This window comes from Nyctereutes procyonoides, unplaced genomic scaffold, assembly GCF_905146905.1.
Source record: "Nyctereutes procyonoides isolate TBG_1078 unplaced genomic scaffold, NYPRO_anot_genome, whole genome shotgun sequence".
NCBI lineage: Eukaryota > Metazoa > Chordata > Mammalia > Carnivora > Canidae > Nyctereutes > Nyctereutes procyonoides.
In genome coordinates, this window is record NW_026575142.1 from 49,776,362 (window position 1) to 49,909,142 (window position 132,781).

Consider the following 132,781-nt stretch of genomic DNA (forward strand, 5'->3'; position numbering starts at 1 on the left):
CAACTTCCGGAACCATCTCAACCAAAGGACCAGGAGAAAGACTCATGTTGGGAGGCAACTGTCTTTGAGCACTTTCCTTTCATCCTCCCTGGCTGCTCTGCCCTCCCTGGAAAGGGGGGTTGGTCTTCAGTCTGGGCAAAAATATAGACCTCATTCCACAACATCCCTCTGGCGTTTATGAAATATATGTACTTTGGGTACTTGTTAGAGACGTCTTGGATTGTGCAATCAGTGTTACGTTGCACCTGTCTAAATCTCCAGGCCTCAGATACTTGAGAGGGACCGTGTAATGGAGCCAGTCATTAGAGTCTCTGGTTCTCATTTGTTTGTAGATGGTGTGTGAGGGGTGGCAGGAAGGACACTCCATATATTGAAGTTACCATGAGAGTGGAATGGAAAGAACAAAAGTGCAATGAGTATATTCACTCATCTGGCAGAGAATTTGGGGATGAATTAGTAATGGGTACACAGAAAAAGAAATAAACAAGCAAATAATCCACAATGATTAACTCCTGGGAAAACAAAAGTTTGTAGAAAAAGCAAATGTAACCATAGAATGTCATATGGCTCTGCTTCAGCTGTGGATAAGCCCTGATTATTGATCTAACCCAGAGTTGGGGTTGGGAGGATGAACAAAAGGCAATTATGTATACATGTGGTGGTGATGGTGGTGGACTGTGTGTGCGTGAGAGAGAAATCGAGAGAGAACGCTGAAAATGAGAGCTCATCTTTCATAGCGGGAATTTAGGAAATATACTGAAAAAACAAAGAATTAGCAGAGTTAATATGTTATTTAGATGTAATGAAACAGCTAAGAGATGAAAATCGTTACTTCTGGAGATAGAGATAATTATCAGCCCTGGGGCTCAGGGAACTGCTTTGTCATTATAAGATCTACTTTTCCCCCATGTCAGTACTATGTAAAAATGATATATATGTCTATAAATTAGAAAAAATATGAAAATGGTATTTTAAAGATGTATGGACGGGGTCAGCCTCTTGCAGAAGTGGCACAATTCAAAAAATTAAGAGCAGGATTGAATTGTTTAAGGAATGTCTCTTAAATTAATGGTGCCACTTACAGTTTTTATCTTTTAGTGATAAACCTTGGGCAGGATTATTTTAGGAACTCTGGATTCTAATTCAGATCTTCATTCACCATGGAACCGATCTCTGCTTCACTTTCTGCATTTACTAAAACCAGGTTAATTATATTTTCTCTGCCTGTCACATGGGTTTTATAAGGGGAAAAAAGAAGAAAGAGTGAAAATGAAGAAAGAGAAAGAGAGAGAGAGAGATGAAGGTACTTTGGAAAACTTGGAACTAGGGGTGCCTGGGTGGCTCAGTTGGTTAAGCATCTGCCTTGGCTCAGGTCAGGATCTCAGGGTCCAGGGATCCTTCCCTGCTCAGGAGGGAGTCTGCTTCTCCCTCTGTCCCTCCCTCCTGCTCATGCTCTCTCTCAAAATAAGTAAACAAAATCTTTAAAAAAGAAAAGAAAACTTGTGACTAAAACCCCCAAAAGGAGACAATAAATATATTTGTGTGTAAGCATATATTTTACACATACAAATTTTATATATTGTGTAACTAAACTTTGAAGTGTATATCCATATCTCCCTCAATTATACCCTCTGTATCCAAATGATATGCAGATAGAATCCATTAGCAGAAAATAATATTATGTGTATATATGTGTGTGTGTGTGTGTGTGTATGTTTATGTGGCAGTTGACCACCAAGACACTGAAAGCCCAGAGGGAGGGGCCAATTTTCCTGACTGTTCCCAGCAGGTTGCCTCTCCCTTCCCCCAAGTCCCAGGAATTCCTTTCTTCCTTGCCCTCCCTCCCGTCTTTTCTTTTCTCCTCTCCACCACCTCCCAGTGTCCCAGGGTCTTCCAACCCTAGTAGGAGCAGGCTGAGGGCTTTAGCGTTTTGACACAGTGGAGTTTCTGCTTGCTAATACTTGTGGCCTTTCTTTCTTCTCTTTCTTCTCTTTCTTTCTTTCTTTCTTTCTTTCTTTCTTTCTTTCTTTCTTTCTTTTTCTTTCTTTCTTTCTTTCTTTCTTTCTTTCTTTCTTTCTTTCTTTCTTTCTTTCTTTCTTTCTTTCTTTTTAAAGATTTTATTTATTTATTCATTAGAGACACACAGAGAGAGGCAGAGACATAGGCAGAGGGAGAAGCAGGCTCCATGCAGGGAGCCCGATGCAGGACTTGATCCCAGGACCCAGGATCACTCCCTGAGCCAAAGGCAGATGCTCAACCATTGAGCCCCCGAGGCGTCCCACTGATGGCCTTTCGTATGATACCTTAAATATATTTTGACTGGAAGAGCTCCCTCTCCAAGGAGAGCGGTAAGAAGAGGAGGGGTGAAGGGGACCCAGCACCTGTCCTCTAGTCTCTATACATATTTAGTCATCTATAGAAATAATTTGTCCATTAGGGAAGCTGGTGGCACAGGCTGCCAAGGACCTGGGTCCAAAGCATGTAATATATAGCAGCCTGGAGAAGGTCAAGTGCCTGAGTAGGTGGCAAGTTGGAGGTGCCACACTTTTATGGGAAGGGAGAGGCAGAGGAATATTTCTGGTTCATTGGTGTCCCCATGACCAGTGTCTGCATGGCAGCCTCTTTGAAAACTTGCTCACTATGTAGGAGCCCGTGATTACTACACCCTAGGTAAATGGAAGATTGCAATTATTTCTTTTCCATCTTTAAAAAAAAGATCTTATTTATTTATTTGTGTGTGTGTATTTGAGAGAGACAGAGAGATTGAGCATGAACGGGGGGGGGGAGAGGCAGAGGGAGAAGCAGACTCCCCAGTGAACAGGGAACCCCATGTGGGGCTTGATCCCAGGACCCCCAGAATTATGATCTGAGCCAAAGACAGATGCTCAACTGACTGAGCCCCCAGGCACTACCTCCTTTTAAAAAGTAAGCCCTATGAGCATCATGGGGCTCCAACTTACAACTCTGAGATCAAGGGCCACACATTCTACTGCGTGAGCCAGCCAGGCACCCTGGAAGGTTGCAGTTAACGTTAGCCAGACACCTACTGTCCTCTCCTTCCCTCCTGCCTCTTTCCCTGGCTTCTCTTCAGTAGACACACGTCATCTGAGTGCCTACTATGTCTTAGCTCTGTGTGTAGTGCTGAGAGGTATAGCAGATTGCCCTAGACCTCACAGAGTGCGGGATCTCGGACTAGAAACACAAAAACACAAAGGGTTACACTTCCTGTCTCCACGTACTGATGCCCCTTCTCTAAGTAGTGAGCTTTATGACTTCAAGTCTTAGTTTTCCGTGTCTAATGGGAAAGCTGGACAAGAAGGTTTTTTCTTCTAGCTCATCCGCCTGACCTTCTGTGGCAGCAGGAAAAGCGTTCTCCTCTTGACCTCAGTCCCCTGGTCAGAATCCCCCAGGTGACTTTGACTCCGCAGGGATAGGTTCCCAGCCCTACCTAGAGAGCCTGGTTCCACAGGTCTGGGCTGGGGCCTGGAAGACCATAGTTTTAGTGAGAACTCCTGGGAATTCCAATCCTGGCAGTCCACTGACCGGCGTCCCCTTACCCTTTGGGGACATCTTTGCCCACAGTCTGAGGTGGCTCTGTGGCGTGGAGAAAATATTGCAGTATCAGTGGCAGCAATTCAGCCTTTCTTCCTTGGTGCACAATTAAGACATAACTGGTGGCAGGCAAAGCAGCCAAGGAGCACTTTCTCTGCCCCGTAGGCGACTCTGGTCATAGTTCAACAAATGACTAGATGAATGTATAAATGTGGCACATCTCTTCACCCTCCTCTTTTCCCACGCCTCCACCAGATTTCAGAAGCCAGATCGCCCCACACTTCCCAGATAGGCCCTTGGTAAAAAGATGATGCCTTTTTTTTTTCTTTTTAAGATTTTATTTACTCATTCATGAGAAACACAGAGAGGAGAGAGAGAGGGGCAGAGACACAGGCAGAAGGAGAAACGGACTCCACGCAGGGAGCCCCACATGGGACTCGATCCTGGGTCTCCAGAATCACGCCCTGAACTGCAGGCGGTGCTAAACCACTGAGCCACCGGGGCTGCCCAGATGATGCCTTTAACTTATGCTGGTACCCAGTCCTGTTAGGGGCCCCAAAGTCTGTAAAACCCAGTGTCAGGTATCCCCAAATCTCATTCTCCACTATAGGAATAACTAACATTTACTAAACACTGAGCAGGTGCCTGGCACTGTGCTGATTGTCTCCATTTTACAGATGAGGAAACTGAGGGAAAGATCTACAAGTAACTTCCCCAAGATCACTAAGGCAGAGCCAGGACTTAAACCCAGGCACTTTGGCTTCAGAGCCATATTCTTTACCACTGTCCTACAGCTGCCTTTAAACTTGGCCCCAGAATGTCAACCCTGAAGTAAAAACAAATCTCAAAGTCAGAATGGTCTTGATCTGAGTGCCTCAAAAGACTCAAACTGCTTTACAAATACAAAAAGTAATTTAATCCAAGGAATGATAGACATTTTGCCAATAAGATCTACTCTAAGAACGTGACTTTTGCTATAAAAGATAAAATGTGGTATTAGTCCCTGGCTGCTAAGCCTGAAGTCACTTGTAGACTGGAATGACACTCTGAGGCCATGATTCTTGTCTTAGCCTGTTGCCTTCTAGCTGTGAGGCACTGGGTAAGTCAATAGACTTACTCAGATTCTTCATTTTAAAAAAGGAGCATGCTGGGGTTAGGTCATGTCTACACTGGGTTCTGCCCTGGGATTCTGGGAATCTATGAGAGGCCATATCACTCTGTAGGCAAGACACAGGCTTTGGAGTGACAGATGAGGGTTTGAGCCGACTTCTGCTGCTTGCTGGCTGAGTCACCTCAGGCAAGTCCCTGATGTTCCTATGTCTATTTGCCAGTCCCTTATTGAGGAATCAAAAATAAACAGTTCAAAACAGTTAATGCTCTGCCCTCGTGAAGCTCATATTCTGGTGGAGGAGACAGATAATGAAAATAGTAGAGAAGTAAAATATATTGTGTGTTAGAAGGTGATAGTGCTATAGAAAAACCAGGGCAGGGTGAGTATATGTGGAGAGATAGTGGGAAGGGGAGGATGTGAGATTTAAGTGAGACAACTGGTAGGCCTCCTGGAGGAGGTGACATCTGAGCACCTTCTGATGGGGGTAAATAATGAGTTTTGTGAATATTCAGGGCAAGAGGTTTTTGGGCAAAGAGAACAGCCAATGTGGCTGGAACAGAGCAAGTGTCAGGGGAAAGTGGGAGGTGAGGCCAGAGCTAATAGAAGATCTGGTCCTGTAAGCCATGGGTTTTTCTTCTGAGAGACACGAAGAGCCATTAGAGGTATGGGCAGATAGGACACGAACGGACTTCAGTTTTTACAGAATCATTGTGACTTCTGTGTTGAAAAGAGACCATGAAAAGGCAAGAGTGGAAACAAGGAGACCAACTTGGCAATAATTCAAGTCCAAGAGGACGGTGGCTTGAACCAAGGTGGTAGCAGTGAAGATGGCAAGGGCTTTCTGGCACACAGTAAATATGTATCAGCCACTTGTTAGTGGTATCTTTGAGGAGTTTCTAGCAAAGGTGAGGTAAAAAGGTTAATGCACGTGAAGTCACAGTGATCAATACAAAACAGAAGGCCATAGGTGGTCACATGATCTGTGCTATAGGTGACCAAAGAAGGGTAGGAGAAGGCTTCACGGAGACGAAAGAGGCCTTGAGGTGGTACTTGACGATGGCGTCTGGGTGGAGGGAGTGGTATAGCCAGTCTGTCTAAATTCTAGAATCAACGTCAGTGAACCAGAGGCTCTTTGGGGGAAGTAAGCAAATCCTGGCTCTCCGCTAAGCTATCTGTGGAATCCTGGCAAGACACGTAACCTCTCCAGCCTCAGTGGATTCATATGTTTAAAAAGGTTGTCACATCCCTCTCTCCTGGGACTGTTGCAGAGATGAAATGAGGGACACACAGGAGCTGCCTGGCACCGCGTCTGGAACTCGGTAAGCCCTCAGTAACGGATCAGGCTGGAATGGCTTGGACCAGAGTGTGGCTAAGACAGACGTCTCACAGAAAAGCAAGGGGAAGTGATGACATTGAGCACCGTCAGCCATTTCTCCGAGGAAGGGGAAAGAGAACAGGGTTTCTGAGAAGGAAGTGGTGTCTGTGTGTCCCTCACACTGAGTCCATCAGAGCTGAATGGAGGGCCCATGCCATCTCTCAAGCTGGCAGGCACGAACTACTATGCTCTTTGCCTCTCTAAGCTGCGGTTCTCCCAGCCGTGAAATGCGAGTGTTGTTTAGATGATTTCTGAGGTCCTATCCAGCACTAACATCTCTTCAGAGCAGGGGGTCTCTTCTTCCTTACAGAGTTCCAAGCCGCTTTTGTAAATAATGATTTATTGGAACACAGGCATACCATTGTTTACGTGTTGCCTGCGGCTGTGCTCATGATTCAATGACAGAGTCGCATAGTTAGAGACCATATGGCCCACAAAGCCTAAAATATTTATATCTAGCCCTTTAAGGAAAAGCTTGTTGATCCCTGTGGTAGAAGGTTTCCCAGAGTGGGGATAGAGGTTGGTTTTTGTTCTTATCTGCAACTCTTGGTCCAAGTGAGTCTTGAGGGGGTTTCTAGATTCCCAATTTTGCCTCAGGTACTGGACCAAAGGGATTTCTTTTCTTTCTTTCTTTCTTTCTTTCTTTCTTTCTTTCTTTCTTTCTTTCTTTCTTTCTTCCTTCTTCCTTCCTTCCTTCCTTCCTTCCTTCCTTCCTTCCTCCTTCCTTCCTTCCTTCCTTCCTTCCTCTTCTTTCTTTCTTTCTTTCTTTCTCTTTCTTTCTTTCTTTCTTTCTTTCTTTCTTTCTTTCTTTCTTTCTTTCTTTCTCCCCTTTTTTGTTTTTGAAGAAGAGAGCTATTGTAGCCCAGCCAAGAAAGCACATTTGGAAATCTCACTATAAAACCACACACAATTTCAAGGAGAAAATATGGGACTCCCAAACCCATGCAAAAAAAAAAAAAAAAAAGGAATTCTGAGAAGATCTGCCAAGTCACTTGTACCTGGGTACAAATTTACTTCTCTGTGACTGACCTTTCTCCCAGGGCACTTGAATCTGGGTTCTTATTTATTTATTTATTTATTTATGATTTACTTATTCATTTTTGATCAACTTGTGTTGTGGGGTTTGAATTCTGTAAGGAAGAAGAGGAGAAAAGTGAAGGAGTGTGAGCATGCGGTGAGAGTGTGTGTGTGTGTGTGTGTGTGTGTGTGTGTGTGTGTGTTCATTCTCAGAGGACGGAGCAGGCCCGTCCTTTGGAAGGTCCTGAGGATGGCTCAGGCCTCCCAGGCATATTCCTGGTCCCTGCTATTCCTGGTACATCAAGTTGATTCACAACGCAGCGGAAACTTCTCTGGCACCAAAGTTCGAGGCCATACGAGGCCGGGAGTTCTACAGAGGGGTTGTGGCTGGCGTCGGTAACTCGCTGGACTTGAAGTGGGGAAGCGCTTGGGCGCCCCGCCGCCCTGGGGAAGGGTGCGCGTGGCCACGAGGTGGCGCTCCAGCCCTGGGAGTCTGACTGCCCAGCCCGGTCAGGAGGGGGCTGGCTTGGTTACCGCAGGGAACGCAGGCCTCAGAGCCAGCTCTCCCGTCAGCGGACACTGGCTGACACTGTCCAATCCCAAAAGGAACGCGGTTCTCTCAGAAATTGAGACACAGGGGATCCCTGGGTGGCGCAGCGGTTTGGCGCCTGCCTTTGGCCCAGGGCGCGATCCTGGAGACCCGGGATCGAATCCCACGTCGGGCTCCCGGTGCATGGAGCCTGCTTCTCCCTCTGCCTGTGTCTCTGCCTCTCTTTCTCTCTCTCTGTGACTATCATAAATAAATAAAAATAAAAAAAAAACAAATGGTTTCTTAAAAAAAAAAAAAAAAAAAAAAAAGAAATTGAGACACAACAGAACAAGCTTCTTTGCTCCAAAAATCTGCAGAGAAGAATGTCTTTCTTGCCTGAGGGATAGTAGCAATCAAAATTAAAGGATGAGGGAGCGACCCAAGGAGACAGGAAGTCATCTTTCATGCTTCTTGTACAGTGTTCTGTTTCCAAACTCACTAAAATTTTAATTTTCTTTTTCTGTTTTCAAAGATAACCATGCTTAGTGCGGACAACTCGGAAAATAGAGACAATTATCTAAAAAAAGAAAAGAAAAATCACATAATTTGATTTATCAGCAATAGCAACTGTTAAGATGTGGCACATTTTCTTCCAGTCTTTTCCCAGTGTATTTCTGTAATAAAATTAAAATAACATTAAAATAACAAGAAGTACCATTTTGCATCTGGCCTTTTCCACTGGATATTACATTAAGAGCATTTTTCTATTTTGTTAAACTTCTTCAAAAACATTAATTTTAACAGCGGGATAATATTCTTACAGAAAAGCATATCGACATTTATTTTACCATTCCTTTGTTTTTGGACATGTGATTTGTTTTTGATTTTCCATTATTATAAATGGCTCAGGATGATCACTGTTTTGTATAAGTTCTTTGTGTCTGTCGCATTTTTTAAAAAAGATTTTATTTATTTATTCATGAGAGACACAGAGAGAGAGAGAGGCAGAGACACAGGCAGAGGGAGAAGCAGGCTCCACGCGGAGAGCCTGACGCAGGAGTCGATCCCAGGTCTCCAGGATCAGGCCCTGGGCTGAAAGCAGGCGCCAAACCACTGAGCCACCGGGGATGCCCTCTGTCACAGTTTTTAAAGCCAAGTGGAATAACAAGGTTAGAGTTTATCTCTGGAGTCTAAAGACAGATCACAACAGATCCAATAGTTAGAAATGGTCTTTGCTGGGGCACTTGGGTGGCTCAGTCATTTAAACATCTGCCTTCAGCTCAGGTTATGATCCCAGGGTCCTGGGATGGAGCCCTACATTGGGCTATCTGCTCAGTGGAGAGCCTGCTTCTCCCTCTCCCCCCGTGCTTGTGTTCCTTCTCTCTCTCTCTCTCTCTCTCTCTCTCTAAAATAAATGAATAAAATCTTTTAAAAACAAACAACAAAAAAAGATTTTCCCTACTGATTCAGGCAGGGCAACTATTGGTCTAGTTGGTGTCAGAAGGGACTCAGGGCGTGGATTTTGTGGAAGGTGACAGAAGGTGGCTCAGTAGGTGTGTGACCAGCAGCATTCTGTTTGGGCCTAGCCCTGGCAGGGCCTGGGATGGTCAAAATGCTCATTTCTAACCAAGGAGGGGAGTGATGATGGAAAGGACTTCAGCCAGAAGGGAAGGGTGGAGAACCCAGTGCCATGGTGAGGGAGCCTGCTGCATGGAGGGCTCAATTGGGGGACTGCCTCAGAGGGCTGCCTGGTGAATGCCATGACCACATGTAGATGGAAGCTGGTCAGGTGAAGGGGGGTACAGATTCATAGTACCTTATCCAAAACACATGGGGCTAGGAAACAATTCAGCTTTCAGGATCTTTCAGATTTTAGATAGGTTATGGTCTAGGTGCATTATGTAATATCACCAGCAGGGGCTGGGGCAGGAACCTGTAATCAACACATCAATATCTCTGCAGAAAAAGATTCGACTATTTCCACTACATGGGATCACTGAACACCATAAATAGCTTCACCTAAGTTCAGATCAGGTTTTGCCACCAAATTAGCTCAGAAAAGTCAGCGTACTGCCAAATTGCTTATAAAAAATGTTGAGAGTTTCTTGGGTTTTAGAGTTAGGCTAAAGAATTGTGGACCTTTGTCATCACTAAGGGGAACAATTTCTTTTCAAACTATTTTAAATGTGGGCTACAGCATTCCCTGTCTTTTAACATGTTCTTAAAAGATCACCCCTGAAGCTTACAGGAAGCTGGGATTTCCTGCAGCGGAGGAAATGGCCAACATGTGTTGTGTCTCTCAGATGAAGCCAGACCGTGATGTCAGGCTTCCCCATCGAACCCCAAAGTCGAAAGCTTCAGCCCTCTTAGAGAACCAGGGAGCCTTGAAGGACATTTAAACTGTTCAGACAGGCCCCTGGCCACACAACCCTCTTCCTCCCTGATCCTGGTCTTCTTTATAGCACAGCCATCTACAGTTACAGGAGAGATATGTCAGACACAATCGCTGGAACACCAGAGGTGTCCCTGCAGTTCTCTTTACAGTAGGAACACTGCAGTGGTGATCTGACACTGCAATCTCACTCACACATAACTTTCCAGCTGGTGTTCAGGGTGGTACCCCCAACTGGTTAAGTGAGAAGCCCCAAACCTACTACCTTTTGTAGCTACATCCCCGCCCCTCAGCAGTCAAATTGTCTCATAAGGCTCTGGCCTGAGGAATTTGAAGCTTCTTCCCTAATAAGACGTGGGGACCATTCAGTGTTCTCTTGCATAAGTGATCCCGAACCTGGTTTTGAAACTCTCCTTACACAGCTCCAGTGTCTCCAAGTGCATTGTCACATGCTCAGTGAACTTTTCAGTAGTTTTAATTTCTTAAATTAAAAAAATCCTTGTAGAGGATTTTCTGGGGAACACGGTGTTCAGTGGGCAAGCACGGGTGTTGGACACCCTAAAATTCAGTTCGGCTTCCAGGATGGAAGTTCATTCTCTGATTCATTCATTAAAGCATTGATTGACTCAGCATTCAATTATTCATCTATTCATTCATTCATCCTTCATTTATCCATCCCACAAGCTTTATTTTTAGCACCAGCACTGATGGTACATTTGTGGACTTCTCTTCTGCGTGTTTTCCTGTTGGGGTGGTCCACGTTCCAAAGGCTGCCATAGCTCCTTTTCAGTTTATGACTGGGTTTGTGTCATGCCAAGGCAAGAGAGGCCATCTAAGCATTTAGCTAAAGTGAAGCCCAGAGGCTCTGCAGTAGGTAAAGGCAAGGAGCTTGAGGCAAGGCCTGGGTGAAGGTAGGAAAGTGGAACAAGAAGATGATGGAAGGGACTCCATGGTATCTTTGTATATTTCTGGCTTAGCATTTCCTACACCATACTGTAATTATCTTATATACTAGTTTTGTCTTGGCTCTGAGAGACTTGCAACTCATCTTTGTCCTGGTATTTGGCACATATTAGGTGATCAGTAATTATTGATTGACTAAATAAGTACATAAAAGTAATTGATGATATCATTATAAGGAAAAGGAAATAAACACATGCATAGGTTGGAGAGTGCTAAGAACAAGCAACAGGTACTTTTGTGGATGAGAGGTTGTCTACTTCTGGGAGAGGAGGTGAGGCAGGCAGTGGATAGTGCTGAGAGTAGCTGAGCTGGGATGGGATGGTGCTCTCTGTGTGAGAGGATATAGTGGCCCAGGATCTTACCCAGAGGAGAAGGAGCCAGGGCAGTGCCAAACAACAGCTGTTTTGTCTCTTAAGGCATCAAGTGGCAAGTGTTTATTGATGAATGGTGTTGAAGGTATTGCAATGAATGAATGATGTTGAAGGTATTGCAATGAATGAATGATGTTGATATTATTGCAGACAATCTTGGTTGTTGGGGGGAAGTCATAGTCACTGTGCATTTGAGGACTACTCTGCTTTTTCAGAGAGCACTTTCTTCATCTCCTGAGCAGTTAACTCAAGGCAGTTCATGCTCTCAACCCTGGGAAATGAGTCTGGATAGATCTCTAAAAAGGGAAAAGAAAAACAAAACCCTAAACTAAAAATAGGCAGTTTATTACTCATATGGGTGGTGAGGCAGAAAAAAATGGCTGCCCTTTCCTAAATAAACCTCAGCATCCTCTAAGTGGGGAGTTCTCTGGCCCCCTTGTGTATTCACTGGGTGGTCCTTTCGGGCCCTGGGACAAGGCTGCAGTAGCCCCAGGCCAGCCCCACCATTGTTGTTGGGAGGTGCCCTTTCTGAAGCCCTTTCTGGGCTTAGAAGCAAACCCTACAGTGGCTCATCTGGAGGGAGACTGTGCTGTTAGGGGCCTCGTTTGTGTCTTCCTCTCTCATAACCAGTGAGAGATGAGAATGGTGACAGGAAGTCTAAAATGTTTATTATTTGTTAACAGTAGACAAGGGAGCCCACTGCCACCCTGTCCTCCCTCTCCACCACCTCCAGGCTTAGGAAAAGAAAGCTTCTCTTTGAAGTTGCTCTGAGTAGAGACGTGGGGAATCCAAGAGAGGTCCTGAAATGGGGCTGTGCACCCCAGTAAACAACACTGTCGTCTGTTACCCAGGGAATGGGTGGGGTGAGGGTGGGGCTGGGGTGAAGAAACAGAGGGGACACAGGAGATGGCTCTCTTTCTCTCTCTCTCCTCTTGATTTTAGAAATGTTCCTAGAAACCCAAGCTATGAGTTTAGATAATGCAGGATTTAATCCCTCCCCCGGCCATTGACTACTTGTGGGAACTTGGGCAAGTCTCTTGCCTTCTCTGGGCTTTAGTTCCCATCCTCGCAAGGGGCTGCTGGGAGGACCAAAAATCAACGCATAAAGAACACTTTGGATAGTCCTGGGCAGATGGTAAGTGCTCGATAAAGAGTAGCTGTAAATATTATTGGGAACAATACCTACCCTTGCCTCCTTCCTAGGGGACCCCAGGCTCCGTGGTGTCCACAGGCTGCTAGGGGTCTCCCCTGACCTGTCCACCAGCTGCCACCCCTCCGAATGCAGGTCCTTCTGACCCTGACTGCCCTCTGCTGGGGGCTTGTCCCTGCCCAGCTCCCTTTGCCCACCACTAGGTGGCAGGACGAGCCTTCCGTAAGAAAGGTTGGCGGCTGCCTTGACCCACACGGATTTCTCCAGGGGCTTTCTTCCAGAACAATGCTCCAGGAGACAGTTACATGGTGCATATTGCAGCCCTTGGGGTCCTCTCTTTTAGGCTCTCTCGGTCCCCCTCCATGGTCATTTCACCAAACATGTGCTGGACACTGTCTCTGCACCTGGCACTGTGGGATTAAGTGCCTTCTCTGGGCCGGCTTTGGGATTAAGGAAAGGAAAGGGAGAGCCAGGGTGTTATCCAAAGGCTCCAGCACTGGCCTGGCCCGCCACAGAGAGGCTTTAGGGCAGAGGATGAAACTTTTATGGAAACAGGGCCCCAGGCCTCAGCCCCAGGAGCACTGAGCGCTGCTTTCTAGCCCAGGGCTGAAGGGTCAGAGCCTGGCTCTGGGTGCTCCTGCAGCTGGCTTCCATGTCAGTCTGTCTCCGGCCCAGGGGACCGTTCCAACTCCGAAGTCCCACCACAACTGTACAAGGGACAGAGACAATTCCTCCAAGGGAATCTAGGGCATTGTTAGGAAAAGAAAGTGCATGCCAGGCATTTCCCACCCCATGTTCCCCCCAAAATACTGTACACTCTACAAAGTTGCTGTCCCCTGGCAACTGAGTCAACTCGTGGGCTCCTTGCAGAAGTGAATAGGAAAGCAGTAGCATGGATTTTAAAACACTCTAAGAATAAGTTGAAATAGAATTTCTGAAGGAAATACTCAGCTGGGATATGCATCCCAGGCACCTGGGTGGCTCAGTGGGTTGAGCATCTGCCTTCGGCTCAGGTTGTGATCCCTGTGTCCTGGGATCGAGTCCTGCATCAGGCTCCCCTGAGGGAGCCTGCTTCTCCCCTGCCTATGTCTCTGCCTCTCTCTGTTTCTCTCGTAAATTAATAAATAAAATCTTAAAAAAAAAAGAGATGTGCATCCCTTTTGACTTGTCAATATTACTTCTAGGAAGCCATTTTAAGTAAGCAAACACAAATACAGATAAAAAGAAAATTTGCAGGATTTTACATGGAAGTATTGTTCATGAGAGTAAGAAAATGGAAATAATCTAAATGTTTAGCCCTACAAGAATGGATAAACAAACTATTGAATACTTTTAACATTTTCTTGAATTTAAAATTCTTTAAAACTAGCATTTGTGGGGCGTCTGGGTGGCTCAGGTCATTGATCTCAGCGTCTTGGGACCAGTAGGCTCTGCACACAGCTGGGAGTCTGCTTCTCTCTCTCTGCCCCTACCCCCCATGCTCTCTCTCTCTCTTATAAATAAATAAATAAATAAATAAATAAATAAATAAATAAATAAATAAAATCTTTTAAATAAAACTAGCATTTGTAAAGAATTTTTACAGAAAAAGAGCTTATTATGTTTTAAGTGGAAAATATTGGATGTGAAATGACATAACAGCCGAATTGCAATGGTGTAAAGCGTACACGTACATAGTAAAATCCTGAGAGGAAAACCACCAGGATGGTAATAGTGGTTTTTATTGAATAGTGAGGTTTTTGATTGATTTCTATTTTCTCCTTTTAAGTTTCTCCTTTCCTCCAATTTTCCATAGTAAAAATATGTAAATTATATGTTGAAGGTTTATGTCAAAAAAGGTTACTTTAAGAATTTAACAAATAGGGACGGCAGGGTGGCTCAGTGGTTGAGTGTCTGCCTTTGACTCAGCACGTAATCCTGGGGTCCAGGATTGAGTCCCCCATCGGGCTCCCCACAGAGAGCCTGCTTCTCCCTCTGCCTATGTCTCTGCCTCTCTCTCTCTCTGTGTCTCTCATGAATAAATAAATAAAATCTTAAAAAAAAGAATTTAACAAATAACTTAAAAGAACTAACCAACCAAAACAAAACAGAAACGGACTCATAAATACACAGAACTGGTGGTTACCAGGGCAGAGGGTGGGGAATAGGCAAAATAGGTGAAGAGGATTAAGAGGTACAAACTTCCAGTTATAAATAAGTTATATATTTATAAGATAAATATGCAGGGTACAACATAGGGAATATAGTCAATAATATTGTATTGACTATGTATGGTGACAGATGGTAACTACATTTATCGTGGGGATCATTTTGTAATATGTATAAATGTCAAATCACTATTTTGCACACATAAAACTAACATAACATTGTGTGTGAATTATACTTCAATAAAAAATAAGTAAAAAGTAAAATTTATTTATTTTATTTATTTATTTATTTATAAGGATTTTATTTATTTATTCGTGAGAGACACACACACACAGAGGCAGAGACACAGGCAGAGGGAGAAGCAGGCTCCATGCAGGGAGCCCAATGTGGGACTCCATCCTGGGTCTCCAGGATCAGGCCCTGGGCTGAAGGCGGCGCCAAACCACTGAGCCACTTGGGTTGCCCAAAAAGTAAAATTTAATAAACAGCCTAGATCAACCTAATGCTTCCTTATGTTACAGCAAGCTATAATAATTATTTTATGAGTGTTTACTACACGTATCATCAGTGTATCAGAGTGTATCATATACACTCTGAGCTATCTATACATACTTTCACAGTCTTTGTACCAACACTCTAAAGAAGACTATCTCTTCGTTTTACAGAGAAAGAAACACACTTCAGAGAGTTTAGATGATTGGCCCCAAATCATATAATTAGTACACGACTGAGCCAGGATTTAAACTGAAGTCTGGATGTCTCTGATGTCCGTCAGCTTCCCACTATATCAGAACTGTGATCAATGCAATTCTTGAGTTATGAAAGGCTTGGATCATAAAATTCATTCCAAATTCATTTGTTTGGAATTTGGGACACATTTGCTCTTAGAAACACTGTAGAAATGCTAACAGGCAACACCGTATAAAGATCAACCCCCTAAACGCTGGTGACACTCCATTGACTCCGCGGCTCTGAAACCACAACTTTCAGTAAGATGTTGCTGCTAACCCTTTCGCCCAGATGAATAATGAAACCGATGCTAAGGTGAGGACAAGGCAGTACTTGGGGGAGGTCACGAGGAGGGTGTCCCCAAAGCCGTGTACATGTGCAGAAAGAGGAAGCAGAGCCAAGGTGTGACTCAAGGTACAGGCAAAACCCATGAGGTCTGAGTGGCCGACTGGGAATGCGTGCAAGGAAAGGGTGCTGGGCTTGAGAGTTGGAAGCCCTGCGTGGAGACCCAGGGAGCCCCCAGGAGGTCTTGGGCGGGTATCAGATCCAAACGTTTCCAGGAACCAGGCAGGTAGATGAATGAACCCAACCAGGTGTCATCAATAGGAAATGGTGGGGACTACGGCAGTGAGAGACTGCGTGGCCTACCTACAGGCGTGAAGAATAAAACTCAACGGAAACACAGTCACACCACGGGTAACTTACCTCACCTGTTCCTTCAGTGAGGATTTTCTGATCTTGGGGTTAACCACTGCAACTTCCAATTTCGTGGAAGGGTGGGGACCTGGTGAAACTATAAGGGCTGTGGGGAGAGTGCTGGAAGATGCGGGGAAGGAGCGCCCAGGGTTTCAGGGTCCACCGCTTTGGCAACAAGGAAATGTCGGGGGAGAACTGCGGGGGTCAAGAGCTTGTTGGCAGCAGCTGATCCTGTTGTGTCATTGCAAGGAAGATTCTCTCATTGCTCCTAGCAAAACGTTTGGCCATGGAGAGAGAGAAAGAGGAAAGGAAACAGCCTGTGTTAAAAGCTGCCCTATTTCATAGTCATTATTTCATTTACCCGGAAAGCAGGTGTACATGGCAAAGACTAGGTAAAGAGTCACCAAACCCGTTTCCTCATCTTCCTGGGCACGTAGCTGGACTTCAGTGCTAAGTGTTCTTTGCAATAAATTGCAGCCACACACCTGTGATATAGACACTAGCCCCTGAGTGGAAGTGCCGTGCGGTATTTCTAGGCTTAGTCCCCATCTAAACTCTTCCCCTGGCTATAGTCCTCCATCATCTTCCTTCTACCAATCCTCCTTGGATGGATGTCCACAGATCCTGATGATCTGGAGAGCCATGTCTAGAAAATGGCGAAGCCAGACAGAGAAAGGCACATACCTCTTCTCTTGGAAGAGAACAGCCCGAAGGTGAAGAATACCTGTTCTGCACTTTATATGAATCGGAAATGAACTTCCACAGTGTTAGAGCCAAGTAACTTTGTGTGTGTGTTTATTATGGTAGCTAGCATAGCTTTAACCAATATGGTGTTTTTATGCCCATTCTATCGCAGAGCAAACTGAGGCTCAGAGAAGTCAGTAATTTGCCCAAGTCACGCAACTGAAAATAAATGAATTTGAATCCAGCTTTATCCAGCTCCCAAACTCAGGCTCTTTCTATAACAACATACTGTTGCCAAGGTAACCAGTAAATTCTGTAGTGTAGTGTAGAGAAATCTGTGATTTCTCATCCTATTGTAACTAACCTACCCCCCCCCCCAAATTTGATGGGTGCTTCCAAAACGCAAGCAAGTGGGAAGAAAAACGGGGGCCGGTGGAGGGCTGGACCACCATCTCCCTCTAATACCTAGTTGCAAAGGGAGAAATGCACGGGCAGCTCCTAGGTCTTTCTCCAGAGAGCCAGGAGGGGCCGCTGACAGAGCAGAGTGTGATCCGACAATCCTGAGGAAGTTTTTTGATTCCCAGTGGCACTCTTGCTTGCTCCCCTTGTTCATTAACATCTGTGTCCCTCCAATTTGGGCTCTGGCTTGAACTCTGTGAACTGCTCAAAGAGGCTCTTGCTACCTCTTTGTTCATACAGACAATGGTTGCAATAACAAAGAGGAAAATCAGATGCAGGTGAAAGTTTATTTTTAACATTTCCGAGGCCAAATGAGGATTTAACATGAAAATCAGAGCTCTCACTTCCGCTTGCCCTCTCCAAAAGTGGCTTGGGTACTTTTGGCTGGCCAGGACTCCAACATGGTTGGCCCCCTTCCAAGCAAGTGCACCACTTGATGAAGTAGACAGATCAGGCCTTCTAGGGCCTTCTTTGGGCCAGAAATAGATGTTTTGTTTGGAGATGGTGTTAAACTTGGGCCCATAGAGTGTGATAAGCTTAGGAAGGCATGTGGCTCTGGCCACCCCAAATTTGTGAGGTCTCTCTACATTTTAGTCAAGTCAGACTGAAGTCTGGGAAAAAATGTATAATAAAGTGAAAATTCTTGGAAACCATTAAGCAGAAACTCCATTGGGAGTGGGTCCCTAGCTTGTGCCTCCCGCATGGCTCCCCTAGAGGTCTGCAGATAGTCCAGAGGCTTGGAGGTTGGTGTGGGCAGCAGCAGGGACCACTGGGTCAGTCTTCAGGGAGCACCTAAGCTGGGTAAAGTCCCTGATCCTCTTATGCCATCATCATATCCTCTCCGGAGGGCAGAGTCCTTCTCACTGTGTTTGCTCGGTGAGGAACCAGCAGCTCTAAAGCACAATGAGTCAGCTCACCTAAGTGTATTCAATTCCAGAGTCAATTTTTCCCGCATTGTCCTGTAGTGAGGATGAGCATTAGTTTTCTTTCCTAGGATTTTCCACCAACCACAGGGAGGCAGAAACATGCAGAAATGGCTCGGTGCTTTTTCTCTTTCTCTCTTCTGAGAATCCCAGCAGCTGCAGTTTTCCTGCAGAAATGAAGAAATGAGAAGTTGTGGGTTCACAGCAGCCACGACTGAAATGAGACGTTTCAAGAAAACAAAACAAAAATTAAGTGACGTGCTTGGTCTTCTGGTATAAATGGCTTTCCTTTCTGATTCCGTCCTTTCATCGGCAGGTCTTGGGAAGGTATGGATTGGGAAGAAAAGGAAGAGGGGGGTAAGCGGTCGCAAGAGCTAAGCACTGCCTTTATTTAGGACACTTGGTGAATGTGTCTTCCTCTGGCTTGTATTTCCCAAGGCAGAGAAAAGATGGGGTGATTGCTGGAGGGAAGGGAGGGGAAAGGAGGGCAGGGTGAGGCGGTGGAGTGGAAAAGGATGTCTGGGCACAACTAAGGGGACTTTAAAGCTAACTCCACCAGGCAGATTGGGCTGTCTGTGGCAAAAATGAGGCAACACAGCCTGGAATGATGGTCCCATTGTTCCATCCAGGTCTCCTTGCCATCTACCTCTTTCCTCTCTGCTCCATGCCTCCTTAGACGAGGCAGTCCCTACCCACTCCTGCTGTTGCCCCTTTTCCAGAAGAGGCACTCACCCTCAGCTCCCGCCCGCAGCTCTTGCTCCATCCTGCCCTGTATTGCTCCATGTGCGTCTCCGCCAACTTCTATGAAGCTCAACAAAGGCAAAGTTAAGACTGAATCTTCTCTCATAAACCAACATCTCCTTCTTTCTTCCCGTTTTTATTTTTTAAAAGATTTTATTTATTTGTTCATGAGAAACACACAGAGAGACAGATACATAGGCAGAGGGATAAGCAGGCTCCCCAGGCTCCCCTCGGGGAGCCCAATTCAGGACTCGATCTCGGGACCCCGGGATCATGACGTGAGCTGAAGGCAGATGCTCAAACAATGAACCACCACACTCCCTCTTCCCATTTTTAAACAGACATTGCCAGTGTCCAGGACCCCGGGGCTGGCGTCCACTTTGACCTTCCTTTCCTGTGAACTCCCATCGTCCATCATTCACAAAGCTCCATCTGTCCTTTCTTGAGCATGCTTCTTACATTTCTTTTTTTTTTTTTTTCCTAACTCCTTCTTCTATCCTAACCCAGAGTCTTGCATCTGCCTCTTGCACCTGCTTCTTGGCTGGTCTCCATATAGACTCTTTCCTCTCCAAACTGTCATTCCACTGTGCGTCATTTATTATTCGTTCATCAGAAGGATATTCCTTGAGTACCCACTAGGTGCCAGAGAGTGTGCTAGATGCCAGATGCCCCAGTGAGGAAGACAAGCATCGTCTGACTGGGGAGGCAGGCAATTATCAGGCACTTACAGGGATTTGGGGTGAGTGTGGTGATGGAAGAAGCACAGGCAGCTGGGGAAGCTCAAGGATGGGGTCCTACTCCACACAGAGAGAAGTGTTAGGGTTAAGGCCTGTGTACGCCCACCAGACTCATTGTCATACAACAAACACTTTTATCCTGTTTTAACTAAATTTGGCCTGGCTTGCATGGGTGGCTCCGTGGGTTAAGTGTCTGCCTTCGGCTCAGGCCCTGATCCCTGGAGTCCTGGGATAAAGCCCCAGGTCAGGTTCCCTCTCCCTCTGCCCCTCAGTGCTTGTGCTTACTCTCTCTCTCTCTGTCAAATGAATAAATAAAAATTTTAAAAAAAAATAAAATAAAATAAATAAAATCTAAAAAAAAAAGAAAAAAAAAGGGCAGCCCAGGTGGCTCAGTGCTCAGTGGTTTGGGGCTGCCTTCGGCCCAGGGCGTGATCCTGGAGACCTGGGATAGAGTTGGGCTCCCTGCATGGAGCCTGCTTCTCCCTCTGCCTGTGTCTCTCTGCCTCTCTCTCTGTGTGTTTCTCATGAATAAATAAATAAAATCTTAAAAAAAATAAAATAAATAGGCCTCTGATTACTTTTGCTCCTTCAGGTTTGCAATGAGCTGAATGTATCCCACCAAAATTCATATGTTGAAACCCTGACCCCCCCAATGTGGTGTTATTAGATGAGGGGCCATTCAGAGGTGATGAGATCATTGGGAGGGAGCCCTCAGGAATGGGATTAGTGCCTTTGTAAAAGGAACCCCAGACAGCTCTCTCACCCTCTTTCTGCCACATGAGGATACAACAAGAAGTCAGCAGTCTGTAACCCAGAAGAAGATTCCCATTAGAACCCAACTGTGCTGGGACCTTGATCCCAGACTTCCAGCCCCCAGAACGGTGAGGGATACATTTCTGTTGTTTATAAGCCCCTCAGTCTGTGGTGCTTTGTTATAGCTGCCTGACAGGCTAAGATGACGTTTGAATGTGACAACCTGAGATTCCAACATTTCTCTCCTCAGACTGGCCTCGTCCCCAGGACTCGCTGATGGTAGTAGCAGTGGTGGTGACAGTAATGATGGCAATAACAGCAAAACTGCATGAAGATTATACAGCCCCAGGCCCTCTTCTCAGTACTTCTCCCATGCTTACTCCTCCCAGCATTCTCTGTTGGAGGAGGGGCCGTTAGTGTCAGCACTGACAGATGAGGAAACTGAGGCATGGGGGGGGGCGCTAAATGTCAGAATCTGTATTCAAACCCTGGTGGCATGGCTCCAGGCCTGACACATCGATCCCAACACCATTGCACATTGGTGTAACCTGGCCTTGAGGATCTTAGGCTCGCCCTCATATACCATAAAGTCTCCTTGAGGACCTTTTTTCCTGTCCTCTGTCTCCGCTCCTGGGAATGCTCTTTTCTTTCTTTCTTTCTTTCTTTCTTTCTTTCTTTCTTTCTTTCTTTCTTCTTCTTTTTTTTTGAGAGAGAGAGAGAGGTGAGCAGGGGTGGGGTTGGGGCACAGGCAGAGGGAGAGAGAATCTCAAGCAGATTCCTCACCCAGTGGGGAGCCTGATGTAGCCTTCAACCTCACAACCCTGAGATCAGGACCTGAGCTGAAACCAAGATTCAGACACATAACCAACTGAGCCACCCAGGCACCCTGCTCTTCTCTTAGCACTCCCTATGTCTTTTACAGAGCCTCCCTCTTTGGAAGAGGAGCTGGGTCTGGACTCAGTTCTGTGTTCAACTCCCAGTTTCTAGTTGTCAAATCCCTTCTCTCTGACCTCAGTTCCCTCATCTCTGCAATGGAACCATCATTGTCCTCCTCACAGGGCCTTCCGGAGCATGCCACGAGGGTAACGTACATGAGTGTGCTCTGCAAACTCTAGAGTCGTATACAAAGGTAAGGGAAACAGCATCAGTTTTTTCTTCCATTTCCCCATGTCAGTCAGACTATTTCTTTCACACAGTCTGTACTTCACTATGATGAAGTTTGCTTACACATTCCCTTGGGCACATGACTTCAGCTTTCTAAACCTCAGCTCTGTCATCTGTGAAATGGGCATAATACCATTTGCCTTCTAGAGTGATTTGTGGGGATTAAATGCAATGGTGTTTCTAAAAGATTACATGCACGATAGTCACACAAGCATGTGCACTGTGTGCCTCCCAAACCTTGACTTTTCTCAAGCCGCTGGGGATAAATCCTTTTTGGTCTCTCCCTAGGAGCCCATCTTAAATCATGCCTTCTCTCTTCCTCCATTCTTTTCATAAATGAATGACACCTGTCTTCTTCAAGCCTCACGTAATTCAGCATCAACAATGGAATATTTACCCACCAAAGAAAACTACTTTTCATGTCCCTTTTCACTGTGTCACACACATGCACCCCCACTAGCTGCCCAAAGCCCGCTCTACAGCAGCAGGACATTTTGTGACCCTCGGAGTGCTTGTTCAGCTGGAATTACTTGTGTCTGGCACAGACCTTCTCTTCGGATTTTGGCAGAACTTCAGGGAGTGAAAAAGCTGGGTTAGTGTGAGGGCTGGGATTAGAATTTGAGACTCAACAGATCATACTGTTAACACTTCTTCTCTTTGCTAACTTTATGAAGTTCAAGAAAAGCTTTCTGGGGAAAGGCATCGATTTATTTGCCAAAAGCTGAGATGGGCCAAGGAAGATGTAGTCAGCATTTGGAATCTCCTTGCCTTAGAATTTAACAGCCAAGGAGGGAAGAAGGATAGGCTGGGGAGCTGGGGAGCTGGGGGGCCGTGGGGGTAGGTGTGTTAAAGGGATTTGGAAGGATTCACAATGCTGAACAGGCTTGGCTCCTTGTGATTCCACCCCCACAACATCTCTCGAGCCGTCCCTTCCTGTCCTTCTCTAGCACAGCCCCCTGTCCTGGGCCTCGTCATCCTCACCAATGACAGCGGTACTTTCTGATATGCCTTCCTGTCTGTCCCTCTTGTTCTTCCTAAACACCACTGTCAGTTGGTATTTCCCTGCCCAAAGCTCCCCAGTGTTTATCAGATAAAAACTTTGCCTATAGCACTGTGTTCAGGTGACCCCAAACTCCCATCTGTCCTCACCTCACCCCTTACCCTGCACAAACCTCTCGGGCCTCCAGGCACGGAGGAGCCATCCCGCAGTGGGCCAGTATGGCCCAGTCTGAGAGCCTTTGCCCGGGCTGCTCCCTCTGTCTGATTGCTCTCACCTGGTTCCCATCTTTGCCAGGTGGATTACCCCTCGTCCTCGAGGACCCAGTTCCACTATGGCTCTTTCTGAGAAGCCTCATTCCCTTCTTCCAGGCAAAACTGAGGCCACCTCATTTCTCCTCCATGGGACTGTGTACTTCATTTGTTTATGTGCACTGCTGGGGACTTGGGGAACTGGACTAAGCTTTATTTATGTCTTCCCCATCCCCACCCAGTGCCTTGTTCAGTGTATGTTACTTTAGTTGAACTTTTGAAAGCTGGTGGGACAAACTCCCGTGATGCTAGGCAGGGGCCAGAGCAGTAAACTGAATTTTTGGCTGAGTCCGGCTCACTGATTCTGCCTTTCTTAATCTCCAGAGAAATGTAGCATACTGGGTAAATGCCTCCTCGTTTACCATGGGTAACTGCTCCCTGAGAATGTGTCTGTCTCCGAGAAGGTGTTCAAACTGGCAGATATTCTCCGGGGGCAGGGGGATATCCTATTGCATCTGCAGCTCCTTCTACAAGGGTTGTCAAAGTGTGGTCCCCAGACCAGCAGTACATGCATCCTAGGAAAATTGCCAGAAATGCAAATTTTTAGACCCCACCAGAGCTCCGATAGAGCTCCTGAATTAGGAGCTCTGGGGCTAAAACCCAAGAATGGCCACCAGGTGTTCTGATGCACACTAAAGTTTGAGAACTACTGGGCCACATCATACAAGAATGAAAATGAAATGCCATGGTGGTTCAAAGAAGAAGCAATAATGTTTGATCAGAGGATGGGGAACGCCTTAAAAGGTCTTTCAAGAAATAACAAGGGTTGACAAAAATGTGGAGAGCAGAAAACCCTGATGACCCGTTGGTGGGAATGCAGACCAGGGCAGCCACTGTGGGAAGCAGGATGGAGGTCTTTCAAAAAGTTAAAAATAGAACTACTATATGATCCAGTGATTCCACTACTGTGTATTTACTTAAAGAAAATGAAAACACTAATTCGAAAAGATATATGTACCCTTGTGTTTATTGCAGCATTATTTACAATAGCCAAGATATGGAAGAAACCAAAGCATCCATCAGTAGAGAAGTGGGTAAAGAAGATGTGGCCTATAACAGTGGAATATTACTCAGCCACAGAAAAGAAGGAAATCTGGCCATTCATGACAACAGGGATGGACCAAGAGGGTATGATGCTAAGTGAAATAAAGTAGATAGAGAAAGACAATATTATATGATTTCACTTGCATGTGGAATCTAAAAAATGAAACAAGCAAACAAACAAAAAAAGCAGGAAGAGATTCATAAATACAGAGAACAATCTGGTGGTATCCAGAGGGAAGGTGGGTAGGGGCATAGGCAATTTAGATGAAGGGGAATAAGAGGTATAAACTTTTAGTTATAAAATAAATTACTCACAGAGATGAAATAAGGAATGGGCATATAGTCAATATATAGTCAATATAGCATAGAGAATATAGTCAATAATATTGGAATAATATTGCGTGGTGGTATGGTGAGGTATCCTTATACTTGAGGACCCAGGCATCCTTACACTTCATTTTTTTTTTTTAAGTAGAGAAAAGAAAAGAGAAGTTCTTTGAGGTGGGTTTTGAAGATTGGGTAGATTGCTTGAAATGACTACAAACTCATACATAATATTATAATTAATTGTAATATTGTAAACATAAAAATCTTTACTCCAAAACATCAACCGTTTGTTTTTACTGATGTTCTTTTCCATTCCTGGTCTATTAGAAAACCTACATTTTTGTTTTTTTATAACTAAGGCAAATACGGGATGCCTGAGTGGCTCAGCGCATGATCCTGGGATCCTGGATCGAGTCCCGCATTGGGCTCCCGGTGGGGAGCCTGCTTTTCCCTCTGCCTATGTCTGTGCCTCTCTCTGTGTATCTCATGAATAAATAAATAAATATTTAAATAAAAAAAATAACTAACACAAATACAATTCTCTATTTTACTTTTTTAATTACCATTTTTTCCCCTTATACACTATGGTTTTTCTTATATAAGTGTTTTGACCATTCACAATGGCTTTGGGGAAATTCATTTAAAATAACTTTAGAAATTATCTACGGACTCATCACTGTAACCCAATCATCATGGTCATTTCCTTCTAGTCCTTTTCCCGTGGAAATTGTTTACACAAGAAGGATGAAAGCAGAGATGTATTACCCACATCCACTTTACATTCTAGCACGGGCATTCTTCTTCATTACTGAGCAGATTCACTCTGTACAAGAGGCCAGCAAATCAATGTATCATAACTTATTTAACCCGTCTCCTATTATTGAACATTTTGCTTGTTTCCAGCTTTGGCTATGATAAACATCTTTGTGTATGAAATTCTTCCTCCCACATTTTGAGTTATTTCCTTAGAATAGATTTCCAGAAGTGGAATTATAGGGTCACAGGAACAAACTCTTTTATGGGTTCTTGATGCATGTTGCCAAATTTCTTCCAAAAGGTTTGTACCAATTTACATTGCCACCAGCAATGTGTGGCAGTGCCAGGTTTCCCACATCCTTGGCAGTTTGGGGCATTTTAATTAAAAAAAATTTTTTTTGCCAATTTAACAGAGCTTTATTTTAATTTGCATTTTTATGACCTAACGTTACTTCATATCTTCCCATGTTGCTCTGGTGTTCTTAATATGCTTTTTACAGGTTGCAATGTCTTTTTTTTATGGTTTAGATTTGCTGAGTGGTGGGGATTCCAGCTTAGAGACCACCATGAGTCAGAGTGCATGATCTGGCAGCTCAAATACAGCCTGTCAGGAATGGGACTCATTGTTCTCAGCACCTTCCTTCTTCTGGGGTTTCCATCTTAGTAACTAGTACCACCAGTCATGCAGTCATTCAAGCCAAACCCTGGGTGTCATTGGTGAATTTCCCTGCTCTCCATCACCTGCATTCAATCAATAACCAAGTTCTCTAAATTGCTCTTGAAACCCCACTGCTACCACTTGAATTCAGACTATATTATCTCTTTCCAACATTATGACAGAGGCCTCTTGAGGGGTCTTGTTCCCCTCTCAGCCATGCTTCACATTGCTAGCAGAACTATTGTTCTCATATGCAAATATGACTCAAGTCAAGCTTAACAACTTCCTATTACTTACAGGATGAAGTCCCAACATTTCTTAGTTCATTTGCATGGCTTCTGTGATCTGAACCCTGCCGTACTCTTTTCCAACTGGTGCAAATTAGACAGTTGTGCACAGCTCCTTCCTACTGAGCTGTGCAGAGACCAGGGCCCAGACCTAGGAGGACCACCACCATATTCTCAAAATGGCTAGCGGGAATGGGATTAAAAGGTGGGAAGCATTGCCTGGCTCACACGAGCGGTCTATCATGCCCTGTATCCAGACCAATCACCTGGATGGTGCTTTGGTATTTACCAGTAGCATGTGCATGGTGCTACTCAGAGTAGCTCCGAGATTTGTTCATTACTAGTTCACAATGAGGTGAGGATAGGAATGGAAAGTAGGTGGTTAAAAACTGCTATAGCAATTTGATAGAGTAATTTTATGCTTAGAATAAAAAAGTTGTATTTGGATGCCTGGGTGGCTCAGCGGTTGGGCATCTGCCTTCGGCTCAGGGTGTGATCCTGGGATCCAGGATCGAATCCCGCATCGGGCTCCCTGCATGGAGCATGCTTCTCCCTCTGCCTGTGTCTCTGCCTCTCTCTTTGAGTCTCTCATGAATAAATAAATAAATCTTTAAAAAAATAATAAAATAAAAATTTTATTTTCCTATTATTTGGATTTTATTGTGTTTTACAAATTGGTCTATCATAAGATTATTATTATTTTTTTATAAATTAATTTTTATTGGTGTTCAATTTACCAACATACAGAATAACACCCAGTGCTCATCCCGTCAAGTGTCCCCCTCTGTGCCCGTCACCCATTCACCCCCACCCCCGCCCTCCTCCCCTTCCACCACCCCTAGTTCATTTCCCAGAGTTAGAAGTCTTTATGTTCTGTGTCCCTTTCTGATATCTCCCACACATTTCTTCTCCCTTCCCTTATATTCCCCTTCACTATTATTCATATTCCCCAAATGAGTGAGAACATACACTGTTTGTCCTTCTCCAATTGACTTACTTCACTCAGCATAATACCCTCCAGTTCCATCCACGTTGAAGCAAATGGTGGGTATTTGTTGTTTCTAATGGCTGAGTAATATTCCATTGTATACATAAACCACATCTTCTTTATCCATTCATCTTTCGATGGGCACCGAGGCTCCTTCCACAGTTTGGCTATCGCGGACATGGCTGCTAGAAACATCGGGGTGCAGGTGCCCCGGCGTTTCATTGCATCTGAATCTTCGGGGTAAATCCCTAACAGTGCAATTGCTGGGTCGTAGGCAGGTCTATTTTTATTCTTTGAGGAACCTCCACACAGTTTTCCAGAGTGGCTGCACCAGTTCACATTCCCACCAACAGTGTAAGAGGGTTCCCTTTTCTCCACATCCTCTCCAACATTTGTTGTTTCCTGCCTTATTAATTTTCCCCATTCTCACTGGTGTGAGGTGGTATCTCATTGTGGTTTTGATTTGTATTTCCCTGATGGCAAGTGATGCAGAGCATTTTCTCATGTGCATGTTGGCCATGTCTATGTCTTCCTCTGTGAGATTTCTCTTCATGTCTTTTGCCCATTTCATGATTGGATTGTTTGTTTCTTTGGTGTTAAGTTTAATAAGTTCTTTATAGATTTTGGAAACTAGCCCTTTATCTGATATGTTATTTGCAAATATCTTCTCCCATTCTGTAGGTTGTCTTTGAGTTTTGTTGACTGTATCCTTTGCTGTGCAAAAGCTTCTTATCTTGATGAAGTCCCAATAGTTCATTTTTGCTTTTGTTTCTTTTGTTTTCGTGGATGTATCTTGCAAGAAGTTACTGTGGCCAAGTTCAAGAAGGGTGTTGCCTGTGTTCTCCTCTAGGATTTTGATGGAGTCTTGTCTCACATTTAAATCTTTCATCCATTTTGAGTTTATCTCAGACAACAAAAAGACATTAAAGGCATTCAAATTGGCAAAGAAGAAGTCAAACTCTCCCTCTTCGCCGATGACATGATACTCTACATAGAAAACCCAAAAGCCTCCACCCCAAGATTGCTAGAACTCATACAGCAATTTGGTAGCGTGGCAGGATACAAAATCAATGCCCAGAAATCAATGGCATTCCTATACACTAACAATGAGACTGAAGAAAGAGAAATTAAGGAGTCAATCCCATTTACAATTGCACCCAAAAGCATAAGATACCTAGGAATAAACCTAACCAAAGAGGTAAAGGATCTATACCCTAAAAACTATAGAACACTTCTGAAAGAAATTGAGGAAGACACAAAGAGATGGAAAAATATTCCATGCTCATGGATTGGCAGAATTAATATTGTGAAAATGTCAATGCTACCCAGGGCAATTTACACGTTCAATGCAATCCCTATCAAAATACCATGGACTTTTTTCAGAGACTTAGAACAAATTATTTTAAGATTTGTGTGGAATCAGAAAAGACCCCGAATAGCCAGGGGAATTTTAAAAAAGAAAACCATAGCTGGGGGCATCACAATGCCAGATTTCAGGTTGTACTACAAAGCTGTGTTCATCAAGACAGTGTGGTACTGGCACAAAAACAGACACATAGACCAATGGAACAGAATAGAGAATCCAGAAATGGACCCTGAACTTTATGGTCAACTAATATTCGACAAAGGAGGAAAGACGATCCACTGGAAGAAAGACGGTCTATCATAAGATTAATTGGAAAATTTAAAATAAAAGCTCTTGACCACAGATGGTTCGCCTTGAATTCTCCTGGAAAGTTTAGTCTGAAACAAACAATCTTCCTGTAAGGGTGTAAATACACTTTCTGGAGTAAAGAAATGTTTGAAGGTCCCACTAAGAGAGTGTTTCAAAGATTGACGAAAGTCCCAAAGAGAAAGAAATCACAACTTATAAAAAAGTTAATTTGATTTTATTTGCATTCAATTAACATAGAGTGTATTGCCAGTTTCAGAGGTAGAGTTTAGTGATTCACCAGTTTATATAACACCCAATGCTCATTACATCAAGTGCTCTCCTTAATATCCATCACCAGTTACCCCATCCCTGCCTGCCCCCCTCTTCCCCACACAGCCTTCAGTTTGTTTCCTATGGTCAAGAGTCTCTTATGGGTTGTCTCCTCTCTGATCTCATCTTGTTTTATTTTTCCCTCCCTTCCTCTATGCTCCTCTGTTTTGTTTCTTAAATTCCATATATGAGTGAAATCAATAATTGTCTTTCTCTGATTGACTTAAGAAACCACAACTTTAATTTATATCTTAACCCTGCGATTTTCATAGAGAAACTGGTTAAAATAGAAAGCTCCGGCTTCTGACCATCAAGTCAAGATGTAACAGTACTTCATATATTGAATCAAGGGTAAATGGGAACACCTAAGAGGGGAAATTAGTTTTAAGAAATTCCTCGTTACTCTGGCCTGTAAAATGAGGCAGTGGGATGAAAAAACTTCTGATATTTTTTTCTACTCTAACACCATATGGTTTCATAATTCTATGCTTGACTACTTAGTTTAAAACTTTTCTAATAAAGGTGTGTAACATGGAGTAATGAGGGCTTGAAAAAGCAGCCGGTAGAGAATCATTGTTCTTACTTAAAATTTTTCTTTTCCATTCAACAACTTTAATGGAAGAAGCTGCTAAACAGTGACTCATTTATCAGAGACCTGGGTTCTCCACCACTAACTAGCTGTGTGATTGAGGACAGATGACTTCCCTTGTTTGTGCCTTCTGCTTTTTAATCAGGAGATTGGACTGTTGCCAGCACCCCTAGAGTGTCAAGGGTTCTCCCAGAGGGTGTAAGAGAGAAGGATGGGGAAAAGATTGGGTACTTCTTGGGGTTTTCCCCACTCTCAGCCAGATCAGCTTTTCTTTATATTTAGAGATCAGGCCTTGTGTAAGGTTTCATTAGAAGAAATACTTCACTGGTATAAAAGATTTGGGAAAACTATCAGCCTACATGATTGCCATTTTTTTTATATTTATGCCTACCTATTGACATTGTACCATTTAGTGGCAGATGCCTGACTTGTAGTCATGATGTCTAGGTGGAGGGGTTGAAAATTAAAATCTATAGGATACATGCAAGCTATGATGAAGGTTGGAGTATAAGTCCAATAGGGAGCAGTGAGGATTGTGGTGAAGCAGGAAGTGCATGCCTTATTGAAAGAAAACCTCAGAAATTAATTTCCTGCCTATTGTCCTATGGGGATGTGGACACTGGCCTGTGCATCCAATATGATTTCTGGAAGCCCAGTGTGACTCATCTGCTTCCAGACTGTGGCCACCTGAAGTTCTTAGAATTGTTCATGTTAAATAAATAGCACACATGAACTTGCAGGCTAGTAGGCTTGATCATCTTCCCAACTGTTTAGCACTGTAACTGGCACATGGTAAACAGACTATGGATGGTAGCTATCATTATTATCATCACCATCTTTATTACCTAATAATGATGTAGCAGACTGGGATCTGTTAATAATTGCAATTGAATTGTAATGCAACTATACAGTTCTGTGCTATTCGAGCTTAATTCCTCTAAAAGCCATATCATAAAAACGAGCATTTTGGTGAATTACTGACAAGAGGAGGAAGACAATAAAGGATGCCTCACTATGAACTTGAGTCATGTCCAATGTAGGTCTTATGCTGTTCTGCCAAGTGTGGTCCTTCAGACTCATCTTGGCTCACGGTGAAAAATGTGTAGGTGTCCAGCACTATTAAAGACTTGGATGTACTCGCTCTGTGTGTGTTTTCGAGTCAGGCCTATTCCAGTGATAATAAAACAACACCGTCACACTCAGTGAGGTGTCCGGGTTGTTGGCTTCTCTCTCGCTCACATAATAACTATAGCTTTAAAAGAAATTATAGTATCTATAGAATCAGACCCTCTTCCTTACTTTTCTCCAAAAATGTCTTGGCTTGTCTTTCAAGCTTATACATTTACTTTTCCAGATAAACTTCCTTACTCATATGGGACATAGTTACCCAAAGCCTGATTTCAGATATCACAGTGAAATCCTGTCCAGGCAATTGGGATTTGGCCCTAAAAAAATTGTAAAACAAAACATATAAGAAAAGTATTTTTTTTAAATGTTCTCTCAGTTTCACCAGACTAACACAATTATTGTCGTTTCTCAGCATTCCCTCTCATCATGTATTTGTACATTGTTCAGTAAATTAAAGAACTATGGCTTTATCCAATTTGTTAGTGGCTGGTGAAGGGGTAGGTGGTTACAAAAATGAGTAGGACATAGTTTCTACCTCAAAGGAAGGGAGATGAAGAGGTTAAAAAAAAGTCTTAAAATAGATTAAATAAAGCAGAGGATGACAAGGGTGGGAGGTGGCTAGGGAAAAGGAAGCATAGAAGGGAAGAGCTGATTAACTCTACCTATGGAAATGCCTAGCCTAACGTTTGCCAAATCACTTTGAGACCTGTTCTAGCTGAAGGTTTCTTTTTTTGTTTGTTTTTTTATTTTTTATTTTATTTTTTATTTATGATAGTCAGAGAGAGAGAGAGAGAGAGAGAGAGAGAGAGAGAGAGAGAGAGAGAGGCAGAGACATAGGCAGAGGGAGAAGCAGGCTCCATGCATCGGGAGCCCGACGTGGGATTCGATCCCGGGTCTCCAGGATCGCGCCCTGGGCCAAAGGCAGGCGCCAAACCGCTGCGCCACCCAGGAATCCCTAGCTGAAAGTTTCTTTTCTTTTCTTTTCTTTTCTTTTCTTTTCTTTTCTTTTCTTTTCTTTTCTTTCTTTTCTTTTCTTTTTTCTTTTCTTTTCTTTTCTTTTTTTAGCTGAAGGTTTCTAATGCTGGAGTCCCACCTGGATCCGGGGACTAGAGTTATATTTATTATCCTGTACAGTTTTGTGTTTTCCTCTTATTAAATTTTATATTATCAAGTAAATCATTTCTCATTTTGCTACAGAGACTTTCTAATTATTTTTGTAATCTACTGAAACACTCCCCCCCACCCCATATTAGGTATGTATGGCATATTCAGTTTACCACTAATATAAATAACAGTGACAGATATCTTTATACATGTAAGTTTTTTCTTCATTACAATTATTTCCTTAGGATAAATTCCATGAAATTGGGATCTTGCATTTAGAAAGATAACTATTGTTTCAAATTGGGTTGCATTGCTCCATTGTTTTCCTGGAGGCTTATATAAATTCACGTTGCTAATAGATGAAATGGAGTTTTAAATTTTTCTGTAGACTTCCAGGAATTGGATTTTACAAATTTTTGCTTTCATTATTTTGATTTTTGTGTCTCTGAAGACTAATAAAATAGGGGATCTTTGAAAACTTCTTGTTTGCTCCTTGTCTTTTCTTGTATTAATTGCTTCATGTCCCTCACCATTTGTCTAATGGGGTTGAGGTGATATTCATGTATATATTTGACCCATTTTTATATGGGATAAATAATAGCTCTTTGGTAACTATTTTTACAAATAGCTATCTTTGACTACATTTGTGCCAAATATACGCTGGGCTTCCATGTACTTTGCTCCTGTTTCATTACAGTATTCACCAGGTTTGTGTTGCAAGTATAGGTTTACACACCTCTCTCCCCTACTGAACCATGAGCTCCTTTCTATATGCCCACCTTATAGAGAATCTGGCACATAATTAATTATTCAAAATTGCTTGCTGGAAGAACAGCAACCAAGAAAATTGTTTGGTTTGGAAGAACAAGAACGCTTGATTGAAAGAAGTAAATGAAGAATGCTTTTGCAGTGATAGTACCATTTTGAATTTCTAGAACTACAGGGAGACCCCAGTTTTCTTCCTTCAGTCAGGAAGACTAAAGGGAAACCTCTGGCTGACCCTGTGGGGAGGACTAGCAGTTGGAGAGCAGGTCTTCCTCTCTCCCCTGGGGCCTCACCCAAGGCTCAGGTCTTGGAGAGCCCCTGGGGGGTCTGGGTGGGCAGCTGCTTTCCTTTGGCACCACTTTCTGGGCAAAAGGTTCCAGTGTTTGGATTTTATTAGCCAGTAAAATTAAGGGGAAAATGTTGGAAAAAAATCACAGCACACTGTTGTTACGCTTATGAATGAATAACATAACTTGCAACTAGACTATTAATGTCTAAATGGATTTTCTGTGCTCCAAGCCAAAACACATTTCATAAAGTTGCGCAGAGATGGATGGTATCCCAGTTAATAAAAACACTTGTGGGCGAAGAATGCATGGTCTGATGGAAGGGAAGCTGATTGATGCTATGTTGGGGGGATTATTGCATTTCACTGGGATTTTACTTATTTTTAAATTAAAAAAAACCACTTTATTAAATAGTTGAACTTAAACATTATTACCAAAACTTAACTCAAAAAAGTGAATTTACGGAGCAAGTGTTTGGAAATATAAATACATAGATGGAATTTTATGAGGTATTTTGAAGGATTTTCAGCATTATTACCTACCATTTTAATCCAATCCTAGTTTATGTCTAGTCAAAGTAGGGATGTTTCTTTTAAACATTTAGGGGTGCCTGGGTGGCTCTATTGGTTAGGTGACCAACTCTTGACCTCAGGGTCATGAGTTCAAGTTCCATGATGGGCTCCATTCTGGGCTTGGAGCCTTCTTAAAAAATAAATAAACACATTTATTCAGTAGAGTAATATATAATTGATGTGTAGCTCTAGAATTTCAGTCAACACTTAAAAATATACAACACTATAGATTCTGACAGCTGCAAATATCTTAGTTCAAAGGATTATTTTTGTGATTATCTTCCTTTACAATCTATTGAGATAATATATTTCAGAGTTTCATTTCTTTAAAGCCTCTTTTATAATCAGCTGAAGGAGAGAAGAGAGAATGCAAGTCACTGTACAGAAATCTTAAAAAACTCAGGGCTTTCATCTGAAAAGGCAACTTTTCATTTTATTCCTAGAAAACTTCCCCATTCCAGTGGATCTCCGTGGTGATTGGTGGCTTATGGCTGGATATCACTTGCAATTGCAACTGCCTCTTCCAACAAGGCTGTTTGTAACATGACTAAGAAATATGTGGTATGGGGCTCTGCTTAGGCAGAGTAGTTAGAATCATATATAAGATATATATTGTTTTCCTTTTATTTTTTTTTACCATTTGTAGTACAGGCATAATGTAAAAATGTGATAAAATATGAAAAATAAATCATGTGTATGTGGAAATGCACCAAATGTGAACAGTGGGTTACTTCTATGTCATGGAATTAGGAGTGATGTTTATTGTTTATTTGTTTGTATTCTTTCTACATTAAACCTGCAGCTCTTATATTAGGGAAAAGGGAACTATTTTTCCTTTTCTTTAATTTTGGGAAATTTTAAATAACTATAAAAAAATAACAAGACTCGACTAATAGAGCAAGACTATCACCTAGATTTGTGCACTGGACTTCAGGCTTCACTGGGATCCGTGACCCCTTTTTGGTTTCTTCTTTCTTTGTTTTGGACTGAGAATATCTATCTCATGCCTGTTCTACCACTGTATTTTGGTAATAGATGAGTTGTTTTTCGGTTTCACAGCTCCACAGATAGAGCAGAATTTTGGGTCAGGATGTACCATATCCCAAACCTCACCCATAAATGACTTAGGTGATGAAATGTGGGCCTTTCAGAGTTGATGATATTTAGATGAGATTTTGGATTTAATGATGCTGGAATGACTTGAAACTCTTAGGAACATTTGGGGACCTTTAGTACATGGAACAGATGTGAATTTTGGGAGGCCAGTAGGTATATTCTACTAGGTTGGCTAGTGTCCCCCCAAATTCATGTCCTTCCTGGAGCCACAGAATTTGACCTTATTTGAAAGTAGAGTCATTGCAGTTGTAGTTAGATGTAAGTCAAGACAAGGTCATGTTTGAGCAGGGTCCCCTAATCCAATATGACTGGCATCTTTTTAAGAAGGGAATATACATAGAGACACAGGGAGAAGGTCATGTAACAGGGGCAGACGAAGGAGAGCAGAACTGCCATTAATACCAGAAGCAAAGAGAAAGGCATGGGACAGATTCTCCCCTAGAACCTTTTGAGAGAGATCATGACCCTTGCTCACACCTTGCCTTGAGACTTCCAACCTTCAGGACTGGGAGACAATACACTTCTGTGGTTTTAAGGTGTGCAGTTAGTGGTACTTTATTACAAGAGCCCTCAGAAATGAATATAATTTGTCCATAGGCTCCTGTATTGTATATTATGCATATTACAAAATGCACACAGAAATAGATATTGAAGAATGTGTAAAGATGAGAAAACTAACATTAAAAAAAAACTTTTCTTTTTTTCTTAATCTCTTCAACCGATGTGAGGTTCCAATTTATGACCCCGAGATCAAGAGTTACCTACTCTACCAACTCAACCAGCCAGGTTCTTGAATAAACTAACATTTAAAAAATAATATTAACTTATTTATTGTTTGCAAAGAGTTTGGTATAAGAGAGTAATGATACTATTTGCCATTTTTAAATAAACTTTTTTTTAAGATTTTATTTATTCATGAGAGAGACACACACACACACACACACGAGTGAGAGAGAGAGAGAGAGAGGCAGAGACACAGGCAGAGGGAGAAGCAGGCTCCACACAGGGAGCCTGATACGGGACTCGATCCCAGGACTCCGGGATCACACCCTGGGCTGCAGGCAGATGCTCAACTGCTGAGCCACCCAGGCGTCTCCATTTTTAAATAAACTTATCTTGGAATGATTTTGCATGTACAGAAGAGTTGCAAAGACAGTGCAAAGAGTTGACCAGAGACTCTCCTGGTGTGGCTGGGGGTGGGGGCAGCAGGCAGCTCTGATTCCTAGGAGTGAGCATTGACTTTGGAGCAGGAGACCCACGTGAAAGCTTCCCTCTGCCACCCACCATCTTCCTGCCTGCCTCAGTGTCCTCGTGGGAGAACAGGGGCGATAAAGCTGTTGACAGAGTTGTGAAAGTAAGAGAGATCCTCGCTCTGCCCCATGCTACCTGAATGAGCCTGGAGAAGATAGATATTGTGATCCCCAAAGGCACAGTGTCCTCCTCTCTAAAGTGGGGAGAGTCCTGTCTTGTCTGTAAGGTTATAAAGGGGTGAGAGGTTGTTCAGCTCTAGGCCACTGGCTCATCTCTTCTTCCCTTTCTTTGTCCCTTAGCCACGTTTTCTAGGCTTTTCCTTAAATGGAGTTCTTGGTTACGGTTGCAAAAATGCCAAAAGGCAGCTCAAATATCTGCATGGAATGTTCAGACGCACCATGAAAACCTGCTCTGAAACATACAGCTTGTGGAACTAACATTATTGAAGTGTGTGTGTTGGGGGGGATGTTGGTGACCCCTTAAGGACCTTCCAGTCTTAGGATTCTTTGTACCAAGAGAAGCAGAATCTAGGCTTGTTTCTTTTATGCTGTGAGTAGTCCTCAGCTCTGTCTGGAAAATTCCAGGAGGAGGCTTCTTCAGTACATATGTCGGAGAAGAGCTGATTTGTTCTAAAACTAGCAAGTGCGTGGGTTGCTACGCACCATAGCTCCTCAGCACCCGCCCCTCGCCCCCACTTCTGCGATGCCAGCCTTGCCTTCAGCTGAGGAACCTCTGCCACCCCCGCTCCTTTCTCCCCAGACTCCATCAGGGGGAGGGGGTAGTCTCCAGGGTCTGGACTTCAGCCCTTTTCTCCTTTTCTTCCCTTGATGACAAAGATCACTGAACAGGGATTTTAGAGCAGGTGGAGATTTAAAATCTCTTGGAGATTTTAAAGCATACAGATTTCTGGGTCTCACCTTCAGAGATTCTAGGGGAGAAGCCCAGACACTGGTATGTTTTAAAAAGCTTCTCAGGTAAGGCGGTGCCTGGCTGGCTCCATGGGTGGAGTGTGTGACTCTTGATCTCAGGGTGCATTCCAGTACCATGTTGAATGTAGAGATTACTTAAAAATAAAAATCTTAAAAAAAAATAATACAAAGCTTCTCAGGTGTTTCTAAAATCCAGCCAGGATTGAGAGCCAGCCTAGAGTTTTCTGACCACCCCTTACCGAAGGCAGAGACCTTGTGTCTCTTGTGTACCACTGTATTCACTAACAGCACAAATATTTGTAGAATTAATGAATTCAACAACTACTTAGAGCCGTGGGCAGTTCCCTGGATGCCTCAGAGAGCTGGGGAGAAGAGGGCCAATGACTGGTCTCCAGGCCCCCATCCTTCCTTTACCTGGAGCACTCACAGTTATCTGTTAAAATTTAAATATATATGCCCAGATAAGAGATAAAAGTCTCTTGTATGGGATGCCTGGGTGGCTCAGTGGTTGAGCATCAGCCTTTGGCTCAGGTTGTGATCCCGGGGTCCTGAGATCGAGTCCCACATCGGGCTCCCTGCAGGGAGCCCGCTTCTCCCTCTGCCTATGTCTCTGCCTCTCTCTGTGTGTCTCTCATGAATAAGTAAATAAAATCTTATAAAAGAAAAAGAAAGAAAACCCTTCATTTACTGATAAAGTCTGGCTGTTTTAGGTAAAAGAAGAGGGAAAAATTCTCCTGATGCAGCAAAATGGCCTAAGAACAAGTGTTCTCATGTTAAAACTCCAACACATGTTCATTAACAAGTTTTATAATTTAACAACACATTTGTGGAGTTCAATACAACGTTATAGCCATTTTTTTCTGTGCAGACTTTAATTTTTAGAAGAGTTTCAGATTTACAGAAAAGTTGTAGAGACAGTACAGAGTTCCCATATACCCTGTTCCCAGTTTTCCCTTACTATTAATATCTTACATTAGTTATATTGATTACAATTAATGAACCAATACTGATACATTATCATTAACTAAAGTTCATACTTTATTCCAGTTTCCTTAGTTTTTACCTAATATCCTTTTTCTGTTTTCAGGATCCCACCCAGGATTTCACACTACATTTAGTTGTCATGTACCCTCATACTTTTCTTGGTTGTGACAATTTCTCACCTTTTCCTCTTTTTGAAGACTTTGACCAGTTTTAGGGGAGTGCTCATTGGGTTTTTTAGAGTGGCCCTCTGGGATCCCTGGGTGGCGCAGCAGTTTAGCGCCTGCCTTTGGCCCAGGGCGTGATCCTGGAGACCCGGGATCGAGTCCCGCGTCGGGCTCCCAGTGCATGGAGCCTGCTTCTCCCTCTGCCTGTGTCTCTGCCTCTCTCTCTCTCTCTCTGTGACTATCATAAATAAAAAAAAAATAGAGTGGTCCTCTATTGGAATTTATCTGTGTTTCTCATGGATAGACTGGGATTATAGGTTTTGGGGAGGAAGGCCACAGAGGTAAAGTGCCATTCTCATCCCATCATATCCAGGGCACATACTACCACCATGACTTATCAATGTCGATGGTGACCTCTGTCACCTGGTTGAGGTGGTGTTTGTCCAGTTTCTCTGCTGTTTAGTTATTCCTCCCATCCCTGCCCTTGCCCTACTATTTTCTTTGGAAGGAAATCACTTTGTGCAGCCCACACTTGAGGGGTGGGGAGTTATGTAATCCTCCTTGAGGGGGTAGTATCTACATAAATTATTTGGAATTCTTCTACTTGGGAGATTTCTCTTTTTCTTTCTTTTGCCCTTACTTTCTTTCCTTTTAGTTATTCAATCATTTATATCAGTATAGAATATATATACTCTGGATATTTATTTCACACTTTGGGTTATAATCCAATACTTCTTTATTTTGTTTCTCAAAATGTTCCAGCTTTGGCCATTGGGAGCTCTTTCAGTTGGCTCAAGTGTTCCTCTGACATATGACCATGAATTTTTTTCTTTTTCTTCTTTTTTAATACTTCCTTACTTTTTTGGCACTACAACATGCTACAGGCTCATCATACCCTAGATTGTAACCATTTTAAAATGTATTGATATTGTTCTTGTGTACTCCTTAATTTCAGATTACTGTATATTTTTCTCAGAATAACTGAAAACTTCAAAAAGTATTAGACAAGTGTGTCAGGCTGTTAGAGTTTATGGTGTTGGTCAGCTTTTAAAATGTGTAATTTGCTCTGCTTTCTTTCCTTGGTCAAAGTAAATATTATTTTTATACCTAATTCGGTATTCATGATTTTGTTTGTTTTTCTTTTAAAAAATCCTTCCAATTGGGATCCCTGGGTGGCGCAGCGGTTTAGCGCCTGCCTTTGGCCCAGGGCGCAATCCTGGAGACCCGGGATCAAATCCCACGTCAGGCTCCCGGTGCATGGAGCCTGCTTCTCCCTCTGCCTATGTCTCTGCCTCTCTCTCTCTCTGACTATCATAAATAAATAAAAATTAAAAAAAAATCCTTCCAATTATAAAAGTTTAAGGCCCTGGGGAGTCATTGTGCCCCTTGCTTCTTCAAGTGAGTCAAGAAATTTAGGAATGAAGTCTAAGTTTTCAATAGTCAAGGTCAAGTGAGAAAATGACAAAGTACGAACATGGGAAAAAGCTGGCCCAGCCCATGGGCCAGGACAGCGGAGCCTTCCCTTAAACTGGTCTGACCATGGCCCTTTGCTAGTGCAAGTCTTTGCCAATAAAGTAATTTCAGTGGTTATTTTACTAAGCACATGGTACTAGTGACTCATTCAATAAATGCTCAGTGAGAACATCTATGAGTTAGGCATCTTTCTGGGCATAGTTGGAGATAATAAGACAAAGTCTCCAACTCCAAGGAACGTACAGTGCAGAGAAAAAGTTGGGAAGGACATGAAGAATTAAAAATGGAATGTGACAGGTGTTCTGGAACCAGAAAAAAATTCTCCAGGAGAGACTTATTCTCTCTTGAGGGGCGGGGGAAGGATCCATAGAGCAAGGGATATTTGGATTGGGTCTTGACAGATGGGTAGAAGTTCACCAGGCAAAGAAAGGGTCATTTAGGTTAGCTACATGAATAAGACTTAGGGTTGTGACAGGGCTGGCCAGTCAGCCACACTAGGAACCTTAGGAAGTCTAGTGAGCCCAAAGCATAATTAATGATTCTTTCAGTATCCTTGCCTAGATTAACAGGCCCTGTGCCAGATTCATCTTTGCAACTCTGGCACCTAGATAGTTCATGGTGAAGAGTCAGTGCTCAAGAGCAGTGGTTGAGTGGATAAATGGAAACATATGGGACTTATTCTAAATGGACTTCTTCAATGCATGTGAATATTTGGCTATACAGATAACCAGTATGGAATTATAGGTAATAAGGCAAATCTCAAAAGAACTTAGATTTCCAACAAAAATGCATTGGTTAGACCAAGTATGGTATATTCACGAATGCAACAGAATTCTATATAGGCATTAATAACAACAAAGATAATATTTATGAATATGGAAAAGTATTTATAATATATTGTTGAGTGGAATAAGAGATTATGAAAACAAAATATACAATTATAAACCCACTTTTATAAATTATATATGTGTATGTATGTATAGACATGTGTACATACATATATGTGCATATATGAAAATTGGGCAAGGATTTTTACAAATTATAGATTATTCCATTTTTCTCCTTTTGGTCATCCACTCTTCTAATTTCTCTATAATGCATATATGTTAAACATGTAATAAGCAAAATGTTTTCAAAAGACTCAAATTTTGAGAAAAAATGTTTATTGAAAAACCATAAGACAGTAACCAAAAAGAGTTCTCTGTTAAAATGCAAGTACTTGGGCAGCCTGGGTGGCTCAGTGGTTTAGCGCTGCCTTCAGCCCAGGGTTTGGTCCTGGAGACCCGGGATCGAGTCCCACATTAGGCTCCCTGCATGGAGCCTGCTTCTCCCTCTGCCTGTGTCTCTGCCTCTCTCTCTCTCTCTCTCTCTGTGTCTCTCATGAATAAATAAATAAAATCTTAAAAAAAATGCAAGTACTTGTGTGTGCATGCGTGTGTGCATGCAGGGGCAGATGCTTGTGTCTATGGTGTAGATGTAACAATATTTTAACACCTTGTTGCCCCATATTAAGTGGTCTTTTCCTAACCATTGTCTCATTTAATCCTCACTGCAGTCCCCGGTTAGAGGCCAGGCTGGCATTACTGTGGGTGGGAGGATGTGAGTATTTACGAACTGACACTCCCAGCCTCAGCCCTGCCTACGTCCACACAGCGGTGACTAACAGGCTGAGCTGAAACTCATCCATGGGCCTTTGACGCTGGGGGTTAAAGCATTCTTCTTTCCTGGTCCAGGGATGATCTTACTGGGAGGAAAGCAAAACCCAGCCATATCAGTATCTCAGGGCTTTTTCCTGACATCATAGCCTTTAAAAGTCACACTGGAGAATATTTGGTCATATACAAACATGTCCATAAAACATTCTGAAGTGCAAAAAGCCAGTTACAGGGGTGTGTTCCCATTTTAGTAAAAACTAAAATGTTTGCAGAAACACAGGGAAAAAAATCTGAACTAAGATACACGATCAAAAGCGAAAAGCAAGATGTGGTACATGTGGTATGATGCCTCTTAGAGTAAGAAAGGTGGAAAACATGAAGTTATGTCTGTACTTGTATTTGCATTAAGGAGCCCTACAAGGATACACAAACAACCAAAAAGACTTCACCTCAGAGGGTGGGGGTGGGTGGGAAACAGATCACTGGAAGTGAAGTGATGTTCCTCCTCAAGGACTATCTTTTCCACGCCACTCTGTTTGGAACCATTCAAAAAAATGAAAACTACATTAAAAAAAATCGAGTAGACATACCAAAATGCTAATTTTTGGGTAGTGGAGAAACATGTCCTGTTTATTTCCTTATAGCGCATCAGTATTTTCTGAATGTTTTTCATGTGTAAGAAAAGGAGTTGTTGAAAAACTTTTTCCCCCTAAATTTGTGATAGCCTTTGTCCCCTTGGCTGAAAGGAGGAGCTAAACAAGATTTCAATGGATTTTGGGAAAAAGTGGTTCTGTCGATACTATAAATGTGAATCCTCCTTTCACCTGATGCTGTTTATTACTTCAGGCTGCCAGGCTGCAAAGAATCATTCTGGACCTGGTTTCCATTGTAAGAAGAGCAGTAGGCCCCAGAATTCTCTCTGGAATTGCATTTAAAATCCTGGTCTGGCTAAAAGATGAAATGCAGATTTCCCACCACAGACCAGTCCTTCCCACTCTCCGCCCCCAAAAGTTGATTCAGATGATACTTTAAAAAAAGAATCCCACACCACCTCCATTCAGGCAAATGGAAGAAATCTAGTCCAGAGACATTCTCTGGGCCTTTAGCATTTTTGATTGATTGTGAATTTAATATATTTTTAACTCAATTCAAGTGCTTCTCTCTCAAGAGACTGCTCCTCTTTTTCTCATCTGTGTTGCCTGAATTGTAGTCAATGAAGTTTGGCTGCGTGTTTGTTGACACATTTTCTGGGCAAGGCTATTTGAGAAATACTGACATTTCCTCTAACTTTCTCTTTAGGCATCAGCCCAGTTTGTCTCCCCATCCCTGTTGGGGCTCCAGTCTCTTTCTTGGAAGAGAAGAATCCGCTTTAGCCTTCACAATCACTTTCAGACGTTTTTCTTCTTTCTTTCATTCTCCAGACTTGTCTCTTTTCCATGCCCTGGGCCTCTGCCCAGCCAGCTTCCGAACCATGTTGTCTCCCAAAGCACAGAGTCCTCTGTTCTCAAATTTGGAAGGGACCTCAGAAATCCTTTTAATTGGCACATTAGGAATCGTCTCTATGACATCTTTGCCAGATAGTCATTCAATGTCTTCTTAAACACGTCTAATGGCAGAGAGCTCAGTACCTTTCAGACCAGTTGGCCCTCTATTGTTGGTGTTAGAGAGTTGTTTCCTCAGGAAGCTGAGAGCAAGCTTGTGGTCTTTTTGCTTGCTTTTTGAGTGATTTCTGATCCTGGTGAAAAGCATCACCTGAGACAGGAGGATGGGGAAGACAGCTCATTGCCTAACCTGAGCCAAAGGGACCAAAGGACTGGCATTTGCCCCAAGGGCAATGGTAAGAGTGGAGGTGGGGAGGAGGGAAGGCCAAATCTTCTGGATTTGGCCTTAGAAGACGGGCCTCACCCCTGCATCATCTTTCACTTACTACCCAGTTACCTGGGGAAGTCATTTGTCCTCTGAATCTAGTTTCTCTCATTTATAAAACTGGAGTTGTAATAACTATTTTCCTGGGCTAATGGGATGACTCAATGAAATAGTCCAGGCGGAAATGCTTGCTAACTAATAGACTTTTATGGAAAGCGCAGTTATCATCTAAGTTCTAGATGCAGAGCATAGATTTACTAGTCTGTGAACCTGCCCAGGCTGAGGTGGTTACAAGTGAGGGGTTTGGGGGTTAACTCTGCCTATACCTGTGTATCATTGGCAGGATCAGCTCGTCACTGCTATTGGTGACCTCCGAGGACAGAATCTGGGCACGTCAGAGGCTGAAGGATGTGAGTTCCCATCTGGTATAAAATGCTCATTTTCGGGATCCCTGGGTGGCGCAGCGGTTTGGCGCCTGCCTTTGGCCCGGGGCGCGATCCTGGAGACCCGGGATCGAATCCCATGTCGGGCTCCCGGTGTATGGAGCCTGCTTCTCCCTCTGCCTATGTCTCTGCCTCTCTCTCTCTCTGTGACTATCATAAATAAATAAAAATTAAAAAAAAAAACTTAAAAAAAATGCTCATTTTCAAGACGAATGAGAAGAACTGGTGCCTTGCCCAGTCACAGGGCTCGGTAATGGTAGGCGGGCTGACTGTTGACCCCCGAAGCCTGATTCTTAGGCATAGCTCTTGTAGGGCTTTCTGACAGGGGTACAGTGGTATTTTGGACAGTACCATCTTCATTGTGTAGGACTTCCTGGACCACTGTAGCAAGTTTAACGTCTCTGCTCCCATCCACTAAATGTCAGCAGCATCCCACTGTCATTTTTTTTTAAAGATTTTATTTATTTACTCATGAGACACACACACAGAGGCAGAGACACAGGCAGAGGGAGAAGCAGGCTCCATGCGGGGAGCCTGATGTGGGACTCGATCCTGGGACTCCAGGATCACACCCTGGGCTGAAGGCGGCACTAAACCACTGAGCCACCCAATTGTCCCCCATTGTCATTTTTTTAAAAAATATTTTATTTATTTACTTGAGAGAAAGAGTGAGTGAGAGATAGAGAGAGAGGGCACACATGAGCAGGGGCAGAAGGAGAGGGAGAAACAGACTCTCCGCTGAGCAGGGAGCCCAATGCAGGAATCGATCCCAGGACCCTGAGATCATGACCTGAGCCAAAGGCAGATGTTTAACCGACTGAGCCTCCCAGGCGCCCCCAACCTTGAACATTTATTCTACTTTACAATCTCAAGCATTTCCTCATCTTCTGTTCTTACTCTCACACTTGTTTGTTCTTCCTCACTCTTATGCACACTCTCCCCCACTCACCACTCTCTCACCACTGCTGCTGTGTCTTTATGCTCCAGCTTCTCTCTCATTAAAAATACCCCTGGGGTGCCTGGTGGGAGCAAGCCTTTCTTGATCTCAGGGTTGTAAGTTGGAGCCTCACATTGGGTGTAGAGATTACTTTAAAATTTAAAAAATCTCAAAAATAAAATACCCTAGCCCCCTAAACCTTTGACCAACTTCTCTCTCCTTCCTCATCATAATCAAGGCTGTTTAAGAAATGACAAGAGTAGTACAAAGACTTCCCACATACTTTTCGCCCAGATTTCCCAAATGTTTCCATTTTACCACATTTGCTTTCTCTCTCTGGATCTAATTTCATCTAAACATATAAATAGATATGTTTATATTTATACACTTTATTATTTTTCCCTTAATTTATTCATTATGTTTTGATTTATTCTTTTGTTTAATTTTTTTAATTTATTTATGATAGTCACAGAGAGAGAGAGAGAGAGAGAGAGAGAGAGAGAGAGAGAGGCAGAGACATAGGGAGAGGGAGAAGCAGGCTCCATGCACCGGGAGCCTGATGTGGGATTCGATCCCGGGTCTCCAGGATCGCGCCCTGGGCCAAAGGCAGGCGCCAAACCGCTGCGCCACCCAGGGATCCCTTTTTTTAAATTTTTTTTATTTTGATTTATTCTTATATCTACTATTTTTCTGTTTTCTAATGCATTGATTTATTCTTTTTTTTTTGTATGGGGGGGGTGGGCAAAGCAGAGGGAAAAAGAAAATCCCCAGCAGGCTCCATGCCCAGTGTGTAACCTGATGTGGGGCTCAATCCCAGGACCCCGAGATCAGGACCAGAGCTGAAATCAAGATTCTGATGCTCAACCAACTGAGCCATCCAGGTGCCTCACACATTGACTTATTCTTGTATATATATATTTTTTCCTGAACTGTTGCACATAAGATGCTCTTTTACACCTATATACCAAGTATTTTTTATAAATGTAAGCCAATGGTCAAAATCAGGAAATTAGGGGCATCTGGTTGGCTCAGTTGGTTAAGCATCAGATCTTGATTTCAGCTCAGGTCATCATGATTTCATGAGATTTCATCACGATTTCATGAGATTGAGCCTCAAATCAGAGTCTGTGCTTAGGGGAGTCTGCTTGAGAATTTCTCTCTCCCTCTACTTCTCCCCCATTTGTCCATTTCTCTCTCTGTCTCCTTCTCTCTAAAATAGATAAATACATCTTTGAAAAAAATCAGGAAATTAACATTAATATGTTACTTGATCTATAGATCATATTCAGATTTATCCATTGTCCCAGTAATGTCCTTTATAGCAAAGGAAAATTCATTTGCTGTGTTTCTTTAGTTGTTTTCTTTTTTAAAATCTAAAACAGTTCCTCAGTTTTCTCTTTCTGTTTCATGACGCTGACATTTTTAAAGAGTACAGGCCAGTCTTTCTAGTAGAAAATCCCTTAGTTTAAGTTTGTATATTGTTTCCTCATGATTGGGATGAGGTTATACTATTTTGGAGGAATACTACAGAAGGGCTGCTGTGTTTTCTCAGTGCATCATATCAGGAGGTGTGGGGTGTTGATTTGTCATATTATTGGTGACATTAGCTTTCATCACATGATAGTGTTAATCAGGTTTTTCCTCTGTAAAGTTACCATTTTTCCATTGCAGTTCTAAGTATCTTTGGGGAGATACTCTGAGACTATGCTAATATCCTGTTAGTCTTCAAACTTTTCACCTACTAATTTTGGCATTAACTGATGGCTTTTAGCTTGCATTAATTATATTATTGTGATGGTTGTTGAATTATGATTTTCTAATTCCTTTATTCCTTCTACATTTATTAGTGATTTAAATGAATGCTCTTTTAATTTTGTCAAATGCCTTTTCAGTGTCTATGGGAATGACCATACTATTTTTCTTCTTAGATCTAGTAATATGAATTATACTGATTGATTTCCTAGTATTGAACCATCCATGCATTCATAGAGTATCCTCATGTAGTCTCTGTTTTAAAAAAAATTCTGCTAGGATCTTTTTATTAATATTTCATTTAAGATTTTTGTATCTATATTTATAAATTAGCTTGATATGTAGCTTTTGTGCATGCTATCTTTGTTATTTATCTGTATCGATGTTAAATTCTCATAAAAAACATTTACAAGGTTTTTATTTTTTCCAAAGCTGTCAAACAACTTAAATAACATTGGCATTATCAACTCTCAAGGAGTCTAGTAAAAATTCCCTATGTATGTGGGGAGGGGGGTGGGGAGGTAGATTCCCTGTGGAATTCTCTGAGCCTGCTGCTTTTTGAGGGAGTAACTTTTTAACAAATTTCTCATTTCCTTTTATGAAAATTGGTCTATTTTTATTTTCCACCTATTCTGGGGTTGATTTTAGGGAATCATATTTGCCTAGAAGTTGGTCAATGTCATTCAGGTTTTCAAATTTTGCATAGAGTTAGCAAATTAGCCTTATGACCTTTTAGTGTCCTCTAATTTTAGGTGTATTTCTCTCTTGTCATTTCTTAATTTGTGGAATTGAACTTCCTCGTTGTAACAAATTACCACAAGCGTATGTGGCCTATTATCTCACATTTTAGTGGGTGGGAAGTCTGACTCGGGGGCTGCAGGCTAAAATAAGGACGCTGACAGGGCTGCATTCCTTTCTGGAGGCTCTGGGAGAGAAACTCTCTCTCTGCCTTTTCTACTGTCTATAGGCTGCCTGCATTCCTTGATTTATGGTCTTCTACTTCCATCTTCAAGCCAGCAATAGCACACCAAATTCTCACATACATCTCTCTGACACTTCACCTGTTGTTACATTTCTCTTTGACCTCAACAGGGGAAGGTTCTCTGATTTTAAGGACTCATATGATGAGATATGAGCCCACCTGGATAATCCAGGATGCTCTTCTTTTTCAAGGTCCTTCACCTTAATCACATCTGCAAAGTCCCTTTCTGCCATGTAAAGTAATAGAAGTCCTAGGGATGATAGTGTGGACATCTTTGAGGGGCCATTATTCTGCCTACCATACCTGTTTTTTTTCCTTAATAAGACTGGCAAATTTTAATCTATTTTATTATTTCTCCTTGGTTTATTCTTTATGCCTTAATTTATTCTTATTTCTATTTTTTTTGTTTTCCAACATTGACTTATACTTTTCCTTTTTAGTTTCCTATAGTTTACGTTGTTCTTTTTCTAAATTTGAAGTCAGATGCTCAATTAATTTGTGTTTCTTCTATCTTCTTTATCAGTTTAAATAAAATTATGGAATTTTCACTGAACACTGTTTTAACACTAGCCCACAGGTGCTGCTATGTTTCCATTGTTACTGCTTCTAGACAGACTAGAACTCTAGTTGTTATTTTTCCTTAAACCAAAGAAATGTTCAAGACAGAATTTTAACTTTTTTTTAATTTCCGAAGGTGGAAGTGTCTTTTTATTTTCTGATTTTATTATTACTGGTATTATTGTACATTGGTCTTGAGAGTGCTTTCTTATGGTTTAATATCTGATCAAGTTTCACGAATGTTTCACAGGCCTTTGTGGGGAAGGGGAATGTATTTTCTATTTTCAGGGTACAGAGTTGAAATTTTATCTATCAGAACTTCCTTACTAATAATTATATATGTGAGGTCTTATCTATCATTGCTTATCTACCATCGTTTATCCACTTGACCTGTCATGGACTGAGAGAGGTGAATTAAAGTCTCCTATTAATGTATTTGTGTTTATTTCTTCTTGTATCTTTTCTAACTTAATGTTACATGATGGTCATTATTACATTTCTTGGTATATAGATTTTCATAACTATTATATCTTCGTTGCAGAGCTTCCTTGCCTCATTCAGTGTGGTATTTTTGATTTAAAAAAGCTTTTAAGGTTTTTATGTAGTCAAATTTTATAATATTATCGTTTCTGGTTTCTGTGTTTTGTGTCATGCTTAAAAAGGCTATCTCTACTCCCAGTTTTTAAAATTATTCAATCATGCTTTCTTGCAGTACATTTGTCATTTTGTTTTTTACATAAAAACTTTAAAAATCATCTGGAATTTATTTTGATGTAAAGACTGAATAGGTGCCTGGCTTTGCTTCCTACTCTCCAACATTGGTCTTTTCAGATGGCTTATCAGATGTCTAAACATCTTTATTGGATAATCAGTTATAGGAGACATCTGTTGTTTCTGCCTCCTGCCCAGCATCCTTTGCCTCTCCCTTTAATAACAGCTCCTCCATTTTCCCTGGGGAACCACCTCTCAGTCCATATGGTTTGTTTGGAACTGACGCTAGCTCCTGCAGCAGGGTTGGATATGTAAATCAAACTTGGTGTCATCTCCCTGACCACAGTCGGTAACTTGGGGATGGGGCATGACCTGAGCTAAGACAATCAGAGTCAAGAAGACTTAGCTCTAAGACTTTTATGACTATTATTTCAGAAGAGGTCATCTTTATTTTTATTGGACCTGAAGCTATAAAATTGTAAGCCTGGGCTTACAGGGACCACCACCATGTGTAACCTGAGAACAAAACCAACAAAATGAAAAGCAGAACCTTGTGTGATAGAAAGAGACTAGGTACTGGTGACTTAACCTGAGCCTCTAGATTCAACTGTCTTGCTCCTGGACTTTTCTGTGATGTGAGCCAAGAAGTCTACTCACTTTTCAAGATATCCCAGAAAATTAACATTGGACAACCACCAATGTGTATATTTATTTACTCAGGCAAGATCATCAGAAGATGATAAAATCATCAGATGAAATTTAACTGGGGAATGGGCTACTTATTAATCTCATAGGGGAAAGAGTAATTTTATAATAGAACTGGCATTACTACCTTAACCAAGTAATCAGCTTCAGAATAAGTACTACCAGGGCGAACTGATACCATGTGCCTCTCAAGGTGATGGGATAAGAAGTACACTAACTCTTAAGTAGTATTCCTACCAAAAATGTTTGGCTTGAATCTTATCACAAGAGAATATCAGACAAATCTAGCTTGTGACACATTTTCCTAGACAATAGTCTTTGTAAAGTCCTTGTGACTTAGGGCTTTTCATTTCATATACTTTCATAAATAGGTAGAAGGTTAGATGAACTTAAGTGAAATGTTTACATGTGTCTATTATATTATTCTTTCAATTTTTCACAGATTTGAAATGAGAAAAACACAAATTTGCAAACAAAGTATCCTTCATGCAAGCATACAAAATAGGTACTATATAAAAAATCTCATGTGCTTTCAAATTTGGTATGCCTTGCTCAATAAAATAGTTCAAACCTCTTTTGTCAAATCATATTATGAAATGTGCATTGCAATTATAGTCAATACTCATCTTATTTCAGCTTATAATAAGATTTTCTAGTTCTTATTAACAAAAAATAAAATTATATGCTAGCTTCTGGACCAATTAGTTTTAGCAGTATATACCTTTCTTTTTCATTAAATGCATGGGAAATTTAATCATAATGTCTAATTAAATTAATGGAGCTATTTTGGCCTTTTTAATGCATTATTTTATTGTATTAACCCCAGAAGCTGTCCACCAGAGTTTAGTACCCACATGGACACACATTTACTGAAGGAGTATCTTGTTTTCAGTAATACTCATCACATTATTAATAATTGATAACTTTAGTCACACATCTGAATAATTATAAAGTAATGAGTACTGCCATTACCATCTTGTTCTGGTAACTCAGATGTGATCAATTTTTTTAGATATTCATCAGTTTGATCTTGACGGCTTTTAGTAATATTTTTTAAAGATTTTATTTATTTATTTATTTATTTATTTATTTATTTATTTATGAGAGACACAGAGAAGGTGGAGACATAGGCAGAGGGAGAAGCAGGCTCCATGCAGGGAGCCCGATGTGGGACTCGATCCCAGAACTCTGGGATCACGCCCTGAGCTGAAGGCAGACACTCAACCACTGAGCACTCAGGCATCCCTGCTTTTAGTGATCTTTCTTACAATATATGCTATAAAATGTATTATTTCAATTTTTTATATATTTCTTAAATTTTGTATTAACACATTTATTTGAGTTGAAAAATGCCATCTGACTTTTTCTGATAGAAAGGAAGTCATAGTCTGATTTGACCAGGAGGCTCAGCTTTGGAAAAGTTATTCTAGTAAATATTTTTCAGAATGTTTACTATTGAATGCTCTAGAGAGAACCTCTGAAGTTTAATTAAATAAAGTTAAAGCATGTGGGGATCCCTGGATGGCGCAGCTGTTTGGCGCTTGCCTTTGGCCCAGGGCGCGATCCTGGAGACGCGGGATCGAATCCCACATCAGGCTCCCGGTGCATGGAGCCTGCTTCTCCCTCTGCCTACGTCTCTGCCTCTCTCTCTCTCTCTGTGTGTGTGACTATCATAAAAAAAAAAAGTTAAAGCATGTGATGAAACAACAGTGTTTAAACAAGAAGTCCTGAGCGATGCAGCAGACAGAGGCTAGGGTGGACCTGATGATCCCTATATCCTGGTATTCTTGTTTCTGTGCGATATCCTCCCCTTCCAGGTGTATGGAATCTAGAACTTGCTTTTAACTAAGAGAATATGGCAAGGATGATGGGATGTACATGACCACATTTATATGATTTTGTTACAGAAACTTGCAGCTCCAGTCTTATTAGGAGAGACTTTGCCTTGCTGGCTTTGAATCAGCAAGGGGCCATACGGGGATGACCTCAAAGTGGCAAAGAGCTGAGAGTGGCCTCTAGCTGGTAGACACAGAGAACTGACGGCTGCCAACAACCATGTGAATTTAGAAGGGTATCTTGTCCCAGCAGTGCCTCAGATGAGACCTCTGTCCCAGCTGGCACTTTGCAGCCTTATGAGGTCCTGAAGCAGAGGACTCAGTAAGTCATGCCTGGACTCCTGACCTACAGAAATTGGGAGAAAATAGATGTGTGTCATTTGAAGCCACTAAATTTGTGGGATATACATATATGTATATATTGAAATTAGTATTTCAATATTTGAACGCTTTTGGAAACTATCTGATTAAATACAGGTCCAGGCAAAGAATTACAGACGTAACATACAGTAGTGATTCTCAAACTGGAGCCTCCAGAATCACCTAGAGGGCTTGTCTGGTAAAACACAGACTGCTGGTCTCATCCCCAGAATTTCTGATTCAGTAGGTCTGGGTGGGGCTTAAAATTTTCATTTCTAACAAGTTGCCAGATGATGCTGATGCACTTGTCTGGAATCCACATTTTGAGAACCACCAGCGTAGAAGCATTTGGTAGCTAAGTCTTAGTAAAACCTTTTTGGTATACATATCAGAGATAGAGGAAATGATTAGACTCTAGTGATTGGTAACTTCTAGTTTTGTAAGTTAAGTTGATTCCAATCTTTTGTTTTCAATGAAATCAAAGGAGGACCTAATGGAATTGTCAGTTGACAGATCATTTAAAATAATTTCTGATGAAGTCAGTATGTGAACCTTGACATATAGCTTGGAAGGACTATTCCATAATGGAGTGATATTTCTATTAAACACACATGCACGCAGCTTATTCCATTGCTAAGTATTTCTATTAATATTTCTATTCAACACACATGCACGCAGCTTATTCCATTGCTAAGTATTTGTTTAAGTGAACAAGGTTTATTAGTTAGGGTAAATTAAACTGCTCTTACAAATTGACATAAACATGGTTCAGTTTGTTTCTTAACAGGCATGTGGTGAATCAGAGGCCCAGGCTTCTCCATCTTGCACCTCTGCCACCACCCAGAGTCTGGTCATCATCTACATCCAACTGGAAGAAGGCACAGTGGAGGTACACATGCTTTCTTAATAGCCCTAACCCAGAAATAGCCATCATTATTTCTGCTGAAAGAGAACTAAGTTACATGACCACTGTATCTATCTGGGTCCAATCAGAGGAGAGAAACCACAAAGTAATTTGAATAAGGAAAGTTTAATATGAATAGTTATTAACCAATACAGGAAATTGGAGTAACAAGGGATTGGCAGTTCTAAAGTAAAGGAATAGCAGATATAAAGAGTGGGTACTAGCCCCAGGGTGAGGTAGAGTGCCAAGGAAGGGTCCCAATACCCTTCTCTCCCCAGAGGCCTGAGATTCAGACTTTACTGGGAAGGTGTATTTGAGAGTCCCCAAGATTACCCTCAGGTTCAATGATTTGTGAGAGGGACTCACAGAACTCAGAAAAGCTGTTATACTCAAGGTTATGTTTGATTACAGTAAAAGGCTACAGATTAAAATCAGCAATGAAAAAGGCACACAGGCAGAGTCCAGGAGAGACCAGGCACACGTTTCGGGTTGTCCTCTCCCAGTGGAGCCAAAGGGATAGCCCATCATTCTCCCAGCAGTGAAATGTGAAAATATTCATGAAATATTGCCAGCTCAGGAAGCTTACCTGAGCCTTGGTGTTTCCACAGCGGTTGATCACGTGTGCAAGGCTTACTGCCCACATGGCTGACCTCACTCACTCCACCCTCCAGAAGTCAATTGATGCTATGTGGCCCAAGGCACCCCAAGTATAAATCATACTCTTGGCATAGACTATGTGGCATGGCCTGAGGTCCTGGGTAAACAGAGACACAGAGATATTCCAGGCAAGATATTCCAAGGGCTTAGAGGTTATCAAAGGAGCCAGGCGAAGGCCAAACCATTTTTTGGAATGTGAAAAGTTTGGACATTGTAAGCCTGCTAAGTTAATTCTTTGCTGTATTAGAGGATATAGCTATGGCTCACTGAAGGGCAGAGAGTTCCTGACTGGTAGAACTTGCTGGAAATCCACCCTGTTGGGGGCCAGAGAAAACTGCTCAAGGTCCTTTCCTACAAAGCCAACTGGGAGGGTGCAGTACCAAGGGAAACTTCTGGCTGCTGGTTGCCACTGGCTACTGTGCACTATGGGAGCCCAACAGGCACTGAAAAAAGTGCAGGCCCAACAGGAGATGCAAACACTCTGCTATAAAACCACTGAAGGTAGGGGGTGCCAGAAGAAACTGCTGGAAGCTGGTTGCTACGCACTGCAGTAGCTAGGTACTACAGAAGCTGGAGTAACTTCAGGAGTCTGCACACAGGAACCAGGAAATAAAGCCCTTTCTCCTTCATTGTCACTCCAGCGCCTTCTGCTGACAAAGTGTCACTGCCACCTAGCAAAGAAAGAATACATATGGGGCCCAGATTCATTTCACAGAGCAAACACAAAAGGGTGAATTTGAGCTGGGAGACAATATATTGATAATGGGCCCAGCAACTGCAAGGGATGCCGGAATGTAGCCTAGTCATGTGTACAGCTACAATCTTACTGCCAAAGGAGAAGAAGAAAATGAATTTGCTGGACAGCTAGCACCGTCTTCCCACAGTATATCTTAGCACTTACTTAAAACTGAAAATTAGGAATAGAGCGGACGCTGAAACCTATCTCATTTGTGTAGTGAACTAATGGAAAAACAATAGCACTCCCATCCCAGGGAGGTCACTGACAGATTCATTTTTGACACATTTTTACTTTTTAATTTTAACAAATATATACCAGATTTGGTTATATATTTATGTTGTTTTGATCGATTGTGAACTATTAATTTAGTAATCACTCAACACAGAATAATTTTTTAACATGTAAAGGCTGATTGCCAAAGGAAATGATTTAAAACAGTTCGTTGTATGCAGGTATCCTAGAGTAAGATTAAAAGGCAGGATAAAGACTTTCCAGCATAAAAATAGATTGTATCAGGATAAAATTCTTTTAGGGGGTGTATGCGGAAATATGGATTCAAGGATAAAAAAAGTGACATGGGGTGTCTGGGTGGTGGGGTGCTTAAACGTCTGACTCTTGATTTTGGCTTAGGTCATGATCTCAGGGCTGTGAGATGGAGCATTGTGTCAAGCTCTGTGCTGGGTGCAAAGCCTGCTCAGGATTCTCCCTCTCACTCTGCCCTCCCTCCCCCCCATAAAAAAAAAGAGTAACATAAAAGTCTGTGAAAGAAGAGATCGTATAGTTTGGTGATAATGATGAAAGTTTAGTGATGGTGGTGATTAAGTTGGTAGCATATATAAAATCCATTGTTAAATTGGAATAATTATATTTTAAAATGTAAAAATGTAAAATAGATTGGAAATTATATCCTTTTCAACTTTTCATAGTATGATAGAAAATGTTAAATGTCGACTTAAAGTAGTGCTAACAGGTGTCTAGCTTTTGAAAATTCTTTTCGATGGTATGTAAGCAAAAAATGTGAAAACTGATATAATTCATCACTGCATAATGAACATCTGGCTTGGTACATGGTATGTTATAGGTGCTCAATAAATAATATTTGAATAAATTGGGGCACCTGGGTGGCTCAGTGGTTGAGCAACCGCCTTTGGCTCAGGTCCTGATCCTGGGGTCCTGGGATCAAGTCCCGCATCGCACTTCCCACAGTGAACCTGCTTCTTCATCTGCCTGTGTCTCTGCCTCTTTCTCTGTGTCTCTCATGAATAAATAAATAAAATATTTTTAAAAATATTTCAATGAATAGAGAAAGAAAGAGGGAATGGCAAATTGAGGTGTTAAGTATAAATAATGTTGAGTGTAGACAAAGAGTATAAGAACAAGTATGAATCACAATCTTTTTGGTGGGCCTTTTGTTCTTACAAATAACCTTGAAATATTCCTACCCTTTGCTCAAACATCCATCTTCTAGGAATGTATCCTGAAAGTCATAAAAGAACAAAGACGCTGATTACTGTATTTACTCGTTCAATAGATATTTCTTAACCACCTGCTCTGTATTGGAGATAAAGCAGTTAGCAAAGTATACATGGTTCTGCTTTCATGGAATTTATAGTCTATTGGGAAAGACAATCAACTAATCTTGCAAATAAGTGAATAATTAAGAATTGCGAGAAGTGCTATGAAAAAAAGATAGTGTGGAAAAAGTGGATAATGGGGGATGAGAGCAAAGCTTGGAAGGCCAGGAAATTGAAATTATTCACTTACTTGTAAGAGTGGTTGATTGTCTTCCCCTGGGGTGATCTTTGAATTGAGATGAAAGTATGTGTTGAGGTTAAGCTGGTTGAAGGTTACGGATGATTTTGAAGGCAGTATCGCATTTCGGGCCAGGGAATAATTTGTGTCTGGCTGGAGCAGGAGACACCAGGAGGTCAGCGGGGCTGGAACATCTAAAATGAGAGAGAATGGGACGAGATGAAGCTGAAGTGACAGGTAAGGACTCACTGTATGGCCAAGTTAAGGATTCTGGTTTATCCCAAGAAATGACTAGAAATACTCCTTTGAGCAATACTTCACAGGAAATAAAAAGCACAGAATTCAGGTATTCAGTTTGCCACATGCTGACAAATGTACAAGTAACAACCACCGAAGCCAACATCTGGAGCATTTCTTTCACCCCAGGGCATTCCCTCTATACCTTTCCGATCAATTCCTGCCTATCCACACCTTGCTATCATTTTCTGATTTCTATCATCAGAGCTCATTCTTTTTCATCGCTGAGTAGTATTTTGTTGTATGGATATCACAACCTGTTTGTCTGATCTTCCCTTGATGCACACTTGGGTTGCTTTTGGTGGCTATTGTGAATAAAGCTTCTCTAAACATTCTCACAGAGGTCTTTTTGTGAACACATTTCTATATCTCTCTTAGCTAAATACTCATGACTAGAGGTGCTAGATCGTAAAGTGGATGAATGTTTACTTTTATAAGAAACCACCAGCTTTCCAAAGGAGTTGTATCATTTTACACGACCTCAGCACTGTATTCTAGCCAACATGTGGTAGTATCAGTCTTTTTTAAATTTTAGGTGTTCCAGTGGGTGTCATTGGAAAGTCTCAAGTGATAGAATGGCTTGGGCTTAAAATTCATCATTCTGACTATAGTAGGGAAGAGGGGTTGGAGGAGGTAAGGGTGGATGTGGCAAAGTGTGTTAGGTGGTGATGGCAATAGTCCAGTGAGAGGTGATTGTGACTGAGTTATGGCAGTGATGGTGGAGGTAGATTTGAGAGATATCTAGAAGGTAAAATTAGTAGGAGTTGATTGTTAATTGGGAACACCAGAAAAAAAAAAAAAAACAATTCCTGGCTTTTGTTTGTTTGATTTTGGGGGATGAAGATTCCTTGGCTTGGTTATGGATATACATATGTGGTGCCTTAATCTCCAGCAAAGGGACTGCTCAAAAATGTTATAAGATATATATATATATATATGGTGGAAAACGATGCAGGCACTAAAAATGACTGTAGGAAAATACTTCCTGATCTGGAAAGATATTCAAAATATACTGTATAAAAATAAATTACAAAACTATGTCCACTGTATAGCATGACCTTATTTTTATAATTAACAGCACAGAGAAAAGCCATGTGGGTGGAGCACCTGGGTGGCTAAGTTGGTTAAATGACTGACTCTTGATCTCGGCTCAGCTCATGATCTCAGGGTTCCAGGATCAAAGCCTGAGTTGGGCTCCTTGCTCAGTGGGGAGTCTGCTTGAGGATTCTTTCTCTCCCTCCCTCTGTCCCTCCTCTTGCTCAAGCTCTCTCTGTGTCTCTCTCTGTCTCTAAAATAAATAAATAAATCTTAAAAAAAAAAAAAAAGAAAAGCCATGTGGAAGGATGTATGATACAGTGTTAACTGTGATTTTTAGGTGGAGTTTCCAGAATAGTTTTAAATTTGGGCTAAGGTTTTTTTCTGTTTTTCTACAAAGAACATATGCTAATTGTGTAATATGAAAAAAGGTTATTTAAAAACACTTTACATTTCAAAAAAAGAAATTTAAGAGCACAGAACAAGAACAGAGTCCCATAGGAATGGTAAAGATGATGGTGACAGCAACGTAATCTCTCTTCCTCTATCCCTGAATCAGTCATCTAGTACCTTCTGGGCAGGACGCCCAGGGCTCTTTCAGACTTTGTGAGTCAAGGAATGGAAGGGGTAGTGAAAGAGGCTGCGCTGAACTCAAGCCCAGGATTCTGAATCCATGGAGCCTTCTCTGATCCCTGCCTCAAACCTCCTTTGGGTCATTCAGTTGTGTCTCCTTCTCTCACTCTGTGGAAATGCACAAGTAATCTGTGACCTCTATGTTGCTAATTCAGCCCTCACCCTACTGACACATGAGAAGCATCTGCCATATTGATTTCTCCTTTCTCCTGGAAATACTGTTCTGATCGTCCCTACTTGATGAGCCACTTTCCCCCCTGCTTCTCTGATGATTCTTCTCCATCGCCTCAACCTCTTAATCTTGAAGTCCTCAGGGCTCAGTCCTGGGAATTTTCCTTTTTTCTATCTAGACATATTCCCTTAGTGATCTCATCTAGCTTCAGCTTTAAATACACACTGATGACTTCTCTCTACAGTCTGGATCTCTCCCCTGAACTCCTGACTCATGTATCCAAATCGATGTTCCCATTTGGATTTCTAATAGGCATCTCAAAGTTAACGTGTTCAAAACAGGATGCCTGTTCTTCCCTCACTCTCATCCCCAATTTCTCTTCCTCTATCTCAGTGAATAGTTGTAAATGCAACTTCACACTTCCATGTGCTCAGGCCAAAAAAAACCTTGGAGCCGTAACCGACTCCTCTCTTTCTCTCACTCCACACATCTGAAACCTATTGGCTCTATCTTAAAAATATACCCAGACTAGGTCCTCTTTGTGCCCTGGACCTCACCTGCATTCCTGTAGCCCTGCTACTTGGTTGTGCTTCCTTGCTTGTTCCCCTACAATCGATTTTTCAACTCAATGGGCAGAGCGGTCCTTTAAAAATTAGGTTAGATTATGTCACTTCTCTCTCAAAACCTCTAACAGCTAAACATTAACAGAGCAAATGTCAGAGTCTCTCTCTTTCTCTTTTTAAAAAACTTATTCATGAGAGGCAGAGAGGGGGGGGGGGACAGAGCTATAGGCCAAGGGAGAAGTAGGCTCCCTATGGGGAGCGTGATGCGGGACTCGATCCCAGGACCCTGGGATCCACACCCTGAGCAAAAGGTAGATGCTCAATCACTGAGCCACCCAGGCATCCCCAGTGTCACAGTCGTTAAAGAGGCCTACCTGGCCCAAGATGATACAACCAGAATTTCTTCTTTCTGCTTCTGTCTCTAACTATGCCCTGCATCTCACTCCCTCTGATCTGGAGTCACAGGTCTTGCTATTCCTAAATATTCCATGTGTACTCAAAGTTTCAGGGCCTTGCACTTGCTCTTTCTTCTGTCTACATGCTCTTCCTTCCCAGGTAGCTATCAGGCTACTTTATTTTTTCCAAGTCTTTGCCCAGCTCTGAGGTCATCCCTGACATCCCTATTTAAAATCGCAACCCCTGTACCTCACCATTCACTATTTCCCTTCCCTGCTTTATTTTTCTCCATAGTACTTAACACCATCTAATGAGTGCTATCACTTGTTTCATGTGTTTTTCACTCCTTCCCCCAGATGTAAGACCCCTGAGAGCAGAGACTTGTACCCATTTTTTCCCTTTCACCAATCCTAGAGGAGGGCCTGGCATAGAATAGGCACTACTTATTAGATGACTGATAGTAAGTTATAACTTGTGTTCTAGTTTCATGTAGAAAAATATTTTCTCCACTAGCCTGTGAGCCATTTAAGGGGAGGGTGGGTTTCCCTGTGTGACCCCCCACACCCCAAAGTGTCTACTGCAGTTTCTTAAAAAAAAGAGATGCTTGATGTTTTTGAACAGAACAATGGATGCAAAGAATCACTCACCTGAAGTAGGGAGGCCAAAAACCCAAGGTCATCCAGGAGAGCCCTGTTCATGTGATAAGTAGGTGTAGCAACCACAACCATACCTGCTCCAGGTCCCCTCAGCCCACCTGAGTTACTCATCTACCAACAGCTCCCAGCACACTGACCCTGGGGCTTACTCTTTGCTCTCCCAGGTAGGAAGCGCTCCGAAGAGTTCACAACCCTGGGGTCAGGGGCAGCAGTGGGTGGAGGGATGCCCACCTCCTCAGCCTCTGGCCAGTGTGGTCAGAATAAGGTGGTATCAGTGGAGTTTGAGTATGAGCTGCTATGAGCTCGTGAGCAGGGCGTTTAAGGAATCACTGCATGTATTACTGTGCCATGAACAGGGCTTTATTTGAAAACTGTCATCTTAAATCATTTATTTTCAGGATCCAGCAGTGCCTGGCATCTAGCTCAGTAGATGCTTGGGAAATGAACAGACATATATCTTTAATGATGGGACTCAGCACACTTCAGAGCTTCCTTACTAGTAATGACTTGAGAATGTTTTTAGCTGTTAAACCTGTGCACGCAGGTGTCCACATGTGCGTGCATGTGCACACACACACACACACACACACACACCTTGAACTCCCAAAGGAACTCCTTTCTCCCATACCTCCTAAGAGATCTGGAAGTAGTGGCTCATCTGTGCCCTCACTGGCCTGGGAGGTTAGGCCAGGACAGCCCAGAGATCATCGAGTTAATCCAGTCAATCCCAGAGCTGGGGCCAGAACCCCCGTGTCTAGTCCTCTTCCCACAGTAGCCACTCTGAACATTCCAAGAAAGTACTTTGGGAGGCTAACAGCCTTATTTTCAGATTCAGTTTCAACAGGCTGTTACCATTTAAGAAGTCCTGCCAAAAAGATAATGGGGACGAAAAAGTGCTCTGTAAACTGTGAAGTGCCATTCAAAGGTTAGCTATCTGAGCTTCACTGCCAAGGTCAACAAACCAAGGTTTGGGTATAGAGTCAGGTCTTTAAGTGGAGGAGCTAAAGAAAGCTGGTTGCTCAATGACCAGTGTATGGGACAACAGCGTGCTGGGATCAGGACCCAGGGGCTGTCCGTGTGCCACTCTCACGCCCACTGCCTATTTTAAGTACAGCACGCTCATGCTAAATCAGAACAATGCCTACATATACAGGTATTAAAATCGATGCTTTTCTGGCCTTTTTTCCTTTTGCTTGTGTTCCAGAGGCTACACCCTGAGCTCCAGCCACCTGCACTACCGGACAACGGGTTGTCTAGGGTATCCAACCGTCTGGGTGCATGTGTGTTTTTCTTTCATATTCGTATACGTTTGTCCCAGCTGCATTAGAATTTAGATTCTGCACATACTCTGGCTCTCATGACCACATTCTTTTGCCCTCACACTACCTCTTTGTCATCTAGCAACTGAGTAAGCATTGTTTGCCTGGCTTGGCTCATGAAAGGGGACCTCGATGAAGAGTAAACTTCACATTTTCTGGGCTTCCTTAGCCTAGCGCCCAATGCTGTAAGGGCGGCCCAGTGTTTGGTGACCTCCCGCGTTAGGTTAACGATCTGGGTCTGGGCCCAGGCTGGATAATGAGCCCGTGAATAATGGGAAGCTGACTGTCAGAGCCTTATCGTGGTGAAGCTGAGAGGCAGAGTTCGCTTTGTCCTGGGCTCCCCTGCTTTCTCCCCAAGCGTCTTTTCTTCATCTGTCAGAGCTAATGGGTTTATGTGGCAGGCATTCATGCCTCACCAGCTCCGATTCAGTCTCCGATGTTTGTACACTCACTGGCTTGTAAAACAGTGAAAGACAGACGGTAGATAAACTTACAGAAAGCCCTCTGTCAGAGCCCTGGAAAAAGGTTCTACTTAATTCTCTACTGTAATAGGAGTCTTGAAAAGCCCAAAGGAAGGTGAATAGAGTGAAAGAGCAACACGGCAAGACCCAGCCCTGCACGCTGTACATGGATATTCCCTTCTACACTTGCCCCACGCGATACATGCCCACGAGGAGACAAACTGGGAAGAAAAATTTCTCCCTGCCCCACAGCTAGGAAAAAAACAGGCCAAGACTTCCCGAAGCCTTTGTGGTAGTTCTCTAGGGAACAGCCTGATATTAGTAAAAATTTTACTTGTTAAGATCAAAGCTTGTTGGGGGGAGAATTAGTAATAAACTTAGGTGCTTCCTGGTTTTTCAAGAATGTATCCAGGGGGCTAAGCTAGACTTACTCTGGAACTCCTAGTCCTAGCCTAGTCAGTCATCATTCACACAACCTAGGATCCAAATGGGAGCTAGGCTTTAAAAAAATTGTTACTAGGGACGTCTGGGTGGCTCAGCGGTTGAGCACCTGTCCCTGGCTCAGGGTGTGATCCTTGGTCTTGGGATTGAGTCCCACATCAGGCTCCCTGCCTGGAGCCTGCTTCTCCCTCTGCCTGCGTCTCTGCCTTTCTCTCTGTGTGTCTTTCATGAATAAATAAATAAATAAAATCTTAAAAAAAATTGTTACTAATTTTGAGCAGGTAGGCAGGCTCAAGGGGATGGGGTAGTTTCAGCTTACTACTGGATGCGAAGAGGACCTCTCTATCTCCTAGTCCTTCAGATCCCATTTTTAGCCAGAGTTTAAGAGGGGAGGCCAAAGAGCACTGTGCACCTCTATGTCCAGGTAACAGTTCCTCTAAGTACTCTCAGCTCCAGTCCATTGGTAAGGCCAAAGAGCTGAGAGGGAAGGAGAGAGAATGGGGGTTGGGGGGAAGGGGAGAGAGAAAGCCAGGTGGCTTCCGCTTGCTTTCAAATTAGACCACTGAGAGCAAGAAAGAGGCAGGTTTCAGGCACTTGGTAAACTGAAAGCAAACTTCTTTATTGTACACAGTACAGAATATAACGCAGCTTGGCAGGATGCATACGGCCCTGCGCAGGGGAAAGTATTTCAAATCAACTGGCAGGTTAAAGCCTTTCTGCACTGTAGACTTTCCACACTCTGGAAAAGAAGCAAAAATAAAATAAAACAAAACAAAACAAATAAAAAAAAAAAAACCAAAACCATCCGGGAGGTGCATGAGTCCAATGGGAATGCAACGGTGATGCGCCATCCTGTGTCCCGTACCAGCACAGGCCCCGTGGTTACAGCAGGGGAAGGGGGGAGCTCAGGCTACAGAGGGTTATTTTCAAACTTGCTAAGACAGCATAAATCCATCAAAAAAAGAAAACCCAAACCAGGATAAGAAAGAAAAAAACAAATCCTATACAGCATTTACAACAAATAAATCTCTAGCCAGCTGGGGGTAAAATATGCATCTATATATAGACTATGTGTAGGTTAGAGAGCTATAAATATGGTCGGGAAAGAGTCCTTTGATTAGAGTACAATGCTAATTAAGGCCCAAGCTAGAGATTCAATACCTTGGCGGGCTAATTAGCTTCCAATAGAGGAAAACCTCATGTTTTCATAGCTATAAAACGCACCCCTCAGCCCTATGAACCTCTTCGCAGATGTGCTGCTGCTGGTCAAAGGGGGGGGGCTGGTGAAGACTGTAATGCACCCCCCTTGAGAGGCAAACAATTCAAAGCAGGTTTCTTCCCCTCACCGAGTCAGCACTGTCTTGTGCACATGAAGACCAGCAGTCAGGGTTAACTTGCCAAGTGCTGCGGGGAGCACGGAATCCTATCAGCGGAGCAATCCTATCAGCAGAGTGGGCAGCAAGGCATTACCACTTCTAAGAACTTCTCCACTTTGAGGCCAACTTTCACATAGCTTTAGCTGGGTGGTTTAAAACTTTTCTGATATAATACAGTAATCATAGTAAACTTTTTTTTTTTTTTAAGGTGGCAGGAAACTCAAATGCTAGCACTGTTTTACCTGTCAGTGTCACATGTACATCTCAAACCCTATTGAATCATATGCAGGGTTGAAAGTCCAAGAATTGAAGAAAAAAAAAAAAAGAAAACAAAACAAATGGATGAAATGGAAATTGTCATCGGTCATGCCCGGGGAGAAATCCCCAGGGTTCCCGCCAGGTGGCCAGGTTTCGAATGGACATGACATGTATTATGTACATATGCTTTCCAGAGAGGGCATGTTAGAAAACACGGGGAACTATACACATAGAATCTAAGTGGTGTGTCCGGGCTGCCCTGCACACCTCAAAAATGTACAACTCAGGTGCAAATGTTCCATCAGGCTGTCTGGTGCAGAAAGCACAAAGCAGGCAATAGAATGGGCTTGTGCACGGCTAAGGGGGCGCCCCCAGCAAAGCCCCTTTCAAGCTGCAGCGTCATCAGTCGGCACTGCCCTGCTTAGGACGCAGTGCACAGTTACCAAAAGGTTTGTTTTTTTTTTTTGCTTTAAATACCAAAACTACAAAAATCAGTTTATAAACTGGTTTTCCAAAACAACCACCAAAACAAAACAATCCCCCGAATCAAAGCAAAACAAAATACTGTCAAAAGTGTAAATCACCCTTCTAAAATGAAAGCCGTCCACACACACAGCCGTGTGACTGGGAAGAGAAAGGGGGCTTGTTCTACTTGGTGACCACATGGCTCGAAGGTTCCCAAGAGTCGCAACGGTTTAGTATTTGAGAACCATGGAGTGGGGAACAGCTGTTCTGACTTTCCCCCCTTCTTTCTAGACCGAGGGGAAACATTGCAGCTCGAGCTAGAAGAGCTCTCCCAATTTGAAGATAGACTTTTTAACCCTTCACGGTCTGAGCCTTCCCAGCTTCTTAGCCTACTGTTCTATGGGTCTGTCATTTCTGTTTCAATAAATTGTGCAAATCAGAGCCCTTCTATGTAAAGGCAATTAGTAGTCCATGATCAATGCAGATTGTCACACACTCTGTCCTGGTTTGTGGGCACTACCCTGAACAAGGTATTGCTTTGCATATATAGTGTCCATGGGAAGGAGGCTCCACTGCAATCTCTTCCCAGAAACCTTGTCAGGATCAGAGCCGAGGCACCAGCCTTTTGGTGGTTTCTCTGCCCCTTCCCTGTTCCCACACCCCAGCCAAGGTATCTGTCTTTGAGGGTGCCAATCCAGAGACGGCTTGGGTTCTCCAGATAATACTCAAAGGGCAAGCTTTAGGAACAGCCAAAAACACAAACAAAACCACTGCCCTCGTTTGCCTGAATGGGAACTGCTAGCTCTAGGGTTTGGCCGCTCAGCCACTCGGAAACTTAGTAAGCAAAGCCCTCGGCGTAGGGGAGGCTGCCGCAGCGGTCCAGGTCCAGGAGGTAAGCCGGGTTGTCTTCAAAGTGGGTCAGGGGCAGGGTATCCTCCTCGGTGAGGTGACACTCGGACTCTGCTTTCAGGAACGGACGCTGGTTGTCAGGGAAGGCCATGGAGAAGAGGGCATCCGGGTCACACACAAACTTATAGACGTATCGCTCCCCAGCCACCTGGGAGAGAAAAACACACCTTCTCAGGCCCAGCTGGAACAGGGCATGGGGTGGGCGAGGGGGCCGGCGGAAGAACCAAGGGAAGGATAACCAGGTGTTTGTCCTTCATCAAGGTCTCAAGGAGCCAGGGACCAAAGGAGGCTCATTAGCTGCTGATTGTCCAAATCATTGAGATTTATTCTGATAAGTCCTGGGGGCTTGTTATCTGCCGAGTGTTTTGTTGACACCACAGCTCAGCAGTTGAAGATATCTGAATTTCAAATTCACACTAGATAGGCTCACCTACTTATTTATTTACTTAGGCTCTTTTAGAGGAAAATTCTCAGTGTGTTATACTCACAGCTTAGAAAGAAAGGTTATGCTGAGGCCAGTGGTCGGTGTGAACAGGGAGGATTGAAAAGTGAAAGGCCGAAAGACCATGTTTTCAGTTACCTCCAAGGTTCACAGTCTTCACAGTACGGCTTTGTTATTTTGGAGGACTAGGAATTTGACCAGAGAGCTTCTGTGGAAATTTAAATGTGTTCCAAAGCCAAAGAGAATTGCTTTTTTGGCTTACCTGGGGTTTTAAATTATGCATTCTATTGTTCTGTTACACCGAAGAACTGCTAACTACCTTTTTATGAATTTTCTGCATTATAGTATTTATTAGAACCCAAAGTTCTTGATTCTAAGGCCTCATGATGTGGTTGATGAGCCATCCAGGTCAACAGGGTCACCCATTCTCTGCTGGTTGTTTAGCATCAGTGCAAGAGGACAACCATCACTGATAATCAAACCTGATAAAGTGCTTTGCCTGGGTAATACAAAGGGGGAAGGGAAGGCCGCTAAAATTACTGATAAAATGAACATTTTAGGCTTAAAATTCAAAAGGCTGAGTTTAACCCTATTCTTCAGTCATTTTTTTTTAAAGATTTTATTTATTTATTCATGAGAATACACAGAGAAGAGAGAGACAGAGACAGAGACACAGGCAGAGGGAGAAGCAGGCTCCATTCAGAGAGCCCAACGTGGGACTCGATCCCAGGTCTCCAGGATGACACCCTGGGCCAAAGGCGGCGCTAAACTGCTGAGCCACCCGGGCTGCCCCCTTCGGTCATTTTGTTGGGATTCTAAAATCTCTTTGTAATTGCAGAAATACGGCTTTGTTTCAAAATCTTGGGTTTAAAAAAATCTGTTGCTACAGTGGCAACTTGATGTACACAACCAATCAACCCTATTTGGTTTTTTTAAGCTACAGATTTACACTGAATTTCTGACACCCCACTCCTAAAGCCAGTATGTATATGTAGAAGAGTGAGGCAGAAGGGCACAGTGGAAATAATATGAGATCAGGGGCCAGTAATGGATGGATTCCCAACCTGGTTCAGTCACTAAAACGGAGGATAAGGGACTACAGCTTTCCTATCTCTCTCCCCATACGGGCACGCACGCTATCATTCACCTTTAATTAGTTTTCTTTTACTCGTGGGTCATGTAATATATGTAACAACAATTCCTCACATTGGATAGCACATTATTATCTCTGGAACATTTTCACATATTTTATCCTGTGAAATTACAGGATAGCAGGGTTTTTTGTTTTTTAATCTCCACTTTTACTGGGAATAGAAGCTTTGGAAGGTTAATACAAAGCATCCACCTAATAAGTGGGAATGTTAGGATCTGAACCCATCCAAGCCTCATTTTTGTGCCTTCCTGTACTCTTTGCCTGTTTTGTTCTCAGAAATAAAGTTCTTTTTTACTTCCTTAAACAACTGAAGTCCCTAGTCATAGGGACAACTCACTGCTAGAAGTTCAAGTTATTGTATCTTGGTCAAATTCCCTCAGAATGGATCTGGAGTTGGGAACAGCAAAGGAGTAACAGTTCTTCTTCCTGAATTTTAGGATTCCACTTGACAGTATTAACACTAAAAGGGGTATGTGTGTGTGTGTGTGTGTGTGTGTGTGTGTACGCATGGGGAAAAATGGAAAGTGATAGCTAATGGATTTGGGGTTTCTTTCTGGGGTGATAAAATGTTTTATTTTTTTTATTTTTATTTTTTTGATAAAATGTTTTAAAATTGATCGTGGTGATGGTTGCACAACTCTGTGAATAAATTAAAAAACCACTGAATTGGGCAGCCCGGGGGGCTCAGCAGTTGAGTGCCGCCAGGGTGTCATCCTGGAGACCTGGGATCAAGTCCCACGTCGGGCTCCCTGCATGGAGCCTGCTTCTCCCTCTGTCTGTATCTCTGCCTCTCTCTCTGTGTCTCTCATGAATAAATAAATAAAATCTTTAAAAAAACAAACACTGAATTGTACACTTTACAAAAAGGAGGAATCGAGTGACTGCCCATTTTAGATTATCTATCAACTCTGTGCCAAGCACTGAAGTCAAACCCTCAGCTCTACACCAAAGGAGCTTACTACACTCCTGTGGGGGATGCTGACAAGTAATGAGTAATTTACAGTACAGAGAGAAGGGCCGTGATAGAGATGTGCGCAGGTGCTACTGGAAGCAGGAAAAGAGACCCAGCCTCAGGACTTCAGATTCTTGGGAGTGATGAGATGATTGTCTGGCCAGGTAATGAAGGCATTAAGAATGTTCTAGTTTTTAAATAGGATGATAGTTTAATAGGTGTTTTTTTTTCATTTCCTAATATGCTTGATAACTTATATACATGTGGTATATATTCTTTGGTAAACAAATACTACATTAATTAAGAGAAGATGGCCTTGTCAATGAAAGCAGTCACGTCTGAGTGAGGAAACAGGAATTAGATGATGGTGTCCAGAGCGGGAATAGCCTTATAGTCTTATGAACCACCAGAAAGTCTATAAAACTTTATCTTTACTTCTTTATCCAGAGGATCGTGGCAAGCTGTTTAATATTTTTTAAGGTGGTGAGAGGAATATAGGGTCACATTACCATCTGCTATGGGAAATATAAGTCTGGTCTCCGCATAGGTAAGTTCTCAGCGGCAATGGCCATATTGCTTCTTCCAAGTGCATCGTATCGGCCACCACCCAGACTGCCTAAATGTGTAAATGCTAGAATGTGGGTAATAGCACGGCATAAAATACGGTGGCTAAGAAAGATGAACCAATGATTAACCATTCCCATCTTCTGCTTATCCACAGGATTTTCAGGTTGTGGTCTCTCACCATCCATCCCAGTGAGGATTTTGTATTGGCTTCCTCAAAATCTGCTCTACCCTTTATTATGCAAAAAATGACCCGGTGCTAGGTGATTCTGCTGCCATTTTACAAACCTTGGGTTTTTAAACTTGAGTTCCAGTTTTTTCTATAGGTTCTTTTTTTTTTTTTTAAAGATTTTATTTATTTATTCATGAGAGAGAGAGAGAGAGAGAGAGGGAGAGGCAGAGACACAGGCAGAGGGAGAAGCAGGCTCCATACAGGGAGCCCGATGTGGGACTTGATCACGGGACTCCTAGGATCACGCCCTGAGCCAAAGGCAGGCACTCAACTGCTGAGCCACCCAAGCATCCCTCTATAGGTTCTTAAAGAGAAATAGGATCTCCTTACTCCTCTAACACTATTGAGAGTATTAAATCAAGGTATTTAAAAGTCTAGGCATTTTGACAACTAAAGACTTCAACTCAGCTCTTATGGGAGTAGAGGCCTTCAAGTTGATTCCTTCACATACTCCTTTATGGATATAATTGTTGGCTTATGTTTCTGGGCATTTTTGTAATCAGAGGCAATTTAAGTAAAGCAGAGTTCCTAATTTTCCTACAGTATGTTCCATGTGCAAGCTCTGGAGTTTGTGTACCCAAGAGCATTAAAAGTGGTCTTTGTATCTCATTTGACTCTCAAGTTTGTGCTCCCAGGATTTTTTTCTACCCCAGAATCACTTACGAGGCTCACATTTTCTCCCAGCCACTCTAAACAGTCATATTAGAGAAGCCCTTGACATTTTCCTTGAAAGTGGTCAGAGTGGCCCAGTAACTGCTCACCTTCTGCATGATGCCCTTTTCATAGTAATAGCGTAGAGAACGGCTAAGCTTGTCATAGTTCATGGCTGGCCGGTTCTTCTGGATGCCCCAACGCCGAGCAACCTAAAGAGATAAGAAGCAGAGAGCAATGGAAACTCCTTCCCTGGGCCTAGTGGTTTTCTCCCAATCCCAGGAGAGTGAGTTCTGTAATCTGACTGCTTTGGTCAATGGTCCACTTCCCTGACCTGGATGCAAAAGTACTTGATTCCCTCAAGACCAAACATTCAACAAAGGTGATGATTCAGTCACAACCACTAAGAGAGGTGAGATCTAGAAGGCGAAGAATCCTAGCACTTTAAGATTGCAGAGGGCTTGGCTAATGTCCTAGAGGAAGCAGGCTCTCTACTGTTTCTCCACATATGAATTATTGACCAATACCCATAGACCATTAACATGTTGCCATTAAGTGCTATGGTTTCTGTAGCAGTCAATAAGGAATAATTAGAATGGTCATTCCTGAAACATTAGAAACACACTAGTGAGTTGCTAATGGGCCAGCAGAGCAAAAGTTCAATTCTAATAAGATTGGCGAGGGGCTGGGAGCTGTTTACTTACTGCAGCTCATGGAGTAAGGGGGAACCGGATCATTCCAGCCCACTGCCATCCACCCCCCCGCTCCCAGCAGACTTGCAGAATGGACATTAAAACATGCAGCACCATTATCCACTTAATGAAAAATTAACAGGGCTTCCCAAACAGTTCTGAAGTGCATTATATCCAACCCAGTCCACCTGAGGTGCAGTGATGGGGAGATGTAATTGGAGCTTTGGGCAAAGAAGCCATATAGCAAGAAAACTTCCTAGTGGAGTTTACCCAATTGTCAGGATAGCCAAGCAATTTCTGTCCTCAGCATCTCAACATCCAAATCCTACTTATAAGGATGACTGTCCATGTAGGAGAGGAGTAACTCTAGAAATGTGAGCCTCCTCAGAGGTCTTTAAATGTATGTAAACTAGGGGTCATGTATTGAATATTTTAGGTCACTTCTGGAACTTAAAAAAAAAAATCAAAATAATTATATTCCTTTGATCTTTAAAAAAACAGATGTTAACATGGAATGGGAAATAGGGAGACTGAAAATGGGAAAGAGGATCATAAAAAAGCATTTCACTTGAAGTATTTCGTTAAAGCATTTGGGCAGAATGAAAGCAACATCTTCTGAAATCAGGATTCTAAAATGACCTTTAAAAAATACCAGAAATGATCTGATAAGCAAGGAAGAATGCGTCTGTCCTAATTACATTAGAATAATTCAATAGCTATGATTCCTCCCTGCCTTGCAACGGACCATGTGAAAGTTAAGTTTCCATTCATTTGCCTTGGGCCCCAACAGCATGCACCATGTCCCCGGCTCTCCTCTTTCTCCACACTGCACCCATTCAAATCTCTCTTCGAAACAGCCAAAAAGGCACAATTAACCAAAAATACATCCCTTGGTTGGTGAAGATAAACATTTTAAACCAACAGAAGCAGTGGTGAAAGGGTGACCTGCTAAGCCAATACTACTACCCTGTTCACAAGAAATGACACTATGAAGCTGTCCTTGAACTGCTGTGAGCCTCCCGCAAGTGATGTAGGGACTCTGAAAGCAAGCCCGGCCTCGTCGTCTTACTATATTCAGTGGTGGAAATCAATTCTGGAATATTTTTCCACTTTAGCCTTGACCTCTCTTTGCTGTTACTTGCATATGCAATAGCTTGCTGGAGAGAGGTTCTGGATCTGCACCGGCTTCCAAGCAGCTCTGGTAGCCATAGTTACTGACTCATCCTCTTGGGCCAGGGCCCTGTGATTCAGTAGCCCTCCCCAGGGCTGCTCTGTCTACAGTAATGCATGATGCGGCACAACTGCAAGCTGCTGGAAATTAGGGCTGCCCCATTTCTGGGGGGAGGGGAGCAGGCTATAGCTTGTTAGCAGCTCTTTCACTTTCCCATTTGTTACTTTGAAAACAGGCATCTTGAGGACAGAGGCTGAAAGAGTTAAAAAAACTCACATTTCTTTTCCTCCCTTTTCAAGACAGAGCAAGCCACAGCACGGGGAGCGGCTCTTTCTAGCAGCCCATCCTTTTAAACCTCCCCATGGCATCAGTTATCTGCCACATGTTCAACAAACAACCCTACCCCCCAAAATATTCATTAATGCAGATTCACAGTTAAAATGGCTCCAGATTAAAGCCGAGTCAGTCATAATTGAGAGGGTGCTAAGCTGGATGACTATCAAAAGACATTTGATTAGGGGGCCTGCCAAAACGCAGTTCTAAAACCACAATTTCCATGCACAGTGTAATGGATATTATGGATAATTACCCAGAGTGCACTACTCAGCCACACAGCTGCCTACAATTACGTCCCAAACAGCTTCCTCCTCCGCTTCACCCTTCAAGCTCCCCCCATGACAACGTCTTACAGCTTTCTCGAGGAGTTGGTATCTTCCTGACTTTAACAAAGAGTGGGGACGGCAAAGTTATACAACCAGTAGGGAGAGAGCTCAACCAACGCCTCACGTCCCAAGGCCAAAGTGTGCACATGGAACAGAAGCAGTCCTGGAATATCCGAGAATGGAACCCTCAGAGTTGGCAGCATGCTGGGGGGATTTCAAGGTAGGGTGGAAAGAAGTCCTTCCTGGAAAAACGAAGCTGTCCAGTCAACCCAGGGAGGTGCAGAGCCACCACAGGCCTTGCATGTGACTCGGCCCCTTGGCATTTAGGAGCACTTTGGATTAATATTAGTTTCTCTGTTAAGTACGAAAGCAGGGGCCCTTTACCATCTGTTCATCATTGTCTTTACCGCTGGTAGGAGAGCAGAAGATTCAATAACAGCTTTACAGAGGGTCATAACCAGGTTTACCTGCAGCTGCACAGCCTGTGCTTAGGCCTGAGGCAGTGGCAATAAAGTAATAAAAGCTCCTGTTTGTGAAATGAGATAAATCAATAAGGACGGCCCACATGACAGACTTGCATGCAGAAAGCCTCAGTGAGTCTAGGCAACCTTTCTTCAAGCCTCGTATCAACCAGACCATGTTATGAGGAAAACAATGTGGGGTGGCTGGCTCCCCGGTACAGCTCCATTTCCCCATGACTTGGCCCAGGAGAAACCTTCAAAAAACACAATTCTACCAAACTCTGGCTTTGAAGGGAACCTAGTCTTAGCGGAAACTGTTTACGATAGGACATGTCTACACACTTTCAATTTGATGAAGGGAATGAGACAGGGAATACCGTGTATCTTCTTTTATAACTGCCTGTAGTGGAACCTTCCTTTATCCTCCTACCAGCCGGGATTCTTTAGAAATTTCCAATCTACTTGGTCTCCTTTTCTCATCTTAACTTTCAGACTATTTTCTTCTTCCAAGCCAAGTGCCAAATGGCTACTTTCTGCTGTTAATCCCCACACCAACTTATCCCCTTTGTATGCTGAGGCATGTCCTGGAGTTAATCGAATATCTAAAACCATACTTCTTGCTCAAATGCCTTCCAAGAGGTCTTTTCCCATTTCATTTACATCCAACCCAAAGATACCTTTTGCTTTGCTGATTTAATATAGAATGCCTAGGTATACAGTACCAAAAGAAGCATACCTCAGATTTTTAGGCAGTTTTTTTTTCCATTTATAATCTCTCTAGATTCTAAATCAAACAAATTTAAAATCAATGCCTTTGGAATATGCCAAACTGAGAACATGATTTAATTTATTTTGTTATCTAATATTCTAATATTTCTCCATTGAAGAGAAAATATGTCTGTCTGTAGGCCTTTCTGTCAATAGCTCTGGGGAAAAAAACAGTGTTTCTTTTCTATTAAAATAATGAAGGTTTGGGCCACCTCTCAACCATTGTGATGCACATGATACACCTAAAAAAAAACCTAAGCTCCTAAGATTGACCCCCGTCTGATCATTTTATTTCTCTAGGTTAGAGCCACTTGAAATATACAGTGGGGTAGTTGCATCTTATATTACCAAAATGTCATATAATATGTTCACGTAGCCCCAAATAGATCCTGTGACACATGAGGCCCGACACCAAAACAAGTTGGTATCACCGAAACAACCCTTGAAAAAGACTTTCCAACACGGAAAACAGATGCTGTCTGGATATAAGTCTTCATGGCCTCACTCTTTAGATTTTGCAGATGTGTTACTAAAACTTTTTCTACAGTGGAGAACCCTGCCTGTCCCCGGATTGTAAATTGTCCTATTAATAGGAAGAGAACTGCCAAGCCCATTGGCCAGGCCAGAATCTGAATGAGAAGGAAGAGCATATTTAACACGGTAAAAAGCCTCAATGGAGGGGTAAACAAACGTAGACATCATCATCCTCGTCCAGTCAAATCTCATCCAAGCCCAGCTCCAGTGCTTACCTCCTCAGGTTCTATCAGCTTAAACTCCATGCCACGGCCCGTCCAGGCAATGAAGTGGGCATTGGCTGGGTCATCTAGCAGAGTAACCAGGAACTGCCACAGCTGAAGAGAACCTCGCCTCTGGTAAGGGGGCCCCTCCCGATACATTGTGGGCTCTTGCTTGACTTTGCCTATTTGGGATGAGGATATACAAACAATACGTGAGCATTAAGTTTCTTGGGCAATTTGGGCACGAAGGTATTGTTAATGCCAGCTTGGTGTGAATAAGCCTGAGGTGCTCTAACATCTCTGACACTTCAGCTTAGCAACAAACTAGGGGGTGGGGGGGTGGGGGGGCTACTTACCTTCCAGTCTCTCAGGAACAACACAAGTGTCGTCAAAGTACAACCGGGGATCTTTTTCATATGAAAAACCTGAAGGAAAATTTAAAAAGACCATGTTGCTTGACAAATTCTATCTGTATTCTACTCAAACTCTGGTTTTAAGGACTAAAATGGAATTCTACTATTTCAAGTCCTAAGCCCTACTAATTGCAGTATGTATGCCCAGACTGAATTTGGGGGACTACAAAGGGACTTAGGTGTTCGTGCTATGATGCCAGTCAGAGAGGCATCGATTCCTGCTATTTGAGCTAAGACTGCAGGGAAGCGCTGAGTCACCAGTAAGTTCCCTCACATCTTGTAGGAGGTCTGGATAGGTCACTGTTGCTGTGACTAAGCTTTTATATCTGAAAAGACATCTCATCTATTTCAGCAGGCCTAGCCAGGAGGATTTGGTTGATCTGTACATAGTCTTGCCATTTTCCTTTTAGCAAATATTAATTTCAACCTTTCATAGGGCTTGTCGAGGCTGCCCGTGTATCTCATTCAATTATGAAGGAGCCTGGAGGGTAGACAGTGTTGCCGAAGTGAGTAAAGACTTGGGCCTGTGGGGGGATTGTGACCAGCAATAAATTTAAAAGCAAGTTGGAAGTATTATCACCAGACATAATGGAAGAAATCTAAAAAGACTTCCCTGCAATAAAAAGTATTTATTGTTAGAGACAACAGAACAGAGGTCAAAAAAGACAGGGTGGGGGGCACCTGGGTGGCTCAGCGGTTGAATGTCTGCATTTGGCTCAGGTAGTGATCTAAGGGCCTGGGATCAAATCCCGCATCAGGCTCCCCGCAGAAAGCCTGCTTCTCCCTCTGCCCATGTCTCTGCTTTTCTGTGTGTCTTTCATGAATAAATAAATAAAATCTTAAAAAAAGGGGCGGGGGACGGATGGGCTCAACATGCATAAGCAGAAATGAAAGAAAGGGAGGGCCTAAAGTGAAACAGGTAGAGGAGAAGGAGGGCTGGCTGGCACTCTCAGTCCATAGACCCTTATTGTACGTTTGGTGCTGACTACTGAGTCATGTCACCAGGGACCCTGGCGAGATCTGCGGTGCCAATCAAAGCCAGCTAACAGGCTTGCTGGGGACCACGTCCGACCCCACGGCCGAGCCCGTTCCTCAGGTGTGCAAGGGCCAGCGCCCGCTCCCCTGCCAGCACACCCCTCTGCAGAGAGCCCCCGCTGCTCCTGCGTGCCCATCCCCATGCTCACCCACGCGCCCATCCACCTGCCTGTGCAGTACAGGGGTGCGCTCGAGTGCCAGGGGTGCCACGGGCGCAAGCCAGGAGACTGGCTACTCTGCAATGAAGGACTAGCAGGAGATTGTGGGAGGGATTTGCTAGGACTTGAAAAGTCCATGAATAAAGATGCCAAGAAATAATCTGCTGCTCTTTTTTCACAACCAGCCAAGATCACGTTCTTTTTGGCAGGGCCAGCGCCGTTTTTAAAAGGCCCTGGGACTGGGAAAGTACTACCTGACTGGGATTATTTTGAGGTTTATATTATTCATTTTTGTTTTCTCAGCCCCAGGCACTATATCTCTGTCTGCTTAATGATATCAAAGGGAATATATTTTATTGACATTTATTTATTATTTAATCCAATAAATATTTATGCCAGGCACAGTGCTAGAAGGAGGTAGATAATGAGAATAGTGACTCGGTGCTTGTTCTCATGGAGCTTATAACCCAACTGGCAGAGACAGACAGACAATAAAGTAGGGAAAGAAAAGTGAGACCCGGGATGGTGGGGGGCATCACAGTGTGGGCCATGAAGCCAGACTGATACACTTGGAATCGCTGCGTGCCCTCTCTGCACCCCAGCTTCCTCATTCGCAGACAGAAGAAGATACTAACTATGAGAACTAGTTGTGTGAGAATATTATGAGTTAATATATATTCTGTTACATTGATCTGTTTATCTCCACACCTCAGTGTTAAGTTCCTGGCACATAAATGTACAATAAATAATAGTTTAAAAATTATGATAGTAATTGTACATTGTGATAAATAACTATTTAGAAAGTAATGTAGGGGCACCTGGGTGGCTCAGTTGGTTAAGTATCCAACTCTTGATTTCGGCTCAGGTCACAATCTCAGGTTAAGATTCTCTTCCTCCCTCTGCCCCTCCCCAAAAAGAAATTAACTGGATAATGTGAGAGCTTTATCTTATATAGCTGGTCATAGATTCTATATTCCTTGAGGATAAGGACCATGTCTCGAATATCTTAGTATACTTATACCGTCTTGTACATAATAAGTGCTCAATGAATATTTGAATAATTATGAAAGAATCTCCATTAAAAAAAGATTTAAGAACACAATGTTAGCTTTGTAAGTCAGGATTCAGTGACTTCTATCATAAATTTATTTTCCAATCTGGTACTAGGAAGCTGACTTTTATGACAAACTGTTATACTTTATATTATCAACAAGAATTACATAATCCCTCATGTTTCACGTGTTGTATTTTTTTGTTTGTTTGTTTGTTTTTGCCTTGGCTGTCAGGAAGTTATAATTTTCCTGACTTTCCAAGTGGATTTTGATACTCCAGTGGTGTTTTAACGGCCTTATTATAAAGTCGTTATAAGTAAACGTCTCCAGAGTTTACACGTCTGTCAAACTTGCCATGTGATTTTTAGCACTGTTCTTCCTCTGGACACAGATGCTACATTCACAGTACAGAGGGGAAAAATGTAAGTTGGGATGAAATTCTAGGTTTGGCTTTTAAACCAATCAGGTGAGGGCCTGCCCATGAGTATCGTTTTGGTGTATCTGTGGTTTTTGGTCACTGCCACACGAGGTTCTCTAAAACACCTGCAAGGTACTGTTGGCTTAAGTGAAATTTAAGTCAGTTGAATTAGCCCTAGCAGTTACATCGGTTGTGGCCACAACCATCCCACCACTCAAAGGCGGCAGGAAGGAAGAACCTATTTGAGGAGCCAAGTGGAAATGAAAGATTCACACGCTGTGCAGAGATTCCAGGTGAACGCTAAGGCAGAACGGCTATCTTAGTAATCACAGATGCCAATCAGAAACACTTGTTTCACTAACTGGCATCCGTGGTCAAGCCTATAGAAGGAGGAAGGAGAAGCCACATCACGGCAATTTAGAGCAATTAAGAATGCAGGTCTCTTTGAAACTAGCTTCTCAGATGTGTGTGGGGTCGGGGAGAGGAATGGGAAAGAGTAGGGGGAAAACACAAACTCGCCAGATATTCTGTGTATAGTAAGCAGCCCAATGCTTTACTAAAAATATTTCCTTTAAGAGCATGCTCCTTTCTAAATGTTGTAATTATGCAAAAATGTTTTCCTCCCTCTCTTCCCCCACTCCCTCCCAGTTTGCCTGCTGCACACATCAATTGCTGCCGCAGAAACATTTGGGAACCTGGAAGAGAGCCCCACACAGCTGTGCCAATCGATCACAGTCAGAGGTCCGGTAGACAGCCCTTCCTTCCCAGGGCTGGACACACACTCAGAATATTCTTGGGTCCCCAAGATAGCCCTGTTGGATCGCCCCTCTCATCAGGTCAGTGGGAGGCAGCTCCTATATAAATCATGCTTATGAGCCAATCACTTACAGAAAATGAGCCATGCTTCCCAGTACAGTTTTATTAGCTTTTCAATCCTCCTTGGATACACATTAGAATCACCTGGGGATCTTTAAAAAAAAAACTACAAACACCTAAGCCCCACCCCAGAATTTCTGATTTACTTGTCCTCAGTGAAGCTTGGACACCAAAAATTTTAAAAGCTCCCCAGCGGATTCTAATGTGCAGCCAAAGCTGCAACTTACAATACTATGGTAGTTCTCAAACCTAAGCATGCGTAGCACCACCTAGAAAGCTTGTTACAACACAGAGTGCTGGGCCCCTGGAGGCTCTGATTCAGTAGTATGGGGGGGGGGGTCCTGAGAATCTGCATTTTTAACAGATTTCAGGTGAAGCTGATGCCATGGGTTTGGGGAATCACACTGCTCTGGCTATTTAAGGACAGATATATAGGACAAAAAAACAAGACATGCTTCTGGGGAAAATGTACTAAGAAAAAAACCCCTTCCTTGTTTCAGTGTTCAAAGAAATCCTAAATCTACCATCTCAAGTAGTCACATAGTTCCCAAGTTCTAGTTCAGGCTGATAATATTATATATATACAGCTATATAAACCTCCTTGAATGGAAATGCGGAAATCAGATTGGTTTATTTTTTTTTCTTTCATAATATTCCATGAACTCTTAAAAGTTAGTCATTTCTATTGACAATGATGGTGGTCCTCACTGTGTTCAGGAATGTGCCTCAAAATAACTGAAGATTATCATCCATTAGCTCTCACTTTGATGACTTAATAAAGGTTTAAACCATCTACGACCCCAAATCTTAGCCTGGAAGCTAAGCAATTTTAAGTCTGCTTAAATATTATTTTTTAAAAAAAGTTACTCACCTTCATGGCTGCTGGAGAAATACCCCCCTCTGATATAGGACGACTGGCAGTTAGGCACTTCTGAAAGACAAACAGACACACCATCAGTAATTTCTGTAGGTCAATCAGCACATCTGTTGAAGTGCAGCCCTGCAGTAAAGCCCCCTAGACCTTCTCCTGCTCCCAGGTCATGTCTTTCTGGTCTTGTCCAGGGAAAGAGGTACCACCCTAATAGGCAACATGGGCAATGCCATCACCCACCATTTGGAAGTAGGACCCCTGACTCCTGATCAAGAGAACTAGGAGGAAATAAATGATGCTTCATTCTCATAACTTATTCATTTTAGAAATTGGCTAGCACCAAATCTGGTGAGAGAATTAATCATAGAAAAAGAAAGTGGCTTTCAAGAGGCCAAGCTTGGCCTTCTGTCTCTACTGACTCATGGGCTTTGGGGGTTAGAGTTAGAAGAGGTGTGCTTTAGATCTTTCCCAATTTGCTCCCCTTTATAGCAGATGGTCACATCCAGTTCTGCTCCAACAGATGAGGGCCAAAGAGATTAGGGGATTTGAGGTTAGGAAGCCAGGACAAGAGCCAGTGGGGGTGGGGCAACCTGCCATTTGCAAGTACCTTTCCCCACATTGGAAGTGTTGGAATGAAACCCATGCTCAAGTGAGCTCTTCTTCAAGCATCACATTATCGAGGTGTCCATTGAGAGGAAAGCTGGTGAGTTGAGTTTTGCCCACGTGGGACACAAGAATTATAGATATGGTAACATCTGCTAAGGGTCTTGCTTTAAGGGGGAGTAGGGTGGAGTGAAAAATTCATCAGGATGAATTAAAAATGTCAATCCCAAAGGAAAAAATGTTGCTGGTCATGTCTTTTCCTGCGAAAAACACATCAAAGTCTTCAGGAGGAATGCCAGTGGGAATTTTACAAGCTCTCAATACCTATACACTGGTATTTTTTTTTTTTAATCATAGAGCAACAGATGTCTCCCTTCTGTCTACTTCCCAGCCTTTCCCATAACCCATTTCTGCCTGAATTGAGCAATCTATGTATTATCTCCCAGAAGGCCAAGAGTAAACTATATATATCCTATTCTGTTTGCAAAAGTCATTCAAACACATACTGCCCACCCCTCTCCAGAGTCTTCAAGAAAAACACCCATCAAAAAGGCTAAAAACCTACCCACCCCACTCAAATTCCTTGAGTACCAACTGCAAGAAAAGAGTGAAAAAGTTTAATTTCTGAAAGAAGATGAAAAGAACAGGAGGAAGTGGTTTCTAAAAGTGCAAACTGCAGAATTTCAACTCTCCTTTCCCCTAATGATCTCATTTAACATGCCCAGCCTGTAAGATACGTAGTTAGTGAATGAGTGTATGGTGGTGGGGTCCCCAATGACAGTTTAAACTTCTTGATATGTCTATATTTTTAGATGAGAGGTAACCCATAAGCACACAATAGGTGTCCTAACATGTTACCTGTCCCCGTGTATACCAGCAGCATCTGAAGGACACCAGGAACTTTCCCAGATGAAAACACTGCAAGAGGACAGTGAGTCCCATGAAGCAATCAGCAAGACAGTCTTTTCCTTGGTGGACCCAGCACCCCATAGAGCCACGACATACTAGGTGCTTTCTCAGAATACCATTCATTTCAAAAATAGAAAGAATCCCATCCTATGTGTAGATTCTCTTCCTTATGCTCATATTAGTAGTTTATGAGTCCACTGTATTCAAAAAGTCATAAAGGTAGTGGCAGGACTAAAATGCAGAAATGATATTTCCTATGTCCAGTGACCCTAAGATAATAGGTCTTATAAAGGGCATTGCCATAACTGGATCTCTGGGCTTGGACTCAGAGGTGTACTCCCTACCACTTTTGAATGCCTATTCCACTTCCTACCATCGGATGGTTTTTTTGTTTTGTTTTGTATTCAGAATCGCTTCTGAGCCTTTTGGCTAAGATCAAGTGTTGCTTTGTATTCAGTTATACATAAACAAGTCTGCCTTTTTAGCTCCTAAGTTCTTTGAGGGCGACTTTTTATAAAACTATTTCCTAAAGCCCTGCACATAGAAGACAATAATACCAGACAGATAAACAAGAGAACAAAGAGAGGAATGGCATGATTTTATGCTAACCTGAATCAACGCAGTAATCCCGGGGCTCCTGCTTGATTCCCATTGGTGACTGGAACCCATGTGTTGGGGGGCCTGGCATGCCTGGGACCCCATGTTCATAGAGTGGATCATGGTATTCTTGTTTGAATCCCTGAGGGGGTGGGGGAGCTGCAGGGACAATGGGTTCTGACATTTGCCGGTGGTAATTGGGGCGATTATCTCCAGGAACTCCTGACTGAGGAGGGAAGGGGTGGCAGGGTTCAGACAGTTGTCTCTGAAATCTGTAAGAAGAAAGTAGTTATAATTTTTAACTAAGAACATGATATATGCCTACTCTGATTAAGCACTGGGAATTAGAAATTCAGATAAAGGAAATTATTTGCAAAGCACTTATTAATGTATATTTCTGAACATTTTACCTTCTTCCCAAAATTATATGGCATATTTCAGACCTCTTGAGTCAGGGAGTGGCAAAAAACAAAAAAAAAACAAAAAAAAAAAAACAAAAAAAAACAACCAAAAAAACACCCCAAAGCAACGACATGGTAGCCTCTTATCTCCCATGCATGTTTATTTCATGCAGTCTATCTGTATAGTTGGGTCAGATTATGTGTTTAAATATATAAAACCACTTAGTTGCAAACAGTACTAACATATACATATGTTTACTAGTTCATTCCTTCTTTGACCTATATATAGAATTAAAATTTAAAAACCAAAAAAAAAAAAAAATTAAAAACCAAAGTGTACAAATTGGCCAGTTAGAAAATGTAATTAAAAAGTCCCATTCATAATAGCAATCAAAAACATAAAATCTCTAGGAATAATCAGGAAATGTGTAGGCCATAAGAATAAAACCTTAAAACTGTTTTCTGAGGAAAAGAAAGAAAATTTAAGTAAAGAGAAAATATTTAGGACTTAGAAGCTATTGGCTCCCTATTATTCTTTAAAAGCAATGCCTTCCCAATAAACTTGATAAAATGATGCTAAACTTCAAAGTATTAAATAATTTTTGAAAAGAAATTAATGATTAGATATGTACAAATTTTCAAAAACCACAATAATTAATACAGCAATAAAAGAATGAAAGATACTCAAGGGAATCAAACAGGGAGTCAAAAACTGTCAAGAATATTCTAAAATTTACTACTTGTTAAACTTAGCATTTTAAATTAGTTGGGGGGAGAGTTAGATCCCTGTTTTATACCACATGTCAAAATAAATTTCATATAGATTTAAGATTTCAGTGTGAAACCTTAATGGTAGAGAAAATAGATGTAGAAACATATAATCTTGGAGTGAGGGAAAACCTTTATACACATCATACCAGCAGTAAAAAATCATCAAGATAAATACGGATATTTCTCATTATATAAATTCTACAGTTCAAAAGAACACCAGAAACAGAATCAAAACTGAGGAGAACATCTCTAACAGTCAGAATACATTAGAAACAAAACCAAAAACAAAACAAACTGGGGAAAATCTCTAACAGGTGTAGCAATGTTAATATTGTTGACATAAGCAGCTTTTAAAAATCACCAGAGAATGAATATCCCAGTAGAAAAAAATGGGTACTGAACATAAATAGGAAAGTCACTGAAGAAGTGACTAATGATTGTAAACCAACAAGAAGTTCAACTTCATTAGTGATCAAAAGAGTACTGAGAGAAAGGTTTGTCCTGGTTACTTGGAGGATGAACAGGCAGTTAACAAATCTGTGCCTGGCACATAAAAAGCCCTGAAATCATAGGCAGATGAGATCTAGCTACAAGGATGGTCACCAGTGCAAGTCTGCAAAAAGGGAACTGGCTAAGCACATTTATGCTAAAGCTATTTAGTTGTAAGCAACAACCAAATATGATATAATGCTCAAATATGTAAGAACTTGGAAAGCTATTTTTGACGTATTGCTAAATAGTTACAAACAACAACAAATTTTTGCAAAAATAAAAAGTCTCTATGAAAAAAAAAAGTATTTTGGGATCATGCAAATCTTGGAGAGATCTGCATACCTAAATGTGAATAGTGAATAATGCTTATCTTTGGTTGGTTATGATTTTAGGTGATTTTCTTTGTTTGCTCATCTACAGTTTCATACATATGTACTACTTTATTATTAACTGAGTAGCATTAATATCCTTTAGCTGTTAGAAAAACCCAAAAGTGTACCGACTGCCCTTCATCTGTTGGAAGCGCAGTGTAGTGAAAGGGAAAGGGATAGGGGGCAAATTTTCTTGGCTTCAGTTTCCTCATCTGTACCATGGGAGTAAATTATGAATCAAAATGCTACTGGAAGGGTGAAATAAAATCATGTCTACAAAGCATGGTTTCCATCACACCTGTGAGCACTAACAGACTTCAGGAGGGTGGGTGCAGAAGTCAGAGATGGTAACTCTAAAGGTGAGGTCTCCATCCATGAAATGTGCATAATAAATGTGCATAATCTCTATGTATAAAGAAGAGCGTTTGTGGATCTATGTCCTCAGGTAGAAAGCAGGAGCTGAGGTTTGGGTTCAAAAATTAAAAATCTACAACTAATTCCAATGGGTTTTTAAAACCCAACAACAGAAGCCTGTAATATTAAGGTCTTACCTCTAATTTTAGCTTGAATCCTATGAATAGCTTTCATAAAATAATTTGAATTTGATTTGAATCAATCTGTGGCAACAGGTGGCCAACAGATTTCTAGAATATCAAGATTTAAAATCTTTAACTGAAGAGATCTGGATACAGATAAAACATTGTTTAGATCAGGGTTTAGCACTGCACTCACTCTGTGTGAATCTTTACTACCTTACCAAAGGTACTACCGTAAGATCATGTCATGACATGAAGATCCCCAAACAGTTTTACATACGCTTAGCCTTTTATCCCAGACACCAAAGGCATCAGAATCTGCCTGACCAATGTATTAAACAAGTTTTACAAACTATATAAGGTTCGGTGGGTTGAGAGCCTTTCACTATGGCACTGAATGCATTACAGTGGAACTTCATCAGGAATGCGGATTTTCAAGGTTGCTGTTATTTAAGGAAACCCTTCCATGGTCTTTGAAGAAGTGTAAATTTGAAACCCGGGTTTAGGCTTGACATTTAGAATACAGGCAGCAGCAGCACACTGCAAACCTGAATTTTTGAAGAGAATTCTGAAGAAGTGGGCAGAAAAGAAAGATGAAGATATTCTCAAGGCCTTATTTTTATCAAGAACCAAAGCTTATACTAGAAGGAAGGAACAGTAACAGAGGCACCCATCTTCCACACTCTCTCCTCTCTGCCACCATCTTAGCACCTTCAAAGGTGACCTCCACAAATCACTTCCTTTGATGGCTCTGAGAGGGCGCAGAACTGCTCAGTTCTGTAACCAGAGCCTCTGCAGCTGGCAGGCCCAAGCCTTTCGCTTCCTCTCAGCGCCTATCTTCTCACCTTCCAGAATGAAACTCTAGAGTCGGCCTACTGCAGTCCCTTCAGGAAAAGGTACTTCCATCTGGGTACCAGCCAGCAGCTCCTGCCCCTCCCCTAAGCACCACTTTAAGGGTGCGAGGAGCTTAGGGGCCTCGGGTCTGCAGAACAGATTCCATACTTGGGAGGGTTCGGCCCTGGTTTGTTTTGAGGGAGTGGCATGGCAGGCAGAGGGGATCCGAAGGGTAAGTCACAAAACCAACATATTGGGAGAAAGATTCTCTCCGAGCCTGCTGTCGATAATGGCTTTTATTTGCAGAGATTAGTAAAGTAATTCCGTTCTTGTCCTCAAAATACATTCTGTGAACTTTACTCACTGACCTTCATTTGAACCCTCTTCCCCTTTCCGCAATCCTTTTGAAGTATCTAAGAATGTGTTGTATATATAATACAGCTATGACAAAGATGCCTCTTGTTTACTGAGGCAGGCAATCATTTTCAGTGGAGGAGCCGCCTGGTTCCTCACAACCCCCTTCTCTTGCTCACCGCCCCCCCCTTCTCGCTCCCACACCCGTCATCCCAACAGAACTCCTCAGGCCCTAGTGAACTCACAGTTGGTGAGCAAAAGGAGATTTCTGACTATCGAGGGAGCATAAATTCAATAGGTTACGGATTAAGGCTTTTTCGGTACCAGTTTATTTAAAGAACCAGTTATTTATTTATTTGTCAGATTTATATAGCGCCTTTCCTCCCAAGAGCTCACCCACGCTACCAACATTTGGTTTACGTTATGAAAACCGTTAGATGCTTTTTCTGCATTTCCTTTTCGGTTTCTGCTGCCAACACACAGAGTAAACACAATGCTCAGAGGAAGAAAGGAGAAAAGTGTGGATTTGACGAAGGCTACACAGTGACTATGGATGCCAAGTAAAGTAGCCATGGTTCAGAGGCCAGCTGGGAGATGATACATAAAATCGGCCAAGAAACCACCACCATGCACTTAATATATCCATTTAGGCTAAGAGAAGATAGAACAGGGACGCAGCATAGCTGGGTAAGAGGCTGTGGCCGTAAAGGAAGAAGATCCTGGGCTGAAATCCAATCTTTACCATTTACTGTCTGTGTGACCTTGGGTGAGTTATGTAACTGCTCTGAGCCTCACTTTCCTTGTCAATAAAGTAAGGACAACCAGGATACCTGTCCAAAGGTTTGTTGTAAAGATTACAAAAGCTAATGCAAGAAATAGGGCCTGGCTGGCTGTTAAGTTCTCAATATATGTTATTTTCAAACACTACCATCAACTGCCCCATCTCCCCCTTGACCCACCCCAGAAGGCTAAATTCAGAAGCTAGACAGTAAGGGGAGATCTTAAGGAACCGGGAGAAAACTTCCACACACATAACAGACTCCACTAGTTGCCTAGCTAATATCCATTCTCCTTTCTCAGAATGAAAATGCTATTTGTATTCACATTTATTTCACACTAATGTTTACTTTCCTGCCATCTACCAAGAGCCAGACACTATTACAAAACCAAACTCAAACACTCCCTAAAAGCACACCACAGAACTCTGAAAAAGCTCTCGGGGCTCTGTGAGGTCTGTTAGCACTGCCTAAACTCAAATGTGGCCCATCTCAACTATGATAAAACACTGATAGATGAGGAACAAAATATGTCCTTTAAGAGACTCGATGTTTGTCTGATTTCCTAACATCAAACAGAGAAGGATGGTGATGGAAATACAAGATATTCTCAGAATAACAGCTGGTGAGAGTGTTAGCTTTATGTGTATAACATTAATATGCCTGATGATACAAAGATTAGGGATAAAGAGAGCTTTACACATTAAAAACTTAACCAATGCAGCAACAGAAGTTTCTAAGCTGTGTTATCTGCAACATTTTAGGAAGATTCCTTTATAGAATGAAAGTGTCACAGAAGCTAGCGTTTACTGAATACCTTCTCTGTGCTGGTATGACTTCATCTAATCCACCCAATGATTCCATGTGTTAAGTACCATTCTCCCATTTTCAGATGAAGAAACCAAAACTTAGACAAAGTTAAGTGCCTACCTGAGGTCATATAGATAGGAAGCAGCAAGCTGGGATTCTATCCCACCCAACTCTAGAACCTATACTCTTTCTGTGACTGCTTTTAAATACTTTCTTGATGATGTTGAAATAAAAATCATATAGTCCAGACAGCTAGAAAACTCCCATATGTTTGGAAATTAAACAAAATATTTTTAAAGAACTACAGGATTGAGAGAAAAAAAAATAGAAAATGCTTAGAACTGAGCTTTGAAATTAAATCAGAACTTTAATTTAAATCAGAACTTGTGGGATGCAGCTAAAGCAGGACTTGGGTACGGAAATCAAATAACTGATTGTCCAAATCAGGACATTTGGGGGAGTAAAAAGGAAAGCTATGAGCAGTAACTTCCATTAGGCACCAAACATAAGTGACCTGGGACAAACTGAGTAACTGGTCACCCCAGCCTTAGGAGAAGTTTAATTTGGTTATATGTTACACTATAAAGAAAAAAAAGTGGGAGGCCAGGGTGGCTCAGAGGTTGAGCATCTGACTTTGGCTCAGGGCATGATCCTGGAATCCTGGGATCTAGTCCTGCATCAGGCTTCCTGTGTGGAGCCTGCTTCTCCCTCTGCCTGTGTCTCGCCTCTCTCTAAATAAAATATTAAGAAAAAAAAAAAAAAGAAAGCTAAAAAAATTAATGCATGAATCATCCAACCAAGGCAGTTAGGAAAAGAAAAACAAACAAAAAAATAAAAATAAATTAAAATTTAAAAAAAAGAAAAAAACAATGAAAGAATGAATAAAAAATTTTAGTAAGAATAGAGAGAAATTAATGAACTAGAAAACACCTACTAGAGAGGATGAGCAAAACCAAAGTTGATTTGTTGAAAAGACAAATGACATTGTCTGCCAAGGACTAACTAGAGATTTTATGGCAATTAATTTTAAAACTCACACAAAATGGAAAAATTCCCAGAAAAAGTAATTTATTAAATTCACTCAACTAAATAGAAATTCAGAGCAAGACCAGAAAAGTGAAGATGCTTAACCGGTAGTTAAAAATCTGCCCACAAAGAAAGTATCAGGCCCAAATGGTTTTACAGGTAAATTCTTCCAAAAATTCAAGGAATAAATATTTCCAATTTCACATGTGTTAATCTAATATACATAAAAAGGAAGATACCCTCTACTCATTTGATGAGAATAACTTCAATGCTAAAACCCAAGAAGGATAATATAAGAAAAAAAATTATACGTTATTATTTTTTTTCCTATACAGATGCAGACATCCTCAATATATATTAGAATAAAAAGTCCAGGAATGCAAAAAAGGTAACACATAACAAATAAGTTGGGTTTAGTACACAAATACAAGGTTTGTTTAAAATAAACCAGTATAACTCACTACATTAGGAAATGGAAGGAGAAAATTCATTGGATGATGTCAAAAGACACAGAAAAAATATTTGATAAAATTCAATATTCATTCATATTTAAAACTCTGAGTAGGGATGCCTGGGTGGCTCAGTGGTTGAGCATCTGCCTTTGGCTCAGGGTGTGATTCAATTCCAGGATCCCAAGATCGAGTTCCACGTCAGGCTTCCTGCAGGGCACCTGCTTCTCCCTCTGCCTGTGTCTCTGCCTCTCTCTGTGTGTCTCTCATGAATAAATAAATAAAATCTTAAAAACAACAACAACAACAACCTCTGAGTCAACTAGGAATAGAAGGAAATTTCCCTTAGTTTGATAAAAGGTAACAAAAAAACTAGGTAAATATGGTGAAATGTTAAAAACAATCCCTCTAAGATTCAAAACTAAAACACCCCATACTCTAACCATTAGAAGTACATTTATTCAGTCTGTCAAAGAAGGTTCCATTAACCATCTCCAAAACTCAGTTTCGGATCCCAAAGTGAATTTGTGCTACCATACATAACATGCTATTAACAGCAGTGCGTGGAGAGGAGATGCGTCAGACACATTCACTTCATTCCAGGCCAGGCTACAAATATGACTCACAGTCAAGTTCTTCCCTCTCTAAAAACTACAAAATCTAAAGGACAAAAATGAATGGCACTTTATTGGGGATGGACTTTATGAGAGGAAGTGGAAACAACAGAAAGCCCTGAGTATATTAAATCTCTTAATCTATACAGCATCTTTAGGGAATGAATAGTTACCTATCAAATCACATATCCACAAAACTTAAGCTCATTCCTTTAAGCTTTAAAGCTTTGCTTATAACCACTGTGGGAGAGAACTTTCCCGAACAGGTTAGGTGATTCGCATAACTGATCCTTTCTTGATGACTCTGGGACATTCTATTCTATCAATTTCAGCAGGATAGCCTATCACAATACTGATGCCCTTGGAGAACATCAAAAAAAGCAGGGGATTTTTCCACCAGCCGTACTGTCTTGAATGCCGTCATTTCTTGAGATTTGCTTCTTGATGCTAAGTGAGAGAGGAGTGTATTCCAAAATTTTTACATGATAAATTTCCTAGTGGAGCCTCTTCAGTTGAATTATGGGGACTCTTTCAACTTGAGATGTAATGAGAAATGGTGTAACAAAGGACAAAATCATACCTGGCCAGTACGATACTTATAACACAGGAACATTTTCTAAATTTCCCTCACCCAGCCCATATAAACATCGTAAGCAGCATGATGATAAAACTTTTAAGATTAGGATGGCTGAACGAAAAACACGCCTCCTCTTTAAGGAGCAGCTGGTCTTTAAGGATAAATGGAACATGTCTCAACATGCCAAATTACATGCTTTATTTCCCCCCTCCTTGGGGGGGAGGAAATCACGAATATAAATCATGGCTTCCAAACACAGTATTTATCTTCTAAAAATAACTTATGACTTGTGAAAAATTATATACTAAGATTATATAGAACATTAAGAATGTACTTTTGAATAGATTATATTTTATTTGTTTAAAGTATAATCCTAGCAAGCTGCTGTCACTATCAGTAAACATAAACTGAGGACAAGTATGATACTGGGCTGAGAGGGTTCTAAATCATGGTTTTTAAGCCTCAAAAAGTTTATTCAACAGCAGAGATAAGGCATACTGTGAGCAAAACAAAAAAGCTATCTGTCACAACATGAGTTTAGATGAGTGAAGCAGGAATTTAGCAGGGTTTTGTAATTTAAAACATGGATAAAGTTCTGGTAGTTTAAGAAGATGTTAGCAACCCCCTTCCCCCAAATCATAACCAAAACAGCGCAGTTATAAATGTTTTGGTTTCTAAATGTAGGCCCCAGTATTTGGCTATGTGACCATTAAGGAAGCCCCTTAGCTGCTCTGAGGCCTGATACTCTTATCTATGGAACAGGGTTTTTTTACCCCGCTTTGGTTAGAGGATTGTTAAAAAGCTCAAATAAGACTATTTCCTGGAGCACCTGGGTGGTTCAGTCGTTAAGTGTCCGACTTCAGCTTAGGTCATGCTCTCAGGATCCTGGGATCAGGGCCCCACATCGGGCCTGACACTCAGCAGAGTCTGCTTTCTCTCTCCCTCTGCCCCTCCTCCATTTGTGTTCTCTCTCTCAAATAAATAAATAAGGTCTTAAAAAAAAAAAAAGACTGTTTCCTTCATATCCTGCAAAATACCATATATTTTTGTTAGAGGGTTCTTTTTGAAGTAATATTCTCAGATTGCATTTAGATTGAAAGTTAGCAAAGAACAAACTACAACTACCAAAAAAAAAAAGTAATCTGCCCCATTTCGTGCAGGTGTAATAGTTATTAGAGGTGGAGTTATTAAGCTTGTTATCATACACAAGTGCAGTCACTATTACTTTTACAAAATCAGACCAGGGATTTTAGTTTGCCTCATTTTCTTTCTTTTCTTTCTTTCTTTCTTTCTTTCTTTCTTTCTTTCTTTCTTTCTTTCTTTCTTTCTTTTTTTTTTAAGATTTTATTTATTTATTCATGAGAGACAGAGAGAGAGAGAGAGAGAGGCAGAGACACAGGCAGAGGGAGAAGCAGGCTCCATGCAGGGAGCCTGACGTGGGACTTGATCCTGGGTCTCCAGGATCAGGCCCTGGGCTGAAGGCGGTGCTAAACCGCTGAGCCACCTGGGCTGCCCAGTCTGCCTCATTTTCTTTGTGCTCTCCAGTATCTACAAGCAAAATCATTTGTCATGTCTTTGGTGTAATCTGCATCACACAAATATCCCATGGATACCCTCATTAATAACAGACAAGGGCAATAAGAACAAAATTCAGAGTACTGGGTACTTGATGCATAAGGAAAAGGTGGGTTTGAGTAAGGATGGAGGTAGAACAAACAGCTATATCATGATTTTTCAAAGTGTGACAATAAAATATCCAGGCCATGCCCCCAGACCCACCACCTCAAAACCTGGGGCAGGGTAAGGAATCTGCATTTTAAATAAGCCCGTGAGAACTCCTGTAACTGGCAACTTCGCAACTACAGTGTCCTCAGGTAGAAGGCTAAGTGTCCAGGTGTTGCTCTTCACCCTAGTACTCTCAAGGATCTCTGTATCAGCCCAGAGCACGAGAGGTCTTTTTATTCTCAACCTGTACTCCTGAGATGCCTGGGTGGCTCAGCGGTTGAACACCTGCCTTGGGCTCAGGTCATGATCCCAGGGTCCGGGATCAAGTCCCACATCAGGCTCCTCACAGGGAGCCTGCTTCTCTCTCTGCCTATGTCTCTGCCTCTCTCTCTGTATCTCTCATGAATAAATAAATAAAATCTTTAAAAAAATAGACCTCTACTCCTAATGGCAGACTATAGGGGAACTAAGTCCACAGGCAGATGTCAGAGGAATCCCCGCTAAAAAGAAATATCTGGTTTCTGGTTCCTGCCTTTCTCTCTTTGGACACCTGAGGGCAGATACTCCTGGATCTCAGGATCAAACTTCCCCCTTTGGGGGGTGGAGTGGGGCTGGGAAGCCTGGCAACAAACCTACTTCATCACCACGAAGACTAAGGCTTCCTGTCTGCCTGGGCTGCAAGAGGACAAACATTCTCCTCACTCAAGCCCTCTGGATAAGAAACAGGGATTGAGAGGGAACTGTATAAAAGAGATTTAACATGAGTAATTCTCACCATACACATGGTGTAACAAATACAAGGTTTGTTAAGTATTTCATATACCAAATATATGTACGCCCCATCCCTCCTCCTCAATTAATAATCCCTGCAGAAAATCAGGAAGATACTGTTTAAAAAACACAAAACCAAAAAACTTTTGAAATAAAAATGGCATCCAGGCCTGAGTTCACCAACTGGCAGCCTTGCAGAGTGATTTTGCCCAGAGAGGTTTTGTTTAGTCTGCAAAATGTTGCTGTTGTTTTTAATTTGAATTAGTTGCCAACTTAAAAAAAAAAAAAAACCAAACAAACCAAAAAAACAAACAAAAAAAAAAAACCCCATACAACCTGGAATTTTTACATAAAAATCCAATTTCCGAATTCTCTTGAAGAAGTGTAAGGCTGTTAACAAGGCAATAAACTGGCAAAGCTTAGTGGTAGCTGTCTCCTTCGGATGAGCTTCCCATTGAAACCAAGACTCACTACTGAGCCAGCCCCCCAATCAACGCTCGCCCCTTGGGTCCTATGTATCATTGGTGTTCATGGCTCTGGGCCTCGCTAGGGGAATAAAGACTAATCAGCCAAATTATGTAGGTCTTTATGGTGACTTTCACAGCAAGGGGCAAAGGGGACCAAAACCAGAGAAAAATGTCTTTCTTTTCTGTATTTCATCTAGAAATAATGTGACCCCTGAGCAAATACTGGGAGGCATTTGGGTTGGACCAGGCCTTGGGAAGGTATATATTCATACAGCCTCCCTCTCTTGCCCCTCAGCCCTACACCCAGCCAATGCAAAACAAGAAAGAGAGGAAGGAACTGCAACGGTCACCATCTTGCAACTCTTGGTAACATCACTGACAACTCCCCATCTATATATATTCCAGAGAGACTTGAAATAAAAAGACAGAGGTCTCCAGAACACCCTGTACAAAGGAAGGCCACAGGCATCCAAAATTCTAAAATACCTAGATCATGGACTTACAAGGCTAGGACCTTCTTAAAGTTAAGTTTGGTGTTTGCAGAGGAGGTTCCCTTTTCACTTTAGTTTGTTTGACGAATGAGACTCTGGCCAAGTTACTCCTGATGCCTCAATTTCCTTATCAGGAATGTAGAACTACCTACCTGGAGTGAAAGGAGAAGATTTCTCTCTCACAAGTATGTAATTACAAGTAATGTCTTTTGCTAATTTCCTGTTAAAATGTGTTAAACTCAGACGAGTAATAATACCTTTTGTAATTTAGCAACCTTCCCATGTTAATGCAGTATTTGTCAGTAGCATAAACCAAGGTTCAATACCAGGAGGCAGTATCCAGTGAGTCAGGAAGCCCGCCCTCAGTGAGCGTCAACAGACTGTGTATCCTGGTCAAGTCACTCTTCTACCTCCATAATGGGGCGATGGTACTAACAATCCCTCCTTCACCTACTTCATAGATCCTCCGAGTACCTCAAGAACAGGGTGGTATATAAACAGGTCATATTCCTATTATTATTCATCTTACCTGACAAGATGCCTCAACACCATGAGAGCTTTATAGGTACCTGATAAAGATAAGCAACTCCTTCCTCTCTCCCCATGGGGTCAAGGGGAGGAGGGTGGAGGCAGCAAAAGCAGCCCGGATCAGCACCCACCTCTGTTCTGATGGATACTGGTTTTCAGGCATCATCTTTGGCATCTGCAGGGGCTGATGTGGTGGCCGGGGGACCGCAAAGGTTTGCTGCTGTGGTCCAGGTTCTGGAAGCGAGTGGGGGGCGGGGGCAGGGCCCACCCCTGGTACTGGGCCAGCCGCGGGGGCGTGCGCAGGGGTGGGCAGACTTGGCTGGGGCGGGGGGAAGAGGGAGCTCTGATGGGTGGGGGATAGGGGGGTGGTGGGAGGGGTTAATGGCTTGAACCCGGAGGGAGGCTTCCTATCATAGGCACTGGAAACAGAAAGAGAAAAGGAAGCATTAAGCTGCGATGGAGATGGAGTCGAGCCTTGGTGGCCAGGTCGGGCAGGACGCCTGGGCTAGCTTGCAGGCCATGTTGCCAGGAAATGACAGCATTAACATAGTTAAATTGCTGGCAGCCCCGAGGGAATATTTGTACCTCCGAAAAGTGACAAACACAACTGCGTCACAGGGACTTGTTTAACACTTCTAGTGATTCTTCTCAAAGATAATTTTAGCCTCTGTTTCCGGTTTCCTTTTTCCCCCTTCTAAGAGCATTTTCCATGTATGCGCCTTTAGGGATGGATGGTGCGGGGAGCTTAAGCCCTGGGGAGGGGGGTCCTGGCCCCCTCTCCCAAGTACTCCAGGGTCCCAGGGAAGCAGTGAGATTCCCTATTGAAGATAAATTTTCTGCTGTAAGATCACTTGAATTAACGGCTCTTCTCCCCCTTCCAGGCAGATCTATGTTTATCTTCTAGAGCAAAGAATGCTTTAAAATTAAAGCTTCATTCCTGGGGCCTGAATATTCTTAAGTAAAGGGCACAGGCCCTGGGACTTTTTCATATATTCTGATTTGAAGATTACTTCTTTGGTGCTTAAAGTTCACATTAACATATGCTAGACATGGAGAAGTATATCTTCCCTCCCTAGAAGCCACAGATCAAATATCCCAGTATTCAAGGCTCTTTCCCTCAGGAGGGCTCAGTACCCCATGAACGCAGTTCCCCTGCGGAGCCCGTCTAACAGTTTTGCTTTTTATGTGCAGCACAAAGGCCCCATTTGTACTGGGCTACACACCTAGAGGCCGACATTGCCACGAGAGACTACTCTGAGCGCTACTCTGTGTCTGCTGAAGAGCACTTGAAGCCGTCGGCCTGACGGCTCCTTTCTGGCCAGCCTTTCTCTGGCTCCACTTACCAATAGCTGTAGAGGCACTTTTCTCCATAGTTAGCACCGAGAGCCTGCTCGTGGCTACAGGATGACAGCTCCGAGGAGGGACTGTGCAGCTCCCGTTTGATCTTGGTTGGAGGTGGGGCATGAAGCACCACTGCAATGAGAAGAGGGATGGAGGGGGTGGACAAAGAGAGGATAGCCGATTAACAGGGAGCACAATGCTCTCCTTCTGCAACCCCTGTAACTAGCTGATTGTTCTTGGAAGTCATGTCAAGTCACATGCCAGAGAAGGCCAAACACTTAAACACAGAGCCTTCCATCTAAAACCAATGAAAAGTTCTTTCAAGTCGGAAGTCATCATCTGACACTTTTAATTAACCATGTCTTTTTTCCCCCCATTTCATTGGTGTTGGGTTTGCTTTTCGCAGAGGCTTTGAAACCCTTAAAATTCCTGCAGGTGTCGGTTCGTCAAGAAAAATGCAGGTGTGATAGAATGTCAAGGGTTGCAGACATGAAGAATTTTTTTCCAGAAAAGACAAAAACAGCCACAGATATACTGGTAGACATCACACATTAACTTCCCAGAGGCTTGAAACTGTTCTGGCAAATACATTTCTTATTCAGAGGCATATAAATTAAATATATGACTTTTTAAAAGTCCTTTGTCAAGCAGCTCTACATATCAGTTCTGAGTCAGAAATACTTAATGGCGTTTCAAAAATTTTAAAAGCAAAGGAATACAACAATGGGCCAAACCACAACCTAGCTAAGGCTAACTGAGTGAAGGACGAGTCCTTGAAACCTTTGTGCTTGTGTATACTCTGTGCCTTTCCGTCCGACCAATCCAGAAGGGCAGGTTTTCATAACCAATCCTTTCAGAGAAGTGCCAGTCACCTCTCCAAAATTGATGAAATAGTACACAGAGCTCTTGCGTAATGTTTGGAAATCAAGTGCATATTCCATATGTGATACTGAGAGGGCAAAGTTTTTCAAACCAAGGTAGCTTTACGTGGTAGCAAAATGAAACAAAATAAAACCAGGTTGGCCTTTTCTGTCTTATCTAGGACTTAACTTGTTTTGAGAGAGGGCATTTTACCCAAAGTAGAAGGACAAACTTTAAAAGATGCTACACCACGGGGTCTGTTTTCTACGTTAAGAGTTAGAATTGCTGTTCTCTGTCCAGCTATCAGGAAGGCCAGGGGAGCGGGGAGTTAAATTTTGTGACAGTAACTCTCCACTCTATCGAAGGTCTCTTTAGATAGCTAACCACAATCAGTGCCCTGGTGACCCACTAAAATTTCAGTTTGACTCAATGCTTACTCCTAAAACTTAACTAAACGATCATCTGTTTTCTGCTGATAAGACCGAACAATCTTCTGGCCAACTGGTTGCTCAGGTGCCACCTCCAACCACACGTTCAGGTCTCAGGAGTGAACAAACGAGATAGATGCCTCTATCACAGATAAGTTTATAAGCAACGTCCTGCCAATGGCTGACCGGAAAGGATAGGTTTTTATAATTCCTTTCCTACAGCATGCCAACTGCTTTTCCAAAACACATGGAATAAGTTTGGAACTGGAAGATTATAGTTAGAAGTCCTTAGTCTTGTGATTTTTTAATGGTGACATCATGGCAGCCAAGCCTCAATTGTTATCAAATGTTTTCAGACATTCAGACACAGAAAATGGCTAAGCTTGTTGTTAGAATGTGGTTAGTAAATGAAATGGGACAATTAGACAATCTGACACAGGACAACACTTCTCCAATGCAATGGGTATTCCGGTGGTTCTCAGCACCCTTCTCTTTGCCATGGCCTTTCCTCTCATTAGCTTTTTGTCACAAAAGTTACGGAAAAATAATGAGGAAAGGTTGATGATGGCCCAGTGTAAGCAAAAGTTATATTACCTTGAAAAATCTCCTTTTCTTTACTTAAAATCATTTATAATCACTATTTTACTTACATTTAGAAAGTAGACCATTATGGTATCACTCAATTTTCCTGTTTCAGGTTTTGGAAATGAATTGACATTTTCACGGTACTGTTTAAAAAGTAACCAGTTCTGCTGACAAGACCAAGACCAGAGGGTAAGCCAAAGATGTCTAGAAAGAAAAATTTGCGAATGGCTTCAGGAACATCATATACTCATGTTGAGAGAGAATCTAAGCTGCCAGCCAAGTCCAATGCCTCGATTTCTTCAAATCTATGCGGTACCCTTAGTGTGTATCTTATTGTTTTGTCTCGAAAGTAAATGGTATATTATCCCACCCCCAAACTGTCTTACACCTGGAATCTTATGTTCTCTACACAAAGGAGGAGTTCAAGAAACAGCTGATGAGTGCTATGGTCTGAATGTCTGTGTCTCCCCCCCCCCCAAATTCATATGTTGAAATCCTAATCCCTAATGTGATGGTGGTGGTAGTGGGAGGCTTTGGGAGGTGATTACATCATGAGGGCAGAACCATGAAGTCACTAGGGCAAAACAAGAAGAGAGCCTTCACTGGACCATACTGGCACCCTGATCTCGAACTTCCAGCTTCTAGAACTTGAGAAATAAAGTTCTATTGTTTATATGTTACCCTGTCTGTCATGTTTTGTTATAGCAGCCTCCATGGACTAAGACAGTGAGTGACTAAGTGGATTATGTTTCCAATTAATTCTTAACCTTGAAGGCTGGGACTGCATCTACCCTACAAAGTGAGGCAGTGTTAGTCATAAATATTTTTTCTGGGACACCTGGGTGGCTCAGCGGTTGAATGTCTGCCTTTGTCTCAGGGCATGATCCTGGATTCCCGGATCGAGTCGCATGTCGGGCTCCTTGCATGGAGCCTACTTCTCCCTCTGCCTGTGTTTCTCATGAATAAATAAACAAAATCTTTTAGAAAAATAAATAAATAGATATTTTTCCCCCAGGAATGAAGAGAGAGAGAGAGAAGGAAATGGAACACAGCCAGAGCGAGATTCAAAAGTTTCCCAGATCAGTGACAAGAAAACCATTAGGGGCCATTGGAGTGGTAAGGAAGAAGGCTCAGCTCTCCAAAGGGACTGCTGGGCCAGAGGATGTGTGAAGGAACCTAATTATGGCATGCATTAGTCAGAGATAGTGGTGTATTTAAAGCAAGGACTTAGAAGCCCAAGGAATGCTCCTTGCTTTCAGTCTGTTCCCTCCTTTGTAAAATGAGATATGTGATGCTGCCTTGAGAAATACAGAAAATGGCACAGCACCTTGCAGATGGTGCTATGATGTTGTGTAATTATACACTGTGCTTTCAAAAATAGAGTATTTAACTTCGCACAGGCATCGCTTCCTAAATGATGACAGAGACCTAGGACTACAAAGGATGGCAATGAACTGGAATGAAAAAGGGTCACGAACTCCAAAGGAAGCTGGAAAAGAAATGCCAAAAAAGTTGACTACGTAAGTTGACAAACATTTTCTACAATTAGAAATTCTGCATTTAAGCTCAGAACTATGGAAAATGGGCCCAGAAAGCCCTGACAATAATCCCCAGTGAATATGGATCACCTTTGTTGTTGTAAAGATATCATTCACTCCTCCATCCATTCACCCACTCGCTGAGCATCTTCTATGGGTTAGGCATCCTGGAGATGCGGGGGATCGGATGGCATGCCCAACAGCCATGGCCCTTTCTTCGTGGTACGCTCAATTTAGTGAGGAATCGGACTTTGGGCATCATCTCATAGATGCATTCATAGTTAGACCAGGGCCTCACAGTCCACCTCATTCAGGCCCCTGCATTTATAAGGACTGTGAGGCTCAAGGAATCAAAGTAACTGCTCCAAGTCTTGGAGCTGCTGTTATTAGAGAGGACGCAAGCACTTCTGTCATTTCAGTGATCTACTGCACTGACAGAAATGGGAGACATTTCACTCACCCACTTTGCACACTAAAAATAGAGGACATAAACCTTTTTTTTTTCAACAAAAACAACAAAAATATCACATTACACCTGGTTGAAAGTGCTCTAGAACAAAGAAAAAAAATGAATAAGAACTAAGACCTCTGGAAAAAAACAAGGTAGACCGAAAAGAAAGAGGCAGCCAGACAGACCCCTTAGCATTTACTTTGTGACAAGTTGCTCTTACATACATTATTTTATTCGATCTTCCCAACCCAATGAGAAAGGTACTTTTGGTTTCCCTTTTTAGTAGGATGAGAGAGCCCAGGCTCAAAACGTTAAGTCATCTGGCACAGTCTCGAGTCTTTAAGTGGTCGAGGTTCCTACCTAAACAGTGCTTGGTGATTCTATCATATTGCCCCCTAGAGAGAATCTGAGAGAAAAAGAAATAGGGGAAGGGATGGAGAAGAAAGACAACACCAGAGGAGAGTGGAAGGATATGTTTTGCCAGCTCTCAGAGTCTGTGTATCCTCATGTTGACTCTACATTCTCCAACTGGAGGCACATCTGATACACCTGTATCCCCATTCAACTCATCCCTTCCCTGTCCCTAGGCCACCGAAATGCCCAGGATCCCTCCTTCCCTCCTACTGGCAACCAACATCTCTTGACTCCGGTAGCCTCTGCTTCTCATCAGTTCTTGCCTCCCATTCCACCTAAAAGATCTCATTCTCCCTTCTATATTTCAGCTGACCATTATCTTCTACTTATTTAGACAGCTACCTGACTTTGGAGACCAGGTATCTTCCACAGCAGTCACTGGCTGGCCAGAACCCACATTACTGCCCTGGATACCCTCTCCCCAAATGCTCTGCCTCTCCTGAAATGCTTCTGGACAGTCCCCTCTCAGTGCCACCTGTGAGGCAAGAACACTTTGAGTGAGCTGTCTGGACTCCTAATGAACTGCAAGAACTCTGTTAAGGATCCATATGCAAATATATATGGAAGTCTCTGCTTGTCAGGGGTAGAAAAGACAAAGATTCCTGTCTGACCAGATTTTAGTCCATTATCTGTGAATGTGCAGCACAAAGTACAATATATTGCTTTGTAGACTACTATAACACCAAATTAAATATAGATCAAGGGCAGCCCGGGTGGCTCAGCGGTTTAGCACTGACTTCAGCCCAGGGCCTGATCCTGGAGACCCGGGGTCGAGTCCCACGTCAGGCTCCCTGCATGGAGCCTGCTTCTTCCTCTGCCTCTTTCTGTCTTTCATTAATAAATAAATAAAATCTTAAAAAAATAAATCTAGATCAACTACATTTAACTTTATAGTTGGTTTTGTTATTATGGGAATTCCTTGGGAAATTTTTTTATCTGACACAGTGATCAAAAATCAAGCTGAATCCTTATCCAATTCAATAAGTCAAGAAAAACAAATAAACAACAAAAGGATTAGAAAGGAAGAAATATAACTGGCATTAATCACAGGTGGCCTGATTTTGTACATAGAAAATATAAAAGTACCGGGACGCCCGGATGGCTCAGTGGTTGAGTATCTGCCTTGGGCTCAGGTCGTGATTCCCGGGGTCCCAGGATCGAGTCCCACATTGGGCTCCCCACAGGGAGCCTGCTTCTCCCTCTGCCTATGTCTCTGCCTCTCTCTGTGTGTCTCTCATGAATAAATAAATAAAATCTTTAAAATTGTTTAAAAAAAAAAGAAAATAAAAAGTACCCACAAAATATAAGAATCAATAAGCTAATTTACCAAGATCACTAGCTACAAGCCTAATCTAAAAAAGAACTGTATACATGTGAAATTTGAAAAATAAATTTACAATAGTGACAAGTAACATGAGATACGTAGGCACACAGCTAGTAAAAGATATGTAATATGCCTAAACTGAAAACTACAAAGCACAAGAAAATTAAAGAACTCTCAATATATGGAAGGATATATCATATTCATGGGTTGGAAAGCTTAACATTGTAGAGATAGCAATTCTTCCCAAATTTATCTATAGGCTTAATAACCCCAAACTAAATCTCAGCACTACACAGAAATGAGAATAAAGAAATTACAATTACACTGAACAGCATGGAATCTCACAGATATGCTGAGTAAACGCTGGACACAAAAGAGTACATACTGTGTGAGTCCATTTATGTAACATTCAGAAGGACAGGAAACTAATATATGGTGTGCAAAGTCAGGATGGAGGTTACTTTGAGGGTAGTACTTTTCAGGGGGTACAATGAGTCTTCTTGTCTTCTGATAAGTTCTCAGTCTTGAGCTAAATGCTTATACAGTTTGTGACTGCCATGTTATCAATTAAGTTTCTCTTTGCTTGTATTAAGGTTTTTATTTTAATTCCAGTACTATTAACATGGAGTGTTATTTTAGGAAAATATGGAATGCTTCCTGAACTTGTGTGTCATCCTTACAGAGGAGCCATGCTAATCTTCTCTGAATCCTTCCAATTTTAGTCTATGTGCTGCTGAAGTGAGCATAAGTTTCTCGTTTTTAAAGAAAGCAGCTCTGTTAAGCAGCATCATTGAGTTTAATAAATACTTATTAAGATTTCTTGTATTTTGGAAAAATCTTTCTTCTGTGATGGTATAGAAACAGTTTTCCAAAGAAATAACCCAATTGTTTTGAAATAGAAAAAAATAGACAAACTGGCCCATTCAAGAGAAATAATAATTCCCTCTGCTGACAAAATCTGTTTCCTGCCCACAAGTACAGGCTTGTGGACTCTGTCCAAGGCATCTACCCCATGCCAGTGCTGGCAGTGAACTTCACTATTACAGCACATATGATCAAAACAAAGGAAAACACTTTTGTTGAATGATAGGATGAACGACAGTTTGATTTAAAAGGATTTTTTTTTCCTTAGGAAGACAAAACCCACCTCGTCTAACAAGCCTTTCCTGTGGTGCTTCCGTAATCATCAAAGTTTCAATTTGCCACTGACTTTGTTGGGAATACATATAGCATTTATGTAGCTGCTGAGTGTTAAGAAAGTGCTGATCAGTGACACTGCAGTCTGAGAGGGAGACAGACTAAGCCCATTGTTATTTCTCACGCTTCACACACAGGCTTTGCCTACCTACCCCCCCACCCCCGACCTGCGGCGGTGGGGGGGTCATTGCTCAGGTTCTGTTTTGGGGTTTTCCTCCTCCCTTCTTCAGTTTCAATATTTTCATCCGGGGCAGATTCACCTTCCCAAATCAGCTGTGCAGGCCTGCCCTTGGGGGAGCACCTTATTTGGTCACACTCGATAGATCTTCTTACCTTTCATGGAAAGTTGTGTCTCATGACGGAAGGTGACCAGAATACCCACACCTGCTTCCAAATGGCATGTCCATGAGACTATGTCTCGGGTGGCTAGTTTATGTGTCTAGGGCCTCTCACAGAACTTCTGAATGTGGAATGTATATAGTTGTGGTCAGAGACGTCTCAAGAGTCCAGAGTCATAATTTTACAGTGAAGGTCTATTCTTGAGCTACTCCCTTTCCCAGCAGCTTTAGGTCACTGTTCCTCTCTTAGGCCACTACCATCCCACCTCATTTCCCTCCATAGTAAGGAAATACGTGCTGTTTAGTTCAAGAAGGCAGGGGGTGGGGGGAGCCCGAGACATCAGCCCATATTGTTCTTTGGTTATGGCAGTGAGTTGACTAAGGGAAGAGGCAGAGGGAAAAACCATCAAGTAGGACATGTGAATATAAACATAACACTGGCAAAAGAGAACCAAAGAAGCCACCCAGAACGAGTAAGTGTGACCTCTTCTCTCCTCACGTACCCTTAACTTATCAGAGTGCCCCACTAGCAAAGACCAGAGGGCTTGATGTCATCAGATGCAGTGTCCCTTGGGACCTACGGTTTGAAGAGCACAACAAAGCCAACAGGCTGACTTTCCAGTATACTGTTGCCTTTCCTTAGCTCTGGCTTTTTTGGACAAATTTTGAGACAAAGTGCAAATAGCCAGTTAGAAAAAAAAAAGAGGTAAACAGACTGAGGCTTACATTTTAAGTTCTACCGTATTACCAGAAGAGGTCAGAAATAGGTCTTTATTTTAGGGCTGAGTAGACTAAAAATTCATTTCAAGCATAAAATATATTCCTAATGTCTCAATATTCTTTGTAATTGCTACAGCACTACTAGTGAATGACAAGAACAAGAGATAATACTCTGTTCTGGGAACCAAGAAGGTTCAAGAGAGATAAAGTAAGTGGATAGGACCTGGCACTTAAAAAGAACATCTGGGAAAGGAGATGCCTTTTGGATTTCCAAACCAAATAAGAAACATGCTCAAACCCATCAGAAAAGCTCACATTAATTCTGCCTGGCAACAGTTTCCAAAAATAAAAAATTTCAAATGTTATCAAATGTAGTTAGGGGGCACAAGTTCTAAAAGCAGGATTGGAGGAAGTATGGGAGAATGTGCTGTCTTCTTTAATACCCGACACAGCTAACCCTGCTAAGCATAAATTTAAAAATTGAATATAGCAAAAAAAAAATCATCCATAAATAGTAAAATCAACTAGTAAGCTGTGCTAAAAAAATTCTAATGATTCCCTCAAAAGCCCTCTCCTCAAACATGTACAAACTATTTCCAACCCAAGTATCTCCATCTGACTCACTCTATTCTTTTATACTAGTATTTTAAGGTCAGTCCAATAATGTGGATATAAGAGTGAGACAATCAGCAACATAGGACATTTCTGGACCTAAGGCCAGCATTTCTGTGTGTTGTTTCTTATATATCCTTTACATAACCTTTAAAAATGTACCCCCAGGGGCACCTGGGTGGCTTAGTCAGTTTAAGCAGCCAACTCTTGGTTTAGGCTCAAGTCCTGATCTCTCATAAGACTGTGCCCGCCGTTGGCCTCCATGCTTAGCATGAATTCTGCTTCAGATTCTTTCTTCCTCTCCCTCTGCCCCTCCCCCCGCACTCCCTCTCTCAGGTAGATAAAATCTTAAAAAAAGAATTTATCCCCCAAAAGTCAACAACTACAAAAACTCTAAGACCCTTCAAAAAAATATCAATGTTACAGGAAAAAGAAAAAAAAAAAAAGGACAGAGTGTTGTAAAGAAGATAAAAGAGACAAAAATAAATGTAACATGGGATTCTTAATTGAATCCTAGATCAAAAACAGTATTAATATCAGCTATAAAAGACATTTGAGGGACAACTGGGGGAATTCTGAGTATTACTGTATAAAAGTTAATTTTCCTAGGCTATGTAGAATATTTTTAATCTTTGTGGAGATGCACACTAAAGTATCTGGGGGTGAAATATCATGTCTGCAATTTATTTTTGAATGGTTCAGAAAGAAAAAAATAATCTACACACAGAGAAATGAAGCAAATGTAGGACTATGTTTTAAAAATCAGTAAGAGGGTGCCTGGGTAGCTTAGTCGGTTGAGTCTCTGACTCTTGATTTCTGCTCAGGTAATGATCTCAGGGTCATGTGATCGAGCCCGTGTTGGCTCCATGCTCCATGGGGAGTCTGTGTGGGACTCTCTCTCTCCCTCTGTCCCTCCTGCACCACTTGCTCTGTCTCTAATAAATAAATGTTTAAAAAATCAAAATAAATCAATAAGATCCCCTATTCCATCTCTTCTGAGACACCTGGAGAAAAAAAATATGCCTTTGTCTTATGATTGACCAATAGGTCAAAAGTAGATGTGCTAAGAACTTCAAAACCATGCATTCACACATGAAAAAAGCCACCCTGGCCCATTATCAAATTGGAAGGATACTATCCTATTTATCCTTTACCATGTTTGGCTAATACAGCCCCAGGATCTAAACTTACACAAAAACAAATGTTGGTCACACTTCAATGTCTAAGTCAGTGATTCTCAAATACTTTTTTGGCCCTGGTCCAATTAGAAAGGAGAAGGGAACACTCAAGAGAGGCCAGAATGAAAAGTGCCACTGCTATCATCATGACTATGGCCTGTGGCTGCCTTTACCATTGCCTGGGTAAAAAGACAGTAATTACACAAGTACAAAATATTAACAAAAGTAAAATCTACCAGTAATTCCACATATATATTAACACACACATAACAGAAACTAAAACATATGCCCAACTCAAGATCACAAAGCATTCTTGGGAAAAAATGGAGAATGTCTACCCCTTGTAAATATATATATATGCACAACAGCTTTAGAACATTACCAGAACAGCTGGACAACTCCTTAGATTTTATCCCCAGAGTCCTCAAGAGGACACAATGTAGTCATCAACAATCTGTGAAGGTTGGCAGAATTAAAAAGAATTAAAGTCCTTTTCCTTGAGGTTCTCCTTTGTTCTCTTCCCTTTAAGCAGCTGGTTTGACTCCTTTCGTCCATAAAGGCTGAGCAGGGCCAGGAATAGCAGTTTGAAATGCATGGCCTTGGCTTTTGGTGATCTGAGCCTTGTGGAAAAAAGGCACACGTTTCTGAAGGCCCAAATTGGACCAACCTAGCTTACCAGGCTAGATCAGAAAGGAATATGGACTAAAGACGTATGTTGTGTTTTAAAAGTATGTTGGCTTGAGAATCCCCTGTGCATTTATGTTTTGGGAATCCAGAGTGGCAGTGGGACTCTGGAGTCGAATTGAAGCCCTTCACACAACTAATAGGAAATAGGACAAATCTCTGGTATAGCCAACACCTATGTGAGCATATACAACACATCGGGACTAAGATTTCAGGGCAGACTCATTCTGCAATCCCAAACTGTAAGAACAGCTGTAGGGCAGCCCAGGTGGCTCAGTGGTTTAGCGCGGCCTTTGGCCCAGGGCATGATCCTGGAGACCCGGGATCGAGTCCCACATCGGGCTCCCTGCATGGAGCCTGCTTCTCCCTCTGCCTGTGTCTCTGCCTCTCTCTCTCTGTGTCTCCCATGAGTAAATAAAATAAATAAAATCTTTAAGAAAAAAAAGAACAGCTGTAACTGTCCTGGGCAAAGTCCTACATGAAGAAAGCAAGGCTTCCTCTCTGGGATAGAATTTGGGATCAGTGGGTACAGGGAAAGTGGTCTTTAGGACTGGCACAGTGGCAATATTCAAGATTTTAGATTGGTGGTTAATCATGGTGGTAGTGGTAGGGGTTATAGTGTTGATTACTCCAGGTTATTTTTTCCTGCTTGCCTTGTTGGTAGTTAGGGACCAAAGGACTGAGTATCATCACTCTGGTGGTATACTTCTAGGCCATGGATATAGAATCAACCATGAGGTAGCAGAATTCATCAATTAACAATTCTAGAAGCCCTTCCTGTATGGCCAGTATTATCTTCTGTACAATAAATATCTCAAGAGCCAAATTAGGAACTGATAAAGCTAGTTCCCGGAACATCTGGCTTCAGGAATCAGATTTCTTCTATGCAGTAGGAAAAACCTACAGTCAGCAAAAGAGAGGCTTCAGGAATTAGTGTGTGGACCAAAACAACAACAACAAAAAACCCAAACGCATTATATTTTTCATGATTTAGAGCTAGAAATTGAGGTAATATAATAAGCTCAAGGAAAAAAGTCTCTGACCTTGCTATCATGACACGGACTATGGGTAAAGACAGATGCAACAAATAGGATTAGGGTTATACTGGTATTTGGAAAGGACCCATCCAAAAGTGAGATTCAACGTTTATGATCTTGCATGAACATGGCTGGGGAATACCAGATTGAAAGAATAACCAGTGAAACCAGAGCCAGGTCTTGCTAAAGAAAAAGAGGTGAGGGAAGAAGACACTGGTTTTTTGCTCATAAGACAGATGAGGTTATACCAAGTATTTGGAAATTCAAGAGCTGGAAACTTTTTGGGGATGGATGCAAACTCAGGAACCACGTTGGTGAGCTCCTATCAACAAGGAGAGGCACTTACTTGAAAGATGGTATGGAGAGTATGTCTCCAGAGAGCCCACTCTCAATTTACAAATGGGGTGCCAAGAAAACAGGGTTATTAGCAGGGACATCAGAACAACTTCAGAATTCTGAAAATGGAAACCCAGAGGCCTTGATACAAGAGTTAGAAATTAAAGGTTGGAAAAGCGGCTTAAAAAAGCACTGGCCCAACTTTGAAAATGTATAAAGAGCATTAGTGAAAAGTGGTATCTGAACTATCTCTATGTGGCCACCTGCAAAGGCAGTAGAATTCCTCCCAGGATATAGGAATTAGAATTATTGATAGAATTTCTCCCACCTAGGTTTTAAATTAGACAAAAGAATGGATACCATGAAGCAGTTAAAACCATGAAGCCAAGCTCTGTAAGCCTCTCTTCCATTTTCTGTTTACCCTGGATAACCCTAAATCTCTGCTATGGACTGGAGCTGACAGCAACATGGGTCTAGATGGTGCCATGGATACATATTGAGTTTGCAGAACTTTGCTTTCTCTGGGGAAATGCTGGCTGTATATAGGATTGCCATTGGATCAATGACAAGATGGTGCAGTGCTCACACCGGCTCTGGGAAAGTACAGGGTTTCTAAATTTTGTTTCATATAGGGCTGGTGTTATGGCATTTTATGCTCTACTGCTCCCTGGAATGTGGAATATATGACACGAGACAGACTCAGGAACAAAGAAACCCAGCTTTAAAGATGCCAAATCACATCTGCATTTCAGCTCAAGGGGCCTCTGGGTTGCAGCTTGTTAGACCCCCAAAACAAAGTCCTTCTGGCAAGGGCAAACGTAGGAAAAGAGAAAAAAAATGGTGGTTTTATACTTACAAAAGGATTTAAATTTCTGTGATTGTCTTGACAAGGGGTGTGCTTCACAAGAAAGGGCTTTATTGGGGGTATTTTTCTATTGTTGGAATCATATTATTTGAACTATAATGTTTGTATCATCAAGTGACTTAATGTAGTGGGGAGGGGAATGTGATGATCTGGAAGTTTGCTTCTGCTAGGCTCAGCTTAATGATTGCAACATCCCCCCAAAAGTTTCCTCCCACCTCTCCCTCCTCTTCTACTGTCTCTCCCAGCAATCAGCCATGGCAGCAGCTGGCAGGCAGAACTAGCACATGGTATCCCAGAATCAAATCACCAGCTGAAATACTATTGGTCAGAAGATGAAAAATTCAATCCTGCCCATGAAAGTCAGCTTGAGAGGTCACTGTATAACGTACAACTGCAACCCAGATGGAGATAGTATTGTGCAAGCTGACCACTCAGAATATGGGGGGGCACCCTCGCCTCCAGGGGTCTCAAAGCTTTCCTTGGCTCTTTACTCTCCCTCCAGAGAGGAGAAAATGTGACCCAAGTCAAGGATGACACCCAGGTTCTAAAAGAGAGACAGTGTGGGGGTGGGGGTAACAGCTTTCGCTAGGAAGAGTTAAAGTGGTCCTCAAGGCTATTTGCCTCTACTGTTGCAAAGGGCTGGAAGCTGCTCCCCACCTCCAAAGGTTGAGTGAGCCCTACGAAGAGCTCAGGGTAATAATGGCGTTAGAAGCAAGAGTCCTCATGGCTGACCTATAGTTCAGGGGGAAATTTGCCAGGGTATAAAAGGTTGGCTGATCATGTCTTCCCATGGTCATCAAGTAGGAGGACCAGTTGCTTAGCAGAATTTGGGATACTGACCTTGCCCATTCTTTACCTCAATCAGTACTAATAATAATGACACAGGGTGATTTTTGAAGGTTTCTATTCTAAATTAGGCTAAAATAGAAGGAAAGAGATTCTTTGTATGAATCCTCCTTAAGAGAAGTGGTCATGGGGAACCCTGGGTGGTGCAGCAGTTTAGCGCCTGCCTTTGGCCCAGGGTGCAATCCTGGAGACACGGGATCGAATCCCACATCGGGCTCCCGGTGTATGGAGCCTGCTTCTCCCTCTGCCTATGTCTCTGCCTCTCTCTCTCTCTCTCTCTCTCTCCCCTCCGTGTGACTATCATAAATAAATAAAAATTAAAAAAAAAGAGAGAGAAGTGGTCATGTTAATCAGGAGCCTACTTTTTTTTTTTTTTTTTTAAGATTTTACTTATTTATTCATGAGAGAGGCAAAGACACAGGCAGAGGGAGAAACAGGCTCCCTGCAGGGAGCCTGATGCAGTACTTGATCCCAGGACCGTGGGATCACGATCTGAGCTGAAGGCAGATGCTCAACCATTGAGCCACCCAGGTGTCCCGAGAGAAGCCCACACTGGACACAGGGTATGAATCAGGGATGTGCAGACTCTGAGGATGGGGAACTGTGGATGTGGGAAAGCACAACTGTCTATCCAAGAATACTCCCCCTGGCTCTTGGTACAAAATCTCAAATCTTTCAGCGTCATTTCCAAATAGAAAACCTCTGTTATCAAATCGGGGAAATAATTTAATGCCAATGGTAGCAGAGAGGTGTTTTTGTGGTTTGGTTTTTTTTTTTTTTTTTTTTTTTGGACCAAGATGAACGAGTTCCAGGTTCACTTCAGGTTCACACTCTCCACATCTCAGTATTTTTGAAATGGCTTGGATCTGTGCAGTTTCTTTTCTTCGAAGGACTCATTTACCGTAACAATTTAGGATTGTTACTTTAGAATTTGAAAATGGAAACTCAGAGGCCTTGGAACATAAGAGTGAGAAATTAATTAAAGAGAGGACAAGGAGCTTCGAAAGCAACTGGCTGAACACTGAGGTAGGGCTTGTGTCTTTAACCGCTATGGGGCTCTTCCACAAAAATATTTTGTACAGAATGAATATACCTAGTTGCATCAATGTGTCACATCCCCAAATTTGTGGGCGATTGGAGGAACCAGAGCATTTGACAGTCGAGTGTAAGGCTTGTGCGAGTGTACAGAGCTGACTCAGAGCAGAGTCAAGATAAAAATAAGTGGTTCCTCTGGCTTTCAATGAACCACCCCATTTCAACTACCACAGGCTGGGACTTTTTAGACACAGCCTGGAGAGCTGGCTTCCACCTGGGGCATTTGGTTACTTTCAAGCTTAAGAGACTAGCAGGATGAAAAGGTGACTGAATGGCCTGCTTACCCCGAAAGGAAAATCTGAGCATTATTCATACTAATTCCTTTCCTGGGGCAGCTGTTCAAAGAATTTTAATATTCAACTTTTACCAATATGATAGACAACTATTTATTTGATTTTCACTTGCGAGAAACAAGTCTAAAGAGAGCCTTTGTGGTCGACATGACAGGATGGCTTCCTCTACTGTGGGCCTTACGTCAACCACAGACCATGAAGTTACCATTAAGGGCTGCTCACGGGGATTGGGGGGGAGAGGACACAGGACACAACATCATCAAGAAAAGGGGAAACAGAGCATTTTTCCTGAATGGTGAAAAGAATGCCAAACGAAACCATCTTTAACATCCTTCCTATAATTTATTCCCAATTTACATGATTCTCCTCTAAACTGGCATTAAAGAAAAGTGTTATTAATACTGGAAACAGGACTTAAGCACTGTGGAAAATTTTATCTTTGCCTTCAAACTTAAAATCTGACAGGAGAAAAATCCAAACTCCAGAGAAATTAGGGAAATCAGCTCCTCTGAGAACCATTCCTCTATTTATGGCCCTCCTTCTCCTAAAAGCAGAAACTCGGCAAATGTGTCAATGGTGTCTACACCGTGACTTATTCTCTAGCACATGTAGTCTTACTGGGAAACATAGCATTAGCCGCATGAAGTCTAAATGCAGCCTAGGAAGACTTGGCTTGTGTATGTGTTTAAAGGAGGAATCAGAAAATGAGAACTAGTCCTAACTAGTTTTTTCCTACTTATCTCTAAGGTCATCCCAAGGACTCTCAGAACTCCGGTTTTGAGATCCTCTGCTTCTGAGCAGTTAGAAGCTGGTGTTGGGGGCTGTTGAAAGGTGAGGTTGGAAGGGAACACGAGAGACTATGTGGCATACAGAATACATTCACCAAGTTCTGGTTGTGTGCAGAACTCTGCTACGGCTGCCGCAGATACAAAGAAATGTAACACAGGGGTCCTCTGCTTTTGGAGCCACTTATAGTGAAGAGAGATTGTTTCCTGTTTTAACAAGAATGTAAACGGAGAAGCAGGGAGTGAGTTTAATATTTGTCAAAATACAGAGGACATTAAAGCCCTATGTGGCTTTTTCCTTATTCCTCCAGAAAGATTCCATGAAGAGTGAAGGAAATGGAAAGAGAGTTGAGGGGCAGAAATCTTCTGACTTGAGGTATCTGTGGGCGCGGAGTAGCTACCCCTACTAAATTATTCTCCATTTAGATTCAGATTAGGACAGTTGGGGTAGGCATTCCAGGATCTGGTCCTTACTGTGGGAGGGCAGCCTCCCAAGGAGACACATCCCCCCCTCCTTCTACCTTTTCTATAAAAAAGTATAAAGGACCCCTCATTAAGTGCCCTTTCAGGCAGTCACAAAGCATTTCCAGGCACTCAGCTGAGAAGTGTTTCTGTAAGCTGAAGTCCTCCTCAGTCCCTTCTGGAAAAGCACAAATATCAGCATCCTCTTACACAGCTGATATCTAGGGTTACCTCCTGAGAGGTTTCAAACTCTCTCACAAAAGGACAATCTGCCCAGGCCTGTTCTTTTTTTTTTAATAGGGAAAGGAAGACATTCTTGTAGGCCCTTGTCTTTTCCTATAGAGAAGGAAATATTTCAGGAAAAACAAAACAAAACAAAAAAAAGAACAAAATGAAAAAAAACCCAACCACCTTAAAGTGAAACACAAATGCAAACAACCTCATTTCAGGTGCGAGGATGAGGACCAGGAATTCAGAAGAGCTCTTTAAAACACTGAGAAGCTGCATTGAATCCTTACTACTGAGTTGTGTTTTGCTTTTTAACTAATTGTCCTTTTCGTGCTTATCCCATGGCCCTGGTCTAGCCCACACAGCCCTTTGGGGGAGGCGGGGGGTGTCTGTGAGCTGCTGGCCAAGACAGAGGAGAATGTTTCAAATGGTTGCAACCGAGGTAAGCATATCCCTAGAACCTGACCTCATTTGGGGTGAGGAGGCCGTTCTGGTTTTGGGGTTGCTCAGAGGCTGGTTCTTTCTGGTACTTCCTGGGATGTTCATCTGAGGAGGCTAAGCATCTGAGGAGTGCCTGGCGGAAGGGTCACAGCCAAAGCGAGGCTCCCCCGTAGCTGAATAACAGTCTGGGAAGTATCATTTTAAAATGACATGTATCCGACCACAGTGGGAAATTAAACAGGACAGAGAAGGCCAAGGAGTAGGGAAATTACAGCTTTGTCATTCCCAAGTCAAAATGTAAGCAGAAGCAAGAGATCTGTGTGCTGCAGCAGACAAACACCCGATCCTCAGGCCTGGAGTCAAGGCTGGAGCTTGCAGTGGAAGAGCAAGCAGGAATCTTCCATGGGAGCTAAAGCCACAGCCCCACAGCAAGCAGGAGATAAAAGGGTAATATCCTCAGATCAAGTCTCAACACCTCTCTCTCTGGGGAAGCTGAACCACCCTCTTCTATTAGCACCCCCTTTAGACAGCTACAGTGTAAAATGGGAGACAAAGAGAGGAGGCCGGCCTCATGGGTCAGTAGCAGCCCTCCCTCCGAAGCCCAGACCATTAGCTTGGCAGTTGCAGGGTTAAAGCCAGCACTTAAAAGAAAACTGGAACCCCATTAAGCCCAGGCTCATTAAGCCCAGGCTCGGAGAACAGGGAGCAGCAGGGAAGCCAAAGGAAACTAATTTTGGAGGTTCTCCAAGCTGCCAATCACAAGCATATTTCTAACAGTCCCAGTGTTGTTTGAGTTGGTTGTTTTTCCACAGGCTGCACAATAGGGTCTGGTTATTCATTGAAAAAGTCTGCAAGGGAGCCCCGCCCTCCATTCACAACCAATTTGGAATGCTCCATTCAGGCCGGAGGGGGACTCGGCAGCTCAGCTCGCCGGGGCGGACCGAGCAGAGCCCAGCTGTCGCCACAGGGACGCTCGCTGGCCCAGCGCGCTGTGTTTATGTAAGAAATTCAGACACTGCAGGCGCCGGCCTGCTCTGCACCCTCCCTAACATTCGGATGGCCGAGCCCCTGGCTCAAATCTGCAAGGATGTGCAAGTCAGCTCCGAGGAAGGTCGGCAAGTGCCCTCTGGCACAAGGGGAGAGGGCGGGGGAAGGCAAAAGAAAACTGTCCCGTGCTGCCCGGTTCAGAATCCAACTGTAGCTACCAGCAAAGAGAAAAAGACTTCCCTGGTATTTCTCCTGCCCCCGGGCAAGCTGGTTTGCATTAGAGGACACCTCTCTATGGAAGTCAGCCTTTCCAGACTCCTTGCTTTTCCATTCACTGCCAACAGCTACATGGGGAGCCACCTGGCATCCTTCCCAAGGGAGAGGGTCTCTGGAGACACCCCTCGATTATCCGGCTGCAGAGGGGGGGAGGGTGCGAGCTACCTATTATGAACAGCTTCACAGTTCCTCTACCGGCTTCACATCTTCACATCCGGCTTGAAAGGTTTATAATCTCCCCCAGCCCCCCACCCCCACCATGCCCATGCGACATCAAAAGGGATGAGCATGGATATGTCGGGGTTGGCGGGTGAAATCTACTCCAAGGACAACGCAAAGTACAAGGCTAAAAACTGGTTTGGTTTCTTGGAGATTCCCCCCCCCCCCCAAATCTTCAATAATTACCCTGAAGAAGATCTGATGAAGCCAGTCTGACAGCCAGGGTTTATTTCAAGAAAAGCATACTACTTTGTGAAAACCAAATCCAGGAGATAAATTAGCTCTTGGGTTGTTTCCTTTTTTTTCATAACAGATTTGGCTATTTTCAAATATCTTCTGTTTACCTCTTCTCATTGCCTGTCCCCACCGCCCCCCGCCCCAACACTAGTGAAACTCAGATGTGACTCAGGGAGCATTTCTCTCTATAGTGTTTCTGACCACAGAATCCCCACATTCAATGCCTTGGCTGCTCTGCAGACCAGTGGCTAACTTATCCTGCTCCTGGAGTCTTTGCGCCCTGTGCTGCCACTTTCCCCCATGCTTCCTCCTTCTGGGCAGGGGAGCCCTCTTTATTTGCCTTGTGGGGGTCTTCTCCATGAGAAGAGCTGCTACTTCATTGCCAAGCCTAATGGAGTACTTACATCACGGTTATACACACACACACACACACACACACACACTCTCTCTCTCTCTCTCTCTCTCTCTCTCTCTCTCTCTCCCTCTCTCATAAGCACCCACCGCAAATACACTATGGACCTAGTATTTTGCCCCTCCTTTAAGCTGAGCCTCTTAGAGGGCTGGGACAATGATAGAAACTGACGACCAAAGCCTCTGTTAAATGAGCTTGATGAGTTCACAAAATGAATTTTTAAAAAAGCAACCTAATCCGGTACTGGCATCAGCATGCCTGGCGCTTGTCCAAGAGCTGGGAGCTGCAACATGACAAGACTCTGAGCTCCTTGGATTCCAAGTGGAGAAGCACCGTGTGCCAGGGCACAGATGGGGCCCAAGCTGCCTCAAGGGCAGCCATGCGCCTGAGAGGGGGCTGTCAGCCTCTGAGCCTCGTTGTACTTTACCACCATTAAAACTCGAAAAACATGTGGAGGGTACAGTCTCTTGGTAGAAAACCACACACCCTACCCAAGCCTACTACCACTAACATTTTTCCTGGGGCTGAAATTCAAAAGATGATACTCCTAGATGGTAGAAATGAGCTGATAATACAAATCCTCAGCTTTACAGAGCTACCCATGTTTTAATCCCATGAAAGTAAAGAATGCTGAAAACGAGATAGATGGTAAAGTCTTGAATGATTCCAGGTTTTTGTTACCTCTGGCATCTACATAAGTGATCTGCCTGGGGCAGACACACATGTAATTCCCCATCCCAAGTCTTTCTTGCCAAATGCAAAGGACTGGAAAGGTTACTGGGTTTTATTAGAGGGCTAAGAGCAGAAAGACATCAAAGAGGAAGAGAGAAATTCATTGTTTTTAATAAGCCTAACCAAATTAAAGTTAGAGAAAATAGATTTTGTGTGAACATATGGCTCTCTTAGATAAACGGGAACTCCAGGTCTTGGATCCTTAAGAGTCCTGGTCAAAGGATCTTGGAGGCTATCAAAACAGGAAGGATTTCAAGTCACTTAGCACTCTCCCAGTGTAAGTTAGGGGGCTAGCTAACAAAGACTCTGAAAGATACCCTGTAGCCTGGAGTCAAACGTCCTCTCCCATCCACTGTTCTCTTCTGCCTTCTACCTTCTTTTGCCTTCAACAAACTGATAGCCCTGACTCCCTCAAATCTCTTACTTTCAAAGTGCCTACTGTTACTTTCTAACCCTCCAAACAAAAAGACTTTGGGACAATCTTTTCAAATAGAAATGGCCCAAGACCACAGGGCAAGTTAACAAGAGTTTTGCTACAGGCTGGTCTCTGCCTCTACTCTATCAACTTCATATGTAGTTTTAAAAAAAAGAAAAGAAAAGAAAAGTCCAGTTGAATCATCTCATATTAAAACAGGATTAAGATCAATGTGTTTCAGGCTCAAGGGCTGCCATAACAGTTAATTCTATTTCCCCAGCCACCTATTACAATGTATTTATGAAAAGTCGATTTTATCAGTTAATTAGCCAGTCCTTAGGAAATTACTAGTACTTCCTCCAGTCGGTCCATTCTTTTTGAAACACAGATCTAAAAAAGAACACTTCAAGGGGAAAATAAGGTCATTTGGATTTTCAAACAGTTCTCTAAATTATATTTGCTATGGAGGTCACGGTTTTAAAATAAGATTTTTATCATGCTTTTTTCTCAGTGTAAAATAGTTTTGTTATTCAAGATGCTGACAGGTAAATATTCACAATATCACAAATGAGATTAAAAAATTAATCTGAAATCTGCATTTAAAAAAATACTATTTATGTATACTAAAGTCTAGTAAAACTGTTAAGTGCCCAGTCTATCCAGAAAAAATTAATGTAAGCTCTGCCTTCCCAGATCTAGAGCATTTTGAGTTCCAATCTTAGCCACCATTTTGATTTATAGTTAAGTCTATGAAAATGTATAGTAAAAGTGTGACACATCTAACCACTGACCCAGATTTCCAGGTTTGTAGGTTCCAGGTTTGTATGTTAATACACATATTTAGCTACACACACATTTATATTATTCAAGATCACACACACACACACACACACACACACACAGTTTTCATCTATATGCACACCAGTATGTCTTATAGGAAAGATGTCAGTTTTATAACTTTGTTTTATAGGTCTCTTCCAAATCCTAGATGGAAAAACTCACAGCACCAAGATATTTAATAAGTTTCTCAGGATCCTGGAATGAAGAGCACTGAGATGTCAGACTGGGTGGCCAACAGTCTCCCTATATCTTTCTGGAGGGCTGGCTCCAGGTCTTTGAAATAATGAGGGAGCCTGTGGAACACACTTGCACATGCCAGTACCTGGCTCTGCAGCTTTGTGAGAGGTTTTTTAAAGATAATATTTTATAATTTTTCTTATTTCACCTATCCCCTCCCACTTGCTCCAACCCACCAGTCAGTAGCTCCAGTGATCTGGACCATATATTATCCCCTCTATAAAATGAAGGGGTTGGGCAAGACTATCTCTACAAGGGACTTGCAGCTTGAACCATCTGGGATCTTCAAGGTTACTTCTCAGGACCAGGGAACAATGGGTCCAACTGGTAGATCCCCTATGGTCTACAGGTTGCACTTTCTGTTCCACTGAATTTGACCTTTAAGAATTTCCAGGGGGGGGGGGGAGGATACTTTACTAACGTCTGTATTTGTGAGGTAAGGGAAAGTCTATACAGCTAGAAGTAAGCAGAGCATTTCTGTAGGACTTACAAGAACAATGGTTTCATTTATTCAAATCACACTTAGAAGACTATGGATGGGAACCCAAATCTGGAAAACTGACAAAACATAATCTCTTTAGAAGCTGAGCTCATAGCACTTACTGAAAAAAGTAAGCCATAATCCTCAAAACTGACATTCTAAAAAAAAAAAAATTACCCACATTACTTTTCTTTTTCTCTCATAAACACAGACTCTGACTCTGCCCCCCACCTCACTTGCGCGTGCGCGCACACACACACACACACACACACACACACAACAATCAAATCATCACTAAAAGGGCAGGAAGAAAAAAAAATAAATAAAAGGGCAGGAAGATCAGTGTGGCAGGCCACAGAAGAATATCTGTTACAAACGCTTTTGCTACTGCAGGGAAAAGGTTTGCCTTACTGGGCAAGTGCAAGTTTGGTTTACAGTTCGTTGATTGGCTGAATCAAATCAACTCATAAGGTTTTATTAAATCTGAATGAGTTTCTCCCCCTCCCCTGGAATAATCATGGGCTCTTCCAGAAGGTGACTGCAGTGAAAACAGATCATCAATCCAAGGCTGTGAGATGTGCTCACAGAGAAGTCTGTCCAGCCTCAGGCTTTGCCAGCTCCCTTGCATCTACACACTGTCACTCACAACTGCAGCCAAACCCGTTACACATAATGGTAAGGATGAACGGCTCAAGTACATACCACTCTGTACTTGTACTCTTACTTAACCTCTAAGACAAGCTGATCTATTTGAAGCTATCCTTCTTAAACCTCTATCTCCCGAAAGAAGAGTCAGAGGGGGGAAAGAATTATTAAAACACTCTTTGAGGCTACTCAACCATCTGTTTTATCCTTAAAGGACAGGAAAGCTCAACCTTAAGAAGTTAAAGCAAAAAGCAAACAAAGTAAAAAACACATCACGCTTGGTAAGTAGAAATCTCTCTCAATGCATCTCCATTTTAGGTAGGCATGGCAATTTAATTAAAGAATTTAGCACATTCTATTGGCTGAGTGGGAATTATTTCTAAGGAGCCAAAACACATTTATTGATTCCTTCACTTTAGCCTATTCCTGCAGATAAACATCTCTCCAAATATAAATCTTGTTTACTGACATCTTTCTCTAAAGAGCATACCTTTGCTTCAGCACATGAAATCAATTTGAATGCAGTCATCTCAACTCCCTTTTAACTCTTTGGGTTACAGAGAAACAAACAAAAGTGTCATAAAAGCATTTCAAAGAACTTCTGCCAAGAAAGCCACCTCCCAAACAAACTGCAGTTTATGCTGCTCTGAGCAGGAACTGGAAAGGCTGGGCCAAATTGTCAACACAGAACAAAGTAGGGTTACAAATCCTGTCTTTTATCTTGCAACACACACACACACACAATATTTGGGTTATCTTTATTTAGCTTTTTAGTGGCAAGCTTCCCAATCACTTGAAAGCAATTAAAAGGGCAATAATTAACATGCATTTACTTTCCTATAGAAAACAACTACAGCAAGCTGTGGCAACACTAAGGTAACTATACATCTGTGGGTTACAGTTTATTCCCTTTTAAATTTCATGGCATTGTGCCTTGAATAGGAGGTCTATCATTAAAGAATATTTTGCTGGTACCTCTGGTCTTTCATCTAATGCTTAAAACAGCCAGCTTTTACTTAGATACAAAGATACCCTCTCTCTCCTATGGCGTCCCCCCCCCCTCACATACACACACACACACACACACACACACACACACACACACACACACGATAAAACAAAGCTGGGAAGAATTTGTTGCTGCAAGATGAGAAATCGAATCTTTGCCTGGCTCAGGTGCTTGCTATTATAAACTATGACTAAGAGACATGAATTTCTCTATGATGCAACTCTCAAGAGAGGCAGCATTTTCTCCAGGCCTCTCTTAAACCTGCTCACTCGCCAGTGACTAATGCTCTCTAGAGCTGCCCTGTGCTGCTCACATTTCATCAGCCGGCTTTGTCCTTGATAGCTCTGCCTGGACCATAAAAGCTCCCAAACCTGTTGAGGACAGCCCGGAAAGATCAGTGCAAAGCTAACCATGCCCTTGCCAGCCTCGAGAGCCATCTTTTGAGTTTCCCCACTGCATTTATTATCTCAATGATACGCGCACTTAATGACCATTTGAAGAAAAAGTTTTTACTCCTCTCTGAAAGATAAAGTCCTGACAACTATGCAAAACACAAGAGTAAATCAGGTCACACTGTGATCACCCAGTGTCAACCCAGAAGTAGACACAAAATTGACAACATGTTGGGTGAAGCCACAATTAACTGGAATCGTCCATTAACTATTTTCTGCACCTTTAAAAGAGAAAAAAGTGTCAGACTCATGATCTGCATCAAGGACTTAATTTATAAAACAAACAAAACACTGCAAAATAAAGTCTGGTTAGAGGATGTTAAGTCGAACATCTTACATATATAATGTAAACTGTTTTTATAATTTTGAGCTTGAAGCCTTGCAGTATTCTTAGGCAAAAAGAAATTTAGGATGAAATTATGTTCAGGAAATCTTACCTGCCATAGAATAAAAGCATTTTAGAAATAACTCCAATAAGGAATGAAACAAAAGTTTTGAGGGTTAACTTTGAATTATTAAAAGAAATGAAACGCACTCCATGTCCAAAAAGGCTGGCGACGGCTGAAAAGAGTCTTCCAGACATGGATGTGCCCAGACCAAACATTTTCAGAACAAATGTGCCACCACCAGAAAGGTACTTACAGTTATCAGACTGGAAATCTGGGACAAACTGTTCATCATCAGGAACTTGTGCTGGAAAAGAGATTTTTATTTTAGACCTTTACGTTTTATTCAAGAGCACAGCAAAATGTTTGATATGGAAAATCGGACAGCCAAGAAACTTGCCTTCAGCTAACCAAGCCTCTTGAAGTTGACTGAGATCCTGAAACAACTCTGGAATTGAAAACAGAAGACACCAGAATGAGAACTCCTGTGCCCAGGAGGGCAGGGAGGACAAAGTCTCCGTGCTGCTCTCACAGGGGCGCCATTTGAAGAAGCCACAGAGCAAAGGGAAAGCTTCACTACCTTCAGAATCATGGGCCAGATCTGTGTCCAAAAACTTTCTCTTTCTGTCAATCACAGGCCGCCCTCGACAATCCTCTGATCGAGATTTCTGCAAGAGGCCAAGAGACAGTGAAGGCTCAAGGGAAACACACAGGTCAAAAGGGGGCTGTGCCACTCAGCCAATAAGGAGGAGACTAATATTCGAAGAGGGAGAACAAAACAAACCAAAGCCACATAAACTTACCCCTGGGACCATAAAAGGGACTTGCTGATCATAAAACCCATCCATGGTGCTTCCAACGCCTCGAATATCACTTTGAAAGGTTTCAGCATTGAGTAATTTCTGGGGGGAAAGGGGTCCTCCTGCAATATGAATTTGGGAGATTTTAACTGAGGGGTGGGGAAGAAGAGAAAGGAAGTAATTTTTACTGCTCTTTCTTTAGGGCCTGTGCAAAATCACTACCTTTTCCCGAAGTACTTAAAGCCCACTCAGGGTGTAAGCTTTACAGGCTAAAGGTGTGCTTGATTAAGGGCATCAAAAGTTCCTAGTGTACTTAGTGTCAAATCCATTTACCAGCTATGCTTCCCTCTCTTTCTTATCATGAACATCCTAAATTTGCTACTATCTGTTCCCTATAAAAACAAAAAACAAAGCCCCTTATTTTCATTATAAGAGGATGATTTCAAGATTCTCTCCAATACAAGATTCTCCAGGGCATTTGTAAAGTTAGGTCTTTCTTTTTTTCTTTCAAGAGATAATTTAATTTTTGACAGTACAGTGACAGGAAGTAGAGAAAATGGGTTTAAGCATTCCAAATTATTGGCAATTAAGAAACTGACATACATAGTGTTTCTAAAAGTGGTTTGTAGGTCAGTGGTAAGATACTATATATAGTCCCAGGAATATATCGATCAGAGATATACTTATTTTCACACAACACTCTTTTAAAACCTAATTCTTCTGTCCAAACAGATGTAGTGTCTGTAAAGTCACAAACATTCCTATGGCAACCTAACAGAGATATCTGTGATATCAACTTCTAAAATAAATAAAATAGCTGTGAAAAGTAATGGATTAAGGAAACCAAATTCCACCACACTTATTTTAAATGTATCCCTACCACAGACCTTAAAAGCATTAAAAGCAAAAGATTTTTTTTTTTTTTGCTGTAAAGAAAATTCAGTTTGTTTCTTATAGTGAAGCCAATTTCCCCCCAAACTTGCCAAAAGATAAAATTAAACTTGTTTGGGCGCTGTCAAGTCTTGGGGCTGGGAAGATAGGTTGAGGGTCAAAATGGAAAGGAGGGGACTTTTTCTAATTCGGGAGGAATAAAGTAACAATTTTAGGAAGGTACTACCATCTTCCCGAACCCTTTGTTTCATTCTCCAAATAGAAATGCAGTGAAATCAGCAGAATAGAGAAAACAGTAATTTCATTTACCCCAGCTCTAAACAGAGCAAAATGCCTAAGGATAATGCTTTTGTTTACCTCCTATACAAATTTTAAATAGGGAACTTCTTCTCAGTGGGCAATTCCGTGCAGCTTGTTTTGCACTTTGTGGACAATATTAAATTTTCTTAAGTAAGGAGGATACAAGAGAACCCTTCACCGCCAACCTCCTCTCAGCACTCTGGCCCAAGGAGTCAGGAATTTTCAAAGTCAAAGAGAAAGGGGGCGAGAAGTAAACTGCACAGTCCATAATTTCCTAGAAAAACACTCCGGCTAGCTTGCCTGCAAGCCTTCCAAAAAGCGCTAAACTCCGAATAAAGCCTCTTTCTCAAATGCCACCAACCCCGTCTACACAACCTGAGAAGCATCCGCAGTGAGTGGAGGGACACGAAAATGCGTCCTCTCTAACCTTCCCCATCTGTCAGATTAAATCGTGACCTCAGAAATTCCATCAGTGTCTAGGAGGGAAGGGGAGCACGGCGAAGAGCTCGGCGGGAGACCTATTTCAGAGCCTCACGATGAACTATGTTGCGACACGCTTCACCACGAGGAGCAAAAAAAAAAAAAAAAAAAAAAAAAAAAAAAACCTTTTTAAAAATGAAAGACAGAAGCTTTGCCATCAGCGAACCCGAAAGAGGCATCGAGGATTTTTTTTAAAGCAAGCTCTCACTCAGAGTTCAAGGGCTAGGAAAATCTTGTTCAAAGTATAGGGTTGGTTGCTTTTTTTTTTTTTTTTAAGCCTTAAGGGAGTTTAAGCCACTTCCTTTGTGGTCCCCCCTTCCCGGTGCCCCCAGGAAAACTTTCACGCGGCGCAGCGGCGCGATCGAGGCCCCTCCCCCGCGGCGCGCAGCGGGCCTGGTTTTATGAATGGGAGAGCGAGCCGCGGCCGCCGCAGCAGGTAAAGGCTGTAACTGGATCCCTCGCGCTGGGCCCCATTCACAAAACAAGACACGCTTCCACCCAATTCCCAGCCTTCCCCATTCATGAAAACTCCTTCAGATGCGCCCCCGCCCCCACACCCAACGCACGCCCAGCCTCCGACGCAGGCCCCTCACCCCAGCGATTTCGGAAGAAAGCTCAATGCTTCATTCACAAAAAAGGGAAAGGAGGAAAAAAAAAAAAAAAAAGCTGCAGGGAGCCGCGAGCCAACGAAAGAAACCCGCTTCATTCATAAAGTCATCCACATTCATAAAACCGAGCCGCGGCGCCCGGCGCTATCAACCGCCCCCGAAGCCCCGCGCCCCCCAAACCTCCAAACATCTCTCCTTGGCACCCCTCCTCAACCGGGAGTTCGGTTCCCTCCGGGGGTCTCCTCTCCTCTGCAAATGCAGACAGATCCCTAACCCAGCGAGAAGCATCTATCCATCCCCGCACCCCCCGCACCCGTTTTCTCCTCCACTATCCCCAGGCCGCTGCTCTGATGCTCCCCGATTTCTCGAGAACCGCGATGCAGCCTGACGCCCTCGGGCTGCTGGGGGTGGGAGTTGGGGGACTGAGTGTCCACTTGCCACAATCTGAAACTTGCAAGGCCTGCGTAAGTTCCTGGCCAAGCCCCAACCCCTCAGGCTGCACATGCCTGTGTCACTTAACCCCTCCTGGTGCTTTGGGGGGCATCACCTCTCAAATATTTCCCTTCAAGCTGCTTCCCGCCCCCTCCTCCCCACTGCAAAGCTCCGCCGGGCGTCTCTTCTCGCGAGCCTCCAAGTCTCCTCCGGGCTCTCAGACCTCCGGAGATTGCAAAGCCCCGCAACTCCGAGCCCCCCCCCCCATCTCCACCCGAGAGCCCCCGCACCCCGCGCCCGGGCGCGCCTCCCCGCGACGTGCGGAAACCCGCTCTTGGAGCGCTCCCGAACCGTTAGCCACCCCCTCCCTACGCCTCCCACGAACCGAACCGGGGCCGGGCCGGGCTGGGCCACGGGAGAGGATGGGGCGGCCGGCCCGGGGGGGGGGGGCGCTCAGTCCAGATAGAAAGTGCACCCAGACTTTGAGGATTCTGAATCAGCCAGTGAACTCTCGCCGGCTGGGCCCTTCGGTCCCGTCCCTGGACACCCCCTCCGAGGCCCCCCTGCTTCCTCGACGCCCCCTCACCTGAGGCAGCCGCTCTCCTCCCGTTGCAGCGGCCCCGGGGCGCAGGCGCGCTCACGCACGCGCGCACCGGGCCTGGGCGCCTGGGCGAATGGCTGGGCCGAACCGCTCCGGGGACGCTGAACCGCTCCGCGCACCAGCGGCTGGACTCTGCGCCGCAGCTGCCAACCAGGCTGGAGCGCTGGCCCGGCCCCCCGGGGCCTGCTGCTCCGCCCGCCGCCATTGGCCGGCGGGCCTAGCTCAGTCTGGTTCTCATTGGCCGGAGGCCGCTCCTGCGCCTGTCCATCACGCCTTGTTTACCCTGTCTGCGGGCAAATCCAGCCAAGCCGCCCCACCAACTCCAGCCCCCATTGGTCAACACCGCGCCCCTCCCCGCCCCCTCAGGGGTCTGTTTTACATAATTTATGCACCGGGGGCCTTTGTCCAATCAGCACAGGCTTGTTTATATAATGAATGTAAGGACGTTTTTCATTCATAAAAAACGCGACCTGAGGGGGAAGCTTAGCTGAGTCAGTGAAGCACTTAAAGGGGCCGAAGCCGCGAAGTGTCGCGTTTACTTCCCTCCTCGCAGCTCTCCCAACTTTTCGCCGAGGCAAGGCTCTCCCCCCGTCCCCACTCACCCCTACTTCTCCCCCCCCCACCCCCTCACCCCCCGCCCGGGTAACGCCACCGCCTGGATGGGCCGCTGGGCGCCAGACGTTCGCAGCTGCAGCAGCAAGCAAAGTTATCATTTTAGAATTCAGGCGAGAGGAATTCGTCATTCCACCCAGAAAGAAACTCGCTGACCGACCTGGGCGTTTGGCCCACAGAAACACAGAAAACGGAAACCGAGCCCTCTAATCTTAGTTACCTTTAAGAGAGGCCTTAATTTCCTTTAACCAGGTTTCCAGTGGGGAAGAATAAGCAGGATCTCCCTTTAAAATCTGAGCTCTCAAACAGATTCCAGTTACAGTTTTATCCTGGCAGAGCCTAAGGCCCAAGCAAATTCCGTTTTCTCCCCCTGTTTAATTGCATTTTACAACCTCCGCCAGGGTGGGTTCTTGACCCGAGAAGAGCTGAGAGAGGGGTCGGAGCTCAAAGAAATCCTCTGCGGGGATGGCACCAACCAACCAGTCGACCGACCCAGAAACGTAAATCCCTCCGAAAGGGGCCTGCAGCGTTAGACCGCCTGCCTCCCTTCCGGGACTGCTTGTTTTCCATTTAAGCGTTGAATGCAAGATGGTGCATTTGCGAGTTAGATCCCGTGCAGCTGGGAACGGCGAGAAGCTACTCTGCCTGCCAAACGATCGGGCACTAACTGCAATTGCTGAGATTCTTAACAGGGTGTTCCAGGAAACAAATAAATAAGCAATCCTCTCCCCCCTCTGCCCCCTCTACCCCCTTCTGTGAAGGCTGGGCAGCTCTCTGCGCTCCCCCAGGATGCTGGGGTGCCCTGCCATTCCCCCCATGTGCCAGTGGTAGGGAGGAAAGACGCCAAATGCTAGGAGAGAACCCCAGTGAAGGGCGGTCCCAGGGTAGCCAACTGTAGGACTGCCACCACCTCTGCCATGGAGAATGCAGTGTGGATTTTTAGAAAAAAAAATATTTTTTTTAAAAAAGATTCTACTTATTCAAGAGAGACAGAGAGGGAGGCAGAAGGAGAGGCGGGCTCCCTGCAGAGCAGAGAGCCTGATGCAGGACTGGATCCCAGGACCCTGGGATCTGGCCCCTGAGCCGAAAGCAGCTGCCCACCCGCTGAGCCACCCAGGGGCCTCTCATCCGTGTATCTTAAAGAAAGAAGCCTCTTGATTTGTCATTTATAGCCTAAGAAATGTTGGGGTTCACCAAAGGAATGTGGAGTACTCTGGTTGAGTCCGGGACCCAGCAGTGGTCAGGTGTGAGTTATTGGCTTTGAAGAGATTAGGGTGAGCATGAGTTGATGGTGGGGGAAGGTGCTCTGAACTTTCAACAGCAGTTCCATGATACTTAATTTCCTAGTCGAGCATTTTGCTTCTGACCCCAGCTCAAGGACAGTTTTTCCCTTAGTGCCTCTCTTCATTCCCCAGGTAGTGCTATTTCTGTCTGGTGGCTGGAGATTTTACCCTAGTCCTGCTGTGTTTCCACTTGGTTGCTACCAGCCCTGAGGGCTTTTTCTCTCCAGCAAGACTCCCTGCCCAGGTTAGCTCCCCACCCACTTCCTCCCCTCAGGGCCGCAGTCTTTATGTGGGAGACATAGCATGTGCCTCTGTTGCTCAGCAAACCACCAGGAAATATCACTGGAATCCCAAATGGTGGACAGAACTGGCTGACGTCACAGGGAAGCAGATTTTAGCTTAATATAGCATTAGGTAGGACTTGGGGTTATTTGGAGTGGCCCAGTGAGAGAACGTTCTCACCGGTAATGAGTGTCCTACCATAGGACGCCTTTATGTAGAAAGATTTAGGGATAGTGCAGAGGGACCACTGTACTGGGTGGGATAGATGAACACAGAGGATTGTTCTAGCTCTAAGAGTCTATGATTCTGGAATTTGGAGCTTGTGTTGGACAGGGAGGTCCTTGGACAGGCACTGTACTGTGGTATAAAATGTGATAGTATAACTCATGATGACCCACCTCGGCAGGCTGACTTCTCCTCCCAGAGTTGGTTCCTTTTTGTTTAGTGTTTCTGATGTCTTTTCTCCACACCTCTTCCTTCTTCTGCTTCTCCTTCTTGGTGACTTCTGTCCTCTGCCCATCTTCTCTAGTTATCTTTGCTTTATAAGAGTTAAGGGTCAGGCGCCTGGGTGGCTCAGTTGGCTAAGGCTCTTGATTTCAGCTCAGGTCATGATCTCAGGGTAGTAGGATCCAGCCCGGCATCGGTATCGGGCTCCACACTCAGGACGGAGTCTGCTTGTCCCTCTTCCTCTGCTCCTCACCCCCTCCCTATGTGAGCTTTCTCACTCACTCAAATAAATAAATCAATTAAATCTTTTTAAAAAAGAGTTAGGGGCACCTGAGTGGCTTAGTCAGTTAAGCATCTACCTTTGGCTTAGGTCATGATCCCAGGGTCCTGGAAATGAGCTCGATGTCAGGCTCCCTGCTCAGAGGGGAGCCTGCTACCCCCTCTTCTTCCTACTCCTGCTCTCTCTATTGCTATTGCTGTCTCTTTTTCTCAAATGAATAAATAAAATCTTTTTTTTAAAAAAAAAGAGTTAAGGGTCAGTATTCAGAAGTTCTTTGTCTAGTACACTGAGTCTTTCCTCCTTAGAACATTACTTACATTGGAGCTTTTGTTCAGCATGTGTTCTAATGTACTGTTTCTTCTCTTCCAGGAGAGTAACAGGACTTGAAAAGATAACAAAAAGAGGGACCAGCCCTCTGAAACACTCCTCTAGTGTCAACCTAGCTTTTGTCCTCCAGTGGTAGCAGAACTCAATTATAATAGGATAACTCGCACCTTGTTCTTCAATTTGCAGTGTGTCTTCAGGGAAACCACGGGGAAGGATGGAAAAAACCAGTCCCTTGCCCCATGCCTGAAAACTTCTCTTCCCTTGGAGGGCAGCTTTTAAGGTTTTTCCTAAAATCCCAAAAGCAAAAAAAAAAAAAAAAAAAAAAATCCCAAAAGCAGATTAAAGTGCAAGGTAGGCAATCCTGCCTCAAGCTGATCACCAAAATAGTGATGGGAAATGTGTCCGTGTCCTGTTCTTGGTCCCTCACATTGGGAAACTGCCTCCCATTCCTCTGTTAGAACTGTTCTGGTGAGGGTAGCCCTGGGTGGAGGCTGGATATGGGCTACCCAGCCCCTTCCAGTATAATACGGAGGAAGGGACTTGAGGGCAATGTCAGAAAGGTAAGGAAATGTTTGTTGGTTTGCTTGTTTTGTCTTCAAGGGGAAATAAAGAACTCCATTTGGCTAGCACCTCTTCCTTTCTAAAATTCAGAAGCAAATACCCTAAAAATGGAAGAGAGGAAAGAAATTTTTTTTTAGATTCAATGTCTCTTTAAACAAACCGGGGCCATACTGCCTTCAGGGTTCCTTATAGCCAGGGAATAATAACAGCTGACATTTACTGAGTGCTTAATATGAGCCAGACACTCTCCCAAACCCTTCACATGTGTTAGCACATTTAGTCCCAACAACAGTCCTCTGAGGGAGGTACTATTATTACCACCTCCACTTTTCACAGATGAGGAATTTTCAGTACAGGAAGGTTCCATAAATCACTCCAGGTCACAGAGTCCTCCGCACACAGTGAGAGGGAGAGTGTACCTGAAGGGGCCCCTCCAGAGCCCACCCTTACCCTTGCTGTTGGGCTGCCTCAGCCTCAGGGAAGGAAGCTGAATGACCTCAGCAAAAGAGCACTTTGCTGCGCCAGGCCTGTTAGGGGATTTGCTTGTACTGACCCACTTGATCCTCCTAACAACCCTGTGATGTAGACACCATTAGTGTCCGTATTTTCTAGGTGAGGAAGCCAAGGCAGGGAGAGGTTAGGGAATTTGTCTAAGACCTAAGAGTAGGAGTAGGAGTCAGGAGCTGAATGCAGATTTTTTTTTTTTAATTTCACTTATTTAATCATGAGAGACACACACAGAGAGGCAGAGACCCAGGCAGAGGGAGAAGGAGGCTCCCTCTGGGGGAACCCGATGCGGGACTCGATCCCAGGACCCCAGGATCACGACCTAAGCCAAAGGCAGACACACAACCACTAAGCCACCAAGGCACCCCGGAACACAGACCTTGAACAGAGTCAGACCTTGAACATAGTCCTTGCCCTGAAACATTTCGTTAGGAAGCCGATGTCCCTCCAGTCTCCCTCTGTGCATTTTCCTCATGTTGCCTGTGGGGCTCCAGCTGCTCACTGACCACTCCCACGAAAGTCCCTGTACTTCCTTGGGAACTTGCTCCAGCAACTCTCACCCGACTTCTGAATTACTATCTTGGGCCCTGAAAGCCACTTTAGAAAGAGAATGGAAATTATGTTACTAGACCCCGAGCTCTGAGCTCTGTGCTAGACACTTCTCGAACATTGAATATTGTCTTTACTTCTCGAACATTGTCTTAGTTAATAACTCCCGAGTCTCCACAGAGGGAGCAACAGAACCCAATTTGCCACTGTGAAAACTGAGGGTCAAAGTGAGAGGTTAATCAACATGTCTGCAGTTATCACAGCGAGGATCGGGCAAGCCAGGCCTCTGACCAGGTGCATGTTTTTGACCCTCAGACCCATGGGCCTAGTAGGACCCCTCCTTCCTCTCCTGGCCCATGTCCTAAGCTTGAGGACACCCTCTCTCCTGCCTCTTCCTCCTAACTTTCAGTTCTTAGATTATAGAAAACATCTGCTATCAGGGAAACCTGGGAGCACAGGTCATATTTAGATTCCTGATGGCTGAGGGATTTCTTCCTTCAGCCCCAAATCTTTAAAAAAAAAAAAAAAAAAAGAGTGAAACATCTTCAGAAACTTCTTAGGCCTCCCACAGCCTCCAGAAAGGAGTCCTGCTCTGCAGCGGGCTCCCCATCGAACACTAGTGCCCTGCTGTCTCTCCAGGGCCTCCTGGGCCCTTGGGTCAGACGGGTCCCAGCCCGGCACCCTGCTCTGCCCCCCAGGCCCAAGAAGGACTGGCTGTCCTCAAGGGAAGGAGCCTTAGGCTGCTGGAACTGGGGGGCAATCCTGGGTCTTGTCTTTCAAGCGTTCTTGCCCCTTTGCCGCACTAGCTCTCAGTCAGAGCTTGTCCACACATGAGGAACATGCTTCTCCAGCAGCCCTTCACGTCCACTGCAATTTTCTTCCTCTGATCCACTGAGGGCACAGAAGGCAGCGAACCAAGTTGAGTCGGCCCTGGGCGTAGAGAAAGGGTCTGTGGGTTCTGAGTGAGAGCCACCGGGCCCCCTCCGATGAGGAAGTGGGTGAACTTGAATGTGTCGACTTGGCGAAATCTATTTTGGCCATCCAGAGTCCTCTTTTTGCTTCCCTTAGGCCGTGAGTGGGGAGTTCCTTATGGCCAGGGGTTAACACTTACTGCCACATTCCCGCTCAGCCCCCCCAGCCTGAGTAGCAGGCTAACTCGGAACGGAACGTTAGCCTCAGGCCCGGCGAGGCCTCGATCTGGCGGCGTCACCGTCGGCCCCCTGGGAGAGCAGGCTAGCGGGGCTGGAAGGCGGATCCTCTCATGGGCCTGCCTCAGCGTGGCAGCTGGAAAGCGGGTGGTGAGGAGGGTGGTTCTCTCAGCTCTTGGCTTGGCTTGTGAAGCGCCCACCTCTGCTGCAGCTCTGCCAGGCCTGGAGGGGGCTGCGTGGAGCCCGAGTTGGACACAGGAGAGATCAAGCGTGGCCACTGCTGAGGGAGCCCCCAGGTGAAACGATCCCGCCAGTGGATTTGATCAGATGGCTTCAACCGGGCGTCCGGCCTGCCCTCTCAGCCTGAGGCAGTCTTTCCCCCTTCTTGCTACAAGAAGCCAAACAATTGTTTAAAAACCAGAAATGTCCGGGATGCCTGGGTGGCTCAGTGGTTGGGCGTCTGCCTTCGGCTCAGGTCATGATCCTGGAGTACTGGGATCGAATCCCGCATCAGGCTCCCTGCATGGAGCCTGCTTCTCCCTCTGCCTGTGTCTCTGCCTCTCTCTGTGTGTCTCTCATGAATAAATAAATAAAATCTTAAAAAATTAAAAAAAAAACCAGAAATGTTAAAAAAATTTTTTTAAAACCCCAGAAATGTCCTCTTCTGTCTCTCCTCCACCATGATTCTTGCTAGTGGTCTGTTACCTGCCCCTTACCTCTGGGGCATAAGGCAACTTCTATTTAAATCAGAGCTCACCTAAAAAACCTCTCCTCATCCCTGTTCCCCCTTCTTCACATTTTCTCCCCACGAGTAGCCAACTACATACTCAACTAAAAATGCAAAATATGAGAACAGCTGCCCATCCCTGGAAAGCTCTGACTTCTCTGCCCCGCGGAGGGGCTCAGGTCCTCTGTCTGTTCCTCCTCACACTTGGGCTCTGCCTTGGGGCAGCACACCGGTGCTCCCGAAACCTGTAGGGAGCACAGTTTGGCTTCTGTCTCCCTTGTCCCATCGCTGAATGTCTAAGAAGGCCAGAAGGTTGGCATCTTCCTCTTAAGAGAGATTATCAGCTTGAGGTAAGGAAGTGCTCGGACATTGAAATTGTGACCTATTTTGTGTTCTTTTTTTTTCTTTTCAATGTATCATATATACAGGAAGGTACACCTATCATAACTGTAGAACTCGATGGATTTTCACACAGCAAGCACCTCTGTGCATCTAGACCCAGATTATAAAACAGAACATTATCAGCTCCGTGCTCCCAAAAGACCTCCTCACGCCCCCCTCTACTTACTCCCTCTCCCCCCTCCCCATAAATGTAGCCACCATCCTGACTTCTCCTATCATAGATCAATCTTGCCTGTTTTTATAATTTTTATAGATGGAATTGTACAGTAAAAAGTCTTCTGCATCCGGCTTCTTTTCTTCACTATATTTAGAAGAGTCATTCATTTTGTAGTGTGTAGTTGTGTTTCATTCACTCTTTGCCGCATAGTATCCCATTGTATGAATATATTACAGCTGATTTATCCATTTTACTGTTCCTGGACATTTGGGCAGTTTCTAGTTTTTGATATTACTAATGACATTGCTATGAACATTCTAGTAAGACTGTAGAATGTGGTTTTTAGTAACATTAACCTAATTTGAATTGGTTCATTTAAAATGTAGTCATAGGGGGTTCCTGGCTGGCTCAGTCAGAAGAGCATGAGACTAGACCTCGGGGTTGTGATTTTGAGCCCCACATTGAGGACAAAGATTACTTAAAAAATAAATTAAAAATTAAAAAAAAAATTAAAAATGTAGTCACAAGATTCATTTTAGTGTCTTATTTCTTTGAAAAGTGACAGACTCATGACAAAAATCTCAACATCACAGAAAGGTGTGCAAAGGAAAAACAAAAGCCTGTACATCACTTCCCAGCCTGTACCCATTATCCAGAATCATGCTCTATCAACTGTTTAGTGTGTATCAGTCTAGATATTTTCTACTGATCAGGCAATCGTATCTAAGGATATGCATTAAAGCCTTTTAAAACCCCATAAATTTGATTTTACTATACTAAATTTCTGCCCCTCCCCGTCCCCCACTTGACGTTATAGAGTCAAGGCAATCAGTATGAGAGCATCTGGCATGGAGGATGAATGGCCTATTCCTCCTGTCAGATGAACCCGGACTATCACTTTCAGTGGGCTCTTATTAAGGTAAGATGCATGAGAGTTTATGCAGCAGTAACTTTCATTTCTACTTCCATACACAATTCTTGAGTGGCTCATATCCTTGGTGTGGGGTTTGTCTGAGAAGAGCTCCCAGTCTGGTGGGAGGTGGGTGCAAGGCCCAAGAACAAGTAGCTATTACATGATGTTTACAGGTGTCGTAACAGAAGGCTGAAAATGATTTCTGAGAGTACAAATGAAGGAGCAGTGAGTACTTCCTGTTAGGGTCAAGGAAGCCATCAGAGAGAGTTGACATTTGGGCCAGCCCTGGAATGTTTAATTACTAGAACTTGGAAGGGCAGAGCAATAAAGGAAAGGCCTTCTAGGCCTAAGGAATGACTCAAAAACATTCGAGTTTTTGGAGTCTGAGCAGTAACTGGCATGTTCAGGGTCTGGCCGCTGCTCATGTGTGGCTAGGCCATGGGTTAGTAGGACGGTAGGGCCAGCAGATGACTGAGCCAGAGTAAAACAGGGATTTGGGAGATAAGATATCAGGGGCCTTAGTCGTTATAGGGGTGATCATTCACATTTTGGAATTGTGGGCTATGTCTCTTAGGTGCTTGAAAACAATCATCCAAAAGACACAGAGCAATTGCTTCCAACATCATCTTCTCTGCGATAGCCTTGATTAAAGTATCCATCACATTGTTGCTGTGTGTCTGTATGGTCCACAGGACAAACTCCTCTCATAGGGACCCTCTTGCTTGTCTGAACTGCCCAGCCCCAAACACAGCACCTGCACTTGCAGGTGGTCACCAGAGAATGAATGAGTATGTGAAGGTGCAGCAAGTGATTTTGAGGGCACAGCAAAACTCTGTGCTGGAGAAAGGGGGTGGCCGGGTTAGCCTCTCTTTGTGGATTTGTTTTTAGGCACGCCCAGCTTCTGCCTGCCCACATGGTGGGAGAGGTATGGGGAGCTGGTAACCTTGGCTTCTGTACTAGCTCAGGCTGTGTGCTGAGGGAAGTGCTTCATTTCCTTAGCAACACTACCTGCACCCAACATGGGCCTTCCGTTCAGCGGATTGAGGGTGGCATGGAGCTTGGTGAGGCCCTACAGCCTCATCTCCACCCTTGGCAAGCCGGGGGAACTAGTACTGCACTAACATGCCCACATCTTCCATTTCCATTTTGGAAATCTAGGCCTCGTTCAGAAAAAGGGGATCAGCCTCCTCATTGACTCATTCAACTTAGATCCTCCCCTGCAGACAGCCCCTTAGCCACTGGGCTGGTGACGTGAAACAGGTCGGAAGAACCACTTTCCTTTTCTCCTCGGTCTGCCTGGCCTTCCTAAACATGGCCAGCTCCCTGGAAGAGACCCCCCCCTACCCTCACCCCTGAGGGTACCTCCCCGAAAAATCAGCATTTCCACCTGACCTTCGAGGAATTTTTTTCACCAGGTAGCATCCTGGTTGGGAGAATTTCACCTGCCCTTTGACTTGAATTGCCTTTGCCATCTTTCCTCCCTCTTGCTGCTCTTTTCTACATACCTAATTGCTTTCTATGTTTATCTGGGTTTCATCAGGACCTTCCCACTTAGGAATGTTCATTTTGAACCTGGAAACTGCCCCCGGAGCCTGTTCTGACAGGGTCCTGTCAACCACAGTAGAATATAGATACTAAATATGGTCTTCCTCTTCCTTCCTATGTGTTAACCTGCCTTCAATGACGAGATATAATTTTTCATTACAGGATCCATGTTTTACCCTTTCCAACCCACACATTCCCAAAAGAATGCGGGTAGTGTTCATTTACAACTCTGTGTACACCCTGTAGACGTAAGTGGTTGTGAGGTAATCCATAAGGTAATATGGTAATAGCTCTATAGACTCATGTCTGGAAGAAGCTCTCTGTTTATTAAACAACCTTCAGTGGGTTAGACTACCTCTCCCTGCCTCCCATACTCCCTGCCTTCTCTTGCAGTGACTAAAACCTACCTGTGCTCCCTTGTCGGGTGAATAGAGGGAAGAGAGGGTGAACGTGGAGCCAAAGCTCCATTCCATACGCCAGTTCCATCACTATTATTTATGTGATTGTTGGTGCAGACCACTTCACTTCTCTGCACTATCCTCTCCTGTCTGGAAAATGGGAATAATAACTCTACAGAGTTGTTTGACTGTTCAGTGAAATTGTATGTGAAGATGTCCAGTGCCTAGGGGTGTCTGGGTGGCTCAGTCTTAAGGGTCTGTCTTCTGGGTCATGATCCTGGAGTCATGATCCTGGAGTCCCGGGATTGAGTCCTCACAACTGGCTCCCTGTTCAGTGGGGAGTCTACTTCTCTCTCTGCCCCTCACTCTGCTCATGCTCTCTCTCTCTCTCTTTCTCTCTCAAATAAATAAATAAAATCTTAAAAACAAAGAAAGATGCCCAGTGCCTAGTAGGCATGAGGAATGGGACTGGGTTTCCATCATGGTTCTGCCACTTGCTAAGTGGGTGAATTTGAGAAAATTTAATCTCTCTAAGCCTCAGTTTTAACACTGTAAAATAGGGATACAGATGCAAACCTTAAGGTCTCCAAGGAGGATGAAATAGAATATTTGAAAAGCATCTAGCACAGTGGGATAGATTAGAAACATAACACATCATCTCCCTCCTCTCTTCTCTGTATAAATTCAGGCACTCGGTGAACCTTTCTGGACCACTCCTGACCTTTGCAGTATTTCCCGGGATAAAGGAAAGTTTTTAACATCTCGCTTCTCAATGCGATATTTTCCTTTCTTGTAGATCTTATTAGTGTTTTCTTCCTAACTACTTTTCTCTGATTTATAGTGTTTCTTTCTTCACGGATTTCTTTTTTAAAAAATATTTTATTTAAGTTCAATTTGCCAACATGCAGTATAACACCTAGTGCTCATCTTCTTCATTGATTTCTGAAGGAACTAAAGGAGTTAGGTTCGATCTCAGGGCAGAGAGCAGAATGTCTTCACGGAGGATGTGTTATTTGAAGGGGACCTTGTACAAGGCCGAGGTATTCTTTGGCGGAGGAGGGGATGTGGAGAACACGGACAGAACAGAATGATAAAGGCACAAATAGGCATAAGGGTGTGCTATGTTGGGGGAAGAGGGGTGTAATGTGTCTTAAGCAATGGTTTACAAAGTCCCCCGGGTGTCCTGGCTCACAGTGATCATACTTTTCTTATACAAAGAACACTGATTTTTTTTTTTGAGGAGGCGATAACAAAAGCATGTGGTATGTAATTCTCTCACATGAACCAAAACAATTAGTGGAAAATGGGAATTTATTTTTTGTGTACATATAAAACTGCAACGTGAGCACATGTCTGTGAAATAAACAAGCTACTGAAGACACGCGATGGCTGTTCCTGAGGCTTTTCCACAATTTTTCACCAGGGACTTGTTTTTTTCGCTTTGCCATCTGTGGGCTCTCACTAGAGATAGGCAGAGCTGCTGGTGCCAAAGGTTTAACAAAAGTTGATGGGAGAAAACTTAACATTGAGAAAATTGTATCTTTGAACATAATTTGGACAAGACTCCATTATTCTATTTTAGTGAAGGAGCATTTCTTTCCAATTGATGAGACTTCTGAGATTCCACTGAAGTGCAGCCTGCAGGATGGGGAGGGCTGGGCTGGATACAAGGATAGGGAGTAGGGAGCA

At 43.1% G+C, this 132,781-nt stretch overlaps 1 protein-coding gene and 1 non-coding gene across 2 annotated transcripts; both read right to left on the bottom strand.

Annotated features, from left to right (window-relative positions):
- Positions 1-63,121: 63,121 nt before the first annotated feature.
- ETV5 (ETS variant transcription factor 5) lies at positions 63,122-121,095 on the bottom strand. Its single transcript, XM_055308387.1, has 13 exons — positions 120,940-121,095; positions 117,646-117,764; positions 117,423-117,510; positions 117,243-117,290; positions 117,099-117,149; positions 92,799-92,928; positions 91,587-91,874; positions 79,475-79,734; positions 77,354-77,413; positions 72,887-72,955; positions 72,543-72,712; positions 68,150-68,251; positions 63,122-64,193 (listed from the first exon to the last, which is right to left on the bottom strand). The coding sequence occupies exons 2-13, from the start codon at positions 117,688-117,690 to the stop codon at positions 63,972-63,974; spliced, it is 1,533 nt and encodes a 510-aa protein (XP_055164362.1). The 5' UTR covers positions 117,691-117,764; positions 120,940-121,095; the 3' UTR covers positions 63,122-63,971.
- LOC129499000 (U6 spliceosomal RNA) lies at positions 99,037-99,143 on the bottom strand. The gene has a single exon (XR_008662268.1). It is a non-coding gene; the product is annotated as a U6 spliceosomal RNA (small nuclear RNA).
- Positions 121,096-132,781: the final 11,686 nt, after the last annotated feature.

What these genes read in the sequence shown, in the direction of transcription:
- ETV5 (XM_055308387.1), bottom strand. Translation starts at nt 117,690, where the DNA reads ATGGATGGGTTTTATGATCAGCAAGTCCCTTTTATGGTCCCAGGG. An exon ending in GGATTACTGCGTTGATTCAG is followed by an intron (nt 77,414 to 79,474) that starts GTTAGCATAAAA and finishes TTTGTCTTTCAG; the next exon opens with AAGTGCCTAACTGCCAGTCG. An exon ending in AAAAGGGCATCATGCAGAAG is followed by an intron (nt 64,194 to 68,149) that starts GTGAGCAGTTAC and finishes TTTCTCTCCCAG; the next exon opens with GTGGCTGGGGAGCGATACGT.